Genomic DNA, 104,963 nt, shown 5'->3' on the forward strand with positions numbered 1-104,963 from the left:
TTTGTTCACTTTGTCCGCTGATGCGGCCGCATCAAGGTAAACTTCGGTTGCTGAGCGTGTCCTGATCCTTTGGCTGTTTGTTATTGTTTTCATTGAACGGGCTGCCGGCGGCCAATGGGATTTATTATTATTTTTATACTTAAAATATTGTTTCGATATCGGTGAGAGACAGCAGCAATTCCGTTTCTGCATTTTATATTAGCTTTCACGAGGTTCGAGATTCCTGGCCAAGGAGTGTTTAACCTTTTAGCAGCTAATGTTACGTCTGTTTGAAGGACGTGTCCTCCAACCTTTTCCAAACTGAACTCAAGTATTTGCTCAGCTGAGCGTGAGTTGTGTGACGTGTGCCCTAGTATCTGTTTCAATTTTCGTTAATTTCCCTCGAACGCAGAGTAAACAGTTTTTGCGTTAAATAAACAGAATCTAGAAAATATTAAATTACAGACTTTGGAGTAGAGGAACGGTAAAGTTCCAAACTATACGGGCGAATTTCAGAGCACTCACTCCTCTCAAATGATCAAACCCTTATTTTATAGTATTTTCACTGATATTTCAGGTAAACCGTTAGGCTGCTTAGGACTACAAAAGCCGAACCACAAAATCAATGCCATACAACGCACACGTGCCCAAGGATTTCCCAATGTATCTACCCTCTCTCTTCCACAAGGACCTTTTCCAGCTGTTTTCCCTTTTTGTGAATGAAAATGGGCAAAATGTTTGAGGCCTGACATTCAAATGCAGTTCGGCACAAGAGTCAACAATTGACAGTTATGGAAACAGATAACGATGATCGTTTTGACAATGTTTAGGATGATGATGATGTTAGGGTTGTCAAGGGATAACAGTTGTTGTTGGCACACTTTAAGGATGAACTGAAGGGATTTTGTGGAGAAGGAAAACAAGGAAGAAGTCGCTAATTTGCGTCAATCAAATTTTCTTATTGATCGAAAAAAGCAATGAATAATTCAAAGTAATGGGAATTAGTTTTAGGTTGAATAGGGTAGCTATTGGTTATTGAAATTTTAGTAACATTAATCTTTTAACAAGACTATTTTTTGTCCAAAAAAGAGGTCAAGAAATTGTTGGTATATTTTCACATGTAATTTAATAAATCATAAAATATTATAATTAGTTTATATTAATTAAACCTCTCTGTGTTAATATATTCCAACCATTTCCTAGACAATAACCAATCAATTTACGCTGCTTTCCATGAAAATCCAACCAGGAATCGCACTTTGCGCCTGAGACAAACACTTTTCCCGAGGGGGGAAAATCTTCCCACACAAAAGCCAGACACTTGACTAAACCACCGCCCCAATCAAGTTCTAACCCCTTGAAAAATCGTGGGGAAAATGGGGCTCAGACCGCGGTACATGCATTTTTGGAGACGGGGAGGAGGAAATTTGACATTTCCCCGGCACTTAAATGTCACATAAAGTGTTAAACGAAATGAGGCAGAGGCGGCCGCAGAACAGAGAACACTTGAGATTTCGATTTGGATTCCTATTCCGATTGCGAGAGTCCGATGTTTTGTGGCGACCCCAAAATGTGCATCACTCTGCACCACCAAGTTCTGTACACAATACAGAACCACCACTCTGGAAAGTATTTATGCTGTCATTACTTTTCGGTTCGGTTTCAAATCGAATTGGTTTCGGGTTCTTTTGTTTTTCGGGGCCGCGCAAAGTTTACTGCTAATTAAAAATTGTGGAAAAACGAGAAACATGCATGCAATTCAATCCGTAGAAGAGTGTGAGAAGGCGATGACCCATCTGGAGAGCCCCTCTTGATCTAAGATCTAAGATTTACAGCCAACCCCTCGCAAAAGGATTGCCTTTTCCCAGAGTCCTTTCCTCTATCCGCAGAGTTTAAAGTGAAATTAATTGATTCCTCCGGTCGATGACGTCAATGCGGAACCACCAAAAGTACTTAGTTAACTTTATTTTATGTGGGTACCAGCAGCGGTGGGTAAGAACTTCAGTTTTGAGAAGCAAAAGTGAGGAAAAGAAATCGGAAAATGATCGACAAATCCAATTTTAATGAAGAACTTACAGTGGGTGTTTGCCGTTTTGAGAGCCTGGGTAGAAAACTCCTTGAGTGCGAATGCGGGACGTGGTAATTGAAGGTACTCGCCATTGAATTCGGATACATTTCGATTCGGATGTGTGTCAATTACGCGGTTAATGAGGGCAACTCCTGGGGGAACAGGAAGTGCCGGGAAATTGCAGTGCTAGAAATATTTTGGGGAAGCATACAGGCGGATTAGGATCTAGGAATCTAAGGGGAGGTAGGACCGTCTGCCAACCCTACGATTCAGCTGCTTATGTGGGAACCAAAGTATTAGTATTCTCAAAAAAAAAAACACTAAGAATTTTGATTTCAGATTCATATAAACAGTGATGCTAGCACTTAGGGGCCTGAAGATACAAATATATATGTACAAGCAAAGAAATTCATAATAAGCCTTCTATTTAACAATTATATTTAAAAGCGAAATAAAAATAAAAGTCGTTAATCTTCTATTTATTTTTAAGTATAACTAATTGTGATGTACGTATATTGGAATAATTTTGATTATAAATAATCTACAAACATAGTAGGGCTACAGTACCAATCTTTACAGCAATACTTGATTAATTTGGTAGTGTCTGGATCTCCCCCACTTTTCACCTCCGCCCACCTCTCATTTCTCCACCTCCCCATTTTCTCCCCCACTCAATTTTCCCAGGGGCTTTTCCGCCAATCGAGCGAGCGCAACAGGTGCAACCGAGTGACGACCAATGTGCGCACCTTGCTCGCTTTTCATTAAACACCCACGCCACCTCACACAGATACACCATACACTCGCAGCGGACACCCACACCCACACACGCGAGTGAACGGCAACTAATTAACATACAAAATGAATGCGAAGCAACAAAAAAGCGGCCTCTCCTTCGCTATCCCTCTCTCGCTCGCTCCGCTCGCTCTCTCCCTTTCCCTCTCACGAGAATTCACTTAAAGTGAGAAAATTATGAAGCTCCACCTATTTTACACTTACACACACATGCAGCGAGTGCCAGGGCGTGTGTGGGTGTGCGAGGGAGAGGGGGAACACATGTTAACCGCATTAAAAATTAATGTACAAATTGTTTATTATGTTGTTGAGTCTGCTTTTTGTTTTTGCTCTTCTTCAAAGAGTATTCATTAGTGTGTGCAGGTTTTTTGAGAATATTTATGGTTTTTTGTATCTGTGTGTTTTGGGGTTTTGACTGCAAAAGAAAATAACCGATAATTAGAACACAACACTTTAGTTTGCAATGATCGTTTCTTGCAATATATTCGCCAATAACAGATACTTAATTTTATAAATGAGAAATGGAATTTTGTACCATAACAAACAAATGTATCTTAAAGATACAAGGCCAAAAAATATTATTCTGTGTTCCCAAATGATTTAGAATTCGTTCTTGTATCTTTCTTCGGGCACCAAAACATAAAATAAAAAACATCCCAAGAGACCCACAACTTGTTGATGGAGAAAAAGATTGAAGCCACTCGCATTCTCCTCTCTTCGTTAGAAATTCTTCGATCATTCGGGGATCGCTTGGATCTCTGCTCTTCTGTCATTTTGTAGACGTGTCCATTGATGGACATTCTCGAGAACTCGCCCATCAGCTTACGATGTCATTAATGTGTGGCAATCGCGGAACGATTTTGGTTTTCTTACTCGGAAATCGCAGCAGAGAATATTTTGCAATCGCAAGTGCAAATGAGTTTGTCCGTTAACGCAGCAATATGGCCAGGAAAGGGTTAAGGGATTCCCGGGAAAAAAATCCCTTCATCTTGCACCGCTAAAATTCCCCAGAAAAAAAACGATCGAAAGCTTTTTAATCTTATACGTAACTCCCACACAGGGGATATTTTGTAGTAAACGTTATTCATTAGAAAGATTTCAATGAACATTATGATGCTTGTTAATCAATAACTTAAGTCTCTTTAAATATTTTGTTTACGACATTTGTTGTTACTACATATCTTATAATTTCTTCAAAACATTTATAACGGAAATGAAAACAAACAGTTGGTTTATTAAGAAAATTTCTAAACACATTTCGTAGAATCCATTGATAAGCTCATTAATCGAGTACGTTTAATACCTCAGCTTAGAAATCGAACTGTTAATTAAATTTTGGTAATACCCAAATAAAAGCGAATTAACATTTGATGGTTGGTGAAAAAGTTAATGGATGGACTCATAAGTCGCTTGGTCAATAAAATGGAAATACGAACAAATGTTAATATAGTCAAATCCCGTATAACCGCCATATGCTGACGAGGAAATGAAGAAATGAGACCACCCTTACGTAGCGCTTACGTTAAGCGACTACGTGAGGAGAGGCACTAATGCCGCCTAACATTTACGATATGGGATAACAGAGCGATGTTAAGTTAAAAGAGAGAGCTCTCTTCTGGTTTTCTTATAAGGGGTACCACCACCAACACACCCCCCATTAAAACACCAACACACTCCCCACTTCGTGTCCAAATCACCTCGTATATCGCAACGGTGAACCGTTACACCGTTATATTATGCTGGTGGTGGCAAAGGAACACACATACAGACAGCGCTCTCTCTCACTCTCTCCCTCTCCTGGCTAGCTGCGTCTTCTTCCCTCTCCGTAGAAACGTAGAGCCCCGTAGAACCCCGTACAACCCGAAACGCTCAGTTCGCATCCGACGGATACGGACGAGGACGTCGTTTTCGGTTTCGGATTCAGTTCGATGCTGCGAAAGTTAGAACTCTGAATTCAGTTGCATTGTAGACGTCGCGACGGCAGCACACGCGTCGCTCCCCCACAGAGATACTCTTAAAAGTACACAGTAGAATCACGCAGAGAACGCACATATAGAGTATATAGATCGGAAAAATCGACTACAAAATACAAAACAAACGCGACACTCGCAGCGCGAAAGAAAAATAAAAAACAAGTGTTTCAAATGTTTCTAAGATAAAAACCCAAGGCCCTTGCCCAAATGGCCGCCACACGTGTGTGCTTTATAAGAAATCAAAAATAGTAAACCCAGAAGAACCCACTCAAAATCCAAGTCCAAAACTATCCGAATCCAAGTAGAGCAAAAGTGTTACAACAAGCATTCCAAATGTTGTCCTGTTTGGCGCCGTCGTCTTCACGTTTCGGCCAAGAGGATACCATCATTCAGCAGAGCATGCCATCCACCACCGCCTTCACCATGCAGTGTAAGTGATCCAAAGTCGCTGGGACAGATAGATCTCCCGATGACTCATCCAGAATTCGAATTCATTATCAGCTAGCTGATGCAATTGAACTTTGTTTAAACTGGGGCGCTTTGGGTGTGTTATTGAGCGATTTGCGCGCCAAAAGACTCGGGAACCCCGGATCGAAAGACCCAAATGCAAGCTTAGCACTTTCCCAGAAACACCGCCATCTTGAGTGGATGTGTGGTCTTTACCTCAGGGGCCCAAACAATCTGAAACTGTAGAACAACAAACACATAAAAAACGAGTAAGGATCGTAGCAGGTCTCGAATTACCTACTCCTACGCAGAGAACGGGCTCCGGTTCTCAAAAAGGAGAGCGAACCCAACCAAGTTTTGCCCGATCAGCACACCGAAAGAAAATTGTATTACAATGAAATTTCCTTATTAACGAATTTACTTGGATCATCTCACCGATTAAGGTAAACATAGCTTTGAAAATTTTCAAAATTAAGACAACTTCTACTTGTAAAACTTGAGACCATAAATATTTTAAATTCTTTGCCGTTGCTGGTAAATTTTTAAACATTGGTAAATGACATATTAATAAAACTTGTATAAATTTCGATATTATTGAATATTAAATATCAAACAGTTCAAGTCCTAGAGTTTCTGTTATTTCACTTATTACGTAGTTTGTCTTATAGATCCTTCGAGTTATCTATTTCGATAGAAGAATCTCAGCCATATCACGTTCTTCAGACATGAAAGACACCCAATCGATCTTGAGTAATGGCATTATATTTTACCCTGCCTTCGAGGTGTAGCCACCTCTCTTTTTCTCCTATTTGCCAACCAATTGCAGGCACATTTCAATTTGATTTGTTGGCACCGCCGAAATGAACCGCTGCCTTGGCAGTAATCTCCACCCACCGAGCGCACAGGTAGCTACCCCTAAGTAAGAAAACCGCATGCGCAGGTTGAACAGGTAGAAATTCCCACTTGGCCAGCTCGAAACCTCCATTGAGGAACCTGTTTTATGGCCATATTGTTGGTCAGCACTCAGGGAAACTGTTTATAGAGTGTAAACAAAGCATAAAACTGTCAGTGGGCAGAGCTCATCGGCTCAAATGGAAGGTGTGAAAGACTAGAAATTAATTGAAAATGCTTAGCGAGCAGGAAAACTGGGGATGGGATGGCGCAAGCTTTTCGATTTTTTCGAGGGGAACGCCCACGATTGTCTCCCAATTGATAAGCCAGCTAAAGAGACGGATTAATTGCACATGTTCGGTGGAAACAGAGGCAACACCGCATCCATAAATTATAATTTATGGCTGTTTAAGCAGCTCCGTATTCTGTGGGTGGAACTAAAAGCCCTCGAACAAGATAGTTCGGCTAATCGATCAGACGGTTGGGCACACAGGTTGGCCCACATACTTTGCAGATACAAATGTATCTATATACTTTCCGGTTGTTTGCTTTTCTCTCTCTTTTTCCCTGGCCAAACCGAACTTTTTGATGGCGCTGGGCAGCTGCGACTGCGATGGATATTAATCGCCGGCTACATACGAATTTCTGTTCTCTGTTGGCTTTTTGGAAAAGTCGGGGGAAAACGCCAGGCAACTTGTACTAATTTTCCGGCTGCTCGGCGTGTGTTGTGTCGCATTTCGAAACGGCTCCAAAATGTCATAAATCAAACATTTCGCCCTGGCAAAAACCTGTCGCCTGTTATCACCTACGGTTACGCCCCTTTTGTTCACATATTTTTCCACATATTTATCTCAAAACTCGTGGCCACTAAATCAGCGCTAATTTCCACCCATCCAAGTTGTTTAGAATTGAATTTCGTCTTGCCCGAAATTAAACATCTATCTGACTTTTGCATCTTTGATTGGGAATATATTGTAGTAGTCCCCCTGAAATGGGATTTCCTGTGGACTAATTAATCATTTCGGCTCCTGTCAGTGGATGTCAGTTTTATATGCTGGTGCTGTCGGTGCTGCCATTTATAACGCCAGACTCATCCTGCAGGACTTTCTCCACGCCAGCTGGTAATCGAAAATAAACAAACTTGGCCCCAAACTATCTGGCAACTGGCATGCAAAGATGATTAATTCTGCCGATGCCTATCTCAAGTGGAGTTGGAGATACTTTCCCCAAAAAATAAACAAACTTCGGTCTTTGGCTTTAAATTGCAATTGAGCCGGGCGGAGGAAAAGCTGCAAAAAAGATCCTCAACAAACACAAAAAGACAATAAATCAATGAGGGGAAAGTCCTCTTTGATATCCTGCTGCAGAGTCCCTTTATTCCGTGTTCAACCTGCCGCAGCTTTGGGCAAATTATTTGCCACATTTTACTTTTATTTTGCATTTTTTCCCAAAAAGTAAATTGTTTGCCAATATTTTTTGCTGCTCTTTTTTTGCTGCCGCTGCCGTTGTGCACACAATTGAAACAAAGATAACTTTGAAACAGTTGTAAAGTGAAAATTGCATGGAATGCAGACCGCCTCCTTGTGAATATATATTTTTTCTTATTTATTTAATGCCCGCCGTGCTACCCCCGAAAAAAAGTGCCAAAAAATCGGCGCAAACAAAAGGGTGCTCCCCAAAATCCCCCTCCGAAAAAAAGGTGTTGCCAAAGGGCAGGCAAAATTGCAGCGCCAGAAAGGAGGCTCTAAAAAATAAAGGAGTGAGCCCTCAGCAGGCACAATTTAACATGTAAACGATTTTGGTTAACGGGTAGCTGGAATCGAGAAAAAACCAGGAAAAGCCAGGGAAAATTCGGCGAAAAGGCAGCACACCCCTCTGATTGGCGTTCAATTGCAATAAATTTCGCACAATTGCACAATAATTGTTAAAAGTTTTAAATAAACAAAAATAGTCAACAGCTCTATTGTGGTAACGGCAGCAGAAAAAGTTTCAATTGCATTCGATGGGCTTTATTTCTGAGTTTTTTTCGAAGGGTGTACAATTTATACACCAACCGAGGACCGAGTGAATATCAATTAGCCAAGTTAAGCTGAACTTTAGTTATATTTTCTGAATTAATGAAGTACTTTTCAGATATTGAAAATTGTGTTTTTTAATTTTGTTAAAGAGTTAATTAAGAAACGAATTAATTGACTGGGAGAAAAAATATTGTCAACATATATCAACACATTAAAAAAAGGTTGTTTGTCTTGCAATCAAAAATTTTTATTTAGTTCTAAGAAAACAATCGTAAAAATACTTAAAGAGAAAATGCGACATAAACTCATTACTTATAAAAAAATCAACTGAAATGTTCAATTAAAATTTATTAATTTCCCTGACTATTTCGGTTCCAAGAAATATCACAAATATATTAAACTTAGAGAAGTATCTTCATATTTTTTTGAGGGATAGAAAACCAAAATAGCTTATGGAAATCTTTTCCCCATTTTCACCACTCACTTTGAACACCTCCGTGGCATATTTCTCTAATTGCTTTCGGCTCGCCAACGCACTGCAACTCCAATTTCAAAACGTAGAACGCCCACACCTCGACATCACACGCATTTCTGCATATTTTTTCAAGGTAAATCGCAGAAATAGTTCGCCCCGGGACACATGTTTTCCCCTACCCTCCAGATTTACCTCCTATATATGTAGAGTGTATCGATACAGCGGGAGAAAAAGGACAGGGACATGAACACGGACACGGCTCGCTTGGCTATTAAAATTTCACACTCAGCAAAGCAAAATGCTACAAATAAAATAAACGTGGCAGCGGCAACTAGCAACGTGCAACGTGCAACATGCAGCATGCAGCACGCAGCATCAGCTTGCTGAACAAACAAATAAAAGCAAAAGGGCAGAAAGGCAGAAAGGAGAACTCTATTTATAGGAAATCGTCTGGCTCCGAATCTGCACCTTTGCATTTGCCACTTGAAGGGGCACAACGTGGGCACCTTTGTGCCCATTCGAAAAGTGGAGAGTAGACCAGGGCAAAGGTGCCACACTGAGAGAAGATATGATGTTTTCAAGGTTAAGTTGTTCGTTTTGTTAATACAGAAGATAACCATCAAGTAAACTTATATTCAATTTGAAGAAAAACGATAAATTTGCCATATTCGTTTTCAATTTTAAATTTTTTCTTAGTAACTAATCTTGATATTTATATTTTTCTTCTACTATAAATTCTTCTCAGTGCATCAATCTCTAGGTAGGTAAGTCCCCGAAAGAGTATTCCAATTTTAGAGCGATTATCGGGACAACTCCATATGCCGCTCACATGTGTGTTTAAAAACGATTGCCACTTGAGATCGGACTCGGACCCTCCGAAGAATTCCTTTGCCAGACGGGGTTCTCCACTCGATTTCGCCCATAAATATTCGCACGTCTGTAATTCGAACGATTCAAAACAACTGGGACCCAAAGCCTTCCCACAGGTTTTCATTTACAAATTAATTGCGACTGTCTGATAGTGTCGTTTTTCGGTTTTTTCGCTTTTCAACTGGCAATTAGCTAGCTCTGTACTAAGTGTTTTTGCACTCGCTCTCATTTGCAGGCAATTTATATCATAAATATGCTAACCACGTTCATTGACTGCAAATGAGTGCAGGCCCCGGAGGTCTGTTTATAATTAAGTGCTAAAATTTATGTTTATTTGCATTAAATATCATCGAAACCCCCCTCCCCACCGCTTAGCCAGCAGGCGCCACCTGTCGTCCATTTGTCTGCAACTGCGTCAGCAATCGCTAAACAATTTTCCGGGGGCCCCGAAAAGAATTTCCCTCACCTGATGGGAAAAGCGCGGAAAATTGTCGTGACAATCGGCTGTCAGTGAAATATTAAAAAACACTTTGCCCACTGACAGACAGGCGGGGGAAAAACTGAGGAAAGTCAGGTGGAAAAATAGGAATGGAAATAAATTATCCGATGAAAATATAATTTTCAAAAGCGAAAAACGGCCAAAGAGAAATAAATAAATTTGCATTAGCCGGGCTTAGTCGAAATATGTCTGGCTAATAAAAGTTGGCAATAAAAAAAGCACATAAAATTAGTGGGTGTATCTTGAATGTCTCTATTCTGCAGATACAAATGTATCTTTTCTCGGTTATTTTGCCATTGATTTACGCCGCCTGCCCATCTACGTATTATTTATAATATTCCCCCATATATTTTTAAATATTTTTGGGTGCCCGTGTTTTCCACCGCACAGGTGAACCAGAAAAAAGCAGCAAAACAAAAGCAAACTCTTGACATCATTTCAGAAGATTTCCCCTCGACGAGATTTCGATTGCTGGCGTTTCTGTTTTTTTTTTGGCAACGTGTGGCCGCCCATAAATTGTTTCAGAAATCCTCCCCTCCTAAATCCAAAATATATAAAAATTTAACTGCCCCAATCAACATTCTAATATTCGTATATTATTATCTTTACTGTGTCTGGAAATTATTTAATAAATCCTCCGATGCACAAATCTTTCAATCGTAGGCCAATAGATTTTCGGTTTTAATTGAAACTTGCATCTCCTAGCTAATTTATTTCATAGATTAAAAATACCTTCTCCTTTGAACAATTCGAATGTCTGGCACTCTCTTCCGATTTTTCGCCCCACACCTAAACACTATCAATCAACTTCAATTGGTTCGCGCTAAGCGCAAAATAGTTGAAAGCCCGGGGAAAAATGAACTGAAAGATGAGACCAAACATATAAAAATATACGAAAAAAACGCTCGAGTTCCGTTCCGCAGAAACAAATACAAGAAATTCCTTTTCATTTCGTTTCGGCTGCGCATAAATTGAAATTAATTTGCGGGACACTTTCAATATTTCAATACCGTCACGGAGCGGAAAAAAATAAAAGTGTAAGAGCGATTGCGTTAATAATTCCTCACTCGAGTCGAGAAGAGCCGGTTATGAAGAATTGATTGGGCTAAATGAGCTGGTGACACACTTGTTGAGTTTCACGTTGAGTTCCCCCGAGCACATTTTACTTTGGAGCACATTATGTTGATGAAACAAAATGTAGGCCCATAAAAAAGTGTTGTCTTTTACAACTTTCAATAAAAATGTCATTAGCCGGGCCAAGGAAAATAAATTCTTGGACCCGAAACTATAGGCTCTCTCTGTAAAGAAGTGAAACCTATAGATACACGTCAGCTGTTGTCCTATAATATCTTTTAATGGCTTCTTAAGTGATAAGGTGGGAGGAAACATCATAATCATCACGATCATCACGTTTATAATTCCTTTTTGATCGGAACCCGCATCGAAATCAATTAAGATTGCAACTATTGAAAGTGAAAACGTGCAATGAACTTTCGTAGATTGCGCTTGATTGAACCGACAGCCCTCAGATACAGATACTTCTGGCCGAAAGGTGGCGATAAAACAGGGTTCATTCATTCCAATGCCCGTATGTGAGTATCTGGGTATCTGAGTATCTGTCTTCGTCTGCCGCCAGTTAATTGGCTTAAATTAAGGTAGCGATCAAATGGCAAGGAGAACAAAGACTCGCTTTGTTGTGCACTCTGTGTACTCTAAATACTCTACAAGAAGAAACAAACAGAAAACCCCGGAGAACAGAAACTCCATTTTGTGAAGTACGAACATTCTACCTTCTCAGATACAGATACAAAGTTTCAGAGCGCGAGTGAGAGGGCAATTGAGTGACCCTCGGGGAACAAAGCAATCTTCTTCTGGTTCTGGGACGGGACGTCTTCCCTCTCTTTCTACTCTTCTGCAGCCCGTCTCTTTCTTCGCTTCGCCATGGTTGAACGCTTTTTTCAACTGATTAAGTCAACTCTTCTCTCTCTCAAGTGCGCGTGTGTGTTCTTTAATTCTTCCACTTCTTTTTCCCTGGTTATTTCTGCCGTTTCTGTTTTCTTTTCGGTTTCTTTGGCGGATCGAAAGAAACCATGAGATCATCGCCTCTCCGGATTTCAGCCTTGCGTGAAGGCCTGCGAAGTTGATTTGCCACGAAATTAAGTCGATCCACCAGTTCTTGGGAGCACAGTACAAAAATTGGGATCACTATATATGTAAAGATACTTTTTCATATCATTAGACTTTACAATTTTAAATTCTGTAACCATAATATCAGTTCTGATTCTGTCAAATATTGCATATTTTGGAACTCAACTTCCAAAGAAAGCTCTTAAATTTCTCTATGTGGAGTCTGCCGCACCTCAACCCGAGTTTTGCCCCACTCACACCATACTTCTCATTTGGTTTTCGAGTTCCCTTTGCCATATTTTATGGTTCTTAAACGATCTGGCAGTTAATTTGTTTTTTCCCTCTGCTTTTTTCTACTCCTCAGTTCCCTCGCTGGCCTCCACTTTGCTCCACCACAACCAGTCGCCGAAGCACAGCAATCCGGGATCCACCGGGATCCAGGATGCCCATCCCAACCAGCCAGGTGCAGCTGCAGATGCCTTTTTGGTCAAGTGCACCCAGTGCCACAAGCGATTCACAGAGTTTCAGGTGAGTTTCAACAGGAGAAAGGGGTAGATGTTACTTTGAGTTGGGGTAATTCTTGGACGTAATTTAGTATTTTTTGGAAACACCAACCTTGAACTCTATTGAAAAGCAAATATTACTCACAATTTAAAATAACACTTCTAAAAATTGTTTTATTTGTAGTTAAGAATAAAAGTAAATTTCTCCTTATCCCCATCACCTTATATAAATGTAAATGTTGTTCCTCACCTTATCAGTTAAAAAGTGGTGAAACGCATGTTTTTCTGTTTTGGAATTATTTCGTCAACTTTTGAATGATTTTATAAGAATGTTGCCTACGCTTTTCATAGATGAGTAATTCCTTTTTGGCTGTAAGATTTTATTATGCGCAGCTACGAAAATATTAAAATGTAAAACAAAGACTTACGAAGTTAATGATTGTACTTAGCTCGAACTAAAATTTTAAGGTTCAAGATAAGGTGTTTCTACAATATTTATATTCAGCTTATTCATGAATCGAAATGTGATATTCTTTGTATTTAATATTTATATTTCATTTGCTTTTTTGTAGTCCCTCAGCGAGCACATTGCCAGTGAGCATCCCCACGACAAGCTGAACTGCGGAGCTGCTCAGCCGGAAAGCGATGCCGAGGATGAGCAGAGCAACATGAGCGGTAGCAGTAGGCGGTACACCAAGTCTCCGGTGAACAGCAGCAACAACAACAACATTGGCAACAGCAACAACCAGTCGAGCAACAACAACAACAGCGAGCTGGCCAAGAACCACAATAATACCAACAAAATGTCGCCCATGTGCTCACCTGGATCGCTGACCCCTGGCGACCTGTTCGCCCAGCTGCAACACCCCCCGCCCCAGTTGCCGCCCCACCTGCACGCCCAGTTCATGGCCGCCGCCGCCTCCCTGGCCATGCAATCCGCCCGATCCGCCAGTTCGCCCAGCCAGCAACACCAGCAACAGCAGCAGCAACAGCAACTGCAACAGCAGCAACACCAGCAGCTGCAACACCAACAGATGGCCATGCAGCAACTGCTGCCACCGCAACTGCCGCCCGGCAGCAACAGCAGTGTGGGCAGCAACTCCGCCTACGACCTGGATCTCAGTGCCCCACGATCCACCTCGAGTCCGGGCTCCACCACCGGGGATCTGAGTGGGTCCTATCCCTGCATGCAGTGCACCGCCTCCTTCGCCAGTCGCGAGCAACTCGAGCAGCACGAGCAACTCCACTCGCCCTGCGGACAAGCGGCGGTCCCCAATGTCTCTCAGGTGGGTTTCAAAAATAATAAACATTACTATCCTAGAGTAGGACCCATGAAAAATACCATCTTGACTTGAAAATACCGAAAAGGTTAGGTTATGTCAAACAACAGGTCATAGTTGTTCAGAAAAACAGTTCATCCACCCTTTATTAAGATTAAATGTTCTTAAATATTTCAACAACATCAAGAAATTAGTAATATATTTTATATTTCCAACAAGTAAACAACACCCATATTTAAGATAACAGAGTTATTTTTAAAAAGAGGTATGTCAAAACATTCTGAGTCAAGTTTTTTTAATACAAAAGAAAATTAATAAATTAATTAATTAATAAATAAAATATAACATTTTATTAACTTACTTTACTGATTTAAAATATTTATTTTTTAATATAAATTCCCTTCCTGAACACAATCATATTTTATATCTCCTTGGCATAAACATTTCCGAGAAATATTCGTTGGTGATAATTAGTTCGAGACAGTCACCACATGACAGAAATAATTTTTCTGAAAGCCCCTTAATACAGTTCCCTCATAGACAATCAGTGACTAAACCTGAGGAATGCTGTGAGAGGATAATAATTCCTGGAAGTGCTGATAAGCAGAGTTACTTGTTCTTATCCCTCGTTTCTTTTAGAGTCTTACGTGTTAAGGTTCGCGTGGCTCGTTACTCATGCATAATCAGAGTCCGACTTGAAAAAAAGGAAGGAGTGGGGGTTCGGTACTTGGGGCACTTGATCTTTGAACACATCACGGCGCTACAATGCGTGGGCTTTGTTCGCGGCTAACGGGAAATGAGCCAACCGATAACGGGATAGCGGTGCCAAGTACAGAATCCAATCCCATCTTACTCGAGGGTCTGGAGATCCCAAGACCCAACCTTAAGCACATTTCCTGTTGACAAATCGTCAAAAAAACACAATTAGAAAAAAATGCAGATACACTTTGTTTTTAATTATGTTTTTTATATATTATATTTTGATAGCTGTTGTTTTGAACATTGTAGAAGAGGCATTTCAAACCATTTATTTCGATACAACTCATTGGATCACCATTCAATTTAGTTTTTTTTATGTGCCAGCATTAAAGTTTACTTTTAAAGAAACGTTTGAGAAACAGGCCTTATTTTTATCGCATACCGCCTTCGACTTTTGTTTTATCGGTCTGAAAAAAACAACAACACTAAACTATGATAAGGGGCATTAAAATAAAACGTAGGCGTTCACCGAACTAAAGGAAAAAAATAGTAAAAACGAAATTCCCCAATGGCGGTGACGGAGAAAAACAATTGGGGGTGTTATCAGAAGGGGCATATAAAAAGTGTATGAACAATGTACATAAGTATATATAAAAATATGGGAAAATATGGGGGAAGACTGTCAGTCACACGCTCATAACTCCCAATTGTGCAGTTGTTGTTTTTTCTAAGGCCTGCCATTGTGATAAGGCATTAAAATGAATGTTGCTACAGGCAACCTGATAACACCTAACCACACGACCCCGCCCACTTGTTTTTCTTCTCGCCTCCGCTTTTCCTGTCCTTCGTCGCCATCTTGCCTCATGTGGCATACACTTATATGGTAGGTTGTAAAAAGAAAACCCAGGCCTGTTTCATACGTCACCCATGCGATAAGGAGAGAAAGTAAAGACGGGTCCAGAAAAAAGAGACTGGTTCACCTTCGAGCTACCCAGCGGCTATTAAAGCCACATAAATTATAATTTTGTTGCACTCCCCCATGCACAGAAAATACACCCCATCCAAAAGTTTCTCCCAACCTCAGTTGGTCATAAATTCATATGGCTAGTTTGTTGTTGTTTTTCGTGTGTTTTTTGGGGGGAGATTCTGTTACCTTCCCTATATCTATATGAGAGCACAAGTGAAATGAAAAAGTTTGACAGCTCCCCGAAAAAAAGCGAGATGAGATTTCTGATTTTTTGGCGGAACAGTGGAAGGAATTTAGACTGGAACTAAATTAGAAAAAATTTCCTTTTAAAGAGAATTATAGGAGTACCTGATAGATTGATTCTTAAGTTATAACAAATGATTTTTTCTATCTTATTATTCCTTTTCTTTTTTAGTAATTCTAGAATATGATACTCCTCTTATATTTATATAATCTTTTAAAGAAATTTATTCTATTAAAACCATTTTCAATTTTCATTTACTTTTCCCCCCATGACAACCACTGTACTAGTCTCCCTTCTATTACTTGTTTTTTGCATTTTTCCACGATGCTGTCCGTTATTAATATTTACCTAAGCTGCGATGATTGCCAGCCCGGCAAAAAGCTAATAAAGTTGGCCAATTCCGGAGCTGAAGAGCAGGTTTATGAGTTGCAACTCCTATTTATGCCTCTTTTTCAGCGCCAAACCCCCGAAAACCTCTCGCCCACTTTCGGTTGCATATAATTTACGGCTTTGTTAATGACATTTAAACATTTAAGCACATGCGAAAAGGCCAAAATGGCAACAGCCACATTGACACATGGCCAAATATGCACAAACTACGCGAACAAACCAATTATAATTGATGTGGCACATTGCATTTATTTAATATTGTTGGCCATTGGCTTTTACACGTGTTCGCCGTATTAAATTATTATGTGTGAAAACAATTAATTATGCGGCAAACAAAAAACAGTGCCAGAAATAACAATAAGGCCAGTGGACAAATGGCTCATTATGGAAATCGGGCTGTCGACTCACAAAAGTAGGCAAGCGTTTTATTGAAAAGGCATTAAAAGCGGGAAATCCAGGGGGTATCAATCCAACATTGTTGATGCAACATTTCAACATTTGTTTTTAAGGTCAACATCATTAACCGGGGTAAGAGTCAGACGGCCGAGCAAATGGCAGGCCATAAATTATGGCTGAAAAAAGAGAGGTCCTGGCCAACTTTCAGCAGAAAAAGTGCAGCAATTAAATATTTGCTTAACTGCAAACGCACAGGGCTGCAACTTTTTGGCCACAACTCATTTGGTGGGCTGGCCCTTCAGCTTTTCCGCTTTTCCGCTTCCGGTTTGCCACCTTTTTGGCCGCCGCAAAATGGGGCAGGGAGCAGACAATTCAAATTGAAAAATTATATGCACTTTAGGTGTAGTCCTGCGAGTCCTGCGAGTCCTGCTGCGAGTGTATCCACACATCCTCGTCTTTTCGGCGCCGCTTGACGAACCGAGCGAGTGAAAAATTAATAGCAATTTATTTCCCTCAGCCCCTTTTATTTGCTCTCGTGTCTGCCCACTTTTAAATGTATTTTTATGCTTTTCTGCGGACACTGTAAGGTCAAAGGTCTGCTGTTTGCTGCTGTTAAAAGTTTCAAAATTATTCGCAATTAAAGCAAACAAATTAAACAACTTTTTAAATAAAACCGAGTTACAATTTATTGCCAGTGGCTTTTGAATCACTTTTAAAATATTATAATTAGTTGTTTGAAATATTATTATTGGTTTATTTTCAAGGCAAGAATAAATTTAATAATGTTAAAAAAATATAACATAGGCAGTTTTTAAAACCTGTAGAGTTACAAATTTCTTTCAATGCCTTTTGAATAATTTTCCAATGACTGTAATTAGTTGACAAAAATAATAATTAATGCTCTTGATATTGAAGCGTTCTCCATTTCCACTTTAAAATACCCCTGTCTTAAGATCATTTTTTATGTTTTCCATTCTCACTCCCTAAACACATCATCATCATCATCATTGGGAGTTCCTGTTTCCTTGAGGATATCCCCTGGTTTTCCCTGGATTTTCCCCCTGTCTTTTCACCTGCGCTTTTCCACATGTCAGTCGCTCGACTACAATTTAAACTTCTTGTTCTTGTTCCTTTCTTTCTTTCATTTTTAAGTTACTCCTGAGATTTATATCAACTTTCACCGTGAGGGCCATAAATTATGTGGCCCCGCTTGTGGCGCAGTTTCTCACATGGAAATTCCTCAGACGATTTTCCCCCGCCGACTTTTCAGTTTTCCCGCTGCAAGTCCCGTGGGTTTTTTCACTTGTGACGTTTATTGTGCGGTTGTTACTTGATATGTTTAATGAGAAATGCTCTGCGCAGGGAGAAAGGGAATTGAAGAGTCGTGGGGTGAAAGTACATGGTATGATATAGTACCAGAGCACTTGACATTTCATTGGGCAGTCCGATTGTGAGAAGAGATTGCACTTGAAGATGACTCCTGAGAAAGTTTGAGATTGCAGTTCTAAATGGTTTTAATGGAAATTCTTCAAAGAGTGTCGTTGGATGTGGTTTTAAACGATTATAAGATTATCATAAACTGTAGCTTAAATAGCAAAAGCTTAGGGTAATTCCTATGAAAAGCATTTTTCAGAGAATCGTTATTAAACAGTAAACAAAAATTCCAGCTAAAGCTGATAACCAGACAACCCACATGACAGGAAATATAAAAGTTGTTTCTCTGAAAAAAAATTGAAAAACGCCAAGCCGCACTGAACAGTATTTCATACAAATATTGTAATATATAGAATTAAGCGAAGCAGCTGCCAGCCCCAAAATCATATTTTTCCACGACACATTTTCTCTATTTCCCAAGACGCTGGCTTTTATCAGAAGTGATAAATTTAATTTATTCCGCGGCGTCGCCTAATTTATGTTTTCCTAATTCGCCACTAATTTCGCAGGTCTCTAGTTGGCGGGAAAATCAGGGCATCGTCATTGAGAAAAACGTTTTATTTATAAACAATTAAATTTGATTTGTCGCTGCGTTGGCGAATGAGAATCGAAAGCGAAACGCACACAGCTGTAGATACAAAATTCAGTTTTCCCGGGGCCCCCGATGAGCTCGAGATGATTTATGGAAAATTAATAATTTTAAATCCCAGCGCTGCTGCACATATTATTATATCTGCACAAAGCGAGTGAAACGGTCATAAAATATTGAGAAATGCGGCAGCGAAGTGACCGCAATGGCTAAAAGTATTTCCCTGTTAACTGCGCGTGTTAATCAATTTCCCAATGGAATTAATGCAGAGATGATCGCGTTGAGGAAAGTTAATGAACCCGAGGCCCGGCAGCAGTACGTAATAAAATCACTCATTGTCCTAGAGCAGAAGCAATAAATTAACCGATCTGAAGTCCGAGCTGCACCTCCGCATTATCAGGATTTCCAGAGATAGCCCCTGACCTCTTCGGTTCCACGAGGTACTACGATTAGTTCTCTCTCTGTCTCCCCAGAAAAGGTACGTCAATGGCCCGACTTGGGGATTCATTCATTTCGAAACCCTAATCAGTAGTAGAGCTTATAGATGTACTATGCATGGCAGCTGCGGCGCGATAACCGAGAAATTGGGTCGCGTATTTCGCTATAAAGCAGTTAGAGATCAGACACTATTATATGTTCGCCGTATCCCGTCTCTTTTGTTTCATCTTTTTGCGCTAAACATTTCTTTGTGGCGTCGTTAATATTTTTTCTTTTTGGCCTGACCTCAAAAAGCATCACATACAGTAAAACAAAAACAGAGGCAGAAAACTTTGAGCTTGTCGCTTTTTGTTATTTTTGTTTACGCATTTCGTCAGGCGACAGGTGCGCCTCTATATCTATCAGATACTATATAGACAAGTCTGTGTGGACAAACCACAAACGGTGCGTTCCGAAAGTATAGGGGTCTACCATGCTTTCGGGCCTTCAAAAATTTAATGTGGTCCTTCGAGCCGGATTATTGAAGTCTTTACGAATATTGATTCGCAATGGAAGATATTACTGAATATTTTTCTTAATTTTACTTACCTCCCTTAAAATCTATACATTTTCGAGCCCCGCTGTATCCATGCATAGCATTCTCCCACATCATTCGGTATTTTGTCAACATTGTTTGCTCGCCTTTGGGGCTGACACTTTGAAAGCCGAACGATCTCCCTTTGGTCGATCATCTTTTACGGCCAATTATGCGCGCTATTATGGCCAAATTCCCATGTCACTCACTGCATAAAGCATTTTTCAGCCAGCAATCGCGTGAAATACGTTCACAAATTAGCTCTCTGTCTGCGACAAGACATTATCTTAGCGGGTCTCGTTCGTTTGATTTGTCTATTGGTGGGGCGCAGCATTTTCGACCGGGTCCAAAAGCAGGCGCCCACCTACGTTGCGTTATAATTATAGCCAAAAGGACTGTCGCCTGCAATTAACCAGGCTGAAATGCAACCGCTGGACCATCCGCACATGATGACGGTGCCCAGTACAATTAAACTTGACGAGCGCTTTGAAGACGACGTGCCGCTGTGTGTGGTCGCTGGTTTCCGGTTCGATATTTGGGAATTTCGAACTGATAACTTCTCGATAAGCAGCCAGCCTCCCGCTGCCTCTCGCATATTTTTAATATTTATTTTTGGGCCCACCTGATCTAGGTTATCTGCAAACAGAAAAAGAGATAGGGGTTAGTAATTGTTTTCGCTGGCTAGTCCACATTCCACTCGACACCCCGACCCTGATCCGCTTTGTTTACGAGCGCACACGCGCCTCTTTGGAATCGATTCATAGTGATAGTGATAGTGAGGTGATAGTGCGGCCTTATCAGCTTTGAAAAACCCCGAATATTTGAGGTGAATAGTGAAAGTACACAGAGGAAAACAGATACTTTTAAATGGGTGTAATAGCGAAGGTGATTAAAGCCAAAGATTACAAATATCGATAAGTATCTTGCTCGAAGGACCAAAAGTTATCGAATAAAAAGGACTTTAAAGTCAAAATTACCCTACTCTCTGTAGTTTTTTCGTGTGTACTCTGCCCAATCATTGCTTCCCCTTACATTTCAGATGAAATTTAATTAATTAAGCAGCTAGCAACATGTGGAAAAGAAGGGGCGAACGGAACGGACGTAGTACGCACGTGTGCGTGGCTTATCGACACTAATGCCACGGAGGTTAGACTGTACCTTGAACACTCTCGAGTGGTTTTAGCTTCCATTTCCATGTGCGCCGACCGTTCGCTTAGTGGAATCAATCAATTTTCAACTTTGGCTCGAGTGGCTCCCCTGAAAAACACTTGAGTCATGCACACAGTCCGTCCATCCATCCATCCGTCCGTCCATCAGCCCACCAGTTAACCCCCGGGGGCGGGCATCTTCATGGGGCTTTGTTAAAGGTAGCTTCAATTGGCATTTCCGCTCGTCGCAAATATAATAATAACAAACTGTAACAACAAAAGCGCATAAGAAGAATCCGGCTGACGCATCACAAATGGAACTTACCTTTTGTAAACGTGTGCACTATATATGTACCGTATACAAGGTATTAAGTATGAGGTATCTGTGTGCGGTATCTGTGTGAGTGGTGTAGCTGGCGTATCTCACGGCTGCCATTTTCATTTCCATTTCGTTTGCGCTGCGCCTCGCTTTACATTTAATTGATAACGCCGACGAAACGACAACAAAGCCCGACCATTGTGAACCACTGCTGCGGTTTAATGTCCGCTCTGGGAGGTGTGTACAGTGGGGACTCGACGGACGGATCTAAGCAATCAAGTATCTATAAGATACAAGATACTTAATCAAATGTTTTTTTTCAAAATCTTAATAAGATTTCGGAACCTATGGGCTCTAGAAGGTTTTTTTGAAACAGAAATGAATAAATTGGATCCTGAAAGTGTTTCCCCATGCCAAGTTATCACTGTACCTTTTCTAGGTTCTGTGGTTCTACGATTTCTGATTCTAGGTAGGCGTACTGCGGTTTTCAACCCAACAACCTGATTACGTGAGTGCGTTAGAGCGGGATGCAGATAGGCCCCACTCCATGTGGGGAGATAACGGGTTTTCAATTGCGCTTGTGTGCGTGTGGGAGTGAGCCAACAGGTGGCCATTTGTGTATAATAGCTGTTTATCGCACTCACTCACCTGGCGAGCAAATGGCCACTTGAAAATGGGGTTTTCGGGGGTGACGTCACAGGTAAAACAACAAACGGAAGCGGAAATTGTTATGGCTGTCGAAACGAAAAACGAAATGAGGAAAAGCATTTTCCGTTTGTATTTTACCATCGGCAGCAGTACAAACAAATTAGAAGGCCTGCGCTATAAATGTATTATTTTTCCCCAACACGCCTAAAACAATAAACACCGTGTCACGTTGGAGAACAAACTAATTAGAATACATTATAATAGTTTTTTTGGAGTGATCTCATCCCGAGTGGTAAATTGGTTACGAGTTGATGATAATGACTAATGGCGCAATGTGCGTTAATTGAAACTTATGAGTAACAGTAAACGTAACCCCACAGGAGAAGTCAAAGTTAATAAATGCACAGTGGACCTTGTAAATAGTTACGAATTTTCATGCACTATTAAAAATTGTTGTGACTACGACTAAAAATACTCCGAGTATTCTTAATTCTTTTTCAATGTATGTATGTATTACATTTTTAAAATTATAAACTATTATAAAATAATATACTATGTAGAAAGAAGTTAAAAAATATTACCTTAAGTGAGTGATTTCCCAGAATTTTTTAAAAAATATTTTCCTTTGAATTCCGATAACGATCTGGAATGTTATAAGCTTTCCAACAATAACAACTGGAAGCGAAGGTGAAATAGCAATAAATGGAAAGTTCAACGGCTGAGCGGTAAACAACACACACACACACAGACGCGATAGAAAGTGGGGTTGGGGGCAACAACACGTGTTGCCATCTGTCCGCCAAAGTACCGCAAATCTTTCATCGCAGCCGCTAAGTGGAAAAGTGGAAGGCGGCGAAGACGGGAAGGCGGGAAAAACGGCGCTGCACTTTCGTTTTCCTTTACATTTCCATTTCCACCTTTGAGGATTTGATGCGTTCAATTTGTTGCCAAACAAATCAAATCAAAGCAAAAACAAAAACGCCCCCCGAAAATCGGAACAAAATTTGATTAGCATCAGCTGTTGAAACAGTTTGGTGAGATGCATTTTTGTTTGTTTTTGGGCCTTTGTTTTGTTTTGTGTGTCGCAATTTTCCAATTGAAGTTGATTTTTTATTGGAATAACAGCTGAGTGCAGCTTTTGTTGTTGTTGTGCTTGTAGTGACAGTCCACCTTCACTGGAAGTAGCGCCATCTCTTTTCCGCGCCCGCGTTCTTTTTCTCGTCCTCCGCTTCATTCCGTTCTTCGCGCTCTTTCGTGCTGGGCGCGTTTCGCGTTTTTCCGCTTTTAATTGTAGTTTTTAATTAAAGTTAGTGCGTATTTTAATTCGAAAACGTTTGCACAATTCCCCAGATACCGGAATATCACAAAATATCCGCATTTACGACTTGGGAGCACACAAAAAGCAAAAAATGGCTCATTTTCGGCGGTCGCTTTTGATTTGGCCTGCTTTGTGGTCGCTTCGCTTGCCTTGAAACAAATTAGAAAGCCATTAAATTTAAAACAAATAAATACGCGTGTTGTTTTAAACAGTTTTTATTACCTGTGCGTTGGTGTTTCGTTTTCCATTTCACTTTTTCGGCCCCAATTCCCATCAACAACAATGTCGGCGGCCGCTTTTCTGCGCGCTGCTTCTTCTTCGCTGGAAAAGGTAACCGGGGAAAACAAAAGATCGTAGAATGAGAGAAGTAGATGAGGGGGCAGCAAAGCTGTAAACTAGAGATGACAGCTTTGATTACCGAACTATCGGGTGGTCGATAGTTTGAGCAGTTATTTAGATTTTAATAATACATAAATAGATAAGTTATTTGAAAAAGTTCCAAAAACATTGAAATAGCTGTCTTAGTACGAGCAATTTTATAAGAAAACAATAGAAAGCTTGTCCTAATCAAAACAGTTCCTCCAGCCTATCTTAAAGATTACCTTTTCACCCGCCTAGAGCCAAAGTTATTAACAAACTAAAATTTAAATCTTGCCTCGTACATACACACGCTATAATCCCATCTTATCTGATCCTTTACAGACCTGCCGGATCTGCCACAAGGCCTTCGCGAATGTGTACCGCCTCCAGAGGCACATGATCAGTCACGATGAGAGCGCGCTCCTGCGGAAGTTCAAGTGCAAGGAGTGCGACAAGGCCTTCAAGTTCAAGCACCACCTAAAGGAGCACGTGCGGATCCACTCCGGCGAGAAGCCGTTTGGCTGCGACAACTGCGGCAAGCGGTTCTCGCACTCGGGCAGCTTCTCCTCGCACATGACTTCCAAGAAGTGCATCAGCATGGGCCTGAAGCTGAACAACAATCGTGCTTTGCTGAAGAGACTAGAGAAGAGTCCCGGCTCGGGGTCGTCGGGATCCCGCCGGTCGCCCTCCGATCACGGCAAGGGAAAGCTGCCGGAACAGCCTTCGCTGCCGGGATTGCCCAATCCCATGATCTATTTCGCCAGCGATGCCCAGGGTCAAGGTGGAAATGCGCCACCTGCGCTCTTCCCACCTTTCCACCCCACGAACTACATGAACGCTGCCCTCCTGTCCTTCCCCAACAACTTTATTGCAGCAGCAGCCGGCCTGGATCCTCGGGTTCATCCCTACAGCATCCAGAGATTGCTGCAACTCTCGGCAGCTGGTCAGCAGCAGCAGAGGGAGGAGGAGCGAGAGGAGCAGCAGCAGCGGCAGCAGGAGGAGGAGGAAACCCCCGATGAGCCCAAACTGGTGATGGACATCGATGAGCCGGAGGCCAAAGAAAGGGTTCCCACGCCAGGAGCCGCGGAGGAAGACACATCAATCAAGCGGGAGGAGAGTAGGGAAGCCTCTCCCGCTCCAGAGAGCTATCTGCCTTCCTCCCAGGCCATCAAACAGGAGCAGGAGCCCCTGAATGTCACAGAAGAACCTCAAATCAACCTGGAAGAACCACCCCAGGCAGAGCAACCCGCTGATCTGCGCTGCAGTCGCTGCTCCAAACAGTTCAATCATCCCACAGAACTGGTGCAACACGAGAAGGTCCTCTGTGGTCTGATCAAGGAGGAGTTGGAGCAACATTTCCAGCAGCAACAGCAGGCAAACTCTTTCGCCTTGGCTTCCGCCAGCGAAGAAGACGACGAGGACGAGGAGATGGAAGAGGAACCCAGGCAGGAGAGTGGCGAGCGCAAGGTCCGTGTGCGTACGGCCATTAACGAGGAGCAGCAGCAGCAGTTGAAGCAACACTACTCCCTGAACTCGCGACCCAGTCGCGATGAGTTCCGAATGATCGCAGCCCGCCTGCAGCTAGATCCACGGGTGGTTCAAGTCTGGTTCCAAAACAATCGCTCCAGGGAGCGCAAAATGCAAAGCTTCCAGAGCAACCAAGGTGCCACACCATCGGCGGCCAATGAATCGCAGACGTCATTGACCCGCGAGGATCAACCTCTTGATTTATCTGTGAAGAGAGATCCCCTCACACCCAAAAGTGAGAGTTCGCCTCCGTACATAGCTCCTCCGTCGGGAGAGGCCCTAAATCCCGAAGCCATCAACCTGAGCAGGAAGTTCTCCACATCGGCATCGATGTCACCAGCCTCGATTTCACCCTCATCCGCGGCAGCCTTGTATTTTGGAGCTGCCCCGCCGCCTTCGCCGCCGAACAGTCAACTGGATGCCACTCCTCGAAGCGGCCAGCCCTTCCCGGGATTGAACCCCTACATGCTGCCCATGCCGCTGCCTATGGAGGCGCTGTTCAAAATGCGTCCGGGTGGCGAGTACGCTCCGAACCATCCCCTGATGAACAGTATTAAGCTGCCCGACTACCGGGGCACCAGTCTGAGTCCCGGAGGATCGGAGAAGCGATCGTGGCGGGATGACGACTCGCGCATCTCGCACGAGGATGAGTTCGGGGGCGGTGTGCTGATGCCGCCGAAGGCCAGGCGCGGCAAGGCGGAGACCCACGGGCACGCAGGCGATCCCGACCTGCCCTACGTGTGCGATCAGTGCGACAAGGCCTTCGCCAAGCAGAGTTCGCTGGCGCGACACAAATATGAGCATTCCGGTGAGTTGACTTGAGTCCTAGTTGCCCTGGATCCTTTACTAACTATGATCTTCTATTCCCAAATCAGGTCAACGACCCTACCAGTGCATGGACTGCCCGAAGGCCTTCAAGCACAAGCACCACCTCACGGAGCACAAGCGTTTGCACAGCGGCGAGAAGCCCTTTCAGTGCTCCAAGTGCCTGAAGCGATTCTCGCACTCGGGCAGCTACAGCCAGCACATGAACCACCGGTACTCCTACTGCAAGCCCTACAGGGAATAGGTAAGCGACACCTCAGTGCCGCCCACCTGCCAACCAGGAGCCAATCCCCCCGTTCCGCCCTCGACGGCGGCGCCCAGCAATCGTGGACGTCGTCGTGGAGTGCAGGTTCCGGCGGGGAATCCCCAGTATCCGCCGCACCATCAGCATCCCCACTCGCATCCGCACCTGGCGGCCATGGCTGCCTTTCAGCAGCAGCAACAGCATCACAGACTCTCCTGGAACGGAGCTGGTGTGATGCTACCACCGCCACCCAATCATCAGTCACATCGTCCGCCGGCTCCACATCCGCCGCCATTGCTATCTGGATCCGGATTCGGTCAGCCGCCGACGGCGCAGTTCTTTCACCACCACGCGGGATTGCTGCCTCCGCCGCCGCCGCCCCCGCCGCAGACCACGCCCACGTCTACGCCCGCCTTCGACTTCTTCAATGCCAAAATGTTTCCGAACTAAGCTAGGAAAGCTAAGCCAGCACTTACAGGCTGTACTTAAACCAACAGACGAACAGAAAATCTCAAAATGTGCAGGAACACACACTGAAAGCAACACCCCCCAAGAAATGCACTTTAGACAGAGTCAGAGTCGAAAAAGAAAGCAAGAGAGATATTTTTTATAGCCATATAACCAGGAAAATGAGAAGCCGTAGTTGAAAAACCTTTCGTTTGAGCGAATTTATTATTTTACAATGTTGAAACCGCTTTGTTTTTAGTATTTTATTCATTTACCTTACCGCCTAAGTTGGAGATAAGGGCTAAATATTTTTGTTTGGCCCCTCGACTCGTTTAAAGATATCGTTTTATCTATTTTTTTACGCATTAATGTTTTAGTTCTTAGTTTTAGGAGCTGGAGAAACCAGTACCAAGTGCTGCAGAATACTCAAAACACTCAAATCGTTACGAGCCCACTCCTGAATGGAATAAATGTATATTTTCTACGATAATGTATTCTTTTAAGCTGTAACTTTTAGTTTTCGGTTAAGCCAGGCTGGGTTGACATTGCAAACCAGCTCGAAGGGAATTTTCCACCCAACAACCTCCGGACCAAACAAAAGCAAAGAAAATGAGAGAAAATACACGCAGACAATACCGAAGCAAAACCAGATACAAAAGTATTAAGCAGCGAAACTGTATTAAAAGCCACCACATTTTAAAGTCCACGCCCACACCCGCACCCGCCCCCATTTCGTATGTAGTTTATGTTAAATGGAAAACCCACCGCTTGCCGCGCGTTTCAAGCCCTCTTACTTAAGGAAAACTATCCCGAATCTTTCTCAAACTACGCTTTAAATTTCCCCCCTTTGAAATCAATCGCGAAATGAGCACAAAACACCTACAAGATCATTCCATTTGGCCAGAGCCGCGCCCCAGAAAAAGGTGCAACTCATGCATTTAAGGCCTCCGGCTGCCGCTTGCCACTCGACAACCCACTAAATCTAAAATCTAAACCTAATGCTAAACTAAACTAATGCTAACTAATATTTAATATATACGAAACGAAAACAAACACTTAATTTGGCCTTATTAAAGATTATTTAACGATTAAAGAACGTTTCAGAATATTCAAAGGAAAAACTAGCATGTAAAAACGAAAAGAAATCATTTGGAAAAGTCTCGCGAAAAATCTATTAGCAAAATTCCATGTGCGTATTAAATGTAAAAATCAAAAGAGTTAAAGCCAAAACCCCTATTAACTATCGAAATGTTTGCCATGACAATAAATTTATGACTAAATAATTGATAATGCTTTCGATTCCTGCGCTAGCCCAAAAAACCCAATGAATCAAGTCGACTTTCAATTATAATCGTTTCTTACTCAGCCACAAACTATGATTAGTTAAAAAACAAACAAGGTTTCCAGAACAACGAACATTTCTTTTTATGATGTTTAACCTGTCCAAGGAATTTTCGCCCATGATTTTCTTGCTTTTCCAGACACAAAAAAACGAGAACAACCACTCACAAAAAAATGCATTTAATACTTAATTAATTTTTATATATTTGTATTTTTAACGAAGAGGAGAAGGGATCGCTTGGTCGATCACCAGTATATATGTGTAAATACATATATTTTTTGTAAATTATTTCGCAAGAACAAAGCTAGAGAATCCAAAACCAAAACAAACGCAAACTGTTATACTCGAGTTGAAATACTTCGGAATTAAAGTACAGCCAGCACACGTTAGCATAAATTTAACAATAATTACTATTACAACCGTAAATACTTAGCCTAGTTAAAAGAAAAAAAACCCTTAACAACAACAGAATGTTAACTTAAACACTAAAAAAAGAGAAACTTATTTTTAAGCGCAAATACTATGTGGTTTGTGATGGATATTTGCACTCTAGGGCCTTATATGAGATACACACTACACTACACAACACCCACGTACATAAACATAAACAATTGTTAGTTATTTAAATACGATACACACACTTAATTGGAGGACGATCGTTTTAATGTGTTCCAAACTCCAGACTCCGAACTCCAACTTTTCTACTGTCCTACTCCCAACTCTCTGTTAAAGTTGTTCACCTCACTCTATGTGTAAATATGCGGAGCACTTGTATTATTTGTTTTATTTCTTATGTCCAACAATAGCGATCCCTAAGTTAAGAACCTCGTTGAAACGGCATCAAATGTTCATTTTATTGCTCGACAGAGAACACCAAAAATACCGCTAAAACATCCGAAACAAGTAACCAAAACTATTGAGAGACGAATGAGAACGATTCAAAGTAACTTATATTTCAAATATTACGCATAAATGTATTTTAATCAAAGTAAGCCAAACGATTCAATGGATAAAAACGCATTCATATAAATGAATAAAACCTTTTTGTCTTGATAAATTTACAAAACAATTATTATAATTATTAAATTTACAATGTGAAAATAATAAAAAAAAAAGAATTATTAAAATTTAAATGCCAATGGTTTATTATTTGGGCAAGGGTAACAAGTTTTGTTCGATTGACATCGTGAACAAAAATGTTTGTGTCTATAAGCAGTGGTCGAACTTTAAAACAATTGAAAATTTACACACATTTGAAATTATTTTAAAATCCGCCCTTTCAAAGAAGGTGTGACCATGTTATGGTGAAGAAGTATTCGATATAACAATATCGAATATTGCGTTGATATTTTGTCAGCCCTGGCCGCACTTTTTGAATGCGAATCTACTATCGCAATTTCAAAAACATAAGAGCGGGAAATTTAAAAACAAAATACAAAAGAGGATGAACTACTTACCAATTTGCTAGTCGGGGAGATTGGCCGCCTAAAAATTGTGGAAAAAAAAAAAAAAAAAAAATTGAATATAATTCAATTACTACAATAAGTTGCGGATTTTGGACATCGAGAAGGATGGCAAGGAAATCGATTACTTTGGTGGATTGCGACTGGCATTTTCTGCCTACCAAAGACACTTGAAGCACGTGCTGCAGGGTCCTACGCAGCAGAGGGTCAACGAGATGATGCCAGGACTCGACCTGCTGCCGGATCAGCTCTTCTTTCTGGGGTCCACGCGGCTTATTTACTTCTTTTCGAAGCATGCCAGGTCCCATGCTCTGGCTTCCTTAACAAGAAATGAAGACTTCTTTAAGGCCTTCAAGTGTCCTATAGGATCTGGAATGCGTCCAGCCAAAACTTGCCCCCTGTGGTAGACACAAATGGCTTCTAAAGTATTTTACTTTCATTCAGAAATCGAACGCAAGTACTACATATGTAGGTTCGATTTCATACCTACAAGCCAGAATCATCATTACCTACTTAAATTAATCCACAATAAAATTGTATTTAAAATAAAATTTTAGTTAGAATTGCAATAATATCGACCAGGACTAAAAAATAAATCAAAACAATTGGATCTCAAAAGATCCCAAAAATAACCAGCTGTGAAGCGTTTTTGTAAAATTTTCTTTTCCATTTATTAATTTGCTTTAGTAAACTAATTGGCCAAGGCACACAGAGTTCGTTTGTATTTTCTTTCAATTAGCTCGATCTCCTCTCACATTTAAAATAGGTTCCATTCCTATATATTTAGTTGGATATATATAATCATAATAAAAACACACGCACATACAAACTGCAGCTAATTCAATAGAAAAACAAATCGTTTCCCGTTAAGCATTTTCCAACGAACCTACGACAAACAAAAAATTGATGTACTCTCGCTTAAGTGTTAGGAATTAAACTAGATTACGGTTAGCGGTCTATAAACTAAAAAACATCTTAGGGCGCTACACAACTTTAGAATAGATTACAATTAACGTTCTTCTTTACAATATTACAGTAGAAAGATTACAATTTCCGTAGCTCTCCTCGTATCGGTTTGTGTTTTCTGTTTGCTATCAGAGAATATGTGTTGAACTTCCCCCACACATTTCCCATGTGGGGCTAAACAATTTGATTTGGCATTCAACAAGTTGGTCTAACATTGCTAGATATTTTCACATAGGTTATGTCTAAGTTTTGTTCTTTTTTTGGGTGGGGGGAGGTCACATTTGAAGAGCAGTGATAGATGGATTGGGCAGAAAGACACAGATTTTCGGTCCTGCTCTTCCGGATTAGATTTAGATTAGGCTTATAAGACCCGCTTATATCGCTGCCGTGCGACTTTTGGTCTCCGTTGCTCCATCGCGCGCCTCTCAATCCCGATTCTGGATGGGACTTTGTGGGATGGCCGGGATTTCACCAGCCTGCTGAGTTGAATTCCGGCCATCGGATTGGAGGCGGGAAAGGAGAGGAGTGGTTGGGTAAATTCGCGTTCTCGTCTCGTTCTTAAGGCATTTCGTTTTGCTTTGAGCACCAGAAGTGTTCGATTTTCCAGTTGGTCCCTTTCTTTTCCAACAGTTTAAATATTTATGGTTATAGCGTTCGTTATGGAGTACGGTAGAAGGATATACTATGCTCAGTTTGAAAGTCGAAAGTCCTGACTCGCTCTTCTCTTCTCTTCTCATCTCTATTCTGTTCCGTTTTAAATTTATTCAGTTCATGCCCTCGGGCATATATATGTATATAGATATTTGTATTTGTATGTATATGTGTAGTTCCCTCGCTACTTTCTCCTATAATTTATATAATATATATAGTTCTCATTCTATAGTCACGCATTCTTTACAAAAACCAAACCCACTCGATAATGTCTCTCCCCTTTTTGTGACTATTTGACTAACAATGATTTTCGGGGTGGGATTGAGGGATTGGGGGTGGGAAATAGGTCAATAGTTCAGACGTAAACCGGCGCCTGATCGTCCGTCATATCCGGCGGCTGTTTGTCGTCGAAGAATCGCCTGAAGGTAAATTCGAAAAATCCGTGGAAGGGCCTGTCATTCAGATCGATGTCATCGCCGCTGCTCATGTTGGAGTCGTTGGAGCGCAGCTTCTCCGGGTCCACGGGATCGAAGTTGGACGTGTCTGTGGGGTGTTTGATTTCCGGTATGTAGGGCGCCTTTTGCTTCCGCATGTCCGCAAAGTCGATGCCCTTGAAGAAGTCGTGGCCCTTGACCTCGTCTACGCTCTTCCCCAGCCGCTTGTCAGCCGACGCGCAAAGTCTCCGTATCAGATCCGTGGCATCCCGCGACAACTCGGCCTGCGGCGGTATATGCAGCGTTTTCTCCCAGTTAATCACCTGAAACGGAGCCATCACTCTTGGGTTATTGCATTTTTATGCACAATGTAATTGATACGGCACCTTTTGTTGCGTCTCCAGCGGACTGTTGGCCAAGAAGGGCGGCTGACCCACCAACATCTCGTACAGAATGACGCCCACGCTCCAGTAGTCGCAGAGCTGCGTGTATCCACTCCTTTCCAGAACCTCGGGAGCTATGTAGTTTGGGGTGCCCACCAGCGAGTGGGCCAGGACTCTTTGGTGATCGCGCATCCGCCGCCTGCGAGTTCGGCATACTTTTATTAATGGCTTTCCATATTAATTAAGTGTACGAAACTCACCGCTCCAGCACGGTGGGCTTGGGTCCGTTCTCCGAGTACTCCTCCCATGGTTCCATCGAGTCCTGGCGCGAGTGGTTGCCTATGGTAATTTAAATGGTGTTATTAAAACAGTTTATTCGTCTCGTAGATAGTTTATCTTATTTTACCATTCTCCTGGTAGTACTTGGAGTTGTGCGTCCATCGGAATCCCGTGCACAGGCCAAAGTCGGTGAGCTTTATGTGTCCGTCTCTGTCAATGAGTATGTTGTCAGGCTTGATGTCCCTGCAGGAGGATGTAACACATATTAGATATGGTGAATCTTTTAGAGTAACCCAATAAGATATTCAAATACATATGATATCTTCCATTACCTATGAATGAAGCCCATTTTGTGGACACTGTCCACGGCGCAAGTGACCTCGGCGATGTAGAATCTGGCCAGCTCCTCCTGGAAAATGCCCAACTTGATGAGCAGCGACATTAGGTCACCCCCTGCAGAGAACACACAGGTTTTTATTAGTCAGACTCAATGGAACTAAACGGATTCCACTCACCTGGTATGTAGTCCATCACAAAGTACAGATTATCCTTGTCCTGAAAGCTGTAGTATAGCTTCACGACCCAATTGTTATCGGCCTCCGCCAGGATATCCCTCTCGGCCTTCACATGGGCCACTTGATTCCTCTTCAGGACATCGGCTTTCCGCAGGGTTTTCATCGCGTACAAGTGATTAGAGGTGTCGATCTTTCGCACCAGCGTCACCTCCCCAAAGGCACCCACGCCAATGGGCTTCAGCTTGATGAACATGCTCTTGTCCATTTTGGCGCGCTTCAACCGAATGTAGTTGCTCTCCTTCTGGTTCAGCATCTTCCTCATTTCAATCTGCGTCTGGTCGGGCAGCCCCACCTTGAGCATCTCCTTTTCCAGCTGATTCTTGCGATAGGTTCGCTGGCGATAGGACTTGATCACGTTCTCGATGTGCTGCTCCATGAAGAACTTGAAGGCTTGCGGGGAATACTGCCGGATGCGGAACTCCTTGCGCTCCTCCTCCTTCTCCTTGGAGATCTTCTTGCGCTCCGGGATGGGTGAGGCGTGCTTGATCTTCTTGCAGGACGTCGACGAGGAGGCAGTGGTGCTGGTGGACCCATTACTGCCCCCGGAACTGTTTGCTCCCGTGTTGGAGGAGTTGTTGTTGTATTTAGCAGGCGGTATGGGCGGTGTCGTCGCCAAATTGCTGTTGCTTATTTGTACGTTATTGTTATTGCAGCTGGGTGGTTTGATTTCGCTGCTGTTGTTGTTGCTTTGATACGGCGGTGGTGGGGGCAACTGCCGGCTGGGATTGCCATTGGTTAGCTTCTGCTGATCTCGTTCCCGCTCCCTTTGCTCCCTTTCCCGCTGAGCCTGTGCCTGGAGCACCCGCAGGGCCTGAAGTTGTTGCTGCTGCTGCTGCTGGTGGTGTTGCTGCTGCTGCTGTTGCACTTGTTGCTGCTGCTGCTGCACCTGGTGTTGCTGCTGCACCACCGTGGCCGCCTTGGCCTGCATGCTCTTGGCATAGGACGGCGGCTCCAGGCAGTTGGGCTTGCTGCTCATGCCCACCAGAGGCGGTGTCGTGGGCGTTGGTGGTTTGGATTGCTGGTGTTGATGTTGCTGCTGCTGCGCCGCCGCCGCTGCCTGTTGCTGCTGCTGCACCACGGCTGCGGACTTCTGGGGGTACGACGGTGGTGCGGACAGCACGTGGACAGGCGAGTTGCTGGCCGAGGCACTCGAGGGGGATTGGGGGGCCACTGCGGTCTGGAGCACGGGCTTCTGGACCTGCGTGCTCTTCACACTCTGCATGATGATCGGCTGCTGACTCCTGGCTTGGTAGACGCGTGGCTGCGGCTTCGCCAGTGGCGCCGGTGGCAAGGACACGGTGATGGGACTCGGCGATCCTGCCGAGGTGGCCGAGTATATCCCACTGCTGGGGGACTTCCTGTAATCAGACTGCTGGGACTGCGTGGGCGATTGCCGCGACTGCATGGAGGCCGTGTAACTGGGCGGTGGTGGCGGCGGTGCTCCTCCTCCTCCGCCGGCTCCACCTTGAATTAGGTAGGGCGGTGGCGGCTCCACCACCACAGAACCACTTCCGCCGCCAGGATACAGGTTCAAGGACTTCATCTGCTGCGTCAACTGCTGCTGCGGGTTTTTCAGCCCGTTTTGGGTTATTACAGGTGAGTTGCGATTGCGTGGTGGCGGCGCCGGCGGTGCCACCTCACTGAATCCACTTGGCGAGGGGGAAAAGCCCCCATTTCCGCCGGGATTCCCAACCGTCCGCGAGCTCGGCTGGTGGGTGTGGTGCGAGTGGGGGCTGTCCGACCGGGAACTTCCGGCTCCGGAATCCAAGGCCGGGCTGCAGCGCAGGTAATGACTGCTCGCCGTGTCCCTCTCGATGCTCGGTTTCCGTATCAGTTTGTTTGGCAGCAGAGTCGTCATCATCTTTGGCACTCGTCCGTTCGCCACGCCCACTCCCACGCCCACGCCCACACCAACGCCCACTCCGGATACGGATATGGAACCGGATCCGGGCTGACCTACGATGGCGGGGGGCGGCGGGATGACCACGTCCGGCGAGGGCGACGCGGAGGGCGGCGGCTCCATCGGCGGCTTGGCGTGGTGGTAGTCCGGAGTAAGTGCATCGTTGCGTCCGTTGGTCGCCGTATATCGCAGTGGTGTGTAATTCTGGAATGGGCGGAGCAGGCGGTTAGTTTAGATTAACAAGATTAAGATTAAGATTACTAATCTTTTACATATGTACGTAAGCATACCACAAGAGAAGATATTACTTCTTTAGAACCTATATTTAAGGGAGTGTAATCGTACCATTTATTATTATCTCATTTCATTTCTCATCCTAAATTCCTAAAAATACCGTACAACATGATTATCGTTTTTATAATTTGCGTATCTTTTTGAGTCAAAGGCAAAGTGTATCTATTAGATATGTTGAACACTTATGAATAATACAACTTATAAAAAAATATCAAAAATGTATCTTATGACTGTAATCTTTTATATTTCAATACAGCAGAGAGTACCCCAACCCCCCCTCAAAATCCTTTTCACTACGCCCATGTGCGATCGACATTCCTGCACTAAAAAAAGTATCAAAAACTAAACAAAAGGCGTGCATAAAAAACAGAAACAAAAACAATGAGCAACAAAAAGCGAAACGGAGGCTAAAACAAAAGAGCTGAGAAATGAGGCGACCAAAGCAACGAAATAAAATTCTTGCCATCGTCGTGAAATTCCTAAAAGTCAAGCGCAGGCAATGGGAGCGAGCGAGATAGAGCGAACGAGAGAGAGGGGGAGAATGGGGAGCAGGAAGAAGAAGGGGTAGAAGAGGGGAAAGAAGAAGAGCCGGCTGCCAGATGCGCTCCAAAACACAAAAACAAATACACTTGCATTGAAGGTTGCCCTTGCTTCCATCTCGCTCCCACCCATTTGTTTGATCTTTTTGGGGCTCTCTTTCTCTCCTTGTCTGCTACTCGTTTTACGCGTTCCTTTGATACCAATCCCCTTCCTTATCCCCCTTCTCACCGACAATCTTTTGCCCTTTTGTGACTGATCCTCGGTTTTATGACTTTGAATGCCCCACTCTCTTCGTTCTCTTCTAGAGATGGCAACGTGATGGGAATTTGTGTGCGATGTGGGAACGCGAAGTCTTCAGGACTATACGTGCATAATATTTGATATTCTGAATAAACAATCAATAATATTTTAAAAGTAAAGGATAAAGAAAACGGACCACTCTAACTCAGCAAAGACAAACCGCGAATTCTTTAGATCAAGTACTAGATTGGTTACAGTATACCCAAAATACCCTTATATTTAATAAACAATTGACAAGCCATTAAACATGTACATTAATATAACTTAAATAATTCATTAAATTGACGGTTTATAAGATAACAAGACGTTTAAAATTCATAAACTCAGACTTGCTTGGCGAGAAATTACTCAGAAGGTTTTAATTTCGTGTTCTCATTAAGTCAAAATTTTTGTTTTTTTATTTTATGATTTTTATAGAACATGCAAGCAAAATTGGAAATTGAATAAAGATTTTCTGGTTAGATATATTTTTATATGATGCTAAATTGGTCTAATTTTATTCAGGGAATATCAACCACGCTACATGTCGCGATTTTAATGGGAATCAAATTAAAACCAAGGACGCGAACCAAGCGAAACCCGACAAAGACCCCCAGCAGACTGTGCGTCGCTCTTTGAGGGGGTCTTCAAGACACCCCGAATCCCGATACCCCATTCTTCTTCGCAGCCTTACATGAAAGCCAATTTACGGCAAATTAGCGAAAGCCAATGGGCTCACTAAATCAGCAAGTGCAACAAGAAGACCAAGAAAAAGTGTCGCCCACGCAAATTGGCATTGCTAAATTTTTTGAAATAAAATAAATTGGATTTACCGGGGGACTTAAGGGCGAGGGGAATTACGAAACGTAGAATTGCCGAAACACTTTCGCTAATCCACTTAAGCTCCTTTGCTTTGCGGTCGTCAATGCAATTTGCAAAGCGATTAAGCTGAAGGCAAGGTCAAAAGAATCATCGGATTACACAAGAATATATATACCTTTTAGAACTGGAAGATAAAGTATAGGTTTCGAGGTTTAAGCGCTAGTTTTTCTGTACACTCCGTTTTAAAATTAGTATTAAATTAGAGAATTGAAGAAAAAAATGTACAGGTTCCCAGAATGAATATCATTGAACCGAACTAATGATCAAACTATATTATGTCAGGGGTAATGTTTAGAAATTTTCGCTTGTAAATTCTCAAAAATCACAATGCCAACTAAGTACATCCAAAATCGAAATTCTTGGCAACTGTCACATATTTGTGTAAAAATTTGAGCACACGGAAGACTAGCTTTGATGATAAATACATATTTGTATGAGCAAGGTGTATGAGCAAGGTCCTTAAAATTAGTATAATAAAAAATGTACCCAAACTGATACCATACATTAAAAACCACACACAGAGCATTCCTTATAGTTAAACTATGAATCCTATTTTAGGTCTAAGATATGACTTTCATATTTATGATTGGCCTTTTTTTGGTTTTTTCGGAGAGGGTGCTGGGAATATCTCTCACCGATCAGACCATAGAAGCACTATATCGATATAGCCAAACATTCTGCCGCACGCCGACTTTTGTTTGTGTGAGTGCTTGGGGGCTGTGCGTTTGTCTGTTTGTCTTTTGTTATTATTAGAGGCAACACACATTCTTTTTTCGGCGATTGCTTCTGCTGATATATATTGGATATGTCTGTACCATATACGATAAAGACACACACTCGCATATGTTTAGGTGAAAATTCCTGAGAAAATAGCTAAGGCGCTGAGCGCGAGAATAAAGAAAATCAAGCGAAAGCGACCCACCGACAGGTTCAACAAATTTTTCGCATGAAAATCGGGCAAATTAGTTGAAAATTGCACCCCAAGGAATTCCATTTCGCTCGAAATGAAATGTGTCCCCCAAGAATTGGTTGCAGACAGCGCAACAGTGGCGAAGAAAAGTGTTTAAATACCCTGAAATATTAAAGTTATTATTACAATTAAATAAAGAATTAATTATAATTCCATATTTCCAAGAAACTCAAATCAAGACATCTTTATGAAAACTCACACTTTTTGCACTCACTGTGCTCACACTCCTTATAAATAGCCTAATTCGCACCAAATCTAAAATTGGGATTACATGTGTACGCGGCGACCATAACAGCACCAAATATGTCACATATCATATGGACGGAATAGACCCTGAATTGGTATTGCCAAAGCTGGGACCTCCGCTTCCACAAATCGATTGCTTCGATTTGTTCACTAATTTATTTATGGATTATTTTAATTTTTATTGTAATGGCATTTGGCTCACTGTTGAATGCGTTGGCGTCTTGTTTATTCGCCGCCTTTTTAACGTTTGTATTTTTATTTATTATCAGCGATTGTGATTTTAATTAATTTCTTTGCATACTTGTGGCCCAACCATTTTTGATATGGATATTTATAGCAGGAGCAATATGAATTTTCAAGACGCGATTCGTTGGTAGCTAACCGGCTAAAATGCCGCTAAGAAAAGAGGTTTTGTATGTCTTACATTGGACTTTTAGATACTTATTACCTTGGTTTTTAAACAAAGAACTTAGGTAGTACTTAATATAAAAATGTTAGCCTAGCATGGTCCTAAACATATAGTAGAAGCACTATATCATTTTTATATTATATTAAATATTTTACATTTATAAGAGGTATATATTTTCATAATATATTGTCTTATTTTCTCCAAATCTAGATTAAATTGAAATGGTAAAAATAAACTCTTATTATTTTAAGGGGTATCAAAGCGATGGGTAAACTTTTAAAAGTATAAAACATTTGTGTAGGCGTGAACATGGCCGCCGAAAGTGTTGATCGGGCCGCGCATAAATTTGGAATTTATTTATCGTCTATCGTTTATCGCTCTGACATGCACTGCCCACATAAGGAGGAAAACCCCCCTCGCAGACAGTACTCCAAACGTATGAGCCATATATGAGCAGATTATGGGTTTCTGGTATTTAGCGCTCAGCATGACCAATTAGCCGGGCCATTGTGCTCCGGTGTTCAGCTCAGTTCGGCAGAGGCAGGCGTAGGCCGAGAAGCCGGGCGAAAGTTGGCCAAAACCGAAAACCCCGACCGAAAACCAATGCCAATGGCACAGCAATTGCAGCATTAAATTGGCCTGTCCAAACTGGCCGCAGTCATAACAATTAGCCAACTGCAAAGCATATATTTTATGGCCAAAAACCTGAGCACGCCCATCGCCTGGATTAAGAGAAATCTTCCCCCTCCGCTTCCCCTCCGAAGACTGCGGAATTCTTCTTTCGCCCGATCCCCGGAGCCCCGAGAGCCCGAATCCAAATCCGAGCCCGAAGAGCCCGAAACATAATTTACAGTCGCAGCAAACAGTAGCTGGCAAGTGGAGGTCGTAAAACTTTAAATTGATGACCCGTCAGATAATATTTAAGAATTTTTATGTCCTCCCCTCTGAAAACTCCTTTCTGCACGGCTCTTTCGCATTTTTTAAAGCCCGTTTCAGAACTTTAGGCCTTGCAACGATTGAAATCTTTAATAGTGGCTTAAAAACGGAATGCTGACAGGAGAGCAGTCATCGAAATGGGTTAGTCATCAAAAATATCCTGTTATGGGATGTGGTGAATTATTGAAAGGATTCATACTCTCAAAGATCATATAAATAACCATAAACAAGTCATTTGAGTATGCCATTCTTTAAAGCAGTATTATCTTTTTAATAGAATAGCATTCGAATGGGTTGTTATGTTGTAGTTTTCTGTTTGGAAAGTAGTAACTTGCAAAGAACGTTAATGAAAAAGAAATTTGGTACAGCCAAGAAGTATATTACTATAATATTCCCCAATTTTTTTTAAACACCTAGGCCATTCTATATTTTTTTGTACTTACACTCTTGTTACGCACTGTATCTAACTCCTGATTTAAGATTGTTGATTGCGGAGTGAGCAACCAGTTAATAAATGATTATGGCCGGTTGCTTGGCTAATTGCAGCGATGGTGCTGAAGTCTTTAACTGATCGTGCAAGACCAACTCGACCATTAGTCATTTGCCCCCTGCCCGACCATCTTTACGGGAATTTTCGGCATTCATTGAAATCAATAGCAACCCACTCATCAATTGGGTAGGAATATATATATTCCGATCTGATCGGTTGAGTTGAGAGTGTGACGTCAATGCCAAGAATCCAGGGCGATCGCGTGTACGCACACTTCAGAACTTTAAAGATCGTCTCGTGTGTGTGCTCTCATTTCCCTCACTCTACACAAAAAAAAATATTATGAGATATGGTGATTTTCTTTATCGATAAGAAAGTACCAAGTCTATCAACTATTATTATGAAAAAAAGGTATTGTATGGAAATAAAATAATTTTAATATTTCATTTGTTAAAAGAATTTCTACTTGACAGCGCATATCTCATTTTTCTTTCCGTGTAGCTGATCTTCCGTCCCTCTTTCGCCGGTCACTTTGTCTGCCAGCCCGTCGCCACCCATCCACCCACTCGGAAGCCAGAAGGTCAATTGCATTTCGCTTGCCAGTTCATTAATTTCGCCCCCTCTCTGCGCTGCCTCTGTTTTCGGTTTAAATATAGCTCGTCTAGATCTTTTCCTTTTGACCAGCCTAATTGCCAGCTCCTGTTGCTGTTGTTGCCACAGCTGACCATCCACCCACCCACTTATTCACCCACCTCCTGACCTTGTTCAAACTCGCGCGCGCAGGTAAAAAGTCCGCGGCTCGTGCCAGATTCTAAAAAAAAATCTGACGCTGTTCTTGGCAAAAGAGAATAAATTTGGTCATTATACATTATAGTTCTTGAGAACTGAACGAATACAGTCTCATGTTTTAGGATATAATAAGATTTGATTCTCGAAGCATAGTTATATTATTTCCAGCCAGATACTAATGTGAAATATGAAAGTTTGACTGAATTAATATCAACATTATAAATTCAGTTTTATAAACAACAAACACTTAAAGATTATCAAAAGAAGACATAAAATCAAGAGCATTTGCTGGATGGCACCGCTTTTCCAGTCTCACCTCAATAATCACCCACGCCTTTGAAAAAATCTCTTTCCAATGGTAGTGCTTTTGTGGCTTGCATTTTATCTGGTTATTAGTTTTTATTAGTTGTCGTGTCTTCTCCTTTTGTGTCTTGGTTGTCGCATCATTTGTCGACCGACTATAAAACGTTGTGATAAGCGTTTTTAATGGCATAACTTCCACGCGAGAGCTAAGACGTTCTTAAGTGGAATGTGAGGGGGCTAAACCGAGCTTAACTGAGATATGTTGAGTGGCATGGAGCTAAACGGTTTTTTAAATTCCTTAAGCCTGTTCAACAGCTCGAATTAAACATTTTGAGTGAGTCAGCGGTGGATAATCCCCAATCCCCGATTAGTTTTATGTATTTCGTAGGAAAACAGAGAAAATTGGACACAGATTATAAAGGTTTCTGTTATTTTAAGATAAATGATATGGTCTTCTGTCCGTGTTATTGGAAGATATTATTTAAAGATACTTTTCCCTATTTCGGCGCTAAAAACAAAATCATCTTTCCTTTTCTTGTTTTCTGTTTACCATATGAACTACTTTTTTGGATGAATGAAGATCTTCTTGAACCAACCCATTAATTATTTGATAAAATCTACGATCTGATTCAAAAAGCGATCTAAGAACTCACGCAAATTTATCCCAAGTTTGTTTTTATATATTGTCTTGCTAGGAAGAAGCATCTATGAATGATTTATAAGTATTATTTTATACACTTTTATAAAAGGTGCTTAAGAATTCGCTTTAGCAAAGTGAAAACCTTTGGAATCTACTTATTCAATCCTAGGAAAATTGGGATGCAGTTGAGTGCCGCAAAATATTTCGAGGAATAAATGAATTTCAACTTAATGATGCTAAAGAATTCGCGCATCTACTCTGGAAAAATGAATTTTCTCAGATACTCTCTACTCTTACCTGATTATTCCTATGGTTATTTTGTACTTCGAATCGGGTTAGGTCCTGCTTGATGCTCTCGAGGGCTTCCGCTGTGTATTTATTGGCATTGGGGCGACCGCCCCTTTTTTCGCCCGCTGGATGCATAATGCTGCTTCTTCGCCCTGTGATATTTAGCACTCATATCACAAAAAATGCTCGACTCACTCGCACACGCACAGCAGCACACACACACTGGGGCACATCGGCGGCCAGAGATTTGAATGAAATAAATATTTCAGCGGCTTTGCCCCCTTGTTTTTATTATTTAATTGGATGTTTTGTATAAAATACACGTAAATAGATAGATTATACCACTCGATTTGTGATTTGTTTGGCTTTGCTGTTGCTTTGTTGAATCCGTCGCGTTGCTGAATTTTTCCCCGGCTGGGAAGGCACTTTTAGCATTTGATTATTTGTGGCGAGACTTTATAATGAACTACTTGGTCTCGGGCAGGCGAAGGTTTACGATGCTTTATTATCTCGATCTTGATATTGTTGCTCTCAATAAAGATAAATGTGTTTGCACTGCTCTTTCTCGCTGTGTAGGCTTCTGCTTTTGTTTGTCGTCGGATTATTTATCACTCGCGCCGGGAATTCTTCCACTTCACATTTGCATTATAACAAAAACTTCTCTCGCCGCCCAACATTCATTTTGCATGTAAATATTTCTCCTCACATTTTATTTGTATTTGTATATTGTATCTTTTTTTCCGATTTCTGATCTTTCGTATTCTTTGTACATTTTTCTGCTTTATCACAGATTCTGCGCTAGCCGCAGACACAATTCAAACTCGAAAATAGTTGGCAGATCCGAATAAAAGTCCCAGGCGATGAATGAATTTCATTTGAATATTTGAATATCAAAATATTAGTTGATTTTTAATTTGATTTGATTCTCGGCCTCACGGAATTTTAATTGATCCTACGCACGAATCGATGGCGGCCAACTTGGAGCTGAAAATAGACGAGAAGACGGGGGAATTGGATGAGAAAATTGGTCTAACGAAAATTGTCACACGCTATATGCGAAACAAGGTTCCTCCAAAGTGACCCATTCATTAAAAACCCACACAGAAGTTATTCGGTTCAGACAGCCTGAACTTAATTGTTGGGTTATACCTAACTACTTATGAATACATAAGTTCTCTGAATAAATTCTTCATCACAGAAGTTTTAAAAACAAAAACTGGATTATACATTACTAACAATTTAATATGTAGTATTCAATTGATATATTCCCAGTAACCATTTCCTTATGCACCCAAGGATAAAGCTAAAAAATATTCTAATAAAATTTGTAAGCGTTTCGAATAAAACTATTATGTTGACTCCAAAAACTATAGCTATTTCGTCAGTCGAGAACTCCAGATACGCACCTCTATCTGGCCCTGCTGATGGGTTTGTCGGCCCATTTGAATGCCAGCGACGTGAGTCACTGAATATCGGGGGTCTTAGAGCTCCCGGAAAATCCACACTCATTGTTCGTAATGACCATCGTAACTTGCGGAGGAAGTGCCTTCTTTTGCATGATTTTCACGCCTTTTGACAGTGATTTTCGGGTTCAAACAGATCCCAAGTTGCAACTGATCGAGGGCAAAAAGTAGTGGGGAATTCAGGTGGTGGCAGGGGTGCTCATAAATTATGCTCTTATGTCATGTTTCGAATTCTGGGGAAATGTAAAAAAAATCCCCACACCGAAAAGGCAGCAACGCAAATACAAACCCATTTTTATGACGAACCATTAAGTTCACACTATATAGGGGGATCGGGGGGCGGAGGGAGTGGCGTGCGCACCTGACTATGAAATAGCCATCGACAGATAGATATGTAAACAAACACGGAATTTCGCCGAATTTGTGCCAAGTGCAAATGAGGAAGGAAACGCAACGAACATGGGGTAAAACTTAAGTGATCGAAGTTTGTAATACCCTGCAGAATGTAGAGAAAAGACTCACTGAGATCCTAAGTCTGTGACCTTAAACGAAAATTATAAAAATAACTGAATTTTTAATGATTCCTACACTTTATAATAACCAAAATACAAGTTTTTAATTTAAAGATCATACAGAAATGATCCCTTACTTATCGTATGCCTCCTTTTGAGAGTGACTCATGAAAAACCAACTGTTCAAATGGGTAAATTTCGATATAGTAATCGACTCTTATCCCAAGTGGTTTATTTTTTGTTTGTTTATAAATCGACAATGTTACTATGTTCCATTCCGATGAAATTATGGGAAAAGCTAGCTAACAGCCATCGTCCAAAGTTAATTCTTTTTCAGAGCTATCGAAATACATATAGTTTTAAAGTTTATTTTTTTCTGCATCAGATCCCTTCGACCATTTCAAGAATTCTGCGGCCTCTAGAAGATCATTGCTTGCATATTAATGGCTCCATTAATAACCGATTTCGCGATTTGCCCATAAAGTTGGCACACTGAATAGTTGACATTCCCCGAAGCACTCGCTCATGAACATATATCTAGAGATAATGAACCATAGACATCTGCCAATGTTCAAACATGACTCTGGTGCCTTGATCTGCACACAACATTTTGATTGCCCTGTAAATTCGCTCGAACATAAAAGCCACAGCAGCAACACAGAATGGCACGGCAAAAATATGAGTTTTAATTATTCTGTTGACAAAAGTTGTTTTCTTTACTTTAATTCTATTCTATTAGCTTTTGCCAAGGAATGTGAATTTTGCCGGGGTTGTGTACACGAGACATAGATGATAACAGGCCGGGGGAACATATAGATCTTGGTTGGGTAAACATCTCAGCCCCACGCGCCAAATCCGAGTGTCAACAGAGATCGGCCCTGGTGGCTATATAACTATACCCATACATACGTGTGTTATATAGCCTATAGCCTCCCGCATTATTTTGTTTTGGTGCCAAGTTGGGAAATTTGCGCATTCCACGCATACCGCCCAGTATTATTGCGCAAATAAACGACCGAGTGTGTACGTACGTTCAATAACTAATTAACAATCCAAATAACTAATTCACTTGCCATCGACCATCTCTTTCCTTGCTCCGTCTCACTCCCACTCGGCTGGAATATTTTGATTTTGATGCGTTATTAAGCGGCTACGCTTTGGGAATCTTTAATTGTTTAATTGCGTCCAAAGTTGTGCCTCCACATAAAAGACCGAGTGCCGCTTTATATCTAAGGCTATATCTAAATGGCTTTTATTTCTCATTTTCGCTTAGGCGGAATTTTGCATTTAGCATTAATTGAGAGAGTTTATTGGCAATTATACGCATTGAGCAAATCTAATATTGCAGGAATTTAAGTGTCCCAAAATAAAATACTTTGAGTGGAGTGAAAATCCTTACATAAGACCCAAGAATGCCTGTAGTTGTGTAACGCTTGTCTTAGATACTAACTCTAATCACTTTCGCAAACTAGGATTTAATATTTATTTTGTCGAGATTGTGTTTATTTTGACACTTGTAGGGAGGTGTTTAATCACCTGATAATTACACTGTGTAAGCAAGGGATTATTAAAAGTGGTATTTGTCTTAGGGATTAACCATCAGTTAGTATTTTTAGGTTAAGGTATGGGTTAATCATATGAGGGCAGAAAAATCTATGTAGATCACATTGAAAATCTCTTAATAATGTGATCTTAGTAATATATCGAATAGAACACGGGAGAACTTGGAAATTATTTTTCTTTTTAAATTGAGATTTTGGAAATCAACTTGTACTTAAACTAATTTATCAGAAATATTATTTTCCAACTATGATAAGGAATTACTAAACTGAAAAAGACGTGAGATACCAAAATCCCGAGGGCATTACGGGGCCTCTAAAAGAGATCAATCGAAAGGGGGCACAGAGGCGGCGAGAGAGAGAGAGAGAGATACTCGCTGCAGGGGGCAAACACTCATGTACACACTCACACACTCTCCCCAGCGAAGAAGTGTGCGACGCGTCAGGGCAGAAGATAAAAATAGTATTAGTTGCTGATTATTATTGCAAAAATGCGCATTCCACAGCGGCGAAGAAGAAGAAGAGGAAGGGAGGAGGAAAGGAGGCGGAAAGGGGGAGGCAGCAGGCGGAAAAAAGGGGGCGGGTCGGCGGCTGCTGTTTTGTTGCTTTTCCTTTGCTTTGCTTTTGCTCTCTGTGTTTTCGTTTTCCCTTTTTTCATCCACTCTCTTACACACACACAGAGGCGTATTTTAAATGTGTGGAGTGGGGGTAAAAGGGGGTGGGGCAGGGACGGCGAAGGGGGCAATCGAAGCAAGCAAGAAAAACGAGCTAAATTGCATTTTCGTCGTCGACGTCGCTGGACTTGCATTGCAGCCCACAGTGGTGGAGAAGGGGGTGGGGAAAATTCCAGGCGGGTTTTCGGGGGGATGCTGATCGAGAGACACCCACAACAGCCGCCCCTTTCCCTGGAAAATTGTTAAAGATTTCTATGGAAACCTCTTCTTTCCAATGGTGTTCTAGGATCAAATAGATTAATGTGCAAAAGCAGTGGAATTAGTGTTACGCTTTCCTATAAGTCGAACTATTTGGAACATTTCACAAGTACTCGTGTATATGTATATCTTACAAATTCATCAGAAACCCACGAAAAAAATAAATACTATTGAAAGGACGAAACCCACGAAAAAAATAAATACTGTTGAAAATAATAGAACTATTTTACAAAATTTAATTTTATCAGAAAATTATAAAGTTATTAGATTTCTTGCTTTAAAATGTAGATTAGAAACCTCATTTTGTTCCATTTGCTATAATCCTTTTTGCAGGGTATCCCTTGATTCGACTTAATCCTATCCCCTCCTTCCCCCACCATCCTCCTCTTCCTCTTCTTGTTTTATCGTTCATTTACTTTTAAAAGCGAACAACAACAGCAAAAACAGCCCACTGTATTGGTATTTATTGCCCTGCTCTCTGCTCTTCGAGTGTGTGTGTGTATCTGTGTGCTTTGTGGAATGCACACGATCAACGCCAATGGAGCCTCACCTGTTCCATTCTGCCGCAGTAGCAGTCGACGTCGGCAGAGGCAGAGGCAGAGGCAAGAGTACGGAGCAGCAACAAAAACAATAAAAACAACAACACGCTCACATAATCCAATGCGAATTGCATGCTGGAATGTGAATGGAATCCCAACGATTTTCCAGCTTCGCTGACGATGACGCCGCTGTTTGCTGGTTTTTAACAAAAACAACAATGGCAGCAACGGCAGCAGCAACAACTACAACAATAGTAGTAGTAGTAGTAGTAAAGACAGCAACAACATTTTGCACATTTGGGAGGAGTTTTTTCTTGCCAGAGATTGGTCAAGCTCTTTTTTGCTGGCTGCAACTTTTGTGGGCTTGTTTATATCCCAGCCATATACTGAGTTTTATAAACATTCGATGGAAAATATTTGGAATTTCGATTGGGCACTGCTGATATACATTTATATTATACCCAGTATGGTATAAGACTACAACATACCATATAAAAAGTAAATGTTTTGAATTTAGTTTAGGATTGGATGATATCAAGACAGAAAGGGGTAATATTTAAATTTTGGTAAGGGAAGGATTCCCCTTATATGTATGTTTTGAAAATATTTTAAATATTTTAATTTAATTGAACTTAAGAAGTTTTTAAGAACTGTGATATTATATACAAAGTATAATTTTAAAGATTTCTTTTCTTTTTTTAAATATAGAACAGGATAAGATGATATCAAAGACAGAAAAAAAATATATTAGTGTGTGTTAAAATATTTTGGTAATAAAATGTATGTTTCATTTAAAACAATATACATACAATATATAATATTAAAGGTTACTCTTTATTTATAGCAATTTTAAAGGAATTATCAAAGCAACAGTCGACAATAAAAATCAAAATTACATTGGAATATTTGGAAATTGAAGGCTTGAAGGACAATATTTGAGATCTACAAATATAAAACAAAGTAAATAATTATGGTAGCAAAGTTCAACCATTAACAAACTTAATTTAAGCTTCCGAAAAGTGTAAAAACTTCAGTAGCCTATGACACCGAGATTTTGCATATCATCGACATCCAAAGTTGCAATTAAGTTTATGAATTTTCGGCTGGCATGCCGTCACGCTGACTTCACAAAAGGAGGAGGTCTCGAAACCCCCACGCCCCCTTTTGTATCTTGCTTTGTGCCTTTGCTGTTTTGCTTTTTACCAGCTCAAATAAGCCGCCTGAGAAATTATTGTCGCACTGACATTGAAGTGGCGGCGCTGCCTCTAATTACAAATTACAATGGGTTGCACTGCAGTTACTTGTGCCACATTTTGCATTTCGCATCTTTCGGATTTACATTTCCCCCGCTGCTCTCGTGGATTTTCCCCATATTTATGTTTGCCGTTTGTGCGCTTTATTCATATGGAAATCGGAGGCAGCTGCTGCCCACGGTTGCATCAACACCGCGGATATTGTCACAAAGTTGATCTTTTTCTCGGCTACAGTGGGTACTGCCTTTGTGGGATTTAGTGGGGAATAGGGAATACTTTTTATCATCAGAATAAATGTAGATCTTATTGAAAGACAGCTTAAAATCAGGGCTACACAGATACAAAATCAAATTGATTTGCATCTTTTATAGAAAAACCAAATATCTAAAAGATATATCGGTCTATCCTTCGACCTTTTCGATATTATTGACTAGACATTTGACATAAGAACAAATATCTAGCATATATTGGTATAGTATTATTATTTTATAGTATATAAATAGTATACAGTATTTCCAGGCGTAGCATTTCGCTATAGAACTATTCAAATGTACCATAGGGGAATTACTTTTCTGATTTGATTTTTTGGTTTATTTATGAAAGATCTTTTTTAACATATTTTTTAAATTCAGTTTTTAGTTTTTTTAGTTTGTTTTACTGTAAACAAAGGTTTTTTGCTTTTTCCGCAAATACTATCTATAATTATTGTTGTTTTTACTTTAATTGTTTTCTTGATGATTACTTTTGTACATTTTTCAAGACACCTCTATTATAACCCCAATTAGCCGCAGTTGGAAAATCTAGAAATCTGAATAGAAAATGCGGGCAAAATTGACCTTGCCTAATGTCGTGGGTAAAACGAAAGGAATTCCAATTTACACTGGAATTAAGTTAAATATTTTTGTTGAGATTAATAGTTTTCACAGATACTAGTGCGGAAGGGAGACGGAAGATAGAAGAATTTAATCCGATTTGTGTAGCAACCTCTCGCTCTCTCTTTCTCTCCTTCGCTCTCCCCCACACCACACACACACGCACACACACAGCCATAGATATTCCACGAGAGAGCGAGAGCGAAATATGTAAATACAGCCTGTTGCATTTGTGTGTGAATTTCGCATTTCGTTTTCAGGCACTTTTCCGCACATTTTTGATTGCTTTTCGTGCGTTTTCCGTGCAATTTTCCTCGCTTTTCCACACAGACAATTGGAAATGCACACACAATCGCATATACACACGCACTGGGACACACACGCACACAGTCAAACACATTCAACAGATATTGCATTTTCTTTTTGGACTGGAAGATACGCAAATTCCAGCTGCAAACGTTGCATTTTCACCAGGCATTTTCCACATTTACCTTGGCTCCTTCGCGTTTTCCACTTTTCTCGGGTTTTCCACGCGATTTCCTCGCTTTTCGCCTCTTTGTTCTCGCCTTTTTCGCGTTTCCCACACACGGCACTTATTGCTTTTCTTCTTTTTCCCCTGCTTTTTGTTGACAAATCGCTGGTATTTGTTGATGCTTTTTCACTTTTCCCACGCGCGTTTTGGGTTTTTCACTCTCTCAACGGATTTTATCGCGTTTTCCGGGCATTTTCGGTGCGATTGGCTTAAAATTAGTAAAATTAATTCGTGGTTTGTTGCTGCCGTCGATTGAAGACCGTTTTGCGGCGAAGCGAAAATACCACGACGTTTTGTTTCAGCGCGAACGGTAACATTAATCATCTTATCGATAGTAATCGATAGGGGCATCGATATTTTTGAAAAAATATCTCAGTCTTGAACCTTTAACTTATGCCAATTGGAATGTAACGCGGACTCAAACCAAATTTAATTATTATACAGTAAGGACTCAAACCGGTTTAATTTACTTATTAAATTTTTTATTTTTATTTTTTGTTTATTTTTGTTAAAGTTTTGTACAATTATTTCCTTACATTTCTTGGCATTTATGTAAATTCACTTTTTAAATCAATTCGGCAAAAAAAAAGGGCCAAAGAGAAGACAATAAAATAGAAAAGTCGATGAGATTCAGCTAGCGAATTCTAATACTGCTAAATCTACGACATTACAGTTTTTTAAAATTATAAGCAATTATTCTCCAAAACTTCCAAATTATAGTGCAGTTAATTATCTTAATTATGTTCCCGCTAACAGTTTCAAATATCTCGACATTTGCTGCTCAAAGCTGCGTTGTTATTACAATCGCTATCGATAAGTTATCGTAGCTATATGGTCTTAGGATTTTCTGCAATTTCAAGACATTTTTGTAAGTTTGTTAAAATGTCGAAGAGTGCACTGGTTATCCTGGCTCCTGGGGCTGAGGAAATGGAGTTCATCATAGCCGCCGATGTTTTGAGACGTGCGGGGGTAAGTTCTGTACTTCACCCACTATTACATTACAAACCCACTATATACTTACTATGTGTTCTGACAGATCAAGGTCACCGTTGCCGGCTTGAACGATGCGGAGGCGGTAAAATGCTCTCGGGATGTGCAAATACTTCCTGATACCTCGCTGGCCAAGGTATCCTCCGATAAGTTCGATGTGGTGGTTCTGCCCGGAGGATTGGGAGGTTCCAATGCCATGGGAGAGTCTTCGCTGGTTGGGGACATCCTCAAGAACCAGGAATCCAGCGGAGGTCTCATCGCCGCTATTTGTGCCGCGCCCACCGTGCTGGCCAAACATGGAATCGCCTCGGGAAAGTCCCTCACCTCATATCCCTCGATGAAGCCCCATCTGGTCGATAAGTACAGGTATTTAATATTTATTTATATTTTAAGACTCCCTTCTTAAAAGGTATTATTTTCTTTTAGCTATGTGGATGACAAGAATGTGGTTCAGGATGGAAATCTCATCACTAGTCGAGGTCCAGGAACGGCCTATGAATTTGCTCTTAAAATTGCCGAAGAATTGGCGGGCAAGGAAAAAGTCCAGGAGGTCGCAAAGGGTCTTCTTGTAGCCTATTAAAGTCACAAATGGGTACTCTCATTTAATATTTATTGAAGAGCTGTCGCAGGAATTGTTTTAAACAATTTATGTAAGCAAGAACTGAATTAAAACTACTTTGAGCAAAGCAACGCTAAAAAAATAGTACTTTCATTATCAACAAACTCACAATTTGCAGCTAATAAATAAAAACAACATAATTTGAAGAACTACATAAAAAATACAACAATTTAGAGACACAAATAGCATTGACTTAAGTTCATTTTATAAAGTAATAATTGAAAATTAATTTCAAATAAAGCAAGGGGAATACCCCTGCTGGGAGCGTGTCCCTGCTAGCAACCTGGTTCCGAACCGGGGTTCGCACCCCCACTATCCCGGCGCAACGCGTTATTTCCCCTAAAACCGCCAACGGTCACACCGACGTTGCGGTGCTTACGTGAGACGTAATGTTTGAGAGAGGCATTTTAATATTCAACAAAACTGGTCTACTGAGCTTAAAGAGCCTCGGAAATCACACATTCGACTTTCGCTTAGTTTGTATTTGTATTTCCGCACTTCCAGCCTCAACGGTCGTTGTTTTGCTTGAATTGCACTTCCAGAAAATACCAAATCCCACGAAATCGTTTTTTCAGTATTTTTGTGTTTGAACGTAAGCAAACGTAAGCAACGTAAGCAGCCGTGAGAGAGACCGTGAGCGAGAGAGCAGCCGCCAAACATCGAAACACGGAATCGCCTCAAGTTTTGTTTTTGTTGTTTTTTCGGAGTGGCGGTGAACGGTTGTTGTGGGTGTTCGTCGGCGTGTCGCGTTTTTCGCTCCGCTAAAAACAAATTTGCTACCAATTCAGTGGCCAAAAGCGCATTTAATCAAGCAGCCCAAAAAGTGTTTCGGCGTTCGAATAAAAATTCGTTACAAAGTGGCGGAAATCAAAAGCAAAGTAAGCAAAGTAAATAAAAGTGCATACGAATGAGAGTGGGAAGGAGAAGCGAAATGCAAGTGCGTGCCAACAAATGAGAAATAGGAAACCGAAAGGAAGCAAACGAAGATAAGAAGCGAAAAGTGCAACGAAGGAGGGACAAACAAGAGAGCTGCAACAAATAAAAAGAAGAAAATTCGGTGCGGCATTTTCTACGTGACGCGAAATTAAATGCGCTCTCTCCCTCTCTTTCTTTCTCGCTCGCCCCGTCTCTCTCCCCCTCGCTCTTTGTTGAAATTTAACGAACAGGGTCAAAATAAATAAAAAAACACGTCGGTGAAATACTTGTGTATATAAAAATTCTAGGTAATTCCTACCTTCCGTTTCGCGGTTAACGCGCGTGATTCATAAACTCGTATTTAAGATACAAAAAGAGATACAGCCGTGCATTGAACCTGCTGAAAACGCTGGCCACCAGAAATCAGTCAACATGGAAAACAACAGTAAGTTCTACACTCCTGCAGCTTTAATGCCCTTAGAAAGCAGTTTAATACGACGGGGATAACTTTTTTAGTAGACCTGTAGAGATGATAAAGTATCGTTATAAGTATCAGTAATTTTTAGACTCCCTCAGTTTTAGTATCATTAAAAAAAAGGGTATTACAACATGGATAACTTTTTTAATGGACCTATAGATATGGTAAAGTAACTATCAGTGAATTCTACACTCCTTCAGTATTTATACCCTAAAAAGTCTGGTACTACAGTACAGAAAACTTTAATTTATTAGATCTATAGATGTGGATAAAAAATTTATTTCAATAACCACTTTTACTGAAATAATATAATTAAAACTAAAAAAAAATATACAATTTTAAAATATATTATTTTTTCTAAGACAGCAGAAGGTTTTTAAGAGTGTAAAACTAAGAACTAAGATTTTTATGGAAAACTTATATCATACCAAATGATGTTCTCATATCAAAAAGTTTTCCCAAGTTATACCTCTGTAAACACGATTTTACTAAAATCTTAAAGGGCATCTGAGATTCAACTACCCGAAAACTCCAATTCCTTTCCCGTTTTGTTCTTGTATTTTCCTAGTTTTTCGGGGTGGGTCCGCCTATTTTTGCCGTCTGCCTTTTGTTCCCCATATTCGCATTTTGTGCGCCCGAAAAACTCTTCTTGTTATTGTTGCTTTTCGGGGTGGGTGTGTCATCTTAACCCAAGGACACTGGTTTTTCCTTTGTTTTTCTTTTTGACTCGAATTTAAATCAAATCCCCTGGCTGACTAACGGTTCTGTTAAAGCCCGGTTGTTTTTCACACCTTTTACGACCACGATTTTACAGCAATAAACCAAAAGTTGGTTAACAAACAAATATAGTAAAGGTTAAAACAAAAAAGGAAAAAAACAATATGGAAACCGGTTTTAGAGGCTGGCCGAAGAAAAGGTCTTTTAAATGAGAATTTCTGCGTTTTGATGATTTCATGTTGCCATCAATTTTATTTTCGCTGCCCGCACTTAACCCCCTGAAAACTTTTCAGGTTCACAATGGGAACTGGAGAACAAATGTTCTGCGATGCAAATTAGTGGAAAATCTCTCTTTCTGGTCAGCTAAATATAAAAACCTGTGATTCAGGGCGAAATCCGATGAAAATATTGCGGTTCCTAACATTTTAATTAACTCTTTTGTAAGCCCCTCTGAATGAAAGCTAATTAAGTGTTTTTGATTATGAAACAAACCCATCTCTTTTGTTACAGCGAAAAGGGAGTTTTAACTCTGTTTAATGAAATAATGAGTTCTTAAAATATTTTCCTTATAACTAGATTATTTTGTTCTAAATTTCCGACCAAGATGACGCAAAAACCCTCCCTGCTGATTATTTAATACCATCTATTAACAATTCCAATTAGAGGGAACTTGTGAAGAGCAATTTATTTACATAACCTTGAATGTGGTGGCAAAACAAAGACTAAATATAGAAAACCAGCTTACTTTTTACTTTCCTTTTTGCATTTTCCAAGTTTAGCTTTTGTTTTCTCTGTAAATATATAGGTTTTTCCCCACAATCAGTTCAAAAGCTTACCCTTTTCTGACCCTTTGGCTACTGTTCAGAGTTCTACAAAGAGATAATCCGGGATCGATAGGAACTACTGAGGAGGGGCTCTATGCCGGACAATATTAATAAATCTTAATGTGCAGTTCAACCTTGTTACGGCTTCTTTATGAAGAGGACCCACGTCCCAAGATTGTGGAGCCTCCGCCTTTGTGTTTCTGCTTTTCCCCGATGTTGCCGGCTGATAATGGAAGCTGATTGAAAGACCCCTCCTTAAAAAATATGCACCGCACCCGCAGCAGTTTTTACTGATGATTTCTTTTGATGAACAATTTCCATGGGACTTGGACAGACAATGGAAGAGGCCAGCTCTCTATATATACCTACGTTTACTACATTTGCATCCCAAACAAAGCTGCTTTCTTCCGCTTGCTTAAGTGATTCCGACTGGCGTTTATGTAACGCCAACACAAAACACAAAAAACAGGCAACAATGGCAATCAATGGTCAACACAAATGAATCGCCAAATGAAAACATTTTATCAGATTTCCCATTTGCCACAAATTTTGCTCGGTTTTTATCTTATCATATCCATATCTGAGGGGCCCAAACACTCCTTATGCCAAAGCTTTCCTGACAATTTAATAAATTGCTCTCGCCACGCCTGGATTTGGTCTGGAACTGACTTTTGCGTGGGCCGCGGAATGGGTTAATGAAGAACCCGGGGACCACGCCCTCAGCTGGCCCATTACCATTAGCCACTTCTTATAAAACTCTTTCTCTGCCTATAACTTCCTCATATTTCTTCATTTTGAAAGACCTGACGGATCGCGTTTTGAGTCACTATGAGTTCGCAGAATTGCTCACGACAATCACGAATTAAGGGCACAAGTTCGGCGATGGGGGAATACTCTATGCATGAAAGGAGTGACTCATTCACAAAAGGTGATTTTAATGTACAATTTGAAGTTCGATAGTTGTTATTTATTTATTTAATTTAGTTTTAATATTAATACCGAAATTATCAGACTTTTTACCGAAATTAAATGCTTTTTCCCACTTCCCTGATATTAAAAGGGACTTTCCAGTTTCCTGATAAAGTTCACTTTCCTGTGTAATGCAAATATTTAATACTGGGAAGTATAATCGCCGGATATGCCCCGGCAAGAGCGTGAATGTACAATGTAAAAAACAAAAATGGCAAAGAACATTCAATTTTGTTTTCAATTATTTTTCGTTTGCATTTCGTCGCAGGCGAAGCGAACAGAACCGCTTTATTGATATGCAAATAATTTACTTTTCGCGGCTTATTTTGTTTTTTAATTTTTTGCTGGTCGAGTGCATTCAACAGTTGTGACTTTCTGGTGACTCAGACTCGAAATCGAGTGGCAAAATTGTATTTTAGCTGGCTTTTTTCGCCTGCCCGCCTATCTTATCGCGATTCCTCAGACTTTTGTGCCCGGGTTATCAAAAAAAGGGGAGGAGAACTAAATAGAAAATTAGAGATATGAGTTCTCTCATATTGCGATATATACGTATGCTTCCGTCCCTGAAAAGGGATTCTATAAAAAAAAGTATGCCAAGTTTATTTAATGTTTGTTCTCCGATCTAGAAATCAACTCGAATTGCCCTGCGCCTCTTTTCGTTTATCTTTATGTTTGCAGGGGAAATATGCGGGTCCCTCATCGAGTAACTATATGGCATTCCATATCAATGAACTGATAAGACCCAAATGAACTCCAAGGCCTCTCTGCTAGGATTAAGTGCAGTGGATTCCTAAGTATAATAAGGCCTCTTCTTTGTTTACTTCTGTTTACTTTGTTATTAATTGAAATAATAAACCATCAAAGTGCTTCATTGTTTTAAATCTGTGAGGGAATATTAATTGTTTAAATATTAAAAAAGACAAAGAAATATTTTGTAATAGGAAATACAAATTTAACAACTTGAAAAAATATGGGAATTTTATTTTAAACATTTTGAGTTTTTATATTTTATTAAATGAAATTTAAATTCCGTTTATTTTCATACATTTCAAAGACGAAAATAGTTGATAAGAAGCCCTGAAGTATATTTTTTACTTTCAGACTTTAAGTAACCATATCTCACAAGTTTGACTCTTAGGAAAATCCCCTTTAATCAGCTGGCCTCTCTTGACCTCCAGCTGCACATTTTATTTTATTTTCCCCATTTCATTTGGCTAATGCACAACTCATCAGCTGCAATTGCTGATGGATGGATGAATGGGATGACTGCTCCCCAACACTTTCCATCGTAAACTCTATGGAATTGAGCAGCGATCGCCGCAACATATTGCCACACAAATCACATGGGCGGAGGGGAAAAACTGGGCAAAGGGGGTGGGGCATGGCTTTTCAATTGAAACCTGCGTTTGGCCAGCTTTTCCATGCTTCGTTTGCCATCGGCCAGCAGCTCTGCCGCATTCAATTGAAATGGAAATGCATTCAAGTGATGGTCAAGGGTGAAGTAATTTCTCCTATAAGGGGGCTTACACTTGAAAACCCTTTTAAATCAATTCTAAAGCTAGAAATGTATTGATTTATTTTTAATTCACCTTTTTTTTTTCAAAATTATTAAGGAATTTTTAGTACTAACCGTTTCTGTTAAACCCCTTCACACAATTATTAATCTAATTATTATCTTTAGTGGGTTTTCCCATACTTTTTTTTGACGTTGTATTGATAATTTTCCAGTGTTTTCAAATGGTCACGCGTGTCAATGACGACACCTTCGGCCATGACTTAATCGAACTTGAATGTAAATGACTCTCTTTGTTTATCGCTCTGCAGTTATCCACTCCATCGATAAGGGTCGTCCCCCTGACTTATTAGTAGAGTTTAGTCCCTATCTTAATGGCAGTGATTCATAAAATGTCAATTGATGGACTGTTTAGTGCATGTGGGCCTCATAATTGTGTGGTTCCCCCAATTAAAACCAATTGAAATGCAGCTCATTTAACGACAAACGAATTAGTTTAGTGCCTCTGTTTTCACACGCAATGTGCGGCCTTGAACTTGAGCAATTGCCTTTATTTCTGTATTTCAGGGGCCAGCAAAAGCTCATAAGTCAAGGTCACCTGTGTGGGCTGGGTTCATCAAGGATGTATTTGTGTGCTTTCGTTTTTGAGGACGACTAAGAGGGGTAAAAAATTGACTTTTTGACTCCTGGGGCCTGACATTTTTGCCGTTTTCTCGTGTGCTCTGGAATTGATTTTGGAACTTAGAGCTGACCTGCATACAAAATAATTATAATGAGGGTTGGTAAATCGCCTTAGACCTTTTCACACTGGCAGCAGCTGCTCAGAAAGGTGATTATTTATATTCAGTCATGCACGAGTTCACGATTCTAAGAATTTTATTTACAGAGCAAGCTCTGGGCTGAAAGGATTGACTTCACAAATGTTATTTCTTGAACATGATTTATTTAAAATATATTTTTACGCAAAGTAACAGCCAAGAATGAACAACTGAAAATGATTGAACTGAGTGAACTGTAATAATATTAGTTTTTTCTTATTCTTCAGCTATATTCGTAGAGCTGATTAAGTTCCAAAAGAAATACTTCCCAATCAATATCCAGCGCTTCTGTGTCTGTCTTATAGCACTTAAACTCTCCTTGTCGGCCCAAATAGAACAAATAAAAGTTTTAACCAGGTCATGCCAGTTTCCAGTTGGAATCCCTCCCCCAAAGAAAACAGGCAGTCAGACAGGTCAGCTCCATTAACTCACTGTATCTGCACTGAACTCACTAACTGAACCGACGCAGTACTCACTTATGCATGTGGATAACCCCTTCTTTGGCCTTTCCCCCCTCGAAAGCCTCTGAAAACCTCGGGGACTTGCATATTTAAAAGTCGAACTCACGCAAAGGCAATTTACCGTTTACGGTTCACGGCATCTCCCCCACCGCCAACATCGCACCTTTTGAACACAAACAGTGAGAAAAATGGGTTAAAAGGTCCCAAAAATTATATGTATAATACTCAACGGTCAATAGGGTTATCATATCAGAATTGTATTGATTTATTGTATTAATTTGTTTTCCTTTATTTAACTTTTTGTTTGTATGAAGAATATTATTTTTATGTGGCTTAACTATTGTTTTTAATAAAAAAAGACAGTCATTTAAATGTTAAAGTTTTCCTAAATATTTCTTTATCTGTTCTAGAGGCCAAACCAAGCAAAACCGAAATTCAAAGGCACCAAAACCGATAGTTAAACCAATTAGCATGTTCTTGTTTGCTCACCTCAAAGGGGGAGGGTCGGGGGTGGTGTCAGCTTGAGGGGGAGGGGGTGGTGTTTGTTGGAGGTGTTTGTTTTGAACGGAACTTTGGGACTTTTGCCGCACCCTTGGCCACCAGCAAATAAAGGCAGCTGCTCAGCTGAACCGGTTACAGGTTATATTTAACATGTTTTATGCAGAGCTTACCCGTTTCGGTAATCTTTGGGATGCATCAGTTGAACTTTATATATATGGGGGAGAATGCAGATGAGAGGGGAGAAGCAACAATGTTGTTTTTTATTATAATGAAGATTGTAGGGGTATACCAGATTGTTGATGAAGTATGTTTAATTTATAATACTCTTTATGAAGAGGTGCTAAAGTGTGTTTTTAGAGTAAGTTTTCTGTTGGGTATGTTTAAATCTGATTTTCCCTCCTCATAAACAGCTCACACCTTAACCTGTTTTCGCGCCATATTTTTAACTATATAGTAACCGATTTGCATATCTTTATGGCGGACATGATGTGCTGTTTGACATTGGGGGAAGCTGACTTCACAACAAACCCGATATCGCAGTGATCGCATTTACGAGAATATTACAAGGCAAAATATTAAACGGAAAAACACCCGAACACCCACAAGTCCATGACGACCAACACGCCCTCTGGCGGCGGCAGTTGGCGGCTGCGTCTGTCATGCGATTTTCTCCGCTTTTGACACATTTACACATTTGGTTTTCCCATTCGGCTCTCGGCTCTTTCATCAGGCTTTTCACACGACTCTGCTGCGCGGTTCCTCGCTTTCCACCATTTGGCGCCTGATTTTCACCATTTTCTGTACACAGGAAAAAATTGTGATCGATTGGGTAGTTTCTTGTTTGGTAAAAAAGACTACAAAGAGTAATATCAAAATGGAAATATGTACTATATGGGCTATGATTAATTGAAAGGACATGAACCAAGATTTAGACACACTAATCTGCCGGCATATGCTCGCCGCATTTGGGTGGGATCTTTGAGAAATCACAAGTTTTAACACATAACTCAACACTATTGGCCCTAAAAGTAGAGAGGTTTTCAAAGGACACAACTTAAATCCACTATCTGATTTATTTTGATTGATTGATTTTGATTTGATTTTTTTGATTTTTGATTTTTGATTTTTTGATTTTGATTTGATTTTGATTTTTTGTCAGTAAATATTGGGGAATTTTTTCCCGTGTAGCTTTTCCAGACGCGGCTCATTTCTCAGCTGCATACCGCCCATTCTAGGCCCTCTTTCAACACTCTCCTCCATTCTTTCCACTCATTCAGCGCGCTTTGCGGTCGGTTATTATTGTTATTCAAGCGTACCCAGCATGAGCGAAAAACAAAGAGGAAAGCGGCGGCGAATCGCCAGAGAGGAAGATGAAAAAGTTTGAAAAACAAAAACCACATTAAAGGTTCATTTCGCTGTCGCTTTGTTTGCCTTTACAGTCGCGTAGGTTAAACAGTGTGGCTAAGGCACTCACGAACTCAGATACTTGGCCATTCGGATACAAAGATACTCGGATACAAAGATACTCAGATAGGAACGGGCCAGTCGGCTGCCGTTGGCCTAGATACAAATTGGCACTTGGTAAAGATGCAAGCGTGACACGAATATTTATTGTTAATAAAATAATTATTAATGAAAAGAATTATTATTTTTAAAGAAAAATTAAGATGAAAATCCTCATCACTTGATCTATCAATTTTATAAAAATTTTTAGAAATATATTTCATTAATCTTTGCGTTTTTAAATCTTTAAACCCCATTTGTCCTGATTCGGAGACTACACTGAAAGTTTTAAAATATTTCTTTTACTTTCACTCTTAAATAATTTTAAAGCTTGAGTTAAGAGTTAGAATCTATCGGATTAATCACATTTAAATTACTATAATCGATGGTATTGCATCAGAGCTCACGATCTAAGTGCCATCCCCAGCTGTCTTTTGTTGTTCAAGCTTTTCTTTAAAGACTTTGATGGTTCCGTCCGTCTGTCTGTCCATTGGTTGTTATTGCAGTGCGTTGTGTTAGCTTTTGCTGCAGCACTTTTGCCACTTCATCGCCGGATCTCAATCTCGATCGCAGACGACGGTCTCTTCGGGGACTGGAACTGAAACTACTGCGATTGCGACTTTAACTGGAGTGAAATTATAACTATTCGCTCTTGACGAAACTGCTTTGGTTTTCGATTGGCAGGCACTTCACCGCTGGTGGCCTCATCTCCCCTCAAAACCCCCAAAACCCCCCAAACACCTCAAATACCCCTGTCATTAAAAGAAATGTTAAGAGCTAAATCGAAACGAGCGGAAAATGGAAAGCACTTCGAGACGCTTTAATGCCATCAAGCGATCAACTTCAATGGCTGCTTTTACACCCATTAATCGTTGGCTAACCAATGACAATTTTCAGTTTTCCTTCACACATTACCCATCAAGTTCTGACGGATTGGTATTAGGTAGAGAATTCCCCTCTACAAACTGACCCATATAAGAAGTGTCGATATAAACGACATCACGTATCCTAGGAATTTATTACTATGTTGTTTGTTTATTTGCGGCCCTCTTCGTTTTCGTTTTTCTTTCTTTTCCTAAGCCAATAAGTGGTTCGAATGCGTTTCAGTTCCCTGAAGAGGCTTTAATGCTCTTTTCTTTTAATAAACTGCGCTTTCCGTGAGGGTATTCCCATCACTCATATGTACAAGCCTTCAAAAATTAAACACGGCATCCAAACACTCGAAAAGACAAGAAATAAATAAAAAACTGAGTCAATCGTGCGGGGGCAGCAACCTCCAAAGCCAAATAAGTTCAACGTGGCGGCTATTTAAAATTTTAATTTACATTTTCAAGCTGTCGCCTTGTGCGACTCGGGGAAAATATAGTTTATAATGCTGGTTTCTAATAAAATGTCAGTCAGTCATGGTCTCATTGTTTTTAACATGCGTCATGACAAATTGTATTCTGTTTGGGATGCTAAACCAGATGCTGATGATTAAGAAATGTGTTTATGGGAAGCCTCTGAAGACTAGTTTTATGGAAATTGAAAGTTTATGCTTAAATTTAATGGTTTTCCATTAAAATGCTGGTGAAAAGAAGAGGCTGGTCTATGCTCGATGAGGCTTGAAGATTTTAGTGAGATGTTGAACATAGACAATGGATAATGGATGTATGTAAAACTTTGAATAGTTTAATAGCTTACTAGCTTATTTCATTATATATATATACATATTTTTCTAATGTTTTCTCTGGTAGTAAGATTACTCATGAATTTTATTGCGTCTTCTGATAATCAGAGAGTGCCACTTGATTGGATGACTCCATTCAAGCTGAGATTGGAAATTGTGGCCCGGGAATAATCAGTTATGACGGAGTGCCTAGTACTCAGTGACCCATATACGACAGATTGTTTGATTAATGGGTGGATGGGGATGTGGATGTGGAGATGGAGATGGAGTCCCAAACACGATCCGTGATTTGTTATCGCCCACGACAGAAATTGTTATTCCCGTTCCGTAGACGGAGTGTCATGTAACTTTTACTTTTTCAGCGGCTTCGGCAAACCAAAAGCGGGAAAAGCAAAAGACAAATGTCACGTTTCAGAAGGGGCTCGATATATATTTGTGTGTATATGGATGGGTATTAGAGTAGGTTAAACGTTGCGCAACCCGATGCCATTGTAAACATTTGCACAAACATGTCATGTTTTTGTGCCATAATTGGGTAACTCATGTTGCCTCCTAATAGCACTTTAAAATTACTCAACCATATTAGCTATATTCTGCATATATTATTAATATGTCATATTGAAAATTGAGAACTTGAGGTGATAGGTGATGATTTGTGAAGTTTTTAGTCGTTATAAATCTTTAAGTACTTTTGGGAGTTATTTAAAGTATGTTATAATTCAGAACAGAAAATTATATCATTTGCTGGAGGACCTACCATGTTTTAAGAATTCCGCAGCTAAACTTCCTTTTAATTTTTAAGTGATCTATAATAATAATAACAAATATCCATCCCTTTTAATTCCAGTCTGTGCAATAGTCGAATACGAATATGCGGCCAAGGAGCCGGACGAGCTGGATCTCCAGAAAGGTGCCATCATCCATCGGATCAAGCAGATGCCCGGCGGCTGGTGGCAGGGCACCCTGAAGTCCTCCGGCGTCACGGGAATGTTTCCGGACAACTTTGTCCGTGTTCTGGAGTCCGGAATCAGCAGCAATGGCAACGGAACCTCTGGCAGTGGGGACCACATCGACGAGCCAACAGCTGTGCAACTGAGGTTCGTCCCTTTTGCCGACTTTTAAAAATTGCGTCATTTAAGTTTACATTCCATCCCTCCAAAATTCAGGGACAAATCCGCGACATCGAATCGCCGCTGCAAAGTCATCTACAGTTACACACAAGTCAACGACGACGAACTGACGCTCGCCGTGGGTGATGTCATTGAATTCCTAGGGGAGGTGCGTATACGCAGGGTCACGGGGGGATGATGGGGGTCTTGCTACCCCCATTTAACCTATTGGGCCAATAGAAATTGAAATTCGTTCTGCACTGCGACAAAGAGAGGAACGTGGTTATTGAATTTTGGTTTGGAAGAGGAAGAGGAAATCTATTTCTTATATATATTTACAAATTTGAAATTATATCAGTTTTAGAATGTTTTGAAATTTCTAAGAAAAGATATTATTTCGACCCCGAATAAAGACCTCTAAAATGTTATCTCTATTGCTTAATATCATTTTATTTCGTTGTTTTTCAAAGCCTCTTTGATATCAAAAAATATTCTTTAGTATTTATAGAGTATGAATAACAAAAAATTTGAAAATTCATAACCAAACTGAGGAAATATTAATGTACAATGTACAATAAATACAAAGTATGATATGAAAAATATGTAATAGAGAGGCAAATTGTAATTACAGAGGCAAAAATAATTGTAATCATTCGGGTTTACATACATTTTTTAAGAAAATGGAAATACGAATTACTAGGTTTATTTTTAAACATATTCAATTTTGTTCAATCAAATGTTTAAAATAAATGAATCCACAAAAAATTTAAATTTATTCAGTAATATCAAGTGATTAATTTACTCAAATTCCCAAGAACTTTCTTTGATTTCTCGCAGTGCAGCACACTCGGTTTCTGTCTGTTCATTTCACTCATTGCTGTTCCACTCTGTTTTCTCATTTAGGTCGAGGAAGGCTGGTGGCGCGGTCGTCTGCGCAGCAAAGTCGGCGTCTTCCCATCGAACTTTGTGCAACATATCGAGCCGTCTCCCGTTTTGGCCTCCAAACGGCCACCGACAATTGGCGCCACCGTGACCACATCGTCGCTGACGTCCAAGGCGGCAAATGTGGCCAATGTGGCAGCCACATCCACAGTGTCAACGGGAGGGGTGTCGACTGGCACCACCGCCACAGCAAAGCAGGCGACCAAGAGCAGGGTGATTGCAGCAGGAACCTCTGCTCCGGCGGAAACAGCGGCCATAGTTTCGGGATCGGGATCGGGATCAGCGGCAGCAGTACCCATGTTGCCACCCAAGCCCCAGCGGGAATTCTGCCGGGTGGAGTTCCCCTACGCCCCGCAAAACGACGACGAGCTGGAGCTCAAGGTGGACGACATAATCACAGTGATCACCACGGAGCTGCCCGACAAAGGCTGGTGGAAAGGAGAAATCCGCGGAAAAGTGGGCGTTTTCCCCGACAACTTTGTCAAGATGCTGGCTCCCTCGAAAGGTGAGTTTTCACCCGGCTGGATTGGATTTCCCTCTCAGTCATATCGCATATCGCATTTTTGATTTCGGTCTGTCAAGTTTGTTGTCATCAAAAGTCTCCACCACCACCCATCAATGCATTTTCCCCCCACTTAATTGGAGGCAATTTTCCAAACGCATCGGCTGTAAAACTCAAGTCGTTAGACTTCGAAATTGCCGTCGTGACGTAGCGCTCGAGTATCAAAGTCAATAAACGTTTGTTTGGTAATTGAATTAATAAAAAGAAAAGACATTAGCCACTCCCACCCCCCGATTTATCAACCCGCTGCATATCTTGTGGATCGTTGGTTTTTCATAGTCCGTGAAAAATTTGTAGATGACTTAATTGCCGCTGGCGAATATGAATCAGATATCTTTTATCACCGATGCGTAATGGACGTATATTTGTCTTGGGATTTGTGTACAAAGCTTTTTATAGGCGCGCCATAAATTGTCTGAATAATGGTTGATTTTCAAGGTTTTAAAAAGCATTAACATGTGCATTTTAGTTTTGCATTTTAGTAGCGGGTCTAGTGATCATTAAAATAAGTGAAACTGCTTTCTATATGCAATGGTGTAAATATTATAATATAAATGAGATGTAGATATATATTTAGATATTTTATGTTTTTTGTAGGAATTTTAGAGAAGTATTTTATAACAGACATCTTGTCAGATGGCTTTCCTCTTTGATAGGCTTATATGCCAGACACCATTGACATCCAATGACAGTAGCTAATGGGATAAAGTCTTAGATACGCAAAGTCGTATCAATTTGATGGCTAGTTTTCCCAATCGAATAGCTGGCACCTCAGATACATCACATCCATTACACGCACTTCACGCACCACGCACTTTTCAATTAAACCATTCGAAAATCTTTCGTTTAAACCACATCTTCAAGTTCGTTATTCCCAGGTTTTATGACTTTTTTATGGGAAATTTTGTTTACCATTTCTCCCGTCTTTCTTGTACCTCTATCTCTTGTTTTATGTATCCACTCACATATTTTGTATATTATGACGCCCAGTCGTTGGTCTTTCTCTCTGTAATTTTTCCACAACACTTTTCTCTTCCTCTCTACTCCCTTTTTCATTCTACTTGAACTTCTCTATTTCTACTACGATTTTCTGCGACTTTTGGGTGTTTAATAAATGAAACTGCAAACTACAAACTACAAACTACAAAACACTGTGAACACAAAACACTGCAAAATACACGAAATAAACTGGTGCGACAGCAGCTCCGCCGCTGCCACGCCCACGAACCCGCGCCAGGGGCGGAGTTGGCGCCGGATCCGGGTCCGGAACGGGACCCGTCCTTATAGACGGAGTCCGCACTCCACGGCGGACGCAGCGAGGCGGCTCTTTCGAGTTCTTGGGCGCGCGTATGGCCAGCTTTATCACCACGATTTGTATGTAAACGAGTTTTTCCAGTAGGCAGCGGCCGAGTGAACCCCTTCCTCCTCCCCGATTTTCCTCTGGGCTCTTGACTTTTCTTGTTTTTCCTTACACGTATTTTTTCGGCCACTTTTCATTTTCCTTTCTCTGTCGGTGCTTGGTTGGTGCGCCTCCTCGAGGCGTTTTTGATATGAAATGGAAAATTGCCCGGCTTAAAACGCCCCTCTTCCTTCTTTGCTCATAATTTCTATGATTTATGTTTTGCCTGCTTGTGTACTCTATTTAATGGGAGAGGGTATATTGGTGGGGGGTCTGTAGTGCAGTTTGTTAAAGGAGTTCAACCAAAATGTTTTCATATCATAAAAACTCAATTTCAAATATTTTTGTTAAAAATGCTTACACTTTAATTTGGTTTGAATTTGAGTTATTTTTGGAAGTATATCTGTATCGTATAAAGTTTATTTTTGTACCGTTTCTATGTATCCAAAAATTAGTCGTATGCTATACATTTGAATGCAGAATATTATTATTATATATTATTACTTTTTTTAAAGAAAAATATGATTAGGTTTTTCAATATTCTAGTAGTGAAGATGATAATCCCAGAAGTCCAGGGTAACCAATATTTGATAGGATATAGTCTCCTTAACATTTTCTTTTCTAATCTTCCGCTGCATTGGATTATTTACTTGGCTTTCTTCGGCACTCGCGATGCCACAGGCGTAGAGAAGAGGGGTCTTCAACGGGGGGTGGGCGTGGCAGGGGGCGGTCTTTTGAGGCAGTGCAACCAAATCAAAGCGCTTTGTTTACGATCGTTTTTTCTTTTCAATTTGCGGTGCATGTTTGTTGTTTTGAATGCCGCAGAGTTTGTTTTGTCATTTGCATGGGTGACCGAAAACTTGTTTGTTTTGTTTGCGCAGTTTTCCTCGCTTTGTTTGCTCGGAAAATCGCAGAGTTTCCCCGCATTGCTCGAACACTTTGCAATTTGCTGTTTGCGAAAAGTTGAAATATTATACTTAATTAATACAAATTATTTCGCAGCATACTTTGCGGTCGCCAGCGGAATTCCAACGTTGCTGGTTTTTCAGTTTGCGAAATTTATGCTTGGCATTTAATTTTTGCTTTGGCGTTTGCTTTTGTCAACGTCGCAGTTTATATTTGTGTTTTTCCAGCCAGCAACCACCTTCGACACTTGAGCAGCAGCAACATCATTAAAATAAACAACAGTTGGCCGTAACTGGTTTTGTGCTACCTTTTTTTGTTTTTTGATTTTACGTGGCTCTTTTGCGGTTGGCAGCTCTTTCAGTTCGCTCTCTTAGCCGAAAGTCTCTTTGATCATCATGACGGTCTTCATCAGCGGCGTTTAGCTGGGATTCCCCCGCCTTTTTAGGGGCCAAGCCCCTTTTGTTTTAGTTTATCAACAAAGTTGCCAGAGAGCCGAGAGTTGAACACAGAAAAATAAATATATCATTCCGCTCTCAACATTTCTGTTTCGTACCTTTGCCAGCGTTTTTGTTTACCTTTCTGGCCAAGTCAGTACGCTGTGATTTCTTGACCATTTACGTTATTGAAATATTTTTCGTCGGCGCGGCAAAAAAATAGAGAAACAGAAAGATATAATCATTTTTCTTGGCTTTTTGTGGTGCGTGTGCTACAGTTCCCGTTCTTGCGGCTTTCTTTATTGCTTATTTATAGTGTTTTTACCCAGTTTGTGTGCGCAATTGCATTCGTCATAGTTTTTCCTCTGCCACATGGCAAAAGAAGTTTTCTTCAATTTTCTTCAAATCCATTTGAGACGGGGGAAAACTGTTTGGGCGCGCGCTTTTCTAATTATGGTTTGTGTGTCAGTCAGGTGTAAATTAATGATTATAATTTGCTGCGTGTCTCGGATTCAAAGTCATCATTAAGTCGCGTTCGTTGCCTAAGTCTTTCGTTTGGCCCGTGGTGCAGTGTGCGTGTGAATGCGTGTGTGTGTCTGAACAGCCTTTGCCAACCAGTCTAAAAAAAGAAATAAATATTAAAAACCACAACGGCAATCATCATAATAATGACAATCACCTAACGCTCAATTACTCAATGCAAAAAATATCAAATTCGCGCTGCTTTTTTTTTATTGCAAATTTCATTTTGCTCTGTTTTTTGTGTCATTAAAAGCAGTGAAAGTCGTTGGGCCAAGCGCTTTTCTTTTCGACCACCTTTATTTAGAAATTCGACCATGACAAAGCCAATTCTTTGCTTGGGTACCATAAAATCCTCTTTGGACTTCGGGTACATTGGTTTGTCCGTGGGAATCGAAAGATTGATGGGGCGTGTCTAAATTTGGGCATACTTGAAGCTTAAGTATTGAAGAAAAAGCTAATCAATATTGCGAGTCCGATTTTGAGATATGACATCACCAGAACAAGTGGGATTATAATTAGAGATGATTGCGGCAGTGAATCTTTAGGGGCTTCGTCTGGGGAATTGTGAATATATTCATTTCCGTCTTAAATGGTAGTGCACCTCAGTAATTTTTGGACTCGAAGACACGTCAAACATTGAAAATAAACCACCTCTCTATTTTATGAAAAAATAATACTATTTTGAATGATTTTGTTTTTAATTTACCCTAATCTGTATATAAAATCGTAATGTATTATAGATTTTAAACATATTGAACTTATTCATTTTAAAGGGCATTTCGAGTTCGTTGCCTGATTTATAGATTGCCGTTTCCTGTTGGCTATTGCCATTTCTTTGGGTCTGACCTTTACACATTTTAAGTTTGTTACTCAATACTTTTCGTTGGCTTTTAGTCTTGCCTCTGTCTTGCTTTGCTTTGGTTTGATTTGGCTTTTGTCATCACAGCCATTTATTGGCGTTTATTTATGCCCGTCAGTTGTCGTCTGCAGCTAGCCGTTTGTTATTTTAGCCCGCTTTGATCCGCTCCTACGCCTCAGACTCAGATACAGATTCAGCTTAAGCTTCAAACTTGAGTTTCGGTTGGGTTTTCGTTTATTTTTCTATTGTACGAGTGTTTCCCTGAGCGTTTCCACATTAGTTTTATTGACATTTGGCAACAAGTTGTCGGCGCGAAACCAGTTTCGCGCTGTTTCTTGCTCAGCTGTTCTGAACCGGGATGGTTAGTCATGGACCACCTCATCCGAATGCGAATTGCTGAATAGCAGTGGATATCGGCTAAGAGATACAAGCGATAGTGACAAAAATAGTGGTCCTAGGAACCAAAAGGGTCAATCTACAAAAAGAAAATAGTAAAAGCTTACATAAAAAGCATTCAAATGTGAAATACAAATATTGGCGTGTATACAAAACGTTCCCTGTCTGTTTACTTGGGTCAAAAATAAATTTTAAATTGTATCCGATTAGCTGTCCTAAAAATAAATACACAAACATTTAATAGAACTGTAAAAAAAACAATTAAACATTCGATAAATATTACGCTTCTTTGATTGCTTTGCATTTGTACTGATTTCTACTGTTGGTAAATAAAGTTGAATGTTTGCATGTCGTTTCGCAGGTGCTAATTGCGTTCAGTGTGTCTAATCCCTGACTCTGTTTACCCATTTTCCAGTTGCACCGATCAACGAGCCGCCAACCACCACGCAGCCCCAAAACCAGAGGAAGACCAGCAGCACCGCCAGCCACATGACCACAACGAACTCCACCAACTCCAGCAGCACCACCTCGGTGACCACGCAGCAGCAGAAGGAGCAGATCGGCGGAGGCAGCTCCTCCACCACGTCGAAGGTGTACATCAAGAAGACCGGGAGCAGCAGCAACAGCACCACCAGCAGCACCACCACAGCCTCATCCTCGGCGGGTCGCAAGGAGAGCTTCGGCTCCCGTGACTCCCTCAACGACATCCTGAGTGAGACGGGTCTGCCCACCGGCAATGTGGCCGCCCAGAGGAAGTCCCTGGAGAACAAGAACCTGGATCTGACCAAACCGCCGGGTGTGGGCGCCTCAGTGGCCATTGGACAGCAGCGGAGCAGCACCTCCAGTGCCACCACCACCTCGTCGGCCACCACAATATCCACCGGACTGACCTCCTCGGCAGTGAGCAAATCCCTGGAGAACATGATGGACGAGAAGGTCAAGTCGCCACCGCCGCCGGTGCTCAGCAAGAAGCCAAGTGTGCCCCTCAAGAAAACTCCCACGGGTGGAGTGCCTGTGGCTGGTAAGTACTGTACAGTACAGCCTGACAATGCATCGCTCTAGGGTTGATAAAAATACTTGGCTAACAAAATTACTCATTTATCGTCTTTAAACACAAGCTAAAAGCTTTCTTAAAAAACAAATATTATAATTCCGATAGGAAGTAGCTATATGCCAGTTATTGGTACCCATTTGTGTACAAGTATATTAACGTTTCCAATTGGTCAACGAACTTGTGTCCGATTAAATAAAGATATGGTCGATACCATATACGGGAAGTACTTAGATAAGGAGAGAATGCCTTTCTCCAATTACTAATAGCCAAAGTATTTTTGCCAATCAATCAAAAGCGTTGCAGCCTGCAAGTCCACGAGTCATGCTAATCTTTCATCTCCTAACCACAGGTAATCTTCTGGGCGGCAAGAAAAAGAATCCCGAGGGCAAGCTCACCACTGCAGTGTCCCACGATTTGGCAGATGGTCTTACGGCGAGTAAGATGCTCACAGGTGCTAATCAACTGCCAGAATCCGGAGCAGCTGGCAACGTGGTGATCCGGAGGGCAGCTACCATCGCTGTGGAGGATACGGACTTCGATCGCGTGGAGCGGGCCTCGATACTCACGGACATGCGGCAGGGAAGGGTCAAGGCGCCCAAGAGACGCCCTCCTTCGGCGGCCATAAATGTCCTGGGCGAGAGCAATAACAATTCCGTATACGTGAATGGCAGTGGAATGGCCGGATCCGGAGGAGGAGCGGGAAGTGCCAGTGAGCTGAGTGAAGATGGCGGTGCTGGAGGAAAGACCTCCGATGACAATTCCACTGGTGAGGAGCCACAGCTGGCCAAACCGAAGCCACGCGAGTGGGAGAAGAAGAAGGCGCCCTGGATGGAGGAGCTCAAGGCCTCCCAGGTCACTCGGAAGAAGACCTCGCCCAGTGTGGAGCCCCGGGGAGCTTCGGTGGCCGAAAGGACCTCGAAACTCTTTGCCGCCGAGCAGGCCATCAGCAGTAGTAGTAGCAGTACCACAACGAAAGTGCAATCCTCGGCGGTGACGTCCTCAATGTTTGTGGAGAACTCAACGGCCAGCAGTTCGGTGACCACCAGTAGTTCCAGCACCACCACCAACGATGCCATCATGTCCCGCAGCTTGACGGCTGCCAAGGTCCAAGCAGCCAGCAGCGATGAGGAGACGAAGGCCACGAGGCCAAACAGTCTGGCCATTCGAAATCAACGAAGTGTTTCACCTCTGGTTAAGAGCTCCAATGCCAGCAGCTCGCAGTCGCAGGAGGAGAAGGAGAAGCCCTCCAGTCAGCTGAATAACCATCAGGATGCCGGCTCCACGAGGGTGGCACAACTGGAGCAGCGGGTGGACAAGCTGGAGGGACTGGTGCTGAACCAACAGCGAACCATCGAGGAGCTGGTAAATGCCCTGAAATCCGAGGCCGAACGCGTCAAGATTTTGAGGAGCGAACTGGACAAATACGCGCAGTGCGTGACGCAAGTTTGAGCCTAGTTAGAACCGCCTTTTAGCTAGCCCTTTGAGTCCTTGATTTTTAGCGAGTGCTGAACTCTACAATACACTTATGCCCAGGCCTAGAAACGTAGAACGTCGTAGAGTAGAGACCGAACCCAAGACAATCCCAAATATCTGTACTCTGTGTTCTGTACTTATATACCAGAATGATCTATCCAAAACCGCTAGCGATCAATCGTTTTTGCATGCCAAAACCGTTTCGTTTTTCGCTATAATACTTTGTATTCCCCCCTGTATATCTGATAATTTCGATAAGTATTTTTTATACACTCGTACATTCCGGAAAGCTAAAGAGTGTGATTTCTTTTAGCTGATTTCGATTGCGACTTGTTTTGTTTATACGATTTATGATTATTTTTTAAAGATGTATTAAAGTTATGAGTAAACTGTACTATAAACTATATACTAAAAGAGAGAGAAATATACAAAGTTCGATGGAGTGGATGATGATGATGCCTAAAACTTAAGCAATACCAATAAATAATGCAAATAAATACTTCAATGTTTTCTGAATGTTTTTCATTTTCTTATTTCGATGTGATTATGTTTTTCTTATTTTTTCCAAATGACTGATATAGATAGATAGCGATAGAGAATCAACATATCTAAGGCCGGATAACAAACTAACCTTTTTGATACAATCTCTTTTTTAAAACAGCAAGCAAACGCGCCGCGGGAAATTCGACAATTGGATGTTCTAATTGATCTGCGGATAGCCCCGTCAGATCGAACCATCAATATAAATTGTAATCTGCTAGAGATTCATGACCCACAGACCCGCCTGTACAAAATATTCCTTTTTCTTTTGTGATAAGCCTCTGCATAACCAGCTATCTGTAGTCTAATCAAATCAAATCTGCGTAGCTAGCGACCCGCGATTCCCGATTGTTAGCAAATATTTTGTGGCTTAGTTGAAAATATCGCATTTTGTACCGCTTAAATTGTAAATATTATTGTAAATTAATATGGGATATAACATAAACATTTCATAATTAGTAAAAAAGTGGTAAATCTAGTTTAACTATAAAAAAGAGAAGGGTAGGCTAGTAAGGCCTTGGTTACATTTCACTTTTTGTTGGTGCTCTTGAAACTATCGTTTTATTAGTTTCATTTTCATAGTTAAGATTTTCTCGAAATATCCTTACCGGATTATATATTTACTTTTTTATTTTTATATTTTTTACTTTTTGAGCATATAATTACCTTCTTGTAAGTCTATTTATAATTTATTAAAAGTACTTTATAAATGAATAATTTATAATTATTAGTTTTTAGCAAAAGAGAAGGAGTGGAAGCATTATTTCATTTTACATGCTTAGATCAACTCGGCTAGTGATCCTGCTCAGGAACATTTGTACTTTATAGAGACGGAAACGAGTTACATACTTTCCGACGAACCTTATATACCCCTCCACTCAACGAGTAAAGGGTATAACTATATTACACTTGATTTACACAACTGATGTAAATGGTTCAAGTATTCGCTAATGTAATATACAAGATTGTGTAAAATGTATGTAAAAACTAAAATAAGCTTATGTAGTCTTCAAAATAATACGAGCTCTTAGTTTCTGGGTAAAAAAATTTAATTTAAAAAAACAATAAAAAATAAATGATAAAAATATTAAAACGAGCAATTTTTTTAACATTTTGTTATATTTTCTTAAAAACCCAAAAACCAAATGAAAGAAAAGGGAAGTGACTTAAGATGGTCTTTAACGTTAGTTTTGGTTAATTCCAGTGGACTTCAAGCTTGGCTCTTTCTCAAAACAAGCCATCAAAATGTGCGAATCTTTGAGCACAAGACTTAACAAGAGAGTCCGACTTTGGGGCGCGATTTGTTTGCTGGTGGATTGAATTTTTGTTTGCTGGCAGCTGTGTTTGCCGTTTGTTCTGCAAATCGAGTTGGGCTTTTTTGCTGTTGCCTTTCGTGTTTTTGCCTTGGCACTTGGCTGCGTTCTGTGTTGTGAATGTGGCTTAAACTTGGGGTTTGAGTCGTACGCTCTCGGAGCTTTTCAGCCTGGCTTCTTGGGCGACTTATCAGTTTCTGATCGCTGTGGGAATTCAGTTAATTGTGGACGCTGTAGCAAAACGGACGCAAGCGCGGCGCTCGAGAGACTTTCCGAGGTTTTCCAAAATAACAAAACACTACGTGTTTCTGGTCGTGAAAGTATCTTTTCCAGTTAGGCAGTTCGTTCTGCAGTGGCCCCACCCTTCTACCCTCCGATTTTTAAGCCTCGAAAAGAGCCTTTTTAAGCCAAATCGAAGAAAAAACACGAGCAACACAGCTGAAAACCTATTTAAGGACCGTTCTAAAAATCAAGGATTTATATCAAAGACCTCTTTCGACCAAGTCAGTTAAATAAAGGTTTTTTCAGAGTGTGTGCCTATGTGTGAGTGCTTGTGTGTCTTTAGTGTGTGCCTTAATCCATTAAAGTAATTAAGCCAAAATAAAAACAACACATATATAATTCGCGAAAAAATAATACTTTTGAAAGAGCCATAAACATATCGCAGTCTGCGAAATCCGTTCAAAGCTCGCGCCAATATTGCTCCAATTTGAGAAAACGGCTTAGCAACAATTGCATTGAACAGTTGAACAACAAAAAACTGAAACTGAAAACAAAAACAACAACCCGTAAATATAGAAAGCTTAACAATCAAATCCAGCAACAACGACAACGAGGGATTAAAAGCCAGTAACAACTATAAATGTGGTGGGTGCATTATTGGTAAGCTCGGCGGGTTTGGTAAAAAAAGTAACGGTTAATAATATGCCACACGGGGAAAAAAGTTAGGATCATTTTGGAATTGATATTACCAAAACTGGCATTAAAACGTATATATTTAATGCGAGTGATTTAAATACATATTGTAATACAGAAGAGTACAAATGATTACAAATAAAAAAAACCAGTTGACCAAACCTAAAACCTATTTTAATATGAATATATCCTTTTCATAAAAAAACGTTAAAAAATATTACAACTTTGTAATTACAGAGTTTTCATAATTATATTTAATTTAAAAATTTCTTTAAGTGTAAGTTTCGCTGTTTACTTTTATTGTATCTTTATATCTTTTTTTATTATCTAAAAAAATTCTGTCGGTGCAGGAGTAAGATCGCAAAGAGTATATATAGATCGCTTTATAGCCGAATGGCTAAAATTGGCCAAAAGCAAAGCGTTTTTATGCGCAAACGCGTTTTTTATGTTTTTAGGATTTTCCTCCCCCCATTTGCAAATTTTTTTTAGTTGGTTTTCGTTTGTTTTGCTCTCGGCTTGTTACTCAAATTTTTTGCTGCTGTGCTTTAATTTTTGTTACAGTTTTTTCTGCATTTTCGGTATATTTTTTTCTGCTCTTTTTTATTTGGTTGGCTGCCTTGCTCAACGCACGGTCTTTGTTTTTGTTATTGTTTTCGTTTTTGGCCATAAAGTGGATTTTTGTCTTCAAATTGTGGAAATCTGGCGGAAAGGCGGAGGGTGGAGGGCGGGGCCGGTTGGGAGTTATGTCGGCCAGCCGCCCCAAGGTCACGGATGAAAGTCTATATCGGTGTGAGTCAGTCAATTGGCATGCAAGTGCATTAGTGTTTGGGTTTTGAAATACAAAATTGACGGAACGAAAAAGTATTTGTTTCTTTTGTGCGGGTTGTATTCCCGAATTTTGACGGACAGGCGTGTGGATTAAAGGCATTAATTTATTTCGCTGGCAGATTCATATCTCCCTTTCGCGCGATCGACAAACGAGACTTTAATGATCGCGGAATACGTATATCTCTTTATTTTTGGACGCCCTGCTTATTTCGAGCCCACTGTAATAATTAACGGTCCGCTTGTAATTGAGCGTTGATTTAGTGACCCACTGTCCCAGCTGGCATTCGGACACAAAGTTCGGAACGAAATCGCCGTGGACTGAATTAATTTCAGATTTGTCAGATTGAAAGTCCGCTGCCAGCTGAATGCCAAGGAAAAGCTTCAATATCCATCCAAGGGCAGCAATTGTGTGCAATGGATATGGATTGTTTGAAGGAAAATTAATGGCAGCGATTTTGCGGCATAATTTCCGAACTTATTTCAATAGGCTGTACTAGACCCAAACAATAAGTTCCAGGTTATAATTAAATTTGAATTTAATTAATAGAACAACAACGGGGTGCAGAACACGTTCGCAGTTTCCAAATTGATTCAAATTAGAGCACATTCAAAAAACGACTTGTTTGGATTTATAACTTGATTAAATCACCGCATGAACGAAAGAGCCTAATCTTGTTTATTTTTATGGGCACTTAAAGTTATAAATCAATCACTTAAATATTCAATTTAGTTAATCGTACATTTTGTATGTAGCTAAGTTGAAAATGTACTAAAAAATAATATAGCATAATAAATGGTATTCTACGTTACATTTAGTGCTCCTTGTAGTTGTGGCTGTAATTGCACCTAAAATTTTTTTGAACAAATAAGCAAACTTAATAAATAACTCTTTATAATACATATTATATTTTTAAAGGCGGATCCGAAAAAAAAATGTAATGACTCAATCTACTAGTTTTTACGCCTTATTTGCAATTCCTCCGCGGAGTAATTGCAATCACCATCGAATAAATACTCCTGTCACTACGCTAAATTTTCGCAGCCTCAGCTCGACCCTTAATCAATCAAAGAGCCATATCGATAATGTCTATAATCCAATGGCCCCCACATTCTGAGCCGATTGCAAAAGTGGAAGCGTTGCCAAACCGTTCAACATTTTTTAAACAAAATCATTATTAAGAGCGTAATTGCAGCGCAAAACCGCCTGCAGTAGCAGTCGCTGAGCTTTGGCCAAAACAATTAAAGGCTGCAAAAAGTTAAATTAACAAATTATATGCTGGAGAAACAACAAATAATAAAAAAAAACGAAACCAGCGGCAAAAACGCTGACAAAACGCCTCAAAGTCGCGCGACCTGCGAAAGATAAACAAACTGGTTGAGATTGCACTGTTTTAGCCAGAGTTTTCTGTTTTGGCCGCAACAATGCGATGACAAGTGGCCAAAAGAGTGCGGAGTGCAATAAACTCTTAGAAATTCCATGGAAATATAAACATAAACTGAAGCCGCTCCAATTAGAGTCCGCTCGAATGTGTTTTCTGTGACTTTGGCGGAGTTTTGGCTTTTGCATTGACTTTGTGATTGCTTTATATACCCTTGAAGAGGGTAGTTTATCTTATAAAAACAAGAACCAGTTTTGTGTATTATTATTTATAAATATTAGCTAAACTTTTTCCTACTTTTTAGGTACTCTCCCAGTCTATAATATATTTATGCCATGTTTTCCTTAAGAAAATGGGAAGTCATACATATGTATTCTCGCCTTATCATTAAAGATGTATTCCTTTTTTCAGAAGTTAACTTACCAACTTAACGACGGTATGTGTCGTCAAAAAATGGTTACTGTTTTTATACCCATATTCAGAATAATCTTTGTCTGATCTTTATATACCCGGAATTCGCTCTGACTCAAAAAAGGGATTGTCAAGAAAGTTTCTTTTAATTTGCTATAAATCACCATTATTATAAAAACCACTTGTAATAAAAGTTTTTACACCGAAATTCTCGGAATCTTTAGTAAAAAAAGGAACCAAACGCAAAGTAATCGATACTAATAGATTTTCTTAAACAGATGAATTCAAGTTGCTTGAGATAGATAGATATATAGATAGATAGATTGAAAAATAGAAAGATAGATAGATGGATGGATAGATAGATATATATATAGATAGATAGATAGATAGATATATAGATAGATAGATAGATAGATAAATAGATAGATAGATAGATAGAAAGATAGATACATAGATAGATGGATAGACAGATAGATAGATAGATAAATAGATGGATAGATGGATAGATAGATAGATAGATAGATAGATAGATAGATAGATAGATAGATAGATAGATAGATAGATAGATAGATAGATAGATAGATAGATAGATAGATAGATAGATAGATAGATAGATAGATAGATAGATAGATAGATAGATAGATAGATAGATAGATAGATGGATGGATATACAGATAGACAGCTTTAAAGATTTTTAGAACAACTTTTTATAATTGTTATAAATCTGTAGTGAGATTTGGAGCAAGTGAATTACGAGCATGTGTTTTCTTTTCTCTCGCATTTTTGGCTGTTGATAAAATAACGCATACGAAGTGTGGCCTCTCCCTTCTTTTGGCTTGTTGGCTTTGAGCCTGTCCGTCCCTCAACCCAACTCAACAGAACTGAAGTCACCTGAACTGAACTCAAATCAACTCCACTTCGATTGTTAATGAATATGAATTGCAGTCGTCGTGCGACATTTTCCGAGCGGTAGACGTGGAATGAGAATGCGAATGTTTGACAATTTGTCACAGGGTCCAACACTTGTCTCGTCCCCGCCTGAATCTAAATATGAATCTGATTTCGAATCGGAATCTAAATCTGAGTGAATTGCGGGTGCGGGCCACGTTTGTCCATTTGTTACACATTTTATTTTGCCTCATTGTTCCTTTATTTTTTGTGTCATTTGTACGGGCATGCATTGTGTGTGTACTTAGTGGCAATTTATTTGCCATTACCTTTTGCCGCAGTGTTCACTTCTGGTTTTAAATCAAGTTTATTAACCGGAATCTGTCAGTTGCCCATTGTCCACCGTTCGCACCTCGCCGATCTTCCAGTTCCCCGAGTTGGCCGCTTTCAGGGCGTATCCATAACTATCGATTAGCATTCTAATTTATATACTAACCGCCCGTTAGTGTGAGTACGGCACAAATTTAGTAACGCCAATGGGCATTCACGAGTGCTATTATTCCATTAAGATTTCAAGACCAAGTTGCGGTTGCTGCACTTCCAAAGAAGGGAGATCTATAATTGCTGAGAATATATTATTTTAAGCAAATAAATCTCCCTCAATCTGGTGTTATAATAATAACTTTATTGTTTTTTTCTTAATAATATACTAAAGGTTATATAAATAGGACTTTTTATATTTAGAAATAACTTCCAATTTAATAATAGGTTAATTAACTCCTTACAAAGTCTTTAATGATATGATCCAAAAATAGGACTCCAGCCATCATTTTGTATTTAGCTTATACAATGGTCTGCCGTCTTCTGTAGACTGCCTATGAACCTGAACCCATCATTAATTTTTATATCTTAAAGATCTTCCAACAACAAGTTCCTAAGACCACAAAACTTGTTTCTCTTTTAAAAATATTGTTTCCAAGAATACAATTAACTATGGTTATACAAAGATATTTTTAAAATAATACGCCAAAAGAGTATTTAGAATTCAATGGTTTTCCATATTTGAATCCAGTTGTTTTTGGCCTTAACCCAAGTGGTCGTCCGAGATACCTGCTCCCAGCAAAAGCAAGATCTAGAACATATTCCGATTCTAATTCCTATGACAATTATGGGTGCAGCTTTATAGTAATAGACTAGTTGTAATTTACGGACGATAAACTGCGGATAATGAATGTGTGAACAAAACGGCGGACGTCAGAACTTTTACTTTCCTCTGGATGGGCTTTGCACAAAAGACTCGAAAGGCCAAGGAACTTACAGCCCAACTTAATGATGAACATCTGCCAGCAAGACAGCTACAAAAAAAGAGAATAAAAGAAATTGAGGTGACGTCAGGCCTAAAGCTTAGCGTAGAGCAAAAAGAACTGAATAAAATAATGGATGCCGGCTTAAATGGGAGGTTCTGGCATTTCCATATGACTTTGGCTAATTAATAACCCCTCACTTGGCTAAGAACGAAACTTTGAAACTTTCGTTTTTAATGAGATGCCCGCTTGCCATAAACATATTTGTTTTCCCCGCAGAGTTCCATGGTAATTAAACGCTGTCTTATATTAAAAAATCTGGAAAAAAATAGCTGGAGAGGCCATGAGTAATTATGTGGCCTGTGAAGAAGGCTTGATAAGAATTAGAACTGGTTTTCGACTACGTCTCTTTCTTTCCTTCGGCTGTTGCCTAGCTTTTGTTTCTCCTCGCAAAAAGAAATATGATTTTTTATGGATTTGACTTTGGCTGGAGTTTAATTACATGGTCTCCGAGTGGCGGAAATGCCTGAGAACGGTTAATTAAATGATGCCTGGCCAAATCGAACCCATCACCACGGATTTTTGGCCATCGATTGCAGCAACTCCGGCCAAAAATCTTGGTACCCACTTCAATGGCATGCCAATTGCTGGCAACAAAAAGCTATCAAAATACCTTGCCATTAATTATAAATATGTTGAAATTGCAACAGACGACTGAGCATCTGTCTGGGTTTTTGGTTTTGGTTTTTGGGCTTGGCTTTTGGCTCTCGGCTCTTTTTTGTTTGTGGCCAGACTCTGCAACTTGTTGGCCGCTTCTTGAAGTTGCTGGTTAGTTGCTATTGCTAGTTGGTGCTGCTGTTGCCAACCTGTTGCCAATACAAGTTCAATGATTCTTCTACACCCAAAAAAACCACAGGCCCTAAAGAGTCTTTGAACTTGGCTAAATAACCTAAACACAAAAGGTAAGCGCATGCAAATGTTACCTTAAGTTTCAATGTAAACTAAGAATGGCTTTTAATGTTTTAATTGTTGGAAAAGGTTACTAAATGTAATATTGGGCTGTATCTTAAAGTATGCAACAATGCATAGATACCTTCATAAACAGTTTGAACATCATATTGATTTTTTATCAATGTCTTTTATAACGCAAACCTAAAAGTGTGCTTTTAGGAAAATCTATTTATTTTGTATTGTAGTTAAGTAGTTTATTCATTTTGCAAAACATTTAAAGCTTTCATTGGAAAAATTCTTTTTTAAAATATTTTATAATTATATTTTATTTACTTTGAGTGCATCTCAGTTAACTGCGGAATTCGACGAGACTCTTAAAATTAGCTGCAAGTGCCTCCGACTCTCGGCGAGTTCTGGTGTGAAATGCACCTTGACATTTGGAGTGGATTTTTCCCATGGCTTATCGATTAAACGCAATGAATTTGTTTTCGTACCGCGATTTGTTTTTCGAATATCTATCTCTATCTCTAATAGCAGTCAATCTTGGAAACTTATCTACCACTTCGTTTGCTAATTACCTTTTTTGTCTACCCTAATTGCAGCCATTAACCAAATCCCCAGAGACACACAGTGGCCAGAATGATCGCAGAGCAGCTGGTGGTCAAAAGTGGCCCAATGAATCACTGAGGAGCCCCAGGAAAGCGATCCCCATTTGAGCACTGAGAACAAAAGAAGCACTAAAGCGCTTGATTTAAAGGTGGACAGGTGGATTAACCCGAAAGCGGAATGGCACACTTTTGCTGGCTCCTCAAACTCTGTTTTTTGCTGCTGGTGAGTGTCGCATTAAGTTGGTTATTCACTTATTTATGGCCAGGTGCTCAACGAATTCCAGGGAACTTGTTGAGTCTTTGGACAGAGCCACGCTTAAGTTCAAGGCCTAGTTTCGGTCATTCAAGCTACCAAATTAAACTAGTTTACACTCTACTTCAAGCACTTCCAAAAGCGATTAGGTATTTATGCCTAATGGTATGTAATTCTTGAATTGTAAAGGTGTTTTTTTAGAAAGTACGTTTTTCCTAAATCTAATTTTAAATGCCACCATTGAAAACTGTAAGTTCAATAAAAGCTTTTCAGGAGTAGTTGATGAACTCATTTCCGTTTCATCATATCCAAAAGCAATCAATCAATTTATCTGATCTTAAACTTGGAATGTTTCGTTTTCCTTCCACACGGATTTCGATTTAACAATCGCACGATATTGATTCAAATGGCACCCAACTAACCCCGAAAAGAAAACTTTATAGTCCAATTGAGACCTCATCTTTGTGGCCAGCAATTCCCAGGCACAGTAATGCAATTGCCAAATGCACTCGCATTCACAGGCGGTGGCTCCATTAACTTGGCCAATGCATTTTGAAAAATGGTTTAATGGTGCGATCGCACTCCATTTGTTTGCCGACTTCGGTTTTATTAGCCCAAATCATCCATAATTCTGCTGCTGGCTGGCTGGCTTGTTGGCTGGAAAATGCATTTGGAATTAATTTTTTCCACACACTCGCTTTTGTGTCTGGCCGGCACTTTATTGACTGCTCATTAGACAGACCGAGTTGATTGTGAGTAATGTGGAGTAAAGCCAGGCAAACTGAAGCCCAGTAAACTAAATAATTGCACGCGATTTAAATGCAGTGTGTTGCCTTCTATACTCGGAAAAAATATGGCAGTTAAGTGCAGAAAGTTGACAGGGAATAAAAGAGTTTTATGTGGAAAACAGAAACAATTTGTTACTTACTTTAAAAATATTTATAAAATAATGAAAACATATTTCAATTAACATAAATTTAATGTTTATAAATCCTTCTTTTTTGTTTTAAGTTTATTTTAGTACCCCTTAAAGTTTTAATTTTCTTGAAATTAGAACTGTCTGTCTTAATTTATCACCCATTTTTGCGAGTGTTTTATGTGCATCTAACTCTTGGACTGCCTCTGTTTTGTGGCTCTGACTTTTGCTCTGTTTGTGGCTGAAACTCAGACTCTGTCTTTTGGCCATTCAATGGCGATGACGACGGCAATTTGCAAATTATGCACAGCGGGGCAGGGAGTGGTGCGGCGGCAGCGCCGCCAGTGGTGCAACTACATTCTAAACTCGGATTTTCTTTGCGATTATAAGCCATTATTAACCCACCGAGGCACATCCGCGACTCGGATTACACGAGTATTCATCAAATAAACAGTCTCGTTCATGGTGTTGAGTTGCTGCTAAACGTTCTGGAGCCAGCATGGGTTAATTTCCCACACAAATCCGTTTTCGGTTTATGTGTCTCTGCCGTGTAATTAATAAATGTGTGTTTTTGTGCCACAGCCCAGGTTGATAGCTGCAATTTGGATCGACTCGGAGTAGAATTGGAGTCTGATTTGATTCTGCCCCATTCTGTGGCATTGAGCATGGCCCTAATGTGGGCTGCACTTGGCTGGAAGATCGATAGCTCGATAAGTGCACTCAGGAAATTAAGGAACAGAATATACCCTTCCAGAATATTCTAAAAATAATTAAGTTGTAAATATATTTTACTTTTTTTTATAATGCGTGTCTATCAAAATGGCAACGATTGGCTCATTTAGTAAAACATTCAATACTTAAATACAAAAAAAACAAAAAACTTTTAGCTACTTAAATTTCAAATTTAGCATGGAATTAATTTATACAAGCTGTTTTATAGGTCTACAAATATTTTATTATTCGGATAACATTTGGTACCCCTTTTTCTCAGTGCACAAACCTCCGCTGGCGCTGGCCTGTAATATTGTGCACACAATGTGTTCCCCAGCTGACGACAGCGGGTGGTGGCTTAGGCCAGCGAATGTCCGATGTCTGCTGCCCGAGATTAGACTTTGGCCGGGCAGTTTAGGCTGGGTTTATGGGGAAAATGGACCCGCTGACACATTCACTTGGCCACCGACTGCTTTTCGGCTGCAAATCGCAACGGTGGCTGCTCCTTGGAAGCCGCCCACTTCTAGCACAAAATGCCCGCGGACAGCACTCGAAAAATATGCAGAAATGCCAGAAATGGGGGGGTTACATGACTTTTTCCGCGTTCGATATCTTAGTTCGTGGCCTGAGTCACTGGCCCCTCTCCCAATCCTGTTTACGAGAGGTACATGGTAGCAGTGCCCCCATATCAATCAAAATACTTCCGAAATTTGCATAGCGCAGACATGAATTCAATCTGTCAATCCGTGGTGTTTGTTTAGTGTCAAGCGTGTAAAAACTGAAATCACGATGATGGTGGCTAATTAAAGCATCGAGTATTGGATTATTGAGTATCCAGAGTATCGAATGGCAGCATCAGCGGCACTTGAAAGCCAATCGAGTGGGCCAAATGATCGCAATAAAGAGAGTGCTCATTAAGGCGTGATTATTGCTTAATTGTTTGCTGGCCATTCACGCGCACACAAGGCGGATACGTGGTATTCTGAAAGTTTACTTTTTTTGACACTTCCGCTAAGTTGACAGCCGTGAAAATTGTCGCCAAATCGCCACAATCGAATGATAAATTATCGCATACTCCAGGCGAAGTGCAAAAGAATGTCGAAACAGGATTAGCTACCTGATAAATCAATCAAGATTAATAATTGCTTATCATTCGGAGTGGCTGGTTGAAGGAACCCGAACCAGAAAACCAAAACCCATTACCCAATTCATTCATTAAACTGGAGCACGCCACTGACCAGGCGTTTTAAATAACCCCACAATGGAAAGGAATTCGCATTGTTCAATTCGGTTTTGATATTTTTAGAACGTTTTTTGCTTTGTTTTAGGGCGAAACCGAATAGTTGGGGCCCTTTTGTAATTGTCACTTGGTTAATTTGGTGTCAATGCTAACTGTCGCTTTTCCACTTACCATACATTTTCCATTCAACGCCCGCGGTCGGTTACTTCTGCAATTTTAGACATAAAAGGCAAGGCGACCCGCCGGATGACTAACCGATCTAGTGATATAGTTATATAGTAACTGGTTGGTCAGTCAGTCGGTTGGTTGGCTGCTAACTTTGTAACTTTAGCACATGTGCGAAGGTGTTGTTCGCCCAGATCTGCTCTAGAAAATGCTCGGCGACAGGCGCCCACTCCACTGCCGGATGTTGTTATTGTTCTTGCTCAGGGGGATATAAACACACATTAGAAAATATAAAAAATCCGATTTATATGTACCAACCGATTGAATAATTATGCTATTATATTCGCAGCAGCGATCGGTTTCCATTAAAACGCGAATTTGATTCAATTTTCGCCATTTTTCATTGTTTTCAATTTGCGCCTTTCAAAAGTGTTGGCTAGTAAATTATCTGCCTCATTGCAATTAGCAATGCTAATACTTATGGCGATCGATAAATATCCATAAATATGTTTTATTGGCTTGATTTGATCGACGGGGCGTTTGCAGGGCGAGTTCGTGCCCTAAGTCTTTTGTTTCTGTGGTGGGTGTGTGGCGCTGATAACAATTTATGGCCGATCTCTGGCCATGAATTCGCACTGGAGCGTTATGTTAGTGTTGTGGCGCAGATATGGATGTAAATTGCCCAGCTAATAAAACCATTTAATGGTGCATTACATTTATATTATTGCTGGATTGAAAGGCAATAAACTGTGGGCTTTCAGAAGAGGTAAAAAGGGGAAATAATTAGTTACGAGATTAAAGTTGTATTAAATATATGTCATTTAATAAGAGCTCCAACATTTAATGTATATTTTTAGAGTCTAACATTTCTTAAAAACAATTTTGGCTAATTACCAAAATTCTGACTCAACCTCCTTTTACCCCAACATAGCCAGATCTCTTAAAACCACCAATGAATGGATGACGACATTTCATGTACCTTAAATCAAGCGTTACTCATCGAAAAGGACAAAACCAATAATGGAATCTGACACCCCTATAAACTTGTCCTTTAGTCAGGTCAGGAAAATTACTTCCTCAACCGAAAACAGGTTGATAAATCGCGAGATGAGTCAGTGAAATGCATGCAAATCGGTAGGAACATAAATACCTGAATGACGCCGAGTGACAGATTGACCGGCAGCGTTTAAGTAGTGTTTCCACGTTTTCCACTCGAGTGGAGCTGGTTCCATTTGGACGTAGACCATTGGGCAATCCATAATCCCCGGCTCGAACTGTTTGTTCGATCGGTGTTTTCGCTACCTTACGCCACCCACTTGAGCACTTGCAACGCGGTTAATTATGCCACATTCGCCACTTGACCAGGGACTCCGCAGAAACATGCCCCACTTCAAACGGAGCACCGCTGGCATTCCTCTGATGTCTTAATAGACCAACCGCCGCATTATTCCGCTTTATTCAAATGCCACCGAGTCGAGGTCCAGATCGCGGTCGTCCATTGCATGACTTTTGCATATTTCAACGCGACATGAAGACATATCTCAGCCCATGTGGATCGATACAAATGATATTTTAATTACGCAAATTTATTAATAGATCGCTGAGATAAGCTCGAAATGCGATCACCCCCGATTGCAGTTGGAGAACATATAAAACTATACTGCACTTTATGATAAATCTATAGTACGTGGGCAAATTCTTTTAAATTTCTTATAAATAGTTTTTGGGTATCAGTCGTAGATTCTTTTATATTCTTTTAATTATACTTATTTTATTTAAGTTATTTCAGAAGCAAGAACCAAAAAATCTTGGTAGTATTACAACCTTTTTTTTATTTTATACCACTTTTTTTCCAAGTGCTGATGCTCTCACCCCTCGACTGCCTTAAAATATAACCTGAATTCAGGGAAATGTCGCGCATAACTAACACTCCTTTATCTCTGACATTTCAGATGTTGTCCGGCTGCCGGACACGCCCCGCACCCGCCCCCTTGCCGGCCAGCAGGCAGAGTGAGCTCATCGCGGGCAACGAGTTCCTCAAGCTGTTCCTCGACCACGATGACCAGCAACGGAGTCTGCACAGCAGCGAGCAGGACTTCGAGGGTCGGGCGGAGTCACCATCCTCATCCCCCAATCCCCGCCAGCGGATGGCGACCGGACGAAGCCTGGATGTCGGCAGGAATCGCTACGGAAACTCCCTGACCTCGGGAAACTCCCAGGATGAGGAGCCATCAGACTCCAAGCAGGCCAAACTGGTCACCACGGGCAGTAAAATAGTGTTCCTCGAGGATGCCCCCGCAAAAGTCAAGGGAAAGTCCAGCGATGAGGTCAAAGTGGTGGCCGTGAGTGTGAGTTCCTCCAGCAAAAGAGGTCCTTCGAGGAGCAGTTCTCCTTCTGGTGCCACAGGAAGTGGCACGGATTTTGTGAACCGCTCGCATAAGAGTGAACTGTCCATAGAGGAATCGGAACCCCGATTGGCGGGGGATTCCATGGACAGCGAGGTGGATTCCCTGAACAGTGCCTCCAGTATACAAAGTGTACTGGCTGCTCCTTTGCTGGCAGCCGCCTCTACACATTCCTTTCTGAAAAACCAAAGTGAGGTGACCGAAGACGAGTCTGTAGGAACTGGTTCTGCGGCAGGTTTGCCCTTTCAAACGGTGATTTATCATGACACCAAACAGGGCAGCAGGGGACCCCAGTCCAGGTCGATATCCTACAGTTCCATCTCCCAAAACGTGGATGATTTGCAGACCTGGCAACAGTCAAGAAGTGGCATTCTGGCAGAGGCCCAGAGAAATGTGAGTGAGAGCTTGAAGCATGGACATGGCTCCTCGGAACCAGCCAAGTTCTACTCGGTGCCCTCAAAAATGTACAGTGTACCCAGTAAGTTTTACTCAGAACCAGCCAAGGTTTACTCGGAGCCCGCCAAAATGTATGGTCAGCCGGAGAAGGTGTACTCAGAGCCCTCGAAAGTCTATGGGCAGCCCTCTAAGTTCTACTCGGAGCCGGCGAAAGTGTACTCGCAACCCTCGAAGGTCTATGGCGAACCGGCCAAGACATACTGGCCACAGACACTGACCACCACTGCAGCAACACCACTGGGCAGCACCACAGCAACCTCATCCTCATCCTCGACCAGCACCACCGAGAAACCTCCAACAACCACCTCTTTTGTGCCACTCAGATCCAGACCACGACCTGCGATTGTCTCGCGCATCGCTTTTGGCGAGGCCCAGAGCACAAGCAGCACGACAGCAGCAACACCAAGCAGCACGGCAGCAACATCGGGCAGCACGGCAGCAACACTGGCCAGCAGGGTCACCACAGTGAAGCCTCCCGCTAGTGGAACCTCCACCAGCATCAGGCCAACCACTTGGCAGCATCATTATCACAGCTACAGCCACCAGCAACAGCCGGCTCATCCAACTCGCAGAGTGCTCTTCAATTTGGATAAATTGCCTTATGATTTATTGAATGCACCGCAGCCGCAGTCGCAGTTGCATCCATTGGAGCCAATTTTATCGAAGCACTCAAGTCCGAGCCACTACCACCAGCAGCAGCAACATCTGCAGCAGCAACACCAACAGCAACATCAAGCTGCAAGTCCGTGCTGGGAGCAACAACGTCAGCATTCATCACCGCCGCATCAACATTCTAATCAAAATGCCAAAGGATTGCCCAATAGAGGTGAGTCCAAGTCTCGGGGTCTTGGATCTGAATCTGGTTAAACAAATTACACTGTGCAGCAGGGCGAGTGTTGCAATGCATAAATTAAACAGATCAATTTTGCTGGGCCCATCAAGTTTAATCGCATATCATTTGTTATGACCTGTTTTACTCGAGGAGAAGCAATTGTAGACCTAAGAGTAAACAAAGTCGGGATAAATTGGGGTTCTATTACAGATCAATTTCGCAGTTTAATGGACTACTATTTGGCTTCTTCAAAGTAATTTTTAACATTTTTGGGGAACAACATTAACAATGTGTTCAATATTCGTTTATGTACGTTTTGAGACTTGTTCCCATACCTTCTGCCCAGTGTAGTTATGACAGACAGCGACAACGCACGGGTTTAACCACTTGAACCCCGGCCAACTAATCTTGAACTTATCAAACATCATCTCTTGTTGCATCTCCCCCGCAGATCTAGTCAAATGTGTTTCCAAATTTGCACACCAGCATGGAGCAGCCGGATCGGCATCAGTGGTGGACCCATCGGCGCCATCGTCTTCGGGGTCAGGCGGTGGCTATTCGTACAGCTCCAGCTCGTCCTCCTCCTCGTCCTCCTCATCCTCTGGCTCTGCCTCGGCCTCCTCAGCTGGGAAGCACTTCACCACCGAGCGCCCCGAGCTCTATACTCCGACCTCAGAGCAGAATTACGAAATTGAGGAGTCCGTTAGTGTTATGACGAACGGACGAGCCCATGGACTGCAGGGTGGTGCAGGTGGTGCAGTGGGGCAGGGGCAGGTCACCACGCCAGCCGGTCCAGTCCAAGCCAACCCAAGCACCACCGCCAACAGCTCAAATCGTGGCATCAACAGAGGACGTGGCTCAGTGGTTTACAATGCAAATGCCAACGATTACTCGGATGGCGATGATGGTGATGGAGACTCTGGGGATGGGGACTCCGGATCGGAGGGCCAAGGAGGCCCCCCTGATACCGCCCCCGATGACGAAGACAAAGTCGCCTACGTGGTCGAGGGACGCAACTACCGAAAGTACCGGGTGGAGGAGAAGACCGACGACGGCTTCATCGTCGGCGAGTACGGAGTGGTGGACCACAACGATGGGAACCTGTGGGGAGTGCGTTACACTGCCGACTCCACCATCAACCGCAGTCTGATACAGAAGGCGTTGCTCACGTTTCTCAAGCTCAAGTAGGGGCCAAATGGTCAGCCTCCACGCGGAAAAACAGTCTCAATGAAGTGGGGAAAATCGCCAGAACAGGGAAAAATCATTGCAAAATACAGGGAAGTTGGAAGAGATTGGGAAACTTCATGATACATTTTAAAGAACATTTTGAAAGGCTAAGGGAAAGCAGGGAAGAATTAGAACTAGTAAAAATTTATGTATTTTGATCATCTAAAATACATATAACAAAAGAGAACACTTTCAATTTTTGTTATAAAAGTAAAAAAAGTAACAACTCAATGTAATATATCGTATTATATATTTAAATACTAAATAATATCTTTTAAGTCTTAGGTCTTTAAAGTAAAATGATCTTGTGAATTAAACACATAGACTTAAAAAAAGGAGAGCTGTAATGAAAATGAAATACCATTAGCGTCAGATAAAAATATTTCAAAAATTAAAAGTAGGCTATATTTCAAATTTTTAAAAAAATTATAGTTGATTCGTAAAACATTTGTATAATTATAGTTTTATTATAAATAAGTAAAATTCTGAAACACACGGCGATTTTCCCAAGTTCAGAGCGATGGTTTTTCCGAATGTCCAAAAACTCCGCACTTCCCCAATGAAGAGACAGCTGCAAAGGCATTCACATGTGATCCAAGTCGTATTGTAGTTAGCCTAGATAACCTAATCCTAGATCTAAATAGGTAATCCTAATTAGATGTACCCTAGTACGTAGCCACTAGTTGAGTTCCCACGAGATCAGTGTGTGTGTTTAGTCAGTAAACGAATTTTGTTTAATGTTTAGTTAATGTTTTAATTAATTTATTGTAGTTGTTGGTATTGTAATTGTAATTGTAGCCCGTAACCATAAATCCGAGCCTAATTTATTCAGCCGACCAGCGCACTCAAAATCCGCAGAACTAGCAACTTGCAACTTGCCATAAAATCAGAGCACCTACCAGCATTAAGAACGAGCGAAACACTATCCTAATTAGAGCATTAAGTGACTTGCGTAGTGAAATAAACTAAATTACATTGAAAGTAAATCGGAGTTGTGCATTAATCATTAATCTCGCAGCGGGCGGGGAACGGATGTGATTGGGATACGATGGGGAAACAGGTTGTCCTAGGGGCGAACGCTCCTCCGATCCGCAAAGTAAATAGCCACTTAAAATTGATTAAAAACATGTAGCCTGTGGCGCATTGAAGGAGAGTCGTTTTTCTAGACAATATCATTAAAATTTAATTGATATGAACAAGTGACAAAGCAGCAGAAAGGCAGCTGACGCCAAGTAATCGAAGTTCAGAGGTATAATTACACTCAGAAGTAGTTTAGGGATGTTTGAATTATCATATGATAGAAAATGTGATTAAAATGATAAGAAAATCCGTGAATTTTAATAACTCACTTAAAGGATCATTGTTTATGGCATTATATTTTAAATTTTAAATAGTTTACTAAAATATATAATAGGTACTGCAACAGCAAACTAATATGCAAACTAATATTCTTCTTGCAGTTCAGTTCAAGAAGTTCAATTTAATTTTTTTGTATCTTCAACTATTAATTTTATAAATATTAAGGCAAACCTATCTATCCATGTAATTCGGAGATATCCATGTAGTTTGAGATAGGATAAAACAAGAATATTTAAACCCATATATCTTCAACATAGCAGCGCATTGGGTTTTTATCATATTTTATCAGCAATCAGATTAAGTGTAAATTTGATCTATTATGAAAAACTTTGCTTTGGGAAAACCGTAAGACCTATAAATTTAAAATATTAAGGCATTTCTGATTGTTCTCAGTACATGGATCAAAAGATAAGCAGTGACATGAGCTCTTCTGCGTTGGGATAATGATAATGCCCTGGCAGCTAAAACCTGCTGGGCTATCACTCTTCCGAGTGAAACGCGGAAGCCAAAAGCCCGCGAAGAACTGGAATCTCTTATGATACAATGAGATGGGGCACAAGGGACAGAAAGCCGGTGACAAAGTCAAGGCGGCCGTTTAGGCCTTTATAGAGCCACATTTGGCCAATTAAGAGCAGCATTTCCATAAATGTCCAGCGGTTGTTTACTGATCTGCCCCAAGAAACTGAGCCCGTAAAAGCGGCACTCAACGGGAAACCAGTGGCTGCGAAGGTCGCTGAACGACCTTGCTCGCGGTCGCCTTCTTTCCACCTGGAATGCGCCTCCCTCCCCGAGAAAAAGCCTCTTCTTTGGCGTCTGCGTGTCGTCATTTGGCTGGTTTTATTGCCCCTCGGGGACTGGACACTGGATATATTTATAACCATCTGGAGAGTGGCCGGTAAAATTTCCACTAATGATTGCATGCGCCAGTGCCAGGTTGCAGTTTCGGTGCCAGCTTCAGATTCAGATTCGGTTTCAGGCCCCGGCTATTTTTAGATATGTAAGACAATCGGAGTTCGGGCTTTGGTATGCTGTCTTATCGCAAACCGGCAATCACAGGCCAAGTTCGAGTCCCCGACTGCGATTCTGACCCGGCTGCATCAACGACGCGATCTGCGTGAAGAAATACAGCACATGACCATAAAATCACGAAGGAACGTGAGCATCCGGCACCGAGGCTTGGGATACACTTGGAAATCTCTTGATTGAATACGGTAAAAAAAATGATTATTAAGAAATATTATAAAAATAATTCCTATAGTTTAAATGTTGTTATATAAATTCACTACACGCTTGAAAATGTAATGAAATATATAATTACATAAGTATATTTGTACAAGGATGTGGATACTAAAAAGTACAATAAAGAATTATTTGTTTCGGAATCTGTGCCACTTTTTGAATATCTTTCTTTCTAAAAATAATCGTCTTAAATGTTAATATATGTCGCCTAACAATACAATGAAATGGTAAAAATATTTGTAATGTCAAGTACATTTAAAGGCACACAAGCCATTTTTTAGATATAATGTCCGTAATGAAGGCCAAATCGAAAGTTTCGAAATTTTTGTTATACATTATAAGCAAAAATCCCTTACAAAGTACTCGAAACCAATAAACAATTACAATACCCCCATTCAAGGGTATGGAAAAAGAGAATGTGCCTTGGCCCGTTGCAGATTTAATGCGAAATGCCAGGGAGGCAGAGACAAAACTGCTGGGGATGTGGATGGCATGGGATGGGTTTGGACCTATGGATGGGGACCCGGCCGTGCCCTTTCTGCGGTCAGCTGCCTGATGGACATCTCCCGAGAGGAGGAGCTGGCTTTCGAGATTCAGATGGCTGGGGAACTGGTTATACCGTTGCGCTTAAGTGCGGCAATTACCTGGGGAAACAGTTCTCTTCGCCTTCGATGAAGTGAAAGAACTTAACTGAAATAAAGCACGATGAATGCCTGGCAAACACGTTGCCATTCCACCAGTGCACAGAAAGAACCGATTCATTTTATATTGCTTTAACAGGAAATAGCTTTAGATATCCGTTCTTAAAGTGTTACATTTCTGATTAAGGAAATAATTCCAAAGTATTAGTAATTGAATTCTTTTATAAGAGGAGCTAACATATTTTACATATAAAATATTCTACATGTATAGATATTATATGAAGACTTTTATTATGGGTATGAATTCGAAATACTCTTAATAAGTTAATTAGTGACTTTCACAAGCTTAAAATGTTATTAATATTTAATGTGTTTGTAAATACTAAAATTTTTTGGATTGTTGATTTTCTCCCAGTCTACAATTTTCGCCTTCGGGGGCGTAGAATTGCGTGTCGACAATAAATTTGAAAACTACACGATCGCCGATCGTTATGACAGGTTGACCGGTGCCACGCCCCCGCCCCCATGTCCTGGTTAGTGGGTTTTTAATGCTGGGGCGTGGCGCCGAAATGGGCATTCTGACAGCTTTCGAGGAGGCTGTCCACTGGCTTCATTAAAGCCCCGATTTCCAACTGCATCCGCATCCACGTCCACATCCCCATGCAGCTTCCTTTTACTTTTGCCTTGAGCTGTGCTGGCAAATTGCTCGCCCATTGATCTGGCTTACAAGAATCTGCACTTTTCGTCTAGAGAATCCCAGAGAGTCCTGTTAATTATTTCGATGCCAAGCTAGCATATATGTAGCTCCTTAATGAAGTCGCCCCCATGCAGGTGAGCACGGTGAACAGGCATGTTTTCCCAATTTACGATCCATTTTATTCAATATTCCAGTAGAGTCGAACGGGGTTGGCTGATCGATCGCAGTTCGGAAATTTATGACATGGCATTATAATTGACCGATTTGTCATTATAATTAGCGTGTACACAGCCCCAGACACTGCGGATCGGGGAGCCTAATTTATGCACATTGGGGGGATTAATTTTAGAGAGGACGATGTGGTGATAAAACATGAAACAATGTTGCAACGAGCGGAAGGAATAAGTTAAAAGGTGCACTTCAGTGCATCATGTTGCCATTAAGTTGCAGCGATATTAAAAATATGAAAATAAATTAATACCTAGGGCGCTATAAAGATCACTTTATAAGCAGTAAAGCTTCCTTTCAATTAAGAATACTTTTATATCTTGTGTAAAAATATTATTTTTTTTTCTTAATTTGCACTTTGGAAATAAATTAAATTTTAATTTTAGAATGGGAACCCCAAAACTGGATTTCTAGATTCCACAACTTGGGTTATTGGATCCCGTTTTAGTCGTGGGATACCTCTATGAGTTCGTCGTGAAATTATCTAATAATCTACATTCAAATATATCTGTTATACGAGGTTTACATTTTTAATCCATTTTCATGTTAAATTTTTTCGTATTTCCAACGGGTTTTAATATGGGAACCCAAAACTGCACTTCAAGATTTTATAACTTGTCTTATTGGATTCCGATTTAGACGTGTGATACCTCTATAAATTTGTGGTGGAATTCTCTAATATTCTGCATTTAAATTTTTCTTCTAAACGAGCTTTGAAATTTTAACCCATTTTCATGTTAAATTTTTTTCGTATTTCCAATGGGTTTCAGTATGGGAACCCAAAACTGCACTTCAAGATTCCATAACTTGTGTTATTGGATTCCGATTTAGACGTGTGATACCTTTATGAATTTGTGGTGGAATTCTCTTATATACTGCATTTAAATTTTTCTTGAACACGAGTGTCGAAATTTTAACCCATCTACATGTTACATTTTTTCGTATTTTCAATGGGTTTCATTCAGTATGGGAACCCAAAACTGCACTTCAAGATTTCATAACTTGTCTTATTGGATCCCGATTTAGACGTGTGATACCTTTATGAATTTGTGGTGGAATTCTCTAATATTCTGCATTTAAATTTTTCTTCTAAACGAGCTTTGAAATTTTAACCCATTTTCATGTTAAATTTTTTTCGTATTTCCAATGGGTTTCAGTATGGGAACCCAAAACTGCACTTCAAGATTCCATAACTTGTGTTATTGGATTCCGATTTAGACGTGTGATACCTTTATGAATTTGTGGTGGAATTCTCTTATATACTGCATTTAAATTTTTCTTGAACACGAGTGTCGAAATTTTAACCCATCTACATGTTACATTTTTTCGTATTTTCAATGGGTTTCATTCAGTATGGGAACCCAAAACTGCACTTCAAGATTTCATAACTTGTCTTATTGGATCCCGATTTAGACGTGTGATACCTTTATGAATTTGTGGTGGAATTCTCTAATATTCTGCATTTAAATTTTTCTTCTAAACGAGCTTTGAAATTTTAACCCATTTTCATGTTAAATTTTTTTCGTATTTCCAATGGGTTTCAGTATGGGAACCCAAAACTGCACTTCAAGATTCCATAACTTGTGTTATTGGATCCCGATTTAGACGTGTGATACCTCAATGAATTTTAACCCATTTACATGTTAAATTTTTTCGTATTTTCAATGGGTTTCAGTATGGGAACCCAAAACTGCACTTCAAGATTCCATAACATGTCTTATTGGATTCCGATTTAGACGTGTGATACCTTTATGAATTTGTGGTGGAATTCTCTTATATACTGCATTTAAATTTTTCTTGAACACGAGTGTCGAAATTTTAACCCATCTACATGTTACATTTTTTCGTATTTTCAATGGGTTTCATTCAGTATGGGAACCCAAAACTGCACTTCAAGATTTCATAACTTGTCTTATTGGATCCCGATTTAGACGTGTGATACCTTTATGAATTTGTGGTGGAATTCTCTAATATTCTGCATTTAAATTTTTCTTCTAAACGAGCTTTGAAATTTTAACCCATTTTCATGTTAAATTTTTTTCGTATTTCCAATGGGTTTCAGTATGGGAACCCAAAACTGCACTTCAAGATTCCATAACTTGTCTTATTGGATTCCGATTTAGATGTGTGATACCTCTATGAATTTGTGGTGGAATTCTCTAATATTCTGCATTTAAATTTTTCTTCTAAACGAGTGTCCAAATTTTAACCCATTTACATGTTAAATTTTTTCGTATTTTCAATGGGTTTCAGTATGGGAACCCAAAACTGCACTTCAAGATTCTATAACTTGTGTTATTGGATCCCGATTTAGACGTGTGATACCTCAATGAATTTGTGGTGGAATTCTCTTATATACTGCATTTAAATTTTTCTTGAACACGAGTGTCGAAATTTTAACCCATCTACATGTTAAATTTGTTCGTATTTCCAATGGGTTTCAGTATGGGAACCCAAAACTGCACTTCAAGATTTCATAACTTGTCTTATTGGATTCCGATTTAGACGTGTGATACCTTTATGAATTTGTGGTGGAATTCTCTAATATTCTGCATTTAAATTTTTCTTGAACACGAGTGTCGAAATTTTAACCCATCTACATGTTAAATTTGTTCGTATTTCCAATGGGTTTCAGTATGGGAACCCAAAACTGCACTTCAAGATTTCATAACTTGTCTTATTGGATTCCGATTTAGACGTGTGATACCTTTATGAATTTGTGGTGGAATTCTCTAATATTCTGCATTTAAATTTTTCTTCTAAACGAGTGTCCAAATTTTAACCCATCTACATGTTACATTTTTTCGTATTTTCAATGGGTTTCAGTATGGGAACCCAAAACTGCACTTCAAGATTCCATAACTTGTGTTATTGGATCCCGATTTAGACGTGTGATACCTCAATAAATTTGGGGTGGAATTCTCTAATATTCTGCATTTACATTTTTCTTATAAACGAGTGTCCAAATTTTAACCCATTTACATGTTAAATTTTTTCGTATTTTCAATGGGTTTCAGTATGGGAACCCAAAACTGCACTTCAAGATTCCATAACTTGTCTTATTGGATCCCGATTTAGACGTGTGATACCTCTATAAATTTGTGGTGGAATTATCTAATATTCTGCATTTAAATTTTACTTCTAAATGAGCTTCGAAATTTTAACCCATTTTCATGTTAAATTTTTTCGTATTTCCAATGGGTTTCAGTATGGGTTTCAGTATGGGAACCCAAAACTGCACTTCAAGATTCCATAACTTGTGTTATTGGATCCCGATTTAGACTTGTGATACCTCAATGAATTTGTGGTGGAATTCTCTTATATGCTGCATTTAAATTTTTTTTGTACACGAGTGTCGAAATTTTAACCCATTTACATGTTAAATTTTTTCGTATTTTCAATGGGTTTCAGTATGGGAACCCAAACCTGCACTTCAAGATCCCATAACTTGTGTTATTGGATCCCGATTTAAACGTGTGATACCTTAATGAATTTGTGGTGGAATTCTCTAATATTCTGCATTTAAATTTTTCTTGTACACGAGTGTCGAAATTTTAACCCATTTACATGTTACATTTTTTCGTATTTCCAATGGGTTTCAGTATGGGAACCCCAAAACTGCACTTCAAGATTCCATAACTTGAATTATTGGATCCCGATTTAGACGTGTTATGCCTCTATGAATTTGTGGTGGAATTCTCTAATATTCTGCATTTAAATTTTTCTTCTAAACGAGTGTCGAAATTGTAACCCGTTTTCATGTTACATTTTTTCGTATTTCCAATGGATTTCAGAATGGGAACCCAAATCTGGACTTCTAGATTCCATTACTTAAGTTATTGGATTTCGACTTAGACGAGTGATACCTGTTTGAATTTGTGGATGAATTCTCTATTATTTAACACATGAAGTTTTCTTTTAAAAGAGTACCGAAATTGTAACCCATTTTCATGTTCGATTTTTTTGGAATTTCTAATGGGTTTCAGAATGGGAACCCCAAAACTGGAATTTTAGATTCCGTAACTTGAGATGTTGGTTCCCGATTTATACGTGATTTTGTGGTGGAAATACCAATCATTCTTCATAACACTTCTTTTTATCGAAGGTCTACATTGTAACCATTTTAATCGCTAGCGTTGAATGTGAGTGGGTTTCTTCGGTGCATCTATATGAATTACAGACAACTTCATCGCCATATACCATATCATACATATATCTTTTGTTAAGTCCTTTACGCCTTTTGAGATTTATTATATCTACATTTATTTTACTCATTTATCTACACGATGTTTTTGCTTGTTTCTAAAGTTGTGGCAGCACTGATATAAAATATGCCTAAAAGTATGCTTTTTTGTGAGATCCTTACAGTGTACAGTCAAAATATATACGGATTGCAATGTCGGGTGATGAAACTGAAATCTCTTTAGGCGAAATTCGTGTAGAATTCCAACACACATCAATACAAGATTCCATACGAAGAGATATTAATGTAAGATATTTTGAATGTTAATAATACAGTATCCGCTTAAATAGGCAGAAGTAGGTTTAATAGCCATAACGTAATCATAAGGAGTTTTCTAAAATTTGTAAATCTCTATTGGTAATGAGAAAAAATAAATGGTAATTTCCTCACCTTTGAGATAAATTCCCAACCACTTGAAGATATTTTGAATCAAAGAAAAGTCCTTAAACAGAAACAGGGTAAGCAAAACGCCCACAAAAAAGAGTGCAGCACCGGAAAGGAAGATTAAAATTACCAAAAGTCATGAATCAAGCTGAGAAGTTAATTCAACAACTCGAGAAAAAGATCGAGAATGACTGCCTCGAACACGGGTCAGATGTTCAGACAATGAAGAATGCAAATCATTGCATTGCCCATGTCCTGCGAGTCCTGCAGAGACTGCAATCGATTTGGAGCACAACTAATTGTCCGTCGGCAATTAGCAGGAAAAGTATTCCTCCGCACTCAACACTTTACTAATCTGCAAGTGTCAAGCGGCCGCAAATGATGGCGATGACAAAAGGAGTTGACAGGCAGGACATTCGGGGCAGGACTCTCAGGACAACGGGCACGGGTGCGGGTTTCAGAGGGTTGAAGTGTGCGTTCTGGGTAAAAAAGGAACTGAGGCAGCCGCACCGGCAGCATCGACCTCGAAATTCCCCCGAACTGCAAGGGTTGCTGTTGCTCCTTTGCCACACTCGGGAAAAGACGGGCTCGAATTCGCACTTCATTTTGGCGATGAAATGGCATTTGACATTGATGTAGATTCTGTTAAAATAATAAATACAACAAATGTTGTATAAAATGTATTTGTTGTATTAATGGGTTACATGAATGATTATTCTTTTTCTATTTTAGAAAACAAGGTATGATAGATATAATGTTTTTGTCAACATAAGATTGCTAAATCAGACCCTATCATTATCATATTCCCTTCATTCTAACCATTTTATCTTATGTACAATGTAAATTCAGTGTTCCATATAATTAATTAATTAATTAATTTTTTAACATTAAAATAGGCTACTTTTAATGTTTAAGTTCGTGGTAATGGTTAATGTATGTTAATTGAATATTTTTTTTAGTAAAAAGTATTTTCTAGATTTAAAACAAACAACGAGAATATTATAATATCTATGCCTTACGTATTAATAAATTTGAGCTATCATTTCACTGGGATGTTTTTGTAAGTGCACTGACTCAGCCTCAGATCGAAAAAATGTGGACTCAGACGACAACAGGTCTCGACATCGAAACACACAAAGGATGGAGCGTCCTCTACCTTTTCGCATAATGAAATTCAAGTACCGCTCGGTGCTCCTTTAACGTTTGATATCAAAGGACATTCGATCGGGCATGCAACATGCGCTCATTGTCCCGCCGTTGTTGTCAGGTTTTCTTAAGCGTTTCACGAATTTATGCCAAAGATTACATGTTGATCTCGCATATCTTTCATCTTGACGGACTGGGTTCCTTTATTCAAACGCTGATCCTGGAATCCTGTGCGTGCTTCCCACGTCGCTGACATTCGATACGCGATGGCAACGAAATCAAAATGCCGTCAGTCAGTAGCCCAGTCATGATCGTGCATTAATTGGTAGACAAATCACAAAGCAAACAATCCTATGTTGTTGGAGAAAATTAATTCAAAAATTAGTTTTTGACGAATGATACCTGGTAAATTTCCGCGATTTTAATATTTAAAGCTTCGAATATGAAAAGAGTATAGGTAATAACTATGATTATTAAATGCTTCAATTAAAATATTTTTAGTTATTATACGTTGAAGATTCTAATACCTCAGTTCATTTATTGTCTTAAGATTACCTTTATCATATTTTTAAGAAAATACTCTAATACTCAGATTAAACAGGCACTTGATTCCAATATACCTAGCCTTACTCATTCTTATACAACTTTCACATTAATTCATGGAGAAAGAATCTCTATCTTCCATGGAAATCTCCCTTCGATGACAACTCACCCGCTTCTCTGGTAGTCCATTGTGGACAAGATGTTTCTCCAGCTCCAACTTCACCTTGTACAGATCCTATCCAATCGATAAGCCATGCCCAGAATTGCCCCTTTTTGGGCTACCACCAGTTAGCGATTTGATGAGGGTTTCCACGGATTTCCCTGCTCCTGGATAGATAATAATTTCATGATTGAAACAAAGAGCATATTGCGCATGCTAGATTGATCGCCCACTTGTTTGAGTCCTTAAAAATGGCCAAAGAAATGGAAATCCTTTTTTCACATTCTTTTCCTTTTTTGGCTACCCCTTTTTCCTGCTCAGTTCGTAGAAGTTAGTTGTTCAAGATTCGCTATTTATTCAAACCCCGTTCCTTTACAATACCCATATATTTTTTTGTGAAAAATATAGAATTTAAAATTTCCCGCATGGCTGGTGAATCGATTGTTAGGCCTCATTGGAAAATCTTAGGGCATCAGGTGCCATCAGGTGCATTGTGCGTAATAATGGGTATTCAATTTCAATCAGCCGTGGATCCTTGAGTGGGAGCTTACATCTCTTTTCCCACGGGCCATAAAAAGGGCGACGATGTTTGATATTCGACGATGACTAAAGGAGCCAAGTGTAAGTTGAAAGGTTGAAGGTAAATGATCCCACCAGAGCAACGAACTCGCATAATTACAATGGAATTTAAGTATTTGGGGATGTAAAAACTGAAAGGGATTGAACGGATTCAATGATTCTAGACTTGCTAACGAGTGTGATAGATTCCCATTATATAATTTCTTAAAAAACAATCAAAAAGGTACACCTGTATAATTTATAATTATCAAAATTAATTGTAAAATATCCTATTTAATAAACCAAATATATATATTTTAACGATTATCACTTAGTAAGAATACTTAAATAAATACCTTGATCTTACCATTTCCTGTTTATTCAGATAATTGTGAAAGCAAGGCCTCTCTAAGACCGTCTAATCTAATCAAAGAGAGTTACCGCTTGTAATGCAACTATCTCTGGAGATCTGTAAACACTTTTAGCCGGAAAAGTGGGACAAATTCGGTAAGACCTCGAAGATGGTCTATCTGCTGTCGGGAAAGTGAAAACATAAACACATTTTGCCCGTAGATTTTTGCAGGAAATGTGTAAAATTTCTCAGCATATCGGGGAAAGAAATCGGAAACTTTTGCCAACAGTTTCGTCGGGCGTGAGAAATGTAACGCAGATACTAGTCTACTCATATCTCCAAATAATCTGCGTATGACATAATCTTCGGGGCTTAAAGATGCAAACGAGACGTGGCCTGGTTTTGGGCCCTCAATATCTGCTGAAAAACAAAAGGCCAACGCCGAACAGGACATCCTACTTAACAGCAGCGAGCTGGGATTCAATTGTAAAAAAGGCAAACAAAAAGTCCTTAAGTTATGTTGGCTGGCAAATGTTGAGCGCGAAACAAAGAGGCTCCTCTCGTTGCGAGGACCACAAAAGGTCCTCAAACTGAGACTCAAAACTAAGGTACTGGCACTTATGCAAGGTACAACTAATACACGCAGAAAAATATAAAATATTAAAAAAAATAACTTAAATTATATCCTTATTTTTTATTTTGCTATAGGCACAATGTGATATTAAATATTTTTTTTTAACAGAGGTTGTGGTAAACAATTTAAAAAATCTTAATTACTAATATATGGCTTCCCAAAGACCTGTGCAATTTTCTCCTTGTGCAGGACACAACAATCAAAACTGAATTGGAAATGGAAGCAGCGACTTCATCACTTGTTTCCTCTCGCTCTCCTGTTGCATAAATAATCCCCGGCCGGGGGCATTCAACAGCCTGAAATCGGAGAAGTTGGCGGAGAATCAGAGTCTGAATCTGGCATCGGATATCGGCCTGCAGTAGTAGTGGTCCAAATCTTGGAGGTGTGTCCCATTGTCCTGGCCGCGTTTCCGTGGCAGCCACGAATTTGAAACCTATCTGGAAGATTTGATTTTGCACGTGCAGGTCTGGGAACCTCCAGTCCCAGTAGTCCCAATCCCAAGGATCTGAACCTGGTTGTCAAAACCCGACAAAAGTTGCTCAACTTTCTGCCTGCATCTCCTCTGCCGACTTGCGCAATTTTTTCCGAGAGATATTCGAGCACTTTAATTTCATGTTTGGGATTGTTCGCCTGATTTCTCAAGATCAGATTGCTTATCTGTGTCCCCTGTTCGTCTGATTCAATTTGCCGACCCTGTATGTAATTATTGCGCTTTTCCTAGGCCGTTTGTCCTCTTTAGGGTCTAATAGCCCACTTCCTGCTCGTCAGGACTCTTGGGGTTCCATTTGCACTTCAGTTTGACGTGATTTGCGAGTCGCTTCCTGTGGATCTCGTTCCCGGGAAAAGGGATATTCGGAGTTATCTTCCTCGCTCCCCTGTCTGTTTGCACTTTTCAGTTTGGGTTTGACATGCTTTTTGCTTTTATGAACTTTGCTGTCTCCGTCGCTCCGGCGGAAGTTGTCGTCAAAGGATTCCATTTCCGCACTTTCTGGGTGCATTTGCATATTCTGAGCGCCAAAAGACCTTTGATTGTTTGTCTTCTTGGCGCCAAAAAGGATAATTGCTAGTTGTCATACTGAGATTCGGTTACATTTTGGGAAAGAGTTGAGCCCGCCAAAAAAATGGTTTATTTTAATATCGCAGCTTCGGTATTAATTTAATTTGGCGAAAGTATATCCCAATAACTCTCTTTATATTTAATTTATTTTGGATTTTCTGAGGAGGTTTGTTAAAATTAAAACAGAATTTAGAAGTCAGCCATGAGTTTTAGAGTCCAAATTGATCCATGTTCTGATTTAATATAATCCTGATCCTGGGATTTACAAATCCTTAGATCATTTTAATATAATCATGGGCACCAAAACTCTTAAGGACTTGAGAGGGATCTTTGAAGTAGTATCGGGATTTAAAGGAGGCGAGTATTTTTCCAAGATGAAACGCGTTACAACTATCAACTCCAGATGAACCAATCCTTTCAACAGACATGTGTAAAACTCTACCGACATATTCGATGCACCAGATAGCGACATGCCATAAAACTGGAACAAAACACTCACCTAATGACATTTCGGGTCTTTCCCATCAAAAGTCTGGCGCGATTCATAATGACCAAAGCGCAGGGTCAGCGGTAAAATAACTGTGGAAATAACCATGGAAAATGTTTATGGTCTGTCATCCCTCAAAGAAATTCGCTGCTCAATGAATTTCGGAGCGTCGGCGGCAACTTTTGGACCATAAAATAGAACAGCGGGAATTTCCCAACTCCAGCATGCAAATGAAGTGAATTCCCCAGCTATTTAACCCTTTCCCTTCGTTCGAACTCCGAAGTGCCATTAGCCGTGTGGCGTCTTAACCCATTCTTTCACAAAAACGCAGCGAAAGTGGCATAAAAATCGAAGCCAACCCAAACGGTAGCTACCTGCATTCTTCGAAGACAAAAAGGTGCTAACTCGTCATTAAGAAGAATAATCGCTACCTAAATCGTGACGCGTACCCCCCTTAAAACTCCTTCCCTTTTGCGAACTTTGCTAAAAAGTCGCAAATTTTCGGGGAATTTTTTATTAATTTTTATTCATTCGACGACCTTGAATGGACGGTGGGTTGTGCATGGGTGGTTACCTGATTTAGGTATAGGCTATATACCGCCATTTCCTGACCTGCCACTGACTGCTGTTTCAATTCTTGTGGTGGATTTAGCGCTAATCCCCCGGATTAGCGACTCGCCGGCGTCCCGAGTTCATTAAGTACAGGAGCTGATAGTAGATCTCAATGAAAGCAAAGGGGAAATTACTACATCACCCGAACTTCCTAAAGTCGTATATTCCGTAGATCGAACTAGATGAATGGCCAAATTTTTTATGGCCACCATCTCGAGCATAAGTTATCTTATTTGGACCAATTGTTTACAGTTATACTGTATACTTCTTAAAATGATAAATATATATCATTATTCTATTAAAAAAATATATATAATATTCCAATTTACAATACATTTTGGGCAAATATAAAGTTCCATGCAAAATTTTCAGAAAATGAAGTAGTAAAATTCCCTTTCAACTATGAACTTTGAAATTCTGAAAAAATTTTAAACCGTGGGAAGACCTAATAGATGCAGCCTCCTAATCTGAATATTCATGAGTTCCCACAATTAAGTTTCCCCTAAACTCGATGAATGGTCAAGGGAATGTCAAAAAATTGACATGTCATCGTCATCTGGTTTAGTAGAGCATCCTCCCCCTCGAAAGTCCGGCTAATGATCGGAATAGCAGCACACGCAAGCGAATTCCCATGCAGCCCACCTGAGTTCCAATTAACCACCCCCTACAAAAGCATCATCATCCAGAGGGTGGACAAGTCCAATTAGAACCCATACCTATAACCTTTGCAACCCCCGGCGACTGTTGATATCATGTCAAGCATTTTATTGATCAAGTTACGCATCCGTAATACGAATCGAAATATAATTGCTCTTTTCAAGTGTCTATCATATATCAAATGAATTGCATTTGCATCTCCGCCCTTCTGAGTTTTTGAGTTCCGAGCTCGCGGAGAGGACTGTTCCCACGTTCGAGGTCCTGGATCAGGATCATATGGCCTCAGGCGTTGGTGCGTAATCGCACCAGACTTACAGGATCTTGCTTAACATTATTAAGCAGCATCGGCTGATGTTAGGACCTCTCGGCACAATGTCTTTCTCTCGAACTCGCTGATCCTGGAGAGAGAAAAGCTTGATCTAGCAGCATCCCGATCAGCGTGCCTTTTCCAGGCAGCAGCACTCCTACTCATGCGATCGCAAATCCATAATCTTCTTAAGCGGCAAGCTTAAGTCGAGGAATCGGTGGGTCCTTCGGCGGGACTTGGCAGGACCGCGGAGATTAGAGGCACTGGCCACTTGAGTCCTGAATCCCGAAGGCTCTCAAAAGGCAACCCCTAATCTGGCTTAACCGAGGGAGCTACTGTCCTCTGTGCGGTTAGCTCCCATTTTAGGTTCGATTTCGTTTGGTTATGAAACTTTTATTAGTAACTGTTAGAATTAGTATTATTAGTAAGTTTAACACCTTTTAAATTAGAACGGGGTGGTAATATTTAATAATAGATTTTTAAATTTGATTCGATATTATCAATTTGTCAAGTTACTAAGTTACTACTACTACTTACTTACTAATTTGTTAGCCGTGTACGATTATATCTAGATATTTGTTTAAAGACCAATCCGATTTAGTAATTGTTTGGTTATTCCGGTTCGTTTCTGTTTCCTTTAGTTACGAATCTAGCAACTTTTTAAAATGATTAATTACTTATATTTTGGAGCAAGCATTACAAATGTAGCTGCCAGATCCTATAATAATTTGTAGAGCCTTGGCTTAACCTTTTCTGAAAAATTAGGAGCGAACAAGTTATTAAAAATAAATTAATGAAAAATGTTATATTAAGCTAATATTTAAGTTTTAATTTATTTATTTTCTCCTATTTTCTAGAAGAGCTCTAAACTAACCAATTAATAAAAACATATCTAACTTTAAATGTATAATTATTGTGGCCAGAAATATTTATTTTATAAATAAAGTCAATAGTATCATTCAAATCTATAAATGTAAGTAAAAGGAAGAATTGGAATTTGGAATTTGAAAAGATCAAAAAAGACTTAAGCTACAGAACGTTTCCCTAGCCCCTTCACGGGATCAATTTATTCAATTTGATATCTATCAAAGTCGTTTTATTCTTTTAATTCATCGTTCCCCAAAACGTTGCATCATAAAAACCTAATTACTGAATGGAAAACAATCAATAGTGCGCATTATTCAACCCCTGCTGCAATCGCCACTCGAAAAGGACTCGCTTCGGAGGACTAGAGGCGAACCCACAGGTACTTCACACAAATCACAAAGCGGCAATAATGGCAGCGCCATAAAATGCTCGGCCATATCCATGGAAGGATGTGTTGTCTTCATTAACAACTGTCGCAGGACAGGCAGAGATTCTCTGCCCGAGAGAGAGACAGGGTAGGAAAGGACTCCAGAGAGAGAGCAGGTAGCGAGTCCAGCGGAAAAAGGCCATAAAACCCAAAGAGTTCAGAATGAGAATGAGCGACGGC

At 40.4% G+C, this 104,963-nt stretch overlaps 5 protein-coding genes and 1 long non-coding RNA gene across 9 annotated transcripts; 4 read left to right on the forward strand and 2 right to left on the reverse strand.

Moving 5' to 3' along the window:
• The first annotated feature begins 4,787 nt into the window (after positions 1–4,787).
• zfh1 (Zn finger homeodomain 1) lies at positions 4,788–26,979 on the forward strand. 2 transcript variants are annotated; one of them, XM_017077451.4, is made up of 5 exons: positions 4,788–5,242; positions 12,504–12,667; positions 13,215–13,928; positions 23,789–25,781; positions 25,849–26,979. In XM_017077451.4, the coding sequence occupies exons 1-5, from the start codon at positions 5,146–5,148 to the stop codon at positions 26,040–26,042; spliced, it is 3,162 nt and encodes a 1,053-aa protein (XP_016932940.4). In that variant the 5' UTR covers positions 4,788–5,145; the 3' UTR covers positions 26,043–26,979. The 2 variants fall into 2 exon arrangements, with proteins under 2 accessions (XP_016932940.4, XP_065722941.2); XM_065866869.2 differs by lacking the exons at positions 4,788–5,242; positions 12,504–12,667; positions 13,215–13,928 and adding an exon at positions 23,280–23,416.
• On the reverse strand, positions 19,654–23,436 carry LOC118878103 (uncharacterized). The gene is made up of 5 exons (XR_011604196.1): positions 23,309–23,436; positions 22,350–23,235; positions 21,127–21,403; positions 20,812–21,068; positions 19,654–20,289 (listed from the first exon to the last, which is right to left on the reverse strand). It is a non-coding gene; the product is annotated as an uncharacterized lncRNA (long non-coding RNA).
• A 2,961-nt stretch (positions 26,980–29,940) lies between the features above and the next one.
• Positions 29,941–49,491, reverse strand: wts (serine/threonine-protein kinase warts). The gene is made up of 8 exons (XM_017077449.4): positions 49,170–49,491; positions 41,558–42,532; positions 32,523–34,686; positions 32,340–32,460; positions 32,135–32,250; positions 31,989–32,067; positions 31,732–31,927; positions 29,941–31,668 (listed from the first exon to the last, which is right to left on the reverse strand). Exons 2-8 carry the CDS (start codon positions 41,681–41,683, stop codon positions 31,267–31,269), a joined length of 3,204 nt encoding a protein of 1,067 aa, XP_016932938.3. The 5' UTR covers positions 41,684–42,532; positions 49,170–49,491; the 3' UTR covers positions 29,941–31,266.
• Positions 49,492–50,020: 529 nt separating this feature from the next.
• dj-1beta lies at positions 50,021–50,901 on the forward strand. The gene is made up of 3 exons (XM_017085788.4): positions 50,021–50,179; positions 50,247–50,566; positions 50,627–50,901. The coding sequence occupies exons 1-3, from the start codon at positions 50,042–50,044 to the stop codon at positions 50,778–50,780; spliced, it is 612 nt and encodes a 203-aa protein (XP_016941277.4). The 5' UTR covers positions 50,021–50,041; the 3' UTR covers positions 50,781–50,901.
• Positions 50,902–51,506: 605 nt separating this feature from the next.
• cindr (CIN85 and CD2AP related) lies at positions 51,507–71,359 on the forward strand. Of its 2 annotated transcripts, XM_036819446.3 has the most exons (6): positions 51,507–52,179; positions 62,035–62,284; positions 62,354–62,465; positions 63,200–63,743; positions 68,732–69,337; positions 69,720–71,359. In XM_036819446.3, exons 1-6 carry the CDS (start codon positions 52,167–52,169, stop codon positions 70,817–70,819), a joined length of 2,625 nt encoding a protein of 874 aa, XP_036675341.3. In that variant the 5' UTR covers positions 51,507–52,166; the 3' UTR covers positions 70,820–71,359. The 2 variants fall into 2 exon arrangements, with proteins under 2 accessions (XP_036675341.3, XP_036675342.3); XM_036819447.3 differs by lacking the exons at positions 51,507–52,179; positions 62,035–62,284; positions 62,354–62,465; positions 63,200–63,743 and adding an exon at positions 66,668–66,802.
• Positions 71,360–72,903: 1,544 nt separating this feature from the next.
• Positions 72,904–88,577, forward strand: LOC108018265 (uncharacterized). 2 transcript variants are annotated; one of them, XM_036819691.3, is made up of 4 exons: positions 72,904–73,578; positions 79,975–80,203; positions 85,218–86,952; positions 87,410–88,577. In XM_036819691.3, the coding sequence occupies exons 2-4, from the start codon at positions 80,159–80,161 to the stop codon at positions 88,144–88,146; spliced, it is 2,517 nt and encodes an 838-aa protein (XP_036675586.3). In that variant the 5' UTR covers positions 72,904–73,578; positions 79,975–80,158; the 3' UTR covers positions 88,147–88,577. The 2 variants fall into 2 exon arrangements, with proteins under 2 accessions (XP_036675586.3, XP_065722302.2); XM_065866230.2 differs by having other exon boundaries at positions 72,904–73,563.
• Positions 88,578–104,963: the final 16,386 nt, after the last annotated feature.

Source organism: Drosophila suzukii, chromosome 3 (genome assembly GCF_043229965.1).
Source record: "Drosophila suzukii chromosome 3, CBGP_Dsuzu_IsoJpt1.0, whole genome shotgun sequence".
Classification (NCBI taxonomy): Eukaryota; Metazoa; Arthropoda; class Insecta; order Diptera; family Drosophilidae; genus Drosophila; species Drosophila suzukii.

What these genes read in the sequence shown, in the direction of transcription:
- zfh1 (XM_017077451.4), top strand. Translation starts at nt 5,146, where the DNA reads ATGTTGTCCTGTTTGGCGCCGTCGTCTTCACGTTTCGGCCAAGAGGAT. An exon ending in CACCGCCTTCACCATGCAGT is followed by an intron (nt 5,243 to 12,503) that starts GTAAGTGATCCA and finishes TCTACTCCTCAG; the next exon opens with TTCCCTCGCTGGCCTCCACT. An exon ending in AGCGATTCACAGAGTTTCAG is followed by an intron (nt 12,668 to 13,214) that starts GTGAGTTTCAAC and finishes GCTTTTTTGTAG; the next exon opens with TCCCTCAGCGAGCACATTGC.
- LOC108018265 (XM_036819691.3), top strand. Translation starts at nt 80,159, where the DNA reads ATGGCACACTTTTGCTGGCTCCTCAAACTCTGTTTTTTGCTGCTG. An exon ending in AACTCTGTTTTTTGCTGCTG is followed by an intron (nt 80,204 to 85,217) that starts GTGAGTGTCGCA and finishes CTGACATTTCAG; the next exon opens with ATGTTGTCCGGCTGCCGGAC. An exon ending in CAAAGGATTGCCCAATAGAG is followed by an intron (nt 86,953 to 87,409) that starts GTGAGTCCAAGT and finishes TCTCCCCCGCAG; the next exon opens with ATCTAGTCAAATGTGTTTCC.
- dj-1beta (XM_017085788.4), top strand. Translation starts at nt 50,042, where the DNA reads ATGGTCTTAGGATTTTCTGCAATTTCAAGACATTTTTGTAAGTTTGTT. An exon ending in ATGTTTTGAGACGTGCGGGG is followed by an intron (nt 50,180 to 50,246) that starts GTAAGTTCTGTA and finishes GTGTTCTGACAG; the next exon opens with ATCAAGGTCACCGTTGCCGG. An exon ending in CATCTGGTCGATAAGTACAG is followed by an intron (nt 50,567 to 50,626) that starts GTATTTAATATT and finishes ATTTTCTTTTAG; the next exon opens with CTATGTGGATGACAAGAATG.
- wts (XM_017077449.4), bottom strand. Translation starts at nt 41,683, where the DNA reads ATGCATCCAGCGGGCGAAAAAAGGGGCGGTCGCCCCAATGCCAATAAA. An exon ending in AAAATGGGCTTCATTCATAG is followed by an intron (nt 32,251 to 32,339) that starts GTAATGGAAGAT and finishes ATCCTCCTGCAG; the next exon opens with GGACATCAAGCCTGACAACA. An exon ending in AAGCCCACCGTGCTGGAGCG is followed by an intron (nt 31,928 to 31,988) that starts GTGAGTTTCGTA and finishes CCGAACTCGCAG; the next exon opens with GCGGCGGATGCGCGATCACC.
- cindr (XM_036819446.3), top strand. An exon ending in GATGCTGGCTCCCTCGAAAG is followed by an intron (nt 63,744 to 68,731) that starts GTGAGTTTTCAC and finishes CCCATTTTCCAG; the next exon opens with TTGCACCGATCAACGAGCCG. An exon ending in GGGTGGAGTGCCTGTGGCTG is followed by an intron (nt 69,338 to 69,719) that starts GTAAGTACTGTA and finishes TCCTAACCACAG; the next exon opens with GTAATCTTCTGGGCGGCAAG.